This window comes from Oncorhynchus masou, chromosome 18 (assembly GCF_036934945.1).
Source record: "Oncorhynchus masou masou isolate Uvic2021 chromosome 18, UVic_Omas_1.1, whole genome shotgun sequence".
In the NCBI taxonomy this organism is placed as follows: Eukaryota; Metazoa; Chordata; class Actinopteri; order Salmoniformes; family Salmonidae; genus Oncorhynchus; species Oncorhynchus masou.
In genome coordinates, this window is record NC_088229.1 from 38,604,132 (window position 1) to 38,747,336 (window position 143,205).

General features: G+C 42.8%; 9 protein-coding genes across 18 annotated transcripts in view; 3 read left to right on the forward strand and 6 right to left on the reverse strand.

The window, feature by feature from the left end:
* Positions 1 to 766: 766 nt before the first annotated feature.
* LOC135504548 (large ribosomal subunit protein eL22-like) lies at positions 767 to 3,392 on the reverse strand. Its single transcript, XM_064923237.1, has 4 exons — positions 3,309 to 3,392; positions 2,643 to 2,756; positions 1,898 to 2,022; positions 767 to 957 (listed from the first exon to the last, which is right to left on the reverse strand). The coding sequence occupies exons 1-4, from the start codon at positions 3,318 to 3,320 to the stop codon at positions 813 to 815; spliced, it is 396 nt and encodes a 131-aa protein (XP_064779309.1). The 5' UTR covers positions 3,321 to 3,392; the 3' UTR covers positions 767 to 812.
* A 4,742-nt stretch (positions 3,393 to 8,134) lies between these two features.
* On the forward strand, positions 8,135 to 25,385 carry LOC135504549 (RING finger protein 207-like). Its single transcript, XM_064923238.1, has 17 exons — positions 8,135 to 8,325; positions 12,557 to 12,689; positions 20,090 to 20,234; positions 20,419 to 20,500; positions 20,592 to 20,667; positions 20,848 to 20,973; positions 21,369 to 21,415; positions 22,311 to 22,383; positions 22,525 to 22,593; positions 22,732 to 22,800; positions 23,148 to 23,272; positions 23,515 to 23,686; positions 23,888 to 24,073; positions 24,326 to 24,377; positions 24,467 to 24,584; positions 24,768 to 24,878; positions 24,991 to 25,385. Exons 1-17 carry the CDS (start codon positions 8,135 to 8,137, stop codon positions 25,133 to 25,135), a joined length of 1,920 nt encoding a protein of 639 aa, XP_064779310.1. The 3' UTR covers positions 25,136 to 25,385.
* Positions 25,374 to 31,091, reverse strand: LOC135504547 (protein-S-isoprenylcysteine O-methyltransferase-like). The gene is made up of 5 exons (XM_064923236.1): positions 30,843 to 31,091; positions 30,342 to 30,430; positions 30,065 to 30,234; positions 28,243 to 28,460; positions 25,374 to 28,154 (listed from the first exon to the last, which is right to left on the reverse strand). Exons 1-5 carry the CDS (start codon positions 31,059 to 31,061, stop codon positions 27,969 to 27,971), a joined length of 882 nt encoding a protein of 293 aa, XP_064779308.1. The 5' UTR covers positions 31,062 to 31,091; the 3' UTR covers positions 25,374 to 27,968.
* Positions 31,092 to 38,038: 6,947 nt separating this feature from the next.
* LOC135503689 (transcription factor HES-5-like) lies at positions 38,039 to 38,716 on the forward strand. The gene is made up of 2 exons (XM_064921838.1): positions 38,039 to 38,231; positions 38,342 to 38,716. Exons 1-2 carry the CDS (start codon positions 38,061 to 38,063, stop codon positions 38,714 to 38,716), a joined length of 546 nt encoding a protein of 181 aa, XP_064777910.1. The 5' UTR covers positions 38,039 to 38,060.
* A 9,484-nt stretch (positions 38,717 to 48,200) lies between these two features.
* Positions 48,201 to 49,475, forward strand: LOC135503690 (transcription factor HES-5-like). The gene is made up of 2 exons (XM_064921839.1): positions 48,201 to 48,301; positions 48,427 to 49,475. The coding sequence occupies exons 1-2, from the start codon at positions 48,239 to 48,241 to the stop codon at positions 48,880 to 48,882; spliced, it is 519 nt and encodes a 172-aa protein (XP_064777911.1). The 5' UTR covers positions 48,201 to 48,238; the 3' UTR covers positions 48,883 to 49,475.
* Positions 49,476 to 51,392: 1,917 nt separating this feature from the next.
* LOC135559358 (taste receptor type 1 member 1-like) lies at positions 51,393 to 55,495 on the reverse strand. The gene is made up of 6 exons (XM_064993525.1): positions 55,326 to 55,495; positions 54,848 to 55,151; positions 53,715 to 54,470; positions 53,314 to 53,535; positions 53,013 to 53,133; positions 51,393 to 52,318 (listed from the first exon to the last, which is right to left on the reverse strand). Exons 1-6 carry the CDS (start codon positions 55,493 to 55,495, stop codon positions 51,393 to 51,395), a joined length of 2,499 nt encoding a protein of 832 aa, XP_064849597.1.
* Positions 55,496 to 64,057: 8,562 nt separating this feature from the next.
* On the reverse strand, positions 64,058 to 99,052 carry LOC135504550 (sorting nexin-19-like). Of its 4 annotated transcripts, XM_064923240.1 has the most exons (17): positions 98,311 to 99,052; positions 93,953 to 93,995; positions 93,746 to 93,855; positions 87,120 to 87,446; positions 84,493 to 84,583; positions 82,941 to 84,350; positions 82,543 to 82,761; positions 78,381 to 78,519; positions 78,059 to 78,159; positions 77,821 to 77,940; positions 77,527 to 77,633; positions 77,185 to 77,281; positions 76,867 to 77,032; positions 76,345 to 76,468; positions 65,389 to 65,573; positions 64,893 to 64,980; positions 64,058 to 64,719 (listed from the first exon to the last, which is right to left on the reverse strand). In XM_064923240.1, the coding sequence occupies exons 5-17, from the start codon at positions 84,514 to 84,516 to the stop codon at positions 64,590 to 64,592; spliced, it is 2,910 nt and encodes a 969-aa protein (XP_064779312.1). In that variant the 5' UTR covers positions 84,517 to 84,583; positions 87,120 to 87,446; positions 93,746 to 93,855; positions 93,953 to 93,995; positions 98,311 to 99,052; the 3' UTR covers positions 64,058 to 64,589. The 4 variants fall into 4 exon arrangements, with proteins under 4 accessions (XP_064779312.1, XP_064779313.1, XP_064779314.1 ...); XM_064923241.1 differs by lacking the exon at positions 87,120 to 87,446 and having other exon boundaries at positions 84,493 to 84,579; XM_064923242.1 differs by lacking the exon at positions 87,120 to 87,446 and having other exon boundaries at positions 84,497 to 84,583.
* Positions 99,053 to 99,181: 129 nt separating this feature from the next.
* On the reverse strand, positions 99,182 to 106,895 carry LOC135504551 (mitochondrial import inner membrane translocase subunit Tim8 B-like). 3 transcript variants are annotated; one of them, XM_064923246.1, is made up of 3 exons: positions 106,693 to 106,895; positions 105,693 to 105,891; positions 99,937 to 100,025 (listed from the first exon to the last, which is right to left on the reverse strand). In XM_064923246.1, the coding sequence occupies exons 1-2, from the start codon at positions 106,795 to 106,797 to the stop codon at positions 105,721 to 105,723; spliced, it is 276 nt and encodes a 91-aa protein (XP_064779318.1). In that variant the 5' UTR covers positions 106,798 to 106,895; the 3' UTR covers positions 99,937 to 100,025; positions 105,693 to 105,720. The 3 variants fall into 3 exon arrangements, with proteins under 3 accessions (XP_064779317.1, XP_064779316.1, XP_064779318.1); XM_064923245.1 differs by lacking the exon at positions 106,693 to 106,895 and having other exon boundaries at positions 99,182 to 100,025; positions 105,693 to 105,783; XM_064923244.1 differs by lacking the exons at positions 105,693 to 105,891; positions 106,693 to 106,895 and adding an exon at positions 100,162 to 100,267 and having other exon boundaries at positions 99,182 to 100,025.
* Positions 106,896 to 132,547: 25,652 nt separating this feature from the next.
* LOC135504552 (intermediate filament family orphan 2-like) overlaps positions 132,548 to 143,205 on the reverse strand; it is a 48,496-nt gene continuing 37,838 nt past the window's right edge. For 2 of the 5 annotated variants that reach the window (XM_064923247.1, XM_064923250.1), the window contains 6 exons: positions 138,549 to 138,734; positions 138,231 to 138,397; positions 137,615 to 137,804; positions 136,619 to 136,717; positions 136,247 to 136,383; positions 132,548 to 136,080 (listed from right to left, as the gene is read on the reverse strand). In XM_064923247.1, coding sequence (XP_064779319.1) covers positions 135,975 to 136,080; positions 136,247 to 136,383; positions 136,619 to 136,717; positions 137,615 to 137,804; positions 138,231 to 138,397; positions 138,549 to 138,734 — 885 coding nt within the window. In that variant the 3' untranslated portion in view covers positions 132,548 to 135,974. The remainder of the gene's footprint in view (positions 136,081 to 136,246; positions 136,384 to 136,618; positions 136,718 to 137,614; positions 137,805 to 138,230; positions 138,398 to 138,548; positions 138,735 to 143,205) is intronic. The other 3 variants (XM_064923248.1, XM_064923252.1, XM_064923251.1) reach the window with 2 other exon arrangements.

A 143,205-nucleotide genomic window follows, 5' to 3' on the forward strand; every position in this document is an offset into this window, starting at 1 on the left:
TGGCTGCATCATGTTATTGGTATGCTTGTAGTCATTAAGCACTGGAGTTTTTCAGGATAAAAAAAATGAAACACACGAGCTAAGCACAAGAAAAATCCTAGAGGAAACCTGGTTGTCTGCTTTCTGGAAGTTGAATTCACCTTTCAGCAGGACAAAAGCCTAAATCTACACTAGTAATTTACCAAGAAAACAGTGATGTTCGAGTGGCCAAGTTATTAAATCTATGGAAAGACCTAAAAATGGTATAGCAATGCTCTGCTAATTTGACAGAGCTGGATGAGTTTAAAGAATAATGGGCAAATGTCACAACCCAGGTGTGGAAAGCTCTTAGCCAGAAAGACTTCTACCAAGTTTTGACTCAGGGGTGTGAATACTTAAGTAAATGAGCTATTTCTGTATTCCTTTTTTAATAAATTTGCAAAAATGTCTAAACATGTTTTCACTTAGTCCTTATGGTGTAATGTGTGTCTATGGGTGAGAGAAAGTATATTTAATCAATTTTGAATTCAGGATGTAACAAAATGTGGAATAAGTCTAGGGGTCTGAATACTTTCTCTAGGCACTGTACTGCATTGTCACAAGAAGGTTGAGTGATCATCACCCACAGTGTGTATTCAGGAGTGCACACCGCAGCAAAACGTTTTGCAATGAAAATGTGTTTCTTGTTGGACAAATTCAGGTAGGTCCCTCCCTGTTTTAGACCTTTTGCGTCCTAGTAAATATACCCGCTCCATGTCTCGTCACGTAGAGAAAAAATAAAAACAGGAGTACTCTAAGAATTTATTGAATGTACAAAATCCAGCAGACAATGTTTAATCCTCATCCTCTTCCTCCTCCTCATCCTGGTTGATCTGGAAGTAGCGTAGCTCGTAGCTCTCCTTTGTGTTGGCCACAACACGCAGCCAGTCGCGAAGGTTGTTCTTCTTCAAGTATTTCTTGGTCAGATATTTCAGATATCTGCAGACAGGAGACAGATGGCATTCAGATGTGAGAGGTTGGGCTTTTTCCACAATGCAATACACATACTAACTTAGTAAAGAAACCAAATATACACACACAGTACCAGACAAAAGTATGGACACCTCATTCCAGGGTTTTATATTTAAATATTTTCTACATTGTAGAATTATAGTGAAGACAAACACATATGGAGTAATGTAGAAACCCCCAAAAAAATGTTAAATGAAGCTAAATATATTTTATATTTGAGATTCCTCAAAGTAGCCACTCTTTGCCTTTGACAGCTTTGCACACTGTTGGCATTCTCTCAACCATCTTCATGAGGTCATGTTAAAAGTTAATTTGTGGAATTTCTTTCCTTCTTAATGCATTTGAGCCAATCAGTTGTGTTGTGACAAGGTAGGGGGTATACAGAAGATAGCCCTATTTGTTAAAAAACCAAGTCCATATTATGGCAAGAACAGCTCAAATAAGCAAAGAGAAATGACAGTCCATTACTTTAAGACATGAAGGTTAGTCAATCTGGAAAATTTCAAGAACTTTAAAAGTATCTTCAAGTGCAGTCGCAAAAACCATCAAGCGCTATGATGAAACTGGCTTTCATGAGGACCGCCACAGGAAAGGAAGACCCAGTTACCTCTGCTGCAGAGGATAAGTTCATTAGAGTTTCTTCTCCAACACTTTGTTTTTGCATTATTTAAACCAGATGGAACATGTTTCATTATTTATTTGAGACTAAATTGATTTTATTTATATTATATTAAGTTAATAAGTGTGCTCATTGTTCATTCAGTATTGTTGTAATTGTCATTATTACAAATATATAAAAATCGGCCGATTAATCGGTATCAGCTTTTTTGGTCCTCCAATAATCGGTATTGGCGTTAAAATCATAATCGGTCAACCTCTAGTTGAGTTGCCAGTGCAGTCACCATACCTTTTGGAGAAGGGGACCTCAGAGGACACAGTGATCTTGCTCTTGCTCCTCTCAATAGACACCACACCACCACCCAGGTTGCCAGCTTTCCCGTTCACCTTGATGCGCTCCTGAAGGAACTGCTCCTATAACCATTAAGACATGCTGTGTAAGCGTATACTTCTAATTTCCCCAAAACCAAAGATTGACAGCTGCCCAACATGACTAGTGAAGTGCAGTGTTTCCCCAAAGTTGGTCCTCCCCCCTCTTTTTTTGTTGCCCTAGCACGACACAGCTTAAGCAACTCATCACCAAGCTTTGATTATTTTAAATCAGCTGTGTAGTGCTCGGGCAAAAAACAAAACGAGTGGGGGGGATCATGGAGTGACCGACTAGTCTATTGCACTGTCAGCAAACAGGGTTGGCTCTGAGTTGTGTAGGTTGCTAGTTAGTTTGAACCCCGCTTGGGATGTAACAGAACGCACATTAGCATAGTAATATTCTGTTCAACATATCTCATGTCGATCCCATGGACTGTAAAATCCTTAGATCTGTATATGAATTTGAGAGTGATTACATTTCGAAACTCCATCTGTCCCTCAGCTTTATACTAAATCAAGTGGTAGGGCTGCCACTGCCTGGGACAGGCTGAAACACAATTCAAGATGGTGGCTAAAGTAAAGGCGATTCAAAGAAGGGTGTTTGTGAAACTTTTTAAAAAGTTGACATTTTCACTGCAACCTGGCACAGGTAAAAATCTACTTACAAAGTTGGCAGCATCCATGATGCCATCTTCAACAGGGTGGGTGCAGTCCAGAGTGAACTTCAGGACCTGCTTCTTCTTCTTGCCACCCTTGGAGCCTTTGTTGCTCTGTTTCTTCTGCAAATCAGATTAACAGACAAATAAAACGAGACCGTCCACCAACGCTTCTCCGATTAGCTACCGGTCTAGGTCATTAGCTAGCTGTCGCTCTAAAAGGCCACCCTGTAGGTTCTAGTAATCAAGTTAGGTAGCTGTCTAGAATCTCACTAGCTAGGCTTCTAGTTCAAACATACGCGCAAAAACCGCTCAGACATCAACTAAATTAGCGATCTGTCTATCGTCAGTTAATGCCCAATTCAGAGAAAGCTTTAGTCAGTTAGCTAACCAGACCTATACTTATCACTTAACTATTAAGTACTGCTGACTATAAAACGAACTTGAAATCGATAAGCTAGTTTTCTGTAGCTAGCTACAACGTGGTGGATCTCTAGGCTAGCTAAATTAGCAGGCCTCGTGAATAACAAAACCCAATGCAGTATTAACCATGACATAAGCCCCCCCCTCCAAATATGTCCCTATTCATACGAATATGACACAAATCAAGTACAGTCGTTTGAAGTGTGCAACATGTATATATTTGGACACTTGTTCACACGCGATTGTACCCACCACAGGAGCCATGGCGAAGAATTTAGCAGAAAGGAAGAACTAGGTTTGCGCGTGCGTTACATTTCGGGCCTGTTAAATCAATCGCTGATTGAGTCGATACAATCACTGAATCAGAGTTTGATTACTATTGTTAACAAACATTTTATTTAAATTCCATACATTTTGAAAGATGAATTAGTACCAGAGAAATGCATAATTCTACAAATTGTAACATAACATACAAACATTGGATACAAGAGCATATTCTAAATGACTAAAACGAACAGCCTTTTACATTCAAAGACTTTTGAAAAGTAGCTATACAATTAGCTACACACTGCGGTGATAGAGTATGTGAATGCCCTCCATACAGCTGTTACATCTTAGCTAACCTTCTCAATTGCAGATGGTACTCCAGAAAACAGAATATTCAGAGACGAGTTCTCGTCATTTTAGTTGCCAGACATATTGCATTTCCCAACGTATTTGATTTGATATTTGCAGGAACTAGTCATTTCTATGCGATGCGGCCAAATTGTAGAAGTCACTGTGCGACCAGAACAAAGATCGACACACGTGCAAGAGGCATTTCTCATTGGAAACAAAAAGTGGATTCAATATTTGTAGAAAAATTCAGGTTTTTTTGAGTTCCACCTGCAACTGGACACATACGTTTATAAGAGACGTGTTTCTTCCGAATTAAGAACAATGAAAGTATTGTCAAGAAAAGGTTAGTTGAAAATTTGCTACAGCGGTTTTCCACTAGCTACGCTAAGGTGTAGGCCTAACGGCTGTATGAAACACCGCGTTGAGGTGCTAGTCGGAACTAGGAATCTCGGACATTTCCAACTTGCTAATTGGTTGTAATTATACACCTGCTGCGTTCAATCAGTTAGCAATTCGGACATTTCCGACTTGCTAATTGGTTGTAGTTATACACCTACTGCGTTCAATCAGTTAGCAATTCGGACATTTCCGAGTTTCTTAGTTCCAACTAGCACGTGAACTTGGCAGAAGCGTTCCCATTATACGGTGACAGTGAGTAGCTACTATCTGGTGACCGAGTGCCAGTCAATGACGTAGCATGCAACCATTGGTTGATTCATTCAACGTCTGAGTAGAGGATTTGACACTCGTCAATGGGCGGGATCGAGTAAACTGACCCGCGGTGCACTGGTCTATGGACCGTGACGGGAACAGACAAAAGTGGTAAGGGAGGAGCACCTTCTCAAATCGAACATTAATTTGCGCCACTCGGTCATGTTATCAACATGGCAGCATGGTACATCGTCCAGCAACATGCATAATCTCTTTTCCATAAAACATATGTTTGAATTGTCAAACTGGTTTTCATTGGGAAGGCAGATAAACCGTTTTTATCAATAGCAATCACTTTTGAAAGTATAAACACATAATCTTACTCATTACTCCTCTTGCTTAATTAAGTCACTTTTGTTTTGGGGGCACCTTGCTCATCAATGCAATCAATTTTCACCAGGTGCAAAATACCTGGGTGCAGGGGCGAATCCCCTCAGTTTAATATGTATCATAATGCAAATTATGATTGGTCCATCATAATGACTGTCAAAACCCAGCCCTCTGATTGGTCCTTCATAACGTTGCTCTCTGATTAGTCCCTTAATTATGATAGCGGCATGTCATAACCCTGCTCTGATTGGTGCTTCATAATGACATTGTAATAACCCTACACTCTGATTGGTTCCGTCATTATGACATCTCATAACCCTGTTCTCTGATTGATCCCTTCATTACGACATCATCATGACCGTGGTCTCTGATTGGTCCCTTCATTACATCATTGTCATAACCCTGCTAACTGATTGGTCCCTTCATAATGACATTGTCGACCCTGCTTTCTGATTCGTGCTTCGTGACATCGTCATAACCCTGGTCACTGATTAGTCCTTCATAACGCTGCTCTCTGATTGGTACTTTCATAATGACATCATCATAACCCAACTCTCTGATTGGTCCCTTCATTACAGCAGTGTCATGACCCTGCTGTCTGATTGGTCCCTTCATAATAATATCTGAAAACCTGCTCTCTGATTGTTCCTTTAATAATGATGTCGTCATAACCCTGCTCTCTGATTGGTCCCTCTATAATTGTCAAAACCTTGCTTTCCCATTGTTCATTACAATCAACCCATACTGGGCTACAGTTCCTTGCCAAAAGTTATGTAATGAACTCTGGTATAGTGAGCAGGGAGGCTGACATCAAGGTGACATAACCTTTGACAAATTAAAAGATACATTAGAAGTCGGAGGTTTACATACACCTTAGCCAAATACATATAAACTCTGTTTTTCACAGTTCCTGACATTTAATCCCAGTAAAAATTCTCTGTTTCAGTTAGGATCACCACTTTATTTCAAGAGTGTGAAATGTCAGAGAGAATGATTTGTTTCAGCTTTTATTTATTTCATCACATTCCCAGTGTGTCATAAGTTTACATACACTTAATTAGTATTTGGTAGCATTGCCTTTACATTGTTTAACTTGTGTCAAATGTTTTGGGTAGCCTTCCACAAGCTTCCCACAATAAGTTGGGTGAATTGTGGACCATTCCTCCTGACAGAGCTGGTGTAACTGTCAGGTTTTTAGGCCTCCTTGCTCGCACATGCTTTTTCAGTTCTGCCCACAAATTTTCTATAGGATTGAGGTCAGGACTTTGTGATGCACATTCCAATACCTTGACTTTGTTGTCCTTAAGCCATTTATCAACAACTTTGGAAGTATGCTTGGGGTCATTGTCTATTTGTTAGACCCATTTGCGACCAAACTTTAACTTCCTGACTGATGTCTTGAGATGTTGTTTCAATATATCCACGTAATTTTCCGTCCTCATGAAGCCATCTATTTTGTGAAGTGCACCAGTCCCTCCTGCAGCAAAGCACACCCACAACATGATGCTGCCACCCCCATGCTTCACGGTTGTGATGGTGTTCTTCAGCTTGCAAGCTTCCCCTTTAACCTCCAAACATAACAATGGTCATTAAGGCCAAACAGTTCTATTTTTGTTTCATCAGACCAGGGGACATTTCTCCAAAAAAATATGATCTTTGTCACCATGTGCAGTTGCAAACCGTAGTCTGGCTTTTTTTATGGCAGTTTTGGAGTAGTGGCTTCTTCCTTGATGAGCGGCCTTTCAGGTTATGTCGATATAGGACTCGTTTTACTGTGGATATAGATACTTTTGTACCAGCATCTTCACAAGGTCCTTTGCTGTTGTTCTGGATTTGATTAGCACTTTTCCCACCAAAGTATGTTAATCTCTAGGAGATCGAGCTCATCTCCTTCCTGAGCGATATGACGGCTGCGTGGTCCCATGTTGTTTATACTTGCGTACTATCGTTTGTACAAATGAACGTGGTACCTTTTGGCGTTTGGAAATTGCTCCCAAGGATGAACCAGACTTGTGGAGTTCTACAAGTTTTCTGAGGTCTTGGCTGATTTCTTTTTCCATGATGTCAAGCAAAGAGGTACTGAGTTAAGGTAGACCTTGAAATCCATCCACAGGTACAGCTCCAATTGACTTAAATTATGTCAATTAGCCTATCAGAAGCTTCTAAAGCCATGCCATCATTTTCTGGAATTTTCCAAGCTGTTTAAAAGGCACAGTCAACTTAGTGTATGTTAACATCTGACCCACTGTAATTGTGAATTATAAGTGAAATAATCTGTATGAAACAATTGTTGGAAAAATTACTAGTGTCATGCACAAGTAGATGTCCTAACCGACTTGCCAAAACTATAGTTTGTTAACAAGAAATGTGTGGAGTGGTTGAAAAACGAGTTAATGACTCCAACCTGTCACGGCTGTTGAAAGATGAGGACCAAGGTGCGCGTACATTTTCTCTTTTATTTGAAATGACGACAACAAAACAAACCGTGACGCTTCAGGCTATGTGCCATCAAAAAAAGTTAACTTCCCACAAACACAGGTACCTAAGTATGGTTCCCAATCAGACAACGAAAGTCAGCTGTCCCTGATTGAGAACCATACCCGGCCAAAACATAGAAATAGAAAATCATAGAAACACAAAACATAGAATGCCCACCCCAACTCACGCCCTGACCAAACCAAAATAGAGACATAAAAAGGATCTCTAAGGTCAGGGCGTGACACAACCTAAGTGTATGTAAACTTCCGACTTCAACTGTATGCTATTTCCAAAACTAATATTCATTGCTCAATTGTCCCCTTTATTGTTCCATTCTGAATTAGCAACCAATGCATGACGTTTGACAGGAGTCATTGGAGGCTGCAGTGGGGGAAATAGAGGGATTCGAGAGAGTAATGTATTTTGGTCACCTGTTGACAGATGAGTGGTGTCTGGTTACTCTGTTGTCATCCAGTACTGCCGTGCTATGATCACACCTCCCCCTATACCCACTGAGTACTCTGACTTGACGTCAGGGCCGGCACTGCATCCCCTCCACGAACACTCAAAGACCCTCCACATATCTGTCATTCCTGCTTGGGACAGCAGCTAAGGCAGCAAGCAATAAGGTAATGGTTCAGCTTTACTTCCATATTCTTATATTATTAAGTATCTGCTGCTTGGCTCATTCATTAAGTATATGCTTAAAAGGAATGTACTTTAATGTACTTCCATGGAGTTGAAGGTTGGGAGTACTGATTGAATATTGACTTCCCTGGAATACTTTCAATAATATGATGTGTTTGTAACAGTATATCACAGTTGATACATCATGGAATGATTAGGGTGTCTGTTGAAACATGCATTTTCACTAATTCGCTCAAATGTCACTAACATAGATCAGCATCACTCTGATGGGCTTTCCTGTGTTGTTTTTACAGATGTCTGGAGGAATCTTCTGCCCTTTGGAGAACCTATATGACCCAGACAGTGCCAACTGCCACCCCTTGGTATGCCACTTGTGCCATGAGCAGTACGAACACCCCTGTCTACTGGATTGTTACCACACATTCTGCGCCAGTTGTCTGCGTGGCAGGGCAGTGGAAGGCAGACTCTCCTGCCCCCTCTGTGGGTAAGTAAGAATGGGCATTCCATTGATTTACTGGATGGCATAAATCATGAAAAACAGTACCAGTCAAAAGTTTGGACAAACCTACTCATTCAAGGGTTTTTCTTTATTTTCAATATTGTAGAATAATAGTGACATCAACACAATGAAATAACACATATGGAATCATGTAGTAACCAAAAAGTGTAGATTTTAGATTCTTCAAAGTAGCCACCCTTTGCCTTGATGACACCCTAGGCATTTTCTCAACCAGCTTCACCTGGAATGCTTTTCCAACAGTATTGAAGGAGTTTCCACAAATGCTGAGCACTTGTTGGCTGCTTTTCCTTCACTCTGCGGTCTAACTCATCCCATCTCAATTGGGTTGAGGTCAGGTGATTGTGGAGGCCAGGTCAACTGATGCAGCACTCCATCACTCTCCTTCTTGGTCAAATAGCCCTTACACAGCCCGGATGTGTGTTGGGTCATTGTCCTGTTGAAAAACAAATGATAGTCCCACTAAGCCAAACCAGGTGTGATGGCGTATCGCTGCAGAGTACTGTGGTAGCCAGGCTGGTTAAGTGTGCCTTGAATACTAAATAAATCACTGACAGTATCACCAGCAAAGCACCCCCACACAATCACACCTCCTCCTCCATGCTTCACGGTGGAAACCACACATGCGGAGATCATCCGTCCACCTACTCTGTGTCTCACAAAGACACGGCGGTATGTGAAAACATTTTGGAACTATAGAACAAATTTGGAACTATAGAAAAAGACAGAAGCAAGGGAGAAAACGCTGGTAGGCTTGATGGACAAAATGAACTGGCAACAGACAGAATACAGGTATAAATCCCCTGGGGATAATGGGGAAGATGGGTGACACCTGGAGCGGGGTGGAGACAAACACAAAGACAGGTGAAACAGATCAGTGTGTGACAGGCGGTTGGAACCAAAATAAAACATTTGGGCTCATCAGACCGAAGGACAGATTTCCACTGGTCTAATGGCCATTGTTTGTGTTTCTTGGCCCAAGCAAGTCTCTTCTTCTTGGTGTCCTTTAGTAGTGGTTTCTTTGCAGCAATTTGACTATGAAGGCCTGATTCACGCAGTCTCAACTGACCAGTTGATGTTGATATGTGTCTGTTACTTGAACTCTGTGAAGCATTTATTTGAGGCTGGTAACTCTCATGAACTTATCCTCTGCAGCAGAGGTAACTCTGGGTCTTCCTTTCCTGTGGCGGTCCTCATGAGAGCCAGTTTCATCATTGTGCTTGATGGTTTTTGCGACTGCACTTGAAGAAACCTGCAAAGTTCTTGACATTTTCTGGATTGACTGACCTTCATGTCTTAAAGTATTGATGGACTGTCGTTTCTCTTTGCTTATTTGAGCTGTTCTTGACATAATATGGACTTGGTATTTTACCAAATAGGGCTATCTTCTATATACCACCCCTACTTTGTCACAACACAACTGATTGGCTCAAACGCATTAAGACGGAATAAAATTCCACAAATTAACTTTTAACAAGGCACACCTGTTAATTGAAACGCATTCCAGGTGACTTCCCCATGAAGCTGGTTGAGCGAATGCCAAGCGTGTGCAAAAGCTGTCATCAAGGTGAAGGGTGGCTACTTTGAAGAATCTCAAATATAAAATATATATTTTTGGTTACTACATTATTCCATGTGTTATTTCATAGTTTTGATGTCTTTACTATTGTTCTACAATGTAGAAAATAGTAAAAATAAAGAAAAACCCTTGAATGTGTCCAGACTAGGTATTTGAAGTTCTTATGGAACAAATTAGCTTTGATTTATCATATCAATGACCAACTCAGTGGCTTTGTGTTTAATGTTTAAGCCCTAAGATTGGAAAGTTGGGGGTTTGTTCCACAGTCAAGTCATACCAAGGACTGTCCCAATGGGACCTGATGCCTCACTGCCTGTCACTCAGCATTAAGGAGATGGATTAGGGGTAATGCCCTGGAACAGACTAGCATCCAGGGCATGTACATGTACAGTGGCTTGCAAAAGTATTCACCCCTTGGCATTTTTCCTATTTTATTGCCTTACAACCTGGAATTAAAATAGATTTTTGGGGGGTTTGTATCATTTGATTTACACAACATGCCTACCACTTTGAAGATGCAAAATATTTCTTCTTGTGAAACAAACCAAAACTAAGACAAAAACACTGGAATGTTTGCCCATTCTTCAAGGCAAAACTTCTCCAGCCCCTTCAGGTTGGATGGGATCCACTGGTGTACAGCAATCTTTAAGTCATACCGCAGATTCTCAGGTCTGGGCTTTGACTAGGTCGTTCCAAGACATTTACATTTTTCCCCTTAAACCACTCAAGTGTTGCTTTAGCAGTATGCTTAGGGTCATTGTCCTGCTGGAAGGTGAACCTCCGTCCAAATCTCAAATCTCTGGAAGACAAACAGGTTTCCCTCAAGAATTTCCCTGTATTTAGCTCCATCCATCATTCCTTCAATTCTGACCAGTTACCCAGTCCCTGCCGATGAAAAACATCCCCACAGCATGATGATGCCACCACCATGCTTCCCTGTGGGGATGGTGTTCTCGGGGCGATGAGAGGTGTTGGGTTTGCACCGTACATAAGCGTTTTCCTTGATGGCTAAAAAGCTCCATTTTAGACTCATCTGACCAGAGTACCTTCTTCCATATGTTTGGGGAGTCTCCCACATGCCTTTTGGCGAGCACCAAATGTGTTTGCTTATTTTTTTCTTTAAGAAATGGCTTTTTTCTGGCCACTCTTCCGTAAAGCCCAGCTCTGTGGAGTGTATGGCTTAAAGTGGTCCTATGGACAGATACTCCAATCTCCACTGTGGAGCTTTGCAGCTCCTTCAAGGTTATCTTTGGTCTCTTTCTTGCCTCTCTGATTAATGCCCTCCCTTTAGTTTTGGTGGGCGGTCCTCTCTTGGCAGGTTTGTTGTGGTGCCATATTCATTCCAGTTTTTAATAATGAATTAATGATGCTCTGTGGGAAGTTCAAAGTTTCTGATATTTTTTATAATCCAACCCTGATCTGTTCTCCTGAATACTCCTGCAAGGCATTGTACGGTAGTTAAAGCTGCCTCATGCTACAGAAACAGGAGGCTCCTTCCCCTATGGGCAGTTCTGGCTCGGACAAGGCAAACTTGTTCTAGGCTTACTTTATCATATCAATAGCTTTTGTAGTGAAATGTCCCATGGACTCTTCAACTCCATTTTCTACATTATGCCTGATGTCATTGGAAGGGCTGAAGTATTTATCATTGATGCGTGTACACTAAAAGATACCTAGAACAACATAGCCTCTCCAGTTAGTAGTGCCAGGATGAAAGTCTTACGGGATTATATGGGGGAAATAGACAGCTGCAGTGTAAATCCTGCCTTTGTTTCATCCTGCCTGGCATTGAGAACAGCTTGGTCCTAGATAGCTGGCAACTCTCAGTAAGAAGATAAAGAGAATTTGGACACCTTGACATTTGAATGATTGATCCCTCTGTGCTCAGATTACGTTAATTGCTGTGCCCTCCAGGACTGGATTATGTAACAGTGTTGTCATTATGCAGTACTGTGGATATGGATATGGTAATGTAAGTACAAACTAGTTTAGATGAGATTGTGGTGGTATTTCCAGGACGCCTATGAGTTTATTTTTGCCTCAGTCACATGAAGCTCAACTAGTACATGCTCTGTAATAAAGGATACATGCTTTGCTTTCTATGACAGCCTGTACATTTGAGATTAAGTATTCATTGGAGGTCTTCTTATGTAAGGGTGACGCCTAGTCACGCCTAGTCAATAATCTAGCCCCCCTTTAAAACAAAGGAAATTTGCTTTATGCAAACTGTTTGTTTGTGACATTCATTAAATTAATGACATGGGAAATCACACTGTTATAAATCAATAGTGTTGTTGTTGCTATTCTTGTCATTGACATTACCTTGTGTAATCAGAATTCAGAGCGATGCTATTTGTGGCTGTGTTGCCGTGAAGACTAGGTGAATACTTGGTAATGGGAGAGGCAATAGCCTAGATGAGGACAATAGTTCAACAGCTGTAGCATAAGATATCCAACCCACACAGAACAAAGGGTAAAACTGCAAACACAATCACTTTGAAATATATTAGTTTGTTTCCATTTACTTTTCAGGGATCTCTTCACTTTAAGATTGGTAGTAGCTAAATGTGTTGGATCCTATTTGTAAGTTTTATGTAACCACTCTTGGTTTTGGTACAGACAACAGTCCATTGTCAAAGGCCTAAGTGCCTTACCCCAGGAGGACCGCCTGCTCAAATTCCTGGTGGATAACTCTACTGACTGTGAGGAGACTGTTCAGTGTTCCAACTGTGATCTGGAGTGCAAGAAGCAGGTATTACGGTTGTATTAACTCTGAATGATTTATTTGAACCCTAGCCATGTATGCAAAAATTCTCCTAACAAACACAGGTTTGGATGATCACATAATTGCCGTGTATATATTACTCTTACAGAATTTCCACGTGGGCGAGGATATTGGAAATGTAATCAAAGCCTACTGGATGATAACTTGTGTTTAACTAGGACAGAAGAATTTATAGCTGACATTTTCCTGACATAACATAGGTACAGCAGATCCCCTTATTGTATGGGACACTTTTAAATGTGCTTTTGGAGACTATGCAATTCAGTACTCATCTATAAAATAAAAGCAATTCAGGTCAAAAGAGACCATATTAATAACAAAGGAAATTGTAAGAGTAAGAGTACAGTTAGATAGCAATAAAAACTGCACCATAGAGGCAGAGAATAAGTTAGAGGAAAAACGAAAAGAAATGGAGGAACTTATTCAAGAAAGATCCAGGGTAATATATTCTAAAAATAAAGCGAACTGGATGGAATATGGGGAAAAATGCACCAAATTCTTTTTCAATCATCAACATGGAAATACTACCCAAAAAAAATGTATTGAAACTTGTTACTAATGATGGAGTCACGCATAATTCACCGAACAATATTTTGAAAGAGGAAGTAAAGTACTTTAAGAATATTCCTCCATCTCCACTAACCGAAGCTAATTGTATGGATTTTTTTCCTATTAATAATGTAGAATTAACATCTGTACAGAAGGACTCATGTGAAGGCCAAATGACAAGAGGAGGAACTTCTTGATGCAATTAAAGCCTTTAAATCCAGGAAACTCTAGGACTGGATGGCATATCAGAGGAAGTTCAACAAACTTTTTAAAATATATTCAGAGGACCATTATTAGCATGTTTTAACCACTCCTATATAAACGGTAGATTAACAGAACAGGGCTCCGGGCAGCCGAGCGGAAATGGAGGAAAACTCGCCTCCCTGCGGACCTGGCATCCTTTCACTCCCTCCTCTCTACATTTTCCTCCTCTGTCTCTGCTGCTAAAGCCACTTTCTACCACTCTAAATTCCAAGCATCTGCCTCTAACCCTAGGAAGCTCTTTGCTACCTTCTCCTCCCTCCTGAATCCTCCTCCCCCTCCCCCCCATCCTCCCTCTCTGCAGATGACTTCGTCAACCATTTTGAAAAGAAGGTCGACGACATCCGATCCTCGTTTGCTAAGTCAAACGACACCACTGGTTCTGCTCACACTGCCCTACCCTGTGCCCTGACCTCTTTCTCCCCTCTCTCTCCAGATGAAATCTCGCTTCTTGTGACGGCCGGCCGCCCAACAACCTGCCCGCTTGACCCTATCCCCTCCTCTCTTCTCCAGACCATTTCCGGAGACCTTTTCCCTTACCTCACCTCGCTCATCAACTCATCCCTGACCGCTGGCTACGTCCCTTCCGTCTTCAAGAGAGCGAGAGTTGCACCCCTTCTGAAAAAACCTACACTCGATCCCTCCGATGTCAACAACTACAGACCAGTATCCCTTCTTTCTTTTCTCTCCAAAACTCTTGAACGTGCCGTCCTTGGCCAGCTCTCCCGCTATCTCTCTCAGAATGACCTTCTTGATCCAAATCAGTCAGGTTTCAAGACTAGTCATTCAACTGAGACTGCTCTTCTCTGTATCACGGAGGCGCTCCGCACTGCTAAAGCTAACTCTCTCTCCTCTGCTCTCATCCTTCTAGACCTATCGGCTGCCTTCGACACTGTGAACCATCAGATCCTCCTCTCCACCCTCTCCGAGTTGGGAATCTCCGGCGCGGCCCACGCTTGGATTGCATCCTACCTGACAGGTCGCTCCTACCAGGTGGCGTGGCGAGAATCTGTCTCCTCGCCACGCGCTCTCACCACTGGTGTCCCCCAGGGCTCTGTTCTAGGCCCTCTCCTATTCTCGCTATACACCAAGTCACTTGGCTCTGTCATAACCTCACATGGTCTCTCCTATCATTGCTATGCAGACGACACACAATTAATCTTCTCCTTTCCCCCTTCTGATGACCAGGTGGCGAATCGCATCTCTGCATGTCTGGCAGACATATCAGTGTGGATGACGGATCACCACCTCAAGCTGAACCTCGGCAAGACGGAACTGCTCTTCCTCCGGGGGAAGGACTGCCCGTTCCATGATCTCGCCATCACGGTTGACAACTCCATTGTGTCCTCCTCCCAGAGCGCTAAGAACCTTGGCGTGATCCTGGACAACACCCTGTCGTTCTCAACTAACATCAAGGCGGTGGCCCGTTCCTGTAGGTTCATGCTCTACAACATCCGCAGAGTACGACCCTGCCTCACACAGGAAGCGGCGCAGGTCCTAATCCAGGCACTTGTCATCTCCCGTCTGGATTACTGCAACTCGCTGTTGGCTGGGCTCCCTGCCTGTGCCATTAAACCCCTACAACTCATCCAGAACGCCGCAGCCCGTCTGGTGTTCAACCTTCCCAAGTTCTCCCACGTTACCCCGCTCCTCCGCTCTCTCCACTGGCTTCCAGTTGAAGCTCGCATCCGCTACAAGACCATGGTGCTTGCCTACGGAGCTGTGAGGGGAACGGCACCGCAGTACCTCCAGGCTCTGATCAGGCCCTACACCCAAACAAGGGCACTGCGTTCATCCACCTCTGGCCTGCTCGCCTCCCTACCACTGAGGAAGTACAGTTCCCGCTCAGCCCAGTCAAAACTGTTCACTGCTCTGGCCCCCCAATGGTGGAACAAACTCCCTCACGACGCCAGGACAGCGGAGTCAATCACCACCTTCCGGAGACACCTGAAACCCCACCTCTTTCAGGAATACCTAGGATAGGATAAAGTGATCCTTCTCACCCCCCCCCCCCTTAAATGATTTAGATGCACTATTGTAAAGTGGCTGTTCCACTAGATGTCATAAGGTGAATTCACCAATTTGTAAGTCGCTCTGGATAAGAGCGTCTGCCAAATGACTTAAATGTAAATGTAATTAACGGACATGCTTGGCGCACAGAGTTAAAAAGGTATTGTCAGATATTATTCATCCTAATCAGACAGTTTTTTTTCATGGATGATACATTGGAGATAATATAAGACAAGTACTTAAAACAATAGAATACTATGAAATATTCGGGAAACCAAGCCTGGTTTTCATAGCTGATTTTGAAAAGTCTTTTGATAAAGTACGACTGGAGTTTATATATAAATGCCTGGAATATTTCAATTTTGGAGAATCTCTTATAAAAAGGGATAAAGTTATGTATAGTAACCCTAGGTGTAAAATAGTAAATAATGGCTACATCTCAGAAAGTTTTAAACTGTCAAGAGAAGTAAAACAAGGTTATCCACTATCGGCATATCTATTTATTATTGACATCGAAATGTTAGCTGTTAAAATTAGATCCAACAATTATATTAAGGGATTAGAAATCCGTGGCTTAAAAACAAAGGTGTCATTGTACGCTGATGATTCATGTTTTCTTTTAAAACCACAATTAGAACCCCTCCATAGCCTCATAGAGGGTCTAGATACTTTTTCTACACTCTCTGGTTTAAAACCAAATGATGATAAGTGTACTATATTATGTATTGGGTCTTTTGCCTTAACGTGTAGTTTAACAATAAAATGGTCTGGCAGGGATGTGGACATACTCAAGATACATATCCCGAAAGAAAGAAATGATCTCTCTCCAATACATTTTAATAGAAAGTTAGCAAAAATAGATAAGATCTTGCTACCATGGTCTATTTGTGCAAAAATCACCCTAATTAACTCTTTAGTCATATCACTGTTTACCTATTTGCTTATGGTTTTTGCCTACACCTAGTGAACTGCTTTTTAAATTATATGAACAAAAAATATTCCATTTTACTTGGAATGGCAAGCCAGACAAAATTAAAAGGGCCTATTTATATAACGAATATGATTTTGGAGGGCAGAAATTATTAAATATTAAAGCGTTAGACCTCTCACTAAAGGCATCAGTCATACAAAAGTTATACTTAAATCTTAAATGGTTCTCTCGTAAATTAGTAAGAATGTCTCACCCCATGTTCAAGAATGGCCTTTTTCCCTTTATTCAGATTACAAATGCTCACTTTTGGTTATTTGAAAACGAAATAATCTCCAAAATATTGTTATTTTTTAAACAAGCCTTAGAAAGTTGGTTGCAATTTCAGTTTAATCCACCTGAAAAGATTGAACAAATAATACAACAAATATTGTGGTTAAACTCAAATACACTAATTGATAATAAAAAAAAACATTTTTCGAGATTCTTTTTTTTTAAAGGTATAATCTTTGTAAATTAGATCATAAATAGGACTGATGGAGTTATGTCACACATGCAGCTAACACATACATATGGAAATGTCTGCTCTACCCAAAATTACAACCAACTAATTGCAGCATTACCACAAAAATGGAAGAGGCAAGTAGAAGGGGGAAAAAGTAAATACATATCAATATCAAAAAAATTGACAACTCTGCCATATAAGTTGCAAAATAGTTGGGAAGACATTTTTGATGTACCGATTCCATGGCACATTGACATGCAAAACATGAATTGACACACAAAACGACGCCAGATTCAAAACTTTGAATTTTTTAATTTAAGTTATTATACAAAATTCTTGCAACCAATTGAATGTTTTATATATATGGGAGATACAATCTTCCCAGCTCTGTAGATTTTGCTGTGACGAGGCAGAGTCATTAGATCATTTATTTTGGTACTGTCCATATGTACCTTGTATTTCGTCACAGGTCCAGGAAGGGCTGAAGAATTGCAACATTTACCCAGAACTAACACTGCAGATAGCAATACTGGGTGATTTGAAAAGTCATAGTCAATCGATCAACAATATAATCATTATTTTTGCAAAAAAATGTTAGCATTATTTTACAAGCTATGAGAATAGAAAGGTTCAGTAGTTTTGTGAAGCATCACAGCACAGTTGAAAATATATGGCAAATAGAAATTCTAAATGGATGGGGTTAAGAGATAGATTGGAGGAGTTGAATGGAGCTAAAGGGTGGGACTAATAACAACAAGATAACCAATTTAAAACATACGGGGTCTGTAAAATGTATATAGGTTCAGAAATTTTGTGAAATACCACAGTTACAAATAGAAATCAAACTGGATCGACATCAGAAATAGAGGAAGGCCAGGACTAAAAACAAACAAAATATAACTATTGTAAAATAGATTGTCTGTAAAATGTGTATAGTAAGTATAAACGGAATGTAGAAGCCTAAGTGTTATTGTTTATTAGTTTACTCCAATTGGGGGGAGGGGTGGTAGGATTTGAAGGAAATAATAAAGATATATTCTAAAAAAAAGTGTGTATATGTAATATACAGTGGGGCAAAAAAGTATTTAGTCAGCCACCAATTGTGCAAGTTCTCCCACTTAAAAAAGATGAGAGAGGCCTGTAATTTTCATCATAGGTACACTTCAACTATGACAGATAAAATGAGAAAAAAAATCCAGAAAATCACATTGTAGGATTTTTAATGAATTTATTTGCAAATTATGGTGGAAAATAAGTATTTGGTCAATAACAAAAGTTTATCTCAATACGTTGTTATATACCATTTGTTGGCAATGACAGAGGTCAAACCTTTTCTGTAAATCTTCACAAGGTTTTCACACACTGTTGCTGGTATTTTGGCCCATTCCTCCATGCAGATCTCCTCTAGAGCAGTGATGTTTTGGGGCTGTTGCTGGGCAACATGGACTTTCAACTCCCTCCAAAGATTTTCTATGGGGTTGAGATCTGGAGACTGGCTAGGCCACTCCAGGACCTTGAAATGCTTCTTACGAAGCCACTCCTTCGTTGCCCGGGCGGTGTGTTTGGGATCATTGTCATGCTGAAAGACCCAGCCACGTTTCATCTTCAATGCCCTTGCTGATGGAAGGAAGTTTTCACTCAAAATCTCACGATACATGGCCTCATACATTCTTTCCTTTACATGGATCAGTCGTCCTGGTCCCTTTGCAGAAAAACACCCCCAAAGCATGATGTTTCCACCCCCATGCTTCACAGTAGATATGGTGTTCTTTGGATGCAACTCAGCATTCTTTGTCCTCCAAACACAACGAGTTGAGTTTTTACCAAAAAGATATATTTTGGTTTCATCTGACCATATGACATTCTCCCAATCTTCTTCTGGATCATCCAAATGCTCTCTAGCAAACTTCAGATGGACCTGGACATGTACTGGAGGTCATTCACTAGCTCCCCCATGTGGTTCTGAGATTTTTGCTCACCGTTCTTGTGATCATTTTGACCCCACGGGGTGAGATCTGTCCTGGAGGTCATTCACTAGCTCCCCCCGTGTGGTTCTGAGATTTTTGCTCACCGTTCTTGTGATCATTTTGACCCCACGGGGTGAGATCTTGCGTGGAGCCCCAGATCGAGAGAGATTATCAGTGGTCTTGTATGTCTTCCATTTCCTAATAATTGCTCCCACAGTTGATTTCTTCAAACCAAGCTGCTTACCTATTGCAGATTCAGTCTTCCCAGCCTGTTGCAGGTCTACAATTTTGTTTCTGGTGTCCTTTGACAGCTCTTTGATCTTGGCCATAGTGGAGCTTGGAGTGTGACTGTTTGAGGTTGTGGACAGGTGTCTTTTATACTGATAACAAGTTACAACAGGTGCCATTAATACAGGTAACGAATGGAGGACGGAGGAGCCTCTTAAAGAAGAAGTTACAGGTCTGTGAGAGCCAGAAATCTTGCTTGTTTGTAGGTGACCAAATACCTATTTTCCACCATAATTTGCAAATAAATTCATTAAAAATCCTACAATGTGATTTTCTGGATTTTCCCCCCTCATTTTGTCTGTCATAGTTGAAGTGTACCTATGATGACAATTACAGGCCTCTCTCATCTTTTTAAGTGTGAGAACTTGCACAATTGGTGGCTGACTAAATACCTTTTTGCCCCACTGTATATATGCACAGTATATGGTTATGTATGTATGTATGTATGTGTATGTATGTATGTATGTATGTATGTATGTATGTATGTATGTATGTATGTATGTATGTATGTATGTATGTATGTATGTATGTGTGTATGTGTGTGTGTGTGTGTGTGTGTGTGTGTGTGTGTGTGTGTGTGTGTGTGTGTGTGTGTGTGTGTGTGTGTGTGTGTGTGTGTGTGTGTGTGTGTGTGTATGTATGTATGTATGTATGTATGTATGTATGCATGTATGCATGTATGTATGTAAAATATGGGGGATTGGAAATGATGCAGACAATTACATTGATGGAAGAAACAATCTCCGCAATATTAAAGCTGATCCACCCCCCGAAGAAAAAAAACAGTTTTGGTTCATACCTGTAGTTGCTGTCTGCAGTACAAGCTTTTGAATATGTTTGTGGTCTTGTGTGTTGACAGGATGTGGAAGCAATGTACTATTGCAACACTTGTAGCCAGCCGTTGTGTGGAGCTTGCAGGGAATCAACCCACAAGGCCAAAATGTTTGCCCGCCATGATATTGTCTCCCTTGCCAAACGCACAAAGGAGGTCCACAAAAAGTGTGGTGTGTTTAAAGTCCAATTTTCTTCAAATACAGCTAGACACATTTTATGAATAAACTAGCAGGTGCACAGAACATTTTGGTTAAGTTAAATCCAAGGCTCTCCAGCTCATATTCTCTCCTCTGAGATGGCATTGTAATGACTGTCTCGCTCTGCCTGTCTGTTTGTCTGTCTGTCTACCCACAGCCCTCCATGACGAGCTATACATTATGTTCTCCACAGAGAAGAAGTCCATGCTGTGTATCAACTGTTTCAGAGACATGCAAGTGTGAGTTACAGTCAGCTCCTATCCCCAATATTGTATCACTTAAATAATTAAATCAACCATTAAGCAATTGCTTTTTGTGTGTGTCCTTCAGGGAGAGCAGAGCACACTGCATTGATATTGAGACAGCATATATGCAAGGCTGTGAAAGGCTGGACCAAGCTGTAATAGTGAGTGCATTCTCTTCATTAACTCTGTATTACCTACTTATTCCATATTGCTGTAGAGTATACCTATAGACAATTCATGTGGGGGAACATGGTGAAGTTTAGTTTAGTTTGTTTGGTTGGGTGTGTGTGTGTATGTGGTGGTGTCCAGTGCCCTCTCATGATGTGACCCCTGACCCCTAGGCGGTAAAAGAGCTCCAGACGTCTGCCAGGGAAGCCATCATCCTGCTGAAGGCGATGATCAGGGAGGTTCGAGAGAACGTGGATGAGGAGGAGAGCGCTATCAGCACACTGTTCAACAACATGCAGGTGAGCTGACACAGGCATCGGCCATTTTGAAAACATTCAACTCAACTCAAAGCTCGAAATTTCCCTCCATTCCAATGACAGTTTTTTTTCAATCAATCAATGTTCTTTAAAAAATTGTTGAATGTTTTTTTTTTTCTGACTGCAGTTTATTCTACCACAAGGTGTCACCCTTTGTGTCTTATCTCCTAAAGTAGCTGAAAGTTCAATACATTGCACATTTACATCAGAGCAAAATTTGATCAAATTGGAATGCTCAAGTAGTGCTTTTCATTTACAAACTTAACACTGAGAGGAAATTAATGTCATTTTTGATTGTAATAGTTTTAATTAGGCAGTCTAAATCATTTCATTTCATCATTTAATCTTGACACAGATAATATTGTCCTCTTTTGAAGGAAAAACTGGCAGAAAGAAAAAAGATTCTCCTGAAAGCAGCTCAAAGGTGAGAATGAATTTGACTTCAGGCTACCGTGCTTGAAAACAAGTAAAGGTGGGCGCCACAGGAGGTTGGTAGCACCTTAATTGGAGAGAACAGGCTCGTGGTAATGACTGGAGCGGAAACAGTGGAATTATATCAAATTGATCAAACACATGGTTTCTATGTGTTTGATGCCATTCCATTTGCGCTGTTCCGACCATTATTTTGAGCTGTCCTCCCTTCAGCAGCCTCCACTGCTGGGCGCAGAGTCAATCATGTTTATAATATAATGTATAGCCTGTGCTCAGAGAAACTGTGAAATATTTGGTACTTACCGGTCATTGTTTGAATGGGCCATCCGAATACAGAACACACAGATTCAGCCTCAATGGTTGTATATAGTCATTAAAAATCACTGTAAACTCAATGAACTCTCAGGGCAGGAAGTCTTTCCACAGACAGACACCACTTGCATCCCAAATGGCACCCTTATCCCTTTATAGTGCACTACTTTTTACCAGGGTCCATAGAGTAGCGCACTCTACAGGATATTTGGGATGCACCCAGAGATATTGAACAGGCTAATGGCTCATCTAATGCCTGCCTATGTATCCTGTTCCACATTTATAGATCCTGCTGGGAGATTAAGGTATCCATGGCAGCAGACCAATCTAGATAAAAGCCTAATTAATGATAATAATGTGTCAAACTAGCTACCTCAGGCTTGCATGGCACCACTTTGAACCCTGTAGCAGAAATGTTTCCCGAAAAGCTTTGCTTATGCTGCACAAGCTAAAGAGTAAGGATGATAATCACATGAGATTCTTGCTATTGACACGTGGGTTAAGATCATGCATGTTGTTCCAGTTAGATACGGTAAGAGATCCATTTTAAATGGATTCTCTCTTGTTTTTAACAGTCAGCATGAGGAGAAAGAGAGAGCCTTCAAAGAGCAGCTGTCTCATCTGGCCGCACTCTTACCCACTCTCCAGGTAATGTCCTGTCTATGGCACGCCTTTCTATCCTGGAGTGGTGATGCATCTGTTGCGTTTGTCATCCAAACGGATGGCCCATCTTGAGAAAGTGTAATATGCTCAACTCAAGCCAATGTTCTCTGCCTTTCCTGTCTCTAGGTTCATCTGGTCACTTGCTCAGCCTTTCTAAGTTCAGCCAACAAGTTTGAGTTTCTTGACATGGGTTATGTATGTACAATACAGTATGATAAATAATGCCCAATCTGGTTCCATGAATCCAGAAGAGCACATACCAAAACATGAAATGTAATACTAGCAATTGTGAATACCTTTTTGAAGCAAATGACTTTAATATATGTTATCCAGCAACTGATGGAGAGACTGAAGAAGATTGTCAAACTTCCACACAGACTGAGACCAGCTCAGAGTAGCAAGGTAAGGTAAATAATTAGATGGATGCTTATATTTGTCCTCTTTCACACATGTATACGTGTGTATTAATTTGCATGTGTGAATTGGAAATATCTCAATTCCACCTGAGACACCCTCGGAGAGTGGGGTCACGGCCAGAGTCGGCCATTATCAACGGTGACTCTGGATAAATTAGGGTAAAGTGCCTCGTTCAAAGGCACGTCGGCAGATTTTTCACCTAGTCAGCTCGGGGATTCGAACTAGTGACCTTTCGGTTAATGAAAAGACCCTCTCTTGTCATATGCCTTTTCAACTGATGTTTTGTCATATCACATCCCAAAAATACACCCCATTCTATGTTTCTGGTTTAGATCAACACCGAGTATCGGTCCGAGTTTGCTCGTTGCCTTGAGTCTCTGTTACTGCTGGGCCAAAGACGCTCTGTGTCCATTGCTGGGAGTGTGACTGGATTGAGTTTGGGCAATGCCAGTGGACTGTGAGTCATATTTCACTCCTACCATATGGAAATAGTGCAGACCTACACGCTCAAAGGGTACATGTCATCAGCATGTTATTGGTGCTCCCAATGAGTGAAACCTCAAATTTCAAGACAGTATGCTTGTACTTCCCAAGTATGCGCTTGTCATCCAGCGGAAATATGAGGACCCCTTGTGCCTGATGCCCAAACTTATGTAAAGATATCGATTTATTCATTGTTTTGTGTAACTGTCCCCTCAGCCTACAATCGTCCCTGTCCTGCCACTCCCCAGCCATCAGTGACATGTCCCTGGGCTCGTCCGTGGTGAGGAAGCCCACCCCCCACCGCTATTTCAGCACCAAGGTCCTCCTGGCTGAGGGGGGAGAGACCCCCTTCACCGAGCACTGTCGCAACTATGAGACCAGCTACAGGGTGTGAGCTTCTACGACTCTTTTCAGTTACTGTACAGCTCTTACGATATTACTGAGGACTTTCACAGCCAAACGCAATGTTGTGGTGTGTGTATTGGAAATACATTAGAGATGCATGGTCTATTGATTTCAATCAAGGCGCTACCCTGATTACTATACCCTGATGTAGCCCATTAAAAACCTTGCCTTCTCCTGACTCCAGACGCTGCAGATGTCCATTCAGCAGCTGAAGGACCAGGTGCAGGAGACCCACAGGGATCTGACCAAGCACCACTCCCTCATCAAGACAGACACCATGGGAGACATCCTGGATACCTCCGTGCAGATGGACAGACAGATCTCCTCTGAGTACTCTGCAGTGGAACTCATGAGGGCCATGTTTGAGGAGGTGGGAATCACTAAAGCGATCGATCAAATGTATTTATAAAGCCCTTTTAACGTCAGCTGATGTCACAAAGTGCTGTACAGAAACCCAGCCCAAAAAAACCCAAACAGCAAGCAATGCAGATGTAGAAGCACGGTGGCTAAGAAAAACTCCCTAGGAATTAGGATTATGAAAAGGTATTCACACAACATTGTTTATTAATGTAACCCGGCTTACCTTTAGAGCTCATTTCCATCTTGTTATCCTTCACCATAGGTCTGGGAGACAACCTTTCAGAGGGTTGCAAATGAACAGGAAATCTATGAAGGTAATGGGGATTTTGTTTTTCTGTTAGCTGTGAGATAGCTATGTTCAAGTTGGTGTTTTATATACTGCATGTGTCCATTCTGGTTTCAGCCCAGCTTCATGATCTGACCCAGCTAAGGCAAGAGAACAGTTATCTGACCACCATTGCCAGGCAAATTGGCCCGTATATCCGATCCATCGCCAAGGTGAAGGAACGCCTTGAACCCAGGTACTGGAGCACAGTCACTGGAACTCAATATCACAAACTACAATGTCTTGACTAACAAGATAATTTGGCAAATGTACAATTTACACCTGAAGAGCGGTCACAGACTGAGACGTTTCTTTCTGTCATGGTGACTGTGCAAGACATGGTTTACCACAAAGTGTTCCCTTTTCAATGTTCCCACAGACTGAAAGAGCCTAAGGAGCTGAAAGACGACCGTACAGAGGCCATGCTGAAGATCTATGAGGACACCACTGCAGTCAAAGATACTAAACAAACCATTTCAACAACACTGACGTAAGCTAGTGAGGAGATTACTGAATAACTTGTTGGGAGAATTGATCTGACTGATTTCAATGAAAACTATACATCTTTGTTAAACCTCTACTTTTATGCTTTACCTCAACAGAAATGACCTGACCTGTCAGCCTACCACAGATGACAACCACACTCTCAGCAACCTCTCTGATGAGGCTGCCCTCAAGAATAATTTCTACTGGCCAGGGAAGCAGAAGACCACAGAGATAACCATTTGGAATGAGTTGTCTCCCTAAACAACTGTATAGGGGCATGGGACTTCACCAACAAAGTGCTCACCCTTGACTTACTGTAAATTATATTGAATATAAAATCCAATATTTTCACATTGTGTGTAACAAGGTGTAATGTATGCTATGGTAACACCGTCACTGTGTTCAGGTTGGCTTCTTGTAGTAATTTAAGCATGCATCCATTATCCATATTAGGACTACATTGGCAACAACATGAAAGACAACCTAATGAGGAAGACAATTTTCTTAGGATAAACTTTTGATTTTATTTGACAGGACAATGGTGTTCATTCAATTCAGAAAATGTCAGTAAAGTGAAAAAAAGTTATCAACCAAGAGTTAGATAAGTACACCCTCTGCATGATACATTTTTTATTTACCTGTAATAAACTGTAGTATTGTTATACTGTAGTGCAACACAACTGGCTTTTTCCACCTTCAGCTCAGCTGTATCATGCTTTGAGCAGCAAACTATCATATGTCTGCAGCCAACTGAATGTGCTCTTATATTTATTCAAACAGAATCTCATCTGTATTCCTTTACAGTGCTCTAGACTGTCCTAATTTCAGAAATTAACTCACACACACTCATCTTGCACAACAGTTAAGTGCTTTTGACTGTTCTAATTTCACAAATTCTCTTTCACTCACAGACATACTCCTCTTGCACTCCATACAGTCTGGGCATACAGAGTGGAGGGCTGAGGCGACCTTTCACCTGAGACAAGCTGCGGTAGTTCAGAAGGAAGCCATATTGGGTGTAGCTCTCTGAACCCCTTAGCCATAGGAATGCATCTTTTGGTTGGTTTTAATATACAGTGAGCATGAGGAGACAAGCACACAGAACAAATAAATAGATGGAGTGATGATCAAGTGGGGGTAGAGAGAGTGAATGCATTTTAAAGATGACTATTAGTGAGTGCCCCTATTACTAAAAACCCTATGGAAGAACACCCCTGATTCGTAGTCTATACCCAGGGGACATTTTAAGACTTACAGCAGACTGGAATAGAACAGTGAACGGATTGTCAGTGTTCCTAATGTTTTAAATGACTTACAAAGTAGATGTTTGACTTATTACGCCGAACCGATTGGAGAAATCCGAGAACCAGGCTGCAACTTGCTCAGGTTGTCAAATTAGCAAAGGATTTCTGATTGTACAGCCTTTTGATCCTGAGTGGACATGGGATATGTGAATTTAAAATCAGGGGTTGGAACCAAAGTTTCTTTCTCAAAAAAAATAATTTCTTCCATTCCATAGTTCCGATCAGCAAAATACATTTCTGAACCTGTTTTAAACCTGTGAAACTTTTTTTTTTTTTTTTTACATTTAGCTCATTGAAATGACTTCAGCAATCAGTGCAGATAAAGCAGGCAAGCTAGTTGTTTACATGCGTGATGGACAGACCAGTGTAGCCTATGGCGCAAGATGCTACTTACATTTTACGGGTGGGAGGGGGGAGCGAGAGGGTTGAGCAGGCTTGAAGCGCTGGCCTGCTCAAGACATGCATTATCTGAATTAGGTTCACAGAATTTTCCCTAGGAGAGGCTTTGAGCTAGCTAGCTCACAAGCTTGTGTGAAGAGCAGCACCAGAATTAAACACACAGTTTACCTTTTTGTAGTTAACAAATCCAATCTAAAACTCAACTAGGCCTATAGTATCCTTAACTAGCATTGAAAAAGTTAATCCACTTCTAATTAAAAAGATCTCTCCCTATCTTCTCATGCTTCTAAGTTCAGTACAGTAGCCTATGCTTCAGATGGGGGAGGGGCGGGTAGCCTAAACATGCACAGGCAAAGATTTTCAGTTTGCAGGCAGACGCTGGAATAAGTTTGAGTGACAGAGGGCTTTGCACATGCCCTTTGTTGCGTTTCTTTTGTGGGACGAGAAAAAAATGGCTAGAACGTTAACCGGTTTGCATGCGTTTAAAATAACGGTTCTGTTCCGGAACAGTATGGATCGCTTTCGTTCCCGATTCAGTTCCTTAATTTTATTTTCCAGTTTTGTTCCCTGAACCGGTTCCAACACATTTAAAATAAATAATTTTGGGTAAGGATGCATCAGTATAGAAATTCTGGGCTGTTATCTATAACCAATATTTTCTCATGGCATATTGACATTTGATTACCATCAAAAGGCATTTTATAATTTATGAAAAGTTCATTAACTTATGGGGCAAAGACCATGTTGCAAGCAACCACTTTGCCGCCATTTTGGGAAATTTTTGTAAATGTACAACAGTCACACATAAATAAATGCTTCTTAGCGCAGATTTACCTACTGGGAAAGAATATGTACGAGGGCAGTTGAAATTGTGCATCCCTAATCTTGTGTAAAACTATTGTTGTAAACGCTGAGACCTAATAATGATGACTTCGTGATAAGCCAGACAAACAAGGAATAGCAGACACTCGACCAGGCTCATTACTGCACTTTGATTCAGTAACAAGCTAAAAATACATTCAGCATCCACTGAAGAAACTCAACTCCTCCCTATGGAAAACACAGAAAAGGGAAACATTGGAGATGGAGGAAAAAAATAAAATAAAAAAAAACTCTTAGTAGTCAAACTAACCAAACCAAAGAGGCGGTTGGATGTGTGCAATAGATATACAACATTGGGGGGTGTCGTTTCTTTTTGAGTGAGTCCGTCTACCCAGGTTTTTGGGGAGCCCTTTACCACGCTCGTAGGTGTCAGTCTCCGTGAGCTCTAGACACCCCCCCCCCAGGGCGGGCGACCACAAGAGCTAATCCACAGTATGCTGACCAGGGCTGCCCCTCACAGTGCCTGTCTGTCTGCCATGTTCATACATCCAGGACCCCATCTCTCACACCTAGGAGCTGTTGATGCGGATGCCTGAAATAAAGGGCAGGCCGGTGCCCACCTTCTTCTTGTATTCCAGGTAGTCCTCTCCAAAGAAATGGAGGAGAGAGAGCTCCTCCTCCTCAATCCGTTCACGGAAGAAGCGCCAACTGGCCATGGTGTAGCCCGCGATGCAGACAGGGTTGCACAGCATCACCTGGAACATTAGACACGGAAAAGTGAAATCAGTGGAGTGGGCTTGATTGTAACATGTTTTAAGAAAAATTGACATTTTAGGCATGTACCTGTGTGCCAATGCTCCAGTAGAACCAGCCCACGTAGGACGGGTGTCTGAAAAAGGCATAGACCCCATCGGTGACCAGCACGTGGCTCTGGGCCTTCTCGTTCTGGACGATGTGGTTAAAGTTAGAGCCAGCCGTCAGCATGGCAGACTTACGCAGGAAGTCCCCACACAGCACCATCACCAGGCCCACCAGGCTGAGCCAGCTCAGCTGCTTCAGCTCTGAGACAAGAGGGAAAACGTTCAGAGCCAATTGAGACATTTTACTCCTCCTGTGACAACATGTCATGCCATTTCAACTGAGACATGAAAAGTCATTGGCTGCGTTCCAGGCAGACTACGGCTCAATCCCAATACCCCCTAGCCCTCCCCTCCATTTTGCACGATCCCGCGAGCCACATTGAGTGGTGTGGTGTTTGTTCCAATTGAGTGGTGTGGTGTTCCAATTAAAATTTGAGCAAGGGGGGGGGAGAGCCTTTTCAGCCCTCCAAATGAAGAAAATCAACATGCAGACTTCCTATTGAGTGGTTATTAAAACGACCATAAAGTCCTGCGACCCAAGGCTCTAAAGGTGGCTGACAAGAATAATAGGATGGAACGAAATGTAATTATTTATAACTTCCCAACAAATCATGCAAAGTATTTACATTTAAGATGAATATGTTAGTTAATGTAGAGAACAATTATAATGCACATTTCTTGGTCATAAAGTTAATTTACAAAAATCACTATTTAACAAGGTAGCAACAACTAGCTAACTAACTATACATTTAGCTTTATATATAGGCATTTGACATTTGTATGAATTGTAATTCATGTTGTAGGGACTCCTGAGCAAACCAGGCTGTCATCTGTGATACCCAATGTATGTAAAGAATCTCGCTAACGAAAGCATCTACTGCAAATTTTATGCACAATTTTGTAAGCTTGCCTCCTGTTCATTAAAAAAATATATATATACTTCAATCACTTGTAATTGTTCTTTATTGTAGTTAGTAACATAAGAGACTGAAGATATTTGCCAATGCAGGTAACGTAGCAGTAGATAACTATTTTCTTCCTTATTGTATAGTGGAGGATAAAAAGGCCGTTATGCTATGGATGTGTCGGTGTATGGACCCTTAGACATTTGGTAAAAAAATTATTTAAAAAATGTTCAGAACAGTGATTTTAATTGTTCTAGCTACAATGCCTCCACTGTTAAGGACTGAGTAAAGGGAATGCAACTGTTACATACCAAACTGCTATGGAATGAAAGTCCTACTTCAGTACTACTCCACATTGAACCACCGCCAGAGGATGGGTACATTACAGGCACGTTGTTTTTCATTTGGTAAGTATGCATTTGCTGCATGAGAAATATAAGAAAAGCTATTACTGCAGCCAGTACTGGCTCATCGTCAGTTAATTGCGTGGTATCCGTTGGCAGTATCTGACAAGTGAAAGGGAAAAGTGGATACCGAGCCAGTTGTACAACTGAAATGTGTCTTCCGCATTTAACCCAACCCCTCTGAATCAGAGAGGTGCAGAGGGCTCCCTTATATTGACATCCATGTCATCGACGCAAGCGATGTAATGATGTCCCATTCCCTAGGCCTAATTTCCCTACCACTAGTTGCTCTGTTTTCGAGTGTCACTCCCCCGCAAACGAGAGACACTCAAACTAAGGGGAGGGCTAACGGGATAATTGGGATTGAGCCTACATTGCAGACGCCTGCCTGCGCAGAATGACGTGGTATGCAACCATTGGTTGATGCAATGCAATACCAGCTATGTAGTCAGGCTGGAACGCAACCATTGAGCACAAGTGTGGTATGAGGAAAGACCTGGGATAGAGAGCTTCTCTATAGTGAACTCCACCCATGAGGAGACGGCAGCCACGGTGTACTCCACACTGTGGTTGAGTAGGAATGAGTCCAGAGACAGGCTGTGGGGGTTAATGATGGCCGTCACCAAGTACTCAGAGTAGTGGAAGAAAGACATGGAACACATGTACCTGCAAATACATTCATTGACTGAGAACTCTGCATAAACAGGTATCAAACTAACATCAATTAGTTGTGTGTGTGAGACAGAGAGTATGTACAGGTGCTGGATGCTTACCAGCCAAAGTGTGTCCATGTAGTTTGTGAAAAGCTTATGATCAAGCCACACCCAAAAGTAAAACCAAGGAAGCAGGCTCGCACAGCAACCTGGGAGAAAAGAGCATGCTCCGATAACCTTTCTAACTTGAACTTGTGAAACTACAAAGCTGGCTCCAAATCAACAGCTAAGACAGTAACATAAGTGGGCCATGCCGAAGGTTGACTTCAATAGTGTTATCTAGCTTACCGTTAAATTAGAGTTCTACTTTAGGCAATCAGGGTGACAGCTGACTCAATCCAATTCAGCTAATAGGATTAGCCAACTAACATTTGCACAATACATTGTCAGAAAGAAGCGCGCCAATTAATAACTGATCATTTAGAATAAGCCTAGCTAGCCGACTGCCGTTTTGAATGGGCAAATACAACATAAATCAAGATGGCTAGCTAAGTAGCTTAGCTAATGTTACTGCTAGCCATCTTGTTTCAGACGTTAGCTAGCTACTACTGTAGCTCTTACCTTATATAGAGGTCCCTTATATATGATTAGCAAGAAGCCATTGAGAACAGCGATGTACACCGCAATAGCTATTTTCCCCCTCACTCCAGTGAGATAGTCGAATACCCAGTCAAGGTGTCCAACGAATGTTCTAATAATGGGAATTATAACAACGCCAAGCCCTAAAAGAAAGCTTATAATACTTATTTTTCCCTCTAATGCCAACTTATTGCCTGCCATGATGAAGTAACGTTACTCCCTATGGGCTCTCGCGAGTTTTCCACAATCACAGAATTTCCTCATTAATCTTGGCTCAGTTCCAGGAGGTGACGCTGCGCAGATGATCAAATCAGATTTTATTTGTCACATGCTCCGAATAAAACATTGAAATGCTTCCTTTACAAGCCCTTAACCAACAATGTAATTTTAGAAAAAAAATACATGTTAAGAAAGTATGTACTAAAATAAACTGAAGTAAAACAATATATATATATATAATAATAAAAAGAAAATAACAGTAATGATGCTCTATGCAGGGTCAATGTGGGCACAGGTTTGTCGAGGTAATTGAGTCACTATGGACAGTACCAGTCAAAAGTTTGGACACACCTACTCATTCTAGGGGTTTTCTTTATGTTTACTATTTTCACATTGTTGAATAATTGTGAAGACATCAACAGTATGAAATAACCCACATGGAATCATGTAGTAGCCAAAAAAGTGTTAAACAAATAAAAATATATTTTAGATTTTTCAAAGTAGCCACCATTTGACAGATTTGCACACTACAATGTAGAAAATAGTAAAAATAAAGAAAAATCCTTGAATAAGTAGGTGTGTCCAAACGTTGTATTAGTACTGTACATGTAGGTAGAGGTAAAGTGACTATGCATAGATAATTAACAGAGAGTAGCAGCAGTGAACATAGTCTGTGTAGCCATTTTATTATCTGTTCAGGAGTCTTATGGCTTGGGGTAGAAGCTGTTAACCTCCACGGGATTGGGTCCCAGGACATAGACATATCTGATATGGGCAGAAAGCTTAAATCTTGTTAATCTAACTGCACTCTCTAATTTACATTAGCTATTACAGTGAAATAATACCATGCTATTGTTTTAGGAGAGTGCGCAATTATGAACTTTAAAATTCATTAATAAACCAATTAGTCACATTTGGGCAGTCTTGATACAACATTTTGAACAGATATGCAATGGTTCATTGGATCAATCTAAAACTTTGCACAAACACTGCTGCCATCTAGTGGCCAAAATCTAAAGTGCGCCTTGGCTGGAATAATTATGGACTTTCTCTTGCATTTCAAAGATGATGGTGCAAAAAAACAAATGCACATGTTTTTTTCTTTGTATTATCTTTTACCAGATCTATTGTGTTATATTCTCCTACATTAATTTCAGATTTCCACAAACTTCAAAGTGTTTATTTTCAAATGGCATCAAGAATATACATATCCTTGCTTCAGATCCTGAGCTACCGGCAGTTAGATTTGGCTATGTCATATCAGGCGAAAATTGAAAAAGGTTTTGATCCTTAAGAGGTTTAAGAAGCCTTTTGGACCTAGACTTGGTGCTCCGGTACCACTTGCCGTGCAGTGAACAGTCTTTGACTAGGGAGGCTGGAGTCTTTGGCAATTTTTAGGGCCTTCCTCTCACACCGCCTTGTATAGAGGTCCTGGGTGGCAGGAAGCTTGGCCCCAGTGATGTACTGGGCCGCTAACACTACCCTCTGTAGTGCCTTGCGGTCGGAGCCCGAGCAGTTGCCATACCAGGCGGTGATGCAAGCAGTCAGGATGCTCTCGATCGTGCCAAATGCCAAATCTTTTCAGTCTCGTGAGGGGGAATAGGCATTGTTGTAACCTCTTCACGGCTGTCTTGGTGTGTTTGGACCATGATAGTTAGTTGGTGATGTGGACACCAAGGAACTTGAAGCTCTCAACCTGCTCAACTACAGCCCTGTTGATGAGAATGGGGTTGTGCTCGGCCCTCCTTTTCCTGTAGTCTATGATCATCTCCTTTGTCTTGATCACGTTGAGGGAGAGTTTGTCATCCTGGCACCACACTGCCAGGTCTCTTGACTGTAGATGGGGCTATAAAGCCATATAATCAAACCTCTCTCTACTTGAGGTCCAGCTAATCTTTTTTGACCAGGCATCACTTTTTTTAGGGGAACTGTTTTTAGTAATGCTTAGACTGTCTAGCAGAGGACATAGCACAGACTGAGATATCTCATCTGTCATGAATTTACCATACTGTTCACAGGAAACAAATTCAATAAATGGTAGTGGTCAGTCCAACAGACAAATTAGACTGCTGCTTAATTTTTGTGAATGGGAACCAGTTTTGATACTCAACAACCTGTTGAAACCAAAATGTATCATTATTCAAAATGTACTGTATGAAGCAAACATTGCATTTATTACCCAGATAAGACGGAGTATCATTCACATAAAATAATAGACAGATAAACATTACATCTCTCATTTGCTTGTTTTGGCTGCTAGCAATATGCAAACAGTGTGTGTTTGTGTATGTGTGTGTGTGTGTTGGGTTGAATTTGTGACTGCTTGGATGAATAGGTTACATGGACATATGCAAAGACTGGTGGGCTGGTAGAGCTGAAAATTGAGAACTATTATTTACTACCGGTTATTAGGGAAACACTTATTGAAGAAATCATGATCCATAGATGTTGAAGTCATTTATGGTGGAATTAAAATATTTTAAGTTGTCAAGTTATTTAGTAAGCAATAGTGCAGAAATTGACAACATCAAAAATAACAAAAAAAAGCAGACATCGTCAGTTTTTTTACAACAAAATGTTTACATTGGATATCAAAAATATAATTTCCCTTGTGATGTAGCCTACTATGAGGCTCTATTATTTAAGCTTCATTTAACTAGGCAAGTCAGTTAAGAACAAAGTCTTATTTACAATGACTGCCTACTGTACCCCAGCCAAACCCTAACAATGCCGGGCCAATTGTGCGACGTCCTATGGGACTCCCAATCACGGCCGATTGTGACACAACCTGGAATCAAACCAGGGTCTGTAGGGACGCCTCTAGCACTAAGATGCAGTGCCCTAGACCGCTGCGCCACTCGGGAGCCCACCATAGCTCTACCATAACCTATACTTATTTCAACATATTGTTCCTTTGTATACATGCAGGAATATGGTTTTCAGTAATAACTCTTTCCTCAGAGAGTAGTCTTCATGTGACCATTCAGCAAAAAATATTAAAACAAAATGGTATACAATGAACGGCATATACATACAGCATAGACTAAAATCTCTGTCTTTACAAAAGACCATTAACTTTGAATCTATTGTTTAAAACTATGTATCTGGAAATATATGCACATATTGTTGAAAAAATATCCCAATCATTTCAATTGAAAAATAGTACATATCAATTGAAATAGTTCAAATAAAGGTTACATTAAAAAAAATATAATAATAATCTTTAGCTCTTCCAGGTGTTTAGAGATGACGACAGATTTGGTGTGAGAGTAACTTTGCATAGGGTACAGAAACTGCTCAGTGTTACCATGCTCAGTCCCACTTCTGGTCTTGGTGTTTCCATGGAGATCCACACTGGATCAACAGTGGGGCAATATCTTCAGCAGGTAATGGAGACAGTCATAGAGTATCTCTGGGGTACTTTGAGTAGTTGTTGTGGAAGAGCAGGGGCCTCCTGACTGAGAAGAAAGAGTCTGTGCTGGAGACCCTGTTGTGGAGTTGGCTCTCGAGTGCCGTGCGAAGCTTCTCCACCCTATCAGTGTATTTCCTCTCAAGGATCATAACTTTACCCCTGTAGGAGCAGAGAAAGGAAACATGAGTTAAACAGCCCTACAATATATAGCTCCCGTAAGCTTCATTGAAAGACATCCTCATCAGTTCAATATGGTCCATTTGATGTGGTCCCTTATGTTGGATGTGCTGTAAGGTCTTTGTATATTAAATGCTTTGAAATGAGGATGACTCAGTGTGCTTTCAGTGTGCAATGTCTCTGATTTTAAACTAATTTTCCTTTACCTTTATATCAGCTCTCACTACGCTTTAATGTGATGTAGCTTCTCATAGTATTTTTGGCAATCACGAGGCCCTCGTGACAATAGAAAGTGCACGAATTGATTGAATTAATTCAATACAATGGCCCTGATCCAAATGAACAGGTGGGAGGTGCCCTTAAAAATGCCCGCTTCCCCCCTCCCACCAATGAGCATTGACTACAACTGATACGTGGTGGGAACGTGGTGAGAACATGGAGTACATCCTCTGTCTGTGGACATTTCACATGTTCATTGGAGATGTTAAGCATGAAGTGTCCATGGCAGAGAAAGCCATTTTCACTCCAAATTCCTTTACTGTGAACATTGCTAGAGTACTCAAGTAAGATCCATTTCATTGCATCATATAAACTATTAAATAAAAATAATTGAATACAAATTGACAATGTAGTGCTATTACAATTGTAATAGGGGTGGTATTGGTATTAGTAATTTGTATTGACTATTTGATTCGGTGGTAATAGTATAATACAACATGCTTTTTTAATCTTGTATTTTCATATATTTAGTCAAAAAGTCATTATAATATCTAAAAGACTTTGAAGTTTGACTTTTTACTTGCCCCTTTCCTACATTCTCACGCTTTCTATTTCATCTCCCTGAGCAGGTCTCACGTGGCCCATTGGGCGATTATAGTGTCCCATCTGTCCAGATGGTGTGCCTGTGAAAGCCTTGTGAGAGCCTGGTTGACTGCACTGTGACTGGGCAGGAGGGAGGAGGGAGTAGAAGGGCCTTGGTCACTTGAGCTTTGTGTGACGGGGCACACTTCCTTTGTGTGTCCGCCCCAGTGTCCTTAACACTGAAGTGTGGGAAACTCAGGACCATGGCAGCTCTCACGTTCCGCTTGGGTAGGAAGGGAGCTTGTGACTGGGACGCAGCCAGCGGCAGGCAGGACGGGCAGCTGTGTGTGTGTGTGTGTGTCTAAAGGTTGTGGGGCCTGCATTTCTATCAGTAGATGTGAAAGTGTGCTAAAAGAGTAACAGTCCATATCTACATGTAGAGCTTTCCTAAACTCAATTCTGGATATATTAATGGGTTGATGTGAAGACTTTTCATGGCAGTAACTGCTACAACTGTGCAATGTTTATAACTCACAGAAATCTACTACCTGACAAATATACAAATCACACCAAAGTCTAATTTTTTTTTTTTTTTTTTTTTATTTCAACTTTATTTAACCAGGTTGGCCAGTTGAGAACAAGTTCTCATTTACAACTGCGACCTGGCCAAGATAAAGCAAAGCAGTGTGACACAGACAACAACACAGAGTTACACATGGAATAAACAAACGTACAGTCAATAACACAATAGGAAAAAAAGTATATATACAGTGTGTGCAAATGGCATGAGGAGGTAAGGCAGTAAATAGGCCATAGTAGCGAAGTAATTACAATTTAGCAAATGAACACTGGAGTGATAGATAAATGTTGTCCTATCATTACATCATTACATCTTTACATGACATTACACCAAAGACCCAAGGATTTTGAATAGCTCATGGATATGAACAATATAGGCCATTGGAAACAACCTGCTCCATGAAGCTAGTGGACAACACAGTAGCTCCATGTGCTGTTAGACTCACAGCCCTGCCCCAGATCTCTCAGTCTCACACCTACTGTATGAGTGCCCTGTGCCGAAACACTTTGTGCTCACTCTTCATTCTGTGATAATGGCAGAAGATGAGCAAACTCCTTCCTCTGGGGTCACCACTTTCCCAGATCCATAACAACACCATGTCAGCCCCCCTCCCTCCCTCCCTCCCCTCCCTTTCCCTCCCAGCCTTCCTATCCCTCCCCATTTATTCGATTCAAGGGGCTTTATTGGCATGGGAAACATATGTTAACATTGCTAAAGCAAGTGAAGTAGATAATATGCAAAAGTTAAATAAACAATAAAAATGAACAGTAAACATTACACTCACAGAAGTTTCAAAATAATAAAGACATTACAATTGTCATACAGTGTTGTAACAATGTGCAAATGGTTAAAGTACAAAAGGGAAATAAATAAACATAAATATGGGTGGTATTTACAATGGTGTTTGTTCTTAACTGGTTGCCCTTTTCCTGTGGCAATAGGTCACATATCTTGCTGCTGTGAATGGCACACTGTGGTATTTCACCCAGTAGATATGGGAGTTTATCAAAATCGAGTTTGTTTTCAAATTCTTTGTGAATCTGTGTAATCTGAGGAAGATATGTGTCTCTAATATGGTTATACATTTGGCAGGAGGTTAGGAAGTGCAGCTCAGTTTCCACCTCATTTTGTAGGCAGTGTGCAAATAGCCTGCCTTCTCTTGAGAGCCAGGTTTGCCTACGGAGGCCTTTCTCAATAGCAAGGCTATGCTCACAGTGGTCAGGTATTCTATTCTCTGTTAATGACCAAACAGCATTATAGTTTGCTCTGTTTTTTTGTTAATTCATTCCAATGTGTCAAGTAATTATATTTTTGTTTTCTCATGTTTTGGTTGGGTCTAATTGTGTTGCTGTTCTGGGCTCTGTGTGATCTGTTTGTGTTTGGGCCTGCTTGCTTAGGGGACTCTTCTCTAGGTTCATCTCTCTGTAGGTGATGGCTTTGTTATAGAAGGTTTGGGAATCCCTTCCTTTTAGGTGGTTGTAGAATTTAACAGATCTTTTCTGGATATTTAGTGGGTATTGGCTTAATTCTGCTCTGCATGGATTAGTTGGTGTTTTACGTTGTAGACTGAGGATATTTTTTTAGAATTCTGCATGCAGAGTCTCAATTTGGTGTTTGTCCCATTTTGTGAATTCTTGGTTGGTGAGCGGACCCCAGACCTCACAACCATAAAGGGCAATGGGTTCTATAACTGATTCAAGCATTTTTAGCCAGATCCTAATTGTCATGTCAAATTTTATGTTCCTTTTGATGGCATTGAATGCCCTTCTTGCCTTGTCTCTCAGATCGTTCACAGCTTTGTGGAAGTTACCTGTGGCGCTGATGTTTAGGCCAAGGTATGTAGTTTTTTGTGTGCTCTATCAACCTGCTCCCGAGAGGCACACTCTTTGTCCTCCCAGCAATAAACACTTCATTGAGCATGTGGCAGCACAGGATCTCGCAATGCCCCTCCCAGCCCTACCATTGGCTCAAGGCTGTGAGAAACTCCAACAAGCCCAAGACCTACACATTCATGTGGAGATTTAGGAGTGTAAATAGGAGGGAGAACCAGAGGGAAGACAGCACATATCCAATTGGCTCTTTACTGAAACCTCCGCTCAACAGAACTACTACTGCCACAGCCATGGCACCAACAATGACTAGACAGATTACCTACTCTGAGCAGAACCTCTCACTTACTAAGGTAAACAAATGCTTTGAATACATTCATACAGTACATTTCAATCTTATTCTATTGCTGTTAATTATACATGGCAAGTTGACTAAACTGGTCCTTGTTTTCTCTTTGTGCAGGTAAAGAAGCCCGCTGTGGAGAAGATGCGCAGAGATCGCATCAACACCAGCATCGAGCAGCTCAAGACCCTCCTGGAACCCGAGTTCCTCCTGCAGCAGCCTGACTCCAAGCAGGAGAAGGCTGACATCTTGGAGATGACCGTCTATTTCCTGAGCCGACAGCAGCAAGCAGGGAGTTCCTCCACCGTGGCAGCCAATGGGGGCTACTCTCACTGTGTGCAGGAGGCTGTCAGCAGGCTGCTGAGCCACTTCCACAGCCTGCAGACATCCAGCCAACACAGCCAGGCTCCAAGGTCCCTCTCCCCACTGGGCTCCCCAATAGACCAGGCCACCACCAAGGGTGTGATCTCCCATCCACTCTGGAGGCCCTGGTAGAGCAACGCTTCAGACCTTTTCATGTCAGACAAGCGGAATTAGACAGGCCAGTGTATGTTTTGACAAGCATGGACAGTGGTGTTCGGAGTGACGGAGGTCTACTTCTTCTGCATTTGGCAAGAGATGCTATGTCATTAGTCTTCATCCAGATGAAGAAAGGGCATGTTTCGCCAGTATTCCTTTGAAAGGAAGGATTCTATGAAATCATTCAGATTGGTCTGGATACATACTATGTATTTGAAAATGTACACTGATTTAATAACAGTGTTTCTCTTATTTTATGTTCTCGTTTGAGAATCTTAACTCCGACAGTACAGAGTTAAATTATTGTAATAACATACTTGCATTGTATTTCTAACCCATATTAAGTTGCTACTGTTTGGGTCTGTGACCACCTGTTTGTTAGAATTTGTCAAACTCTTTACAATGAATTGTCATTGAATGATAAAATGTATCAATTTGATGTAGCTATATTTTCACACAAATGGATCCAATGGATCTACACTGAATGTAAATCATGTTATGATTATGTAAAATCAATGTCATTGATAATACAGTATTCAATGTTCAAAGAATATGTTAAAAAGTTCATTGTAACTTCGAAGATACACCTTTCCTAAAGAGATTTTGTGTATTCCACAAAAGGTTTTGTAAAGAAAAAAGCTTTTCTGTGAAAAGTTTGTTTGCCTTTATTGGTTTAAATGACACGCCATTTGGAGTGACATGCCATCAAGTGTTCGAAAATAAATTAAAAACTTTTACGTTTCTTAAAATTGCATTTATGGTTTTATCTTCTCTGTTGTACGGAGTCATATATCTACACAAAGTTCTCCACCCACATCCATTCTGATTACAACAATAGTATGGCTAACTTTGTCATCCACAAAGTTAAAAAGAAGACCACTCTAGTTAGTATATAAAACATATTGGTTGATTGACTATATTCACAAAACTAAATTTAGATTGTGAGGTGCACCTATCCTAAAGGTATAGAGATGTCAGTTCAATATTGGTTCCTGATTGATAAACCAAAACCTTGAAACCTATTGTTGATTTGTGGTTGGACAAAACCTATGTACAGAACCATTCAAAAGTTTGGACACACCTACTCATTCAAGGGTTTTTCTTTATTGTTACTATTTTCTACATTGTAGAATAATAGTGAAGACATCAAAACTATTAAATAACACATATGGAATCATATAGTAACCAAAAAAGTGTTAAACAACTCAAAATATATTTTATATTTGAGATTCTTCAATGTCGTAGCCACCCTTTGCCTTGATGACAGCTTTGCACACTCTTGGCATTCTCTCAGCCAGCTTGAGGTAGTCAACTGGAATGCATTTCAATTAACAGTTGTGCTTTGTTAAAAGTTAATTTGTGGAATTTCTTTCCTTCTTCATGTGTTTGAGCCAATCAGTTGTGTTGTGTTGTTGGTCAATTTCTTCAACAGATGATCAGGTCTATATAATTATCAAACTTATACATATTGGTAGTAGAAAGGAAACACAGGCTCTTTGTTTAAGTATAAAAATGACCCTTTAGTAATACAATTGCACTGTGGCTAGGAAAAACTACCTAGAAAGGCCAGAACCTAGGAAGAAACATAGAGAGGAACCAGGCTATGAGGGGTGGCCAGTCTGGCTGTGCCGGGTGGACATTATACATTGAACATGGTCAAGATGTTCATAGATGGCCAGCAGGGTCAAATGATAATAATCACAGTGGTTGTAGAGGGTGCAACAGGTCAGCACCTCAGTCGTAAATGTCAGTTGGCTTTTCATAGCTGATCATTCAGAGTATCTCTACCTCTCCTGCTGTCTCTAGAGAGTTGAAAACAGCAGGTCTGGGACAGGTAGCACGTCCGGTGAAAAGGTCAGGGTTCCATAGCCGCAGGCAGAACAGTTGAAACTGGAGCAGCAGCACGACCAGGTGGACTGGGGACAGGAAGGAGTCATCAGGCCAGGTCCTGAAGCATGGTCTTAGGGCGCAGGTCCTCCGAGAGAGACAGAGAAAGAAAGAGAGAAAGAAGGAAAGAAAGAAAGAAAGAAAGAAAGAGAAAAGAGAGAGAGAATTAGAGAGACCATACTTAAAATCACACAGGACACAGGATAAGTCAGGAGAAATACTCCATATATAACAGACTGACCCTAGCCCCCCGACACATAAAATATTGCAGCATAAATACTGGAGGCTGAGACAGGAGGGGTCAGGAGACACCGTGGCCCCGTCCGACGATACCCCTGGACAGGGCCAACAGGCAGGATACCACTAAAGGGATATCTTCAACCACCAACTTACCATCCTGAGACAAGTATAGCCCATGAAGATCTCCCCCACGGTACAAACCCAAGGGGGGGCACCAACCAGGACAGGAAGATCAAGTCAGTGACTCAACCCACTCAAGTGACGCACCCATCCTAGAGACGGCATGGAAGAGCACCAGTAAGCAAGTGACTCAGCCCCTGTAATAGAGTTTGAGGCAGAGAATCCCAGTGGAGAGAGTGGAACCTGCCAGGCAGAGACAGCAAGGGCGGTTCATTTCTCCAGTCCCTTTCCGTTCACCTTCACACTCCTGGGCCAGACTACACTCAATCATAGGACCCCCTGAAGAGATGAGTCTTCAATAAAGACTTAAAGGTCGAGACCGAGTCTGCGTCTCTCACATGGATAGGCAGACCATTCCATAAAAATTGAGCTCTATAGGAGAAAGCCCTGCCGCAAGCTGTTTGCTTAGAAATTCTAGGAACAGTAAGGAGGTCTGCGTCTTGTGACTGTAGCATACATGTAGGTATGTACAGCAGGACCAAATCGGAAAGATAGGTAGGAACAAGCACATGTAATGCTTTGTAGGTTAGCAGTAAAACCTTGAAATCAGCCCTTGCCTTAACAGGAAGCCAGTGTAGAGAGGCTAGCACTGGAGTAATATGATCAAATATCTGGGTTCTAGTCAAGATTCTAGCAGCCGCGTTTAGCACTAACTGAAGTTTATTTAGTGCTTTATCCGGGTAGCCGGAAAGTAGAGCATTGCAGTAGTCTAACCTAGACGTGACAAAAGCATGGATTAATTTTTGGACAAAGTTTCTGATTTTTGCAATGTTGTTTTGAGACAACTGTACAACCATCAAGATTAATTCTCAGATTCAACAGAAGATATCTTTGTTTCTTGGGACCTAGAACTAGCATCTCTATTTTGTCTGAGTGTAAAAGTAGAAAATTTGCCTCCATCTACTTTCTTATGTCTGAAACACAAGCTTCCAGGGCGGGCAATTTTGGGACTTCACCATGTTTCATCGAAATATACAGCTGTGTGTCGTCCACATAGCAGTGAAAGTTAACATTGTGTTTCCGAATGACATCCAAGAGGTAAAATATATAGTGAAAACAATAGTGGTACAAAAACGGAACCTTGAGGAACACAAAAATGTACAGTTGATTTGTCAGAGGACAAACCATCCACAGAGACAAACTGATATCTTTCCAACAGATAAGATCTAAACCAGGCCAGAACTTGTCTGTGTAGACCAATTTGGGTTTCCAATCTCTCCAAAAGAATGTGGTGAATGATGGTATCAAAAGCAGCACTAAGGTCTAGGAGCACGAGGACAGATGCAGAGCCTCGGTCTGAAGCCATTAAAAGGTAATTTACCACCTTCACAAGTGCAGTCTCAGTGCTATGATGGGGTCTAAAACCAGACTGAAGAGTTTCATATACATTGTTTGTCTTCAGGAAGACAGTGAGTTGCTACGCAACAGCTTTTTCAAAAATGTTTGAGATGAACGAGAGATTTGATATAGGCCGATAGTTTTTATATTTTCTGGGTCACGGTTTGGCTTTTTCAAGAGAGGATTTATTACTGCCACTTTTAGTGAGTTTAGTACATATCCAGTGGATAGAGAGCTGTTTATTATGTTCAACATAGGAGAGCCAAGCACAGGAAGCAGCTCTTCCAGTAGTTTAGCAGGAATAGGGTCCATTATGCAGCTTGAAGGTTTAGAGGCAATGATTATTTTCATCAATGTGTCAACAGATAAAGTACTAAAAAACTTGAGTGTCTCCCATGATCCTAGGTCCTGGCAGAGTTGTGCAGATTCGGGACAACTGAGCTTTGGAGGAATACGCAGATTTAAAGAGGAGTCCCTAATTTGCTTTCTAATGATCATGATCTTCTCAGCAAAGAAGTTCATGAATTTAGCACTGCTGAAGTGAAAGCCATCATCTCTTGCGGAATGCTGCTTTTTAGTTAGCTTTGCAACAGTATCAAAAATACATTTTGGATTGTTCTTATTTTCCTCAATTAAGTTGGAAAAATGGGATGATCGAGCAGCAGTGAGGGCTCTTCGATACTGCACAGTACTGTCTTTCCAAGATAGTCGGAAGACTTCCAGTTTGGTGTAGCGCCATTTCCGTTCCAATTTTCTGGAAGCTTGTTTCAGAGCTCGGGTATTTTCTGTATACCAGGGAGCTAGTTTGTTATGACAAATGTTTTTTGTTTTTAGGGGTGCGACTGCATCTAGGGTATTACGCAAAGTTAAATTGAGTTCCTCAGTTAGGTGGTTCACTGATTTTTGTACTCTGTTGTCCTTGGGCAGGTGGAGGGAGTTTGGAAGGGCATCTATAGGAATCTTTGGGTTGCCCGAGAATTTATAGCATGGCTTTTGATGATCCTTGGTTGGGGTCTGAGCAGATCATTTGTTGCGATTGCAAACGTAATAATATGGTGGTCCGATAGTCCAGGATTATGAGGAAAAACATTTAGATCCACAATATTTATTCCACAGGACAAAACTAAGTCCAGAGTATGAATGTGGCAGTGAGTAGGTCCGGAGACTGAGTCGAGGATGGCTCCAAAATACTTTTGGAGTGGGTCTGTGGATATTCCATGTGAATATTAAAGTCACCAAAAACTTATCTGCCATGACTACAAGATCTGATAGGAGTTCAGGGAACTCAGTGAGGAACGCTGAGGCCTGTAAACAGTAGATATAAAAAGTGCTTGAGTAGATTGCATAGATTTCATGACTGGAAGCTCAAAAGACGAAAACGTCTGGGGGTTTTTTGTACATTGAAATTTGCTATCGGAAATGTTAGCAACACCTCTGCCTTTGCGGGATATGGTCACCAGTGTAACCAGGAGGTGAGGCCTCATTTAATACAATAAATTGATCAGGCTTAAGCCATGTTTCAGTCAGTCTAATCACATCAAGATTATGATCAGTGATTAGTTAATTGACTATAACTGCCTTTGATGTGAGGGATCAACATTATGTAGCCCTATTTTGAGATGTGAGATATCACAATCTCTTTCAATAATGACAGGAATGGAGGAGGTCTTCCAGTGAGATTGCTAAAGCGAACACCGCCATGTTAAGATTTGCCCGACCTAGATCGAGGCACAGACACGGTCTCAATAGGGATAGCTGAGCTGACAACACTGACTGTGCTAGTGGCAGACTCCATTAAGCTGGCAGGCTGGCTAACAGCTCTCATTGTGGAGTTAGAGTCCTGTCTATGTTCGTAGATAAGATGAGAGCACCCCTCCAGCTAGAATGGAGTCTGTCACTCCTCAACAGGCCAGGCTTGGTCCTGTTTGTGAGTGAGTCCCAGAAAGAGGGCCAATTATCTACAAAAACCGTTTTCAACCAGCAATTGAGTTGTGGGACTTTGCTGTAGAGCTCATCACTCCCCCTAACTGGGAGGGGGCCAGAGACAATTACTCAATGCAGACACATATTGCTAGCTGATTTACACGCTCTAGCTACGTTGCGCTTGGTGACCTCTGACTGTTTCATCCTAATATCGTTGAAGCCGACTTGGATAACAATATCCCTTTACTCTCTACACTCACCAGTTTTAGCTTAAGCCAGCACCATCTTCAGATTAGCCTTAACGTCGGTAGCCCTGCCCCCTGGTAAACAGTGTATGATCGCCGGATGATTCGTTTTAAGTCTAATACTGCAGGAAATGGAGTCGCCAATGACTAGGGTTTTCCATTTGTCAGAGCTTATGGTGGGAGGCTTCAGCGTACCAGACCCCGTAACGGGAGGAATAGAGACCAGAGAAGGCTCGGCCTCTGACTCCGACTCGTTGCTTAATAGGGAGAACCTGTTGAAAGTTTCCGTTGGCTGAATGAGCGTATTGAGTATTGAGAGCGTGATAGTATTCCTACAGCATTTCCTTCCAGAAGCCATGAGAAAATTGTCAGGCTTCGGGGACTGTGCGAGGGGATTTCTATGGCTATCTGTACTTATTGGTGGCATAGACGCTGTTTCATCCTTTCCTACAAGTAAATTGCCCTTGCCTAACGACTGCGTTTGAAGCTGGGCTTGCAGCACAGGTATCCTCGCCATAAGGCGATCATTCTCCTGTATATTATGAGTACAGCGACTGCAATTAGAAGGCATAATGTTAATGCTACTAATGTTAATGTTATCTCCGGCTGGTGAAGGTCCTGACGAAAACACGTCCAGATAAAGCGTCCGGGGTGAATAAGTTGAGCTCGGGAAAAAATTAACATATAAAACGGTAATTAAAAAGTAAAAAACGTAAAGTTGGCAGGTAGCAAAGTAAGGTTAGCAACAAACCGCACAGCAACATGTAAGCAAGTCTACAAGTTGTGAAAGTAAATTACGTCAAGGAACACAAAGACACACACACACACAAGTATAGGGTCATAACGAAGTGAACAAGTCTAAGTATCTTCTGACAGGTGACTGTTTTCATCAGGCTGCCGGCAGCCTTGTGTTCTCAGAAAACCTGTCGTATTCTCAGAACCTCAGACAGCCATGGTGGGGCCCAGACAGGAGGAGTATGAGCGTAGGCAGTTTCCTGCCTTCTGATAGGGCACAACACTCAAGACAGGTTTTAACACACACACAGAGGTCTCCAGAGGTCTCCTCATTAAACCAAGGTATGAGGTCTTGGTTTAACCCCTTCAGTGACAAGGTAGGGGTGGTATACAGAAGATAGCCCTATTTGGTAAAAGACCAAGTCCATATTATGGCAAGAACAGCTCAAATAAGCAAAGAGAAACGACTGTCCATCATTACTTTAAGACATGAAGGTCAGTCATTCCGGAAAATGTCAAGAACTTTGAAAGTTTCTTCAAGTGCAGTCAGAATAACCATCAAGTGATATGATGAAACTGGTTCTCATGAGAACCGCCACAGGAAAGGAAGACCCAGAGTTACCTCTGCTGCAGAGGATAAGTTCATTAGCCTCAGAAATTGCAGCCCAAATAAATGCTTCGCAGAGTTCAAGTCACAGACACGTCTCAACATCAACTGGTCAGTTGAGACTGCGTGAATCCGGTCTTTATGGTCAAATTGCTACAAAGAAACCACTACTAAAGGACACCAATAAGAAGAAGAGACTTGCTTGGGCCAAGAAATACGTATCCTTTTTATTGTGGCAAAAAGTTTGAAAGAAGTTTCTCAGGGTTAGTCCTGCAGATGGTCTGGCGGTGATTACGGCGCCCTCCCTCCCTCCAACCAGAGATCAAACACCGTGGCTAATGTGATGTGTAACAAGACACACTTCTATTGTCCCCTTATTGAGGCCGGTGAATGGACAGAGAGTGTGGGAAACAGGAGCTAGCACACTCCCAAAGGCACAGGGCTGATGGGAACCTGCCTTACTCCACCACATGCCTGGCAGTCCAGAGTGTATGGCAGGAATTCAGACTGACTGTTGTCTATCTTTTGGTGGGTCACTATTCACACACACTAAAAGACCCCAGACAAAGGCTAGCCAAAACCTTCCCATCCCCACACTGTCAATGTGGTCAATGCACAGCTAGCCAAAACCTTCCCTTCCCCACACTGTCAATGTGATCAATGCACAGCTAGCCAAAAGGGAATTTCTAGCTAACAGTTAAAAAAATATGATTGTATAGATGTAGTTGACAAATTTCCCTTTATGAGTAGTTTTAACACCATTGAAATGTTCAATATTCATCCAGGCCAAAGTGGAAGAAGAAGACAGTGCGCTCTTGTCGCTCTTTGTCGATGTGCAAGGCCCCATTAACTTGATTTTTTCCCAGATGGTCTGTGACATAGGGTTTCTGTTTGTCCTGCAACAAAGGATCAATTAACATTCCCAATGGGGCATTGAGGGAGCGGCCTGGCTTTTGTAGCTCATCTACCCCAGTGCTAGGGACTGGTGGGAAACTAGGGAGAGTAGTGTCCTCACAGCGCCCACAGGCCAGGCCAGACATGTGTGACCTTTGCACTGCCTGAAACACAGCCATTGCACTCTGCCAGTGACTGTGGCATTGTCCCCAGTCTCCCCACTCTGGTCCAGCAGCACATAGTCCGACATTGAACACAGATGAGAGTTCTGGGATTTTTCTTGGGAAAGTAACAATTTATCTTATTAGTTACAATGTTATACTGTAGTTCCTCTTCTTTGTATTTAATGCCACGATATTTACCGTCTACGAGATAAAATACCTCTTCAGTCATACTTTGAATTAGAAAAATACACTAAACACTTGTTGTGGGACAAAGCATTCTAGAATGAATCTTTCCTGGGGGGCAATAAATCCACATGTGGGCATGAGTTGTCATGAGCTTTCCCACACTCGACAGCCAATGAGAACAGAGATACAGACAATAGATAACACAATGGTTATATGTCAACTGTCTGTCAAAGTGGAGGCTACTTGTCTGGACGAAGTGTGTGGTGTGTGTGACAAAAGGTTTGATATATACGTAAGTGTGTGTAACTCCCACATTCCAACACAGCGACAGACATCTGTGTCTATGTGAATGTCTTCTTCATCAGACATGAGCATCCTTTAGCATTAGCATCATTTTTTATAACAATACAAGCCCAATGGTTACGATACCACTAACTTTCAAAAGTGTTGTAACCACACTGTTGCAGTACTGACTGCATATATACAATGAATTGTATCCAAATTGTATATATTTTATTGAAACTCTTGCGACAATTCAACTAATGTTGGGTTAATTACAACAATAAAATTGTCTGGAGAGAAAGATAACTCTCCAGCGTAATTTTATTTTGTAATTATACTGGCGAGATTGTGTTAGAAATGAAAGGGTTCTGAAATGACTCAGATCTTTTCTTTACGGTATAAATGACCCTCTTTTAAGAGGGCTCTTCCCTTCAGAAGTGTGTTGGCTTTTAACTTGTTTTTACGCCATAGTTTTCTAATTTGATAGGTATGAAAACCGAGATGTGATGTTAATTGCATGTATAATGGCTTAACCTATTCATCCATTAATCAGTAGTTAATAGTTTATCTTGGGAAACATCTCTGTGTTGCCTCTACTACCCCATAATCCATCAAGTTATTGATGTTTCTCCTATTGTTGCGATGGGCGGCCCTGTGGTCTCAGTAGTGTGGGAACCCCAGCCTGGTCTGGGCCACATGGCTTTGTCATGGTAATCTCCTGCTATATAAAGGGGGAGAGATCCCTTAGAGGGCCCAGACCACACTGCGGCCCAAGAGAACTAGCATACAGACCTGTCACTCTGTCACACCTACAGTCATGGCTCCCTGTTCAACCAACTTCTCTTTCCAGCACTTGAGGTTCGCAGAAAAAGACATTAAGGTATGCAAATGATGTTCAATCAATGTGTATATTCAATATAAAGTGTGTATGTTTATTGTGCCTTTTTCAGTTTATTGATGTCATATTAGAGCTGTAGACTAATCAAATGTTCTTCTCTGCGACAGATAAGGAAACCCATCGTGGAGAAGATGCGTCGGGATCGCATCAACGGCTGCATCGAGCAGCTCAAGCTCATCCTGGAGAAGGAGTTCCACAAACAGGACCCCAACACCAAGCTGGAGAAAGCCGACATCCTGGAGATGACCGTGAGCTTCCTGAGGCAGCAGCTGCAGCCAGATCCATCTCAGAGGGACTACGGCGAGGGTTATTCACAGTGTTGGAGGGAGTCTCTGCAGTTCCTGTCCGGAAGCCCTAAGAGAGACACCACTTCCATCATCACCTCGGCTGGACCTCTTCAGGGGCTCCAGCAGCAGCTCTCCAACCAGGTCCAGAGATCCATCCAGCAGCACCCAGTGGTCCATTCCACCTCCCCAGTCTCCTCCACCCTCCGACCCACCACTAACACCAACACCACGCTCCAGGACACAGGAGCTAAAGGCCCAGTCTGGAGGCCCTGGTAGAGAAAGACGGTGGACTGAAGTCATTCGAAAACCTGAGGGAAACAATGGACTGTATGTCCCTCACTGTGTAGGAAATATGCATTTCCAACCTGCTCAAACGTTGTGTGTTTCCTGAGCTCTTATTTTCTCATCACATTGATGGACAGATGTGTGTGGCACATTCGTGGCATATTTGATGTGAGGGTAGTCACTTTTTTGTGAAGGATGTTTTTTTCTCTTACTTGTTTTATCAAATTAGATTTTCATTTGCAGTGAAGAATGTTACTGACGATTGAGTTATGATCTATTATTGTGAAATGTGCATTTTGTTTCTTACTCCAATGGAGTCTAAGTGTTATATAACAGATGCAACAGCATCTACAATAGGCTACTGTATTTTTTACAGCAATTCTTTGAGGATATTTCTCTATTGTTATTCATTGTTTTGTTACCTTACGGATGTATCTTTTATAAAAGGCAATAGTATGTTGGTATGCTTTGTAATAGTACCGTTATTGTTTTATATTGCATTTAAAGAAGCTCTTAAAACTATGTATGACATTTGTATGACAATAAAACTACAATCAATTTTAAATAAATAATAACCTTTTGTCCGGGATTGTGATTTTTGACCAAATTGTAGTGGATCTTGCATAACATACATTTTGTTCTAACTAGTTCATTTGACCCTCCTCCATGAAATGTCTTGTCAAATTTGACTAACAAATTTAAGAAAATTCACATTTAACTTTTGCAATTGTTACCCCCTAAGAATCTTGGTTTAAGTATGAACATTTTGCATGATCAAATGAGACAGTTTTACACATTAAAGTGCAATACTTCCACTTTTAAAACCTAATTTATTATCTCCATCACCATATCAGTGTCTGGATATGGTAACAGTGTCTATCGTGTCTACATATATTTACATGTTTTGTAAATATGGTGTCCACCTGGCTAGAAAAACTCATTGCATGTATTGAAAATCATTTTTTAAACTTTTAATTCTTTTTGATGTCATCGAATAAGACATTTTTTAGGACCTTTCTTCTTATCTTCAAATCAAATCAAATTGTATTTGTCACATACACATGGTTAGCAGATGTTAATGCGAGTGTAGCGAAGTGCTTGTGCTTCTAGTTCTGACCATGCAGTAATATCTAACAAGTAATCTAACAATTTCACAAGAACTACCTTATACACACACAAGTGTAAAGGAATGAATAAGAATATGTACATAAAAATATATGGATGAGCGATGGACGAATGGCATAGGCAAGGGGCAGTAGATGGTATAGAGTACAGTATATACATATGAGTAATGTAGGGTATGTAAACATGATATAAAGTGGCATTGTTTAAAGTGGCTAGTGACACATTTGTTACATCCCATTTTTAATTATTAAAGCGGCTAGAGATGAGTCAGTATGTTGGCAGCAGCCACTCAATGTTAGTGATGGCTGTTTAACAGTCTGATGGCCTTGAGATAGAAGCTGTTTTTCAGTCTCTCAGTCAAATAAAGCATGGTTCTACTGGGGCTTGAACTCCAGGACTTTCTGCGTGGAAAGCAGATGTGATAACCACTACACTATGGAACCACATAGTGGTTTCTATTTAAGCACAGAATGTAGAAATGTGCAGTTTTTATGTAGACCGTAGACACTGGTATGGTGATGGAGATAATTTTAATTTAATTTGACCTTTATTTAACTACGCAAGTCAGTTAAATAATTCATAATGACTATGAAGTTGAAAAATGGTGGAATTTCCCTTTAATGAAATACAAAGAAGGAAAACTAGGTCATTTTATTAGTTGGTTTATTTATTTCAAATAGCGCTATACAAAGAAAAGGTTATTCATTGATTTAAGCATAAATAATCATATGCAGATTCTTCAAATAGACTACTGAGTCACACACTTAGATTGAAAACCGAGAACTATGGGACATGTGTATGGGTCTTTGGGATAGCTGGGTTTAAATCAGAGGCTTACAGGCTATCCCATTAAGCTCCTGAAACCTGCCACCACAGATGCCCAGTGAGAGGGCACACATACAGGCAGGCACTCACACCAACAGAAGGCAAGGCACCTCTCTATGGCCTGCCCACGCTACCACTTTCTATTCTTGTAAAGAGAGGCCAAACATATGCCACACAGACACTGAAAAAAGAGCACAACACCAGATGCTGCCAAAGAGGTTGAGCTTTGGTTTTCTGAATTCTCCCCAGTAAAAACATTTACATTTACATTTAAGTCATTTAGCAGACGCTCTTATCCAGAGCGACTTACAAATTGGAACACACACTTAGCTAAGTCGAAAAGGAGTACATTCGATAGCTATAACTACATTACAACCATGTTAGAGAACATTATACATACATTTAAATGTGCAAGGTCAACATTTACTTTCTCCTTAGCTAAGAGCAGAGCAACATGTACTATGGCATTTTTGAAAGCCATCTACCTATGCAATGGATTGGGAATAAGTATCCGGAAATACAAAAGGCAATCTATGATAAACACATATCTCTCACTGTTTGTTCATGGTATACATCTGAATACAGTTTTGGAAATGGGCCGTTGTGTTCATTTGGGGCCTCAGCACCATGATGTAGACCTTGGGCATGAAATAACCACCAAGAATACCGAGCACACTGGACACTATGGCCAGCACATGCATGGCCATGGCAAACTCCGCTCTTGTGACAAAATAGATGGTGAAGAAGCTGATCCAGGAGATCATGTAGACCATGAGACTAAAGGTGATACATTTGGCCTCATTATAGTTGGCTGGCAGGTCTTTGCCCATGTAACTGAAGGAGAAACAGAGCATGCTGAGCACAGAGACGTAGGTTAGTTCTATCATGGCACCGAAAGAGAGGGTGTTACTACACTCTGTGACAATGCAGTTGGAGTAGAAGTCCACGTCCTGGGAGGGGTACGGGGGGTTTAGAGCTACCCGGAGCGCAGAGATCGACAACACTGTCATGGACACGACAAGGACGGTGACTTCAGGCCCGTGGTTCTTAGCCCAGGTATCATAGGCACGGGGCAGCTTGGAAGACAGCTTAAAGATGCAGACCACTTGGAAGGAGCGCACGGTGACGCACGCCAGACACACGGTGAAGCTGAAGACGAAGAGGGGCTGCTTGAGGAGGCAAGCGGGCCGAGACGGGAGGCCAAAGTGGCACAGGGCGCTGGCTGCTGCCGCGGTTAGGGCCAGAAGCATCACCAGGCAGGTGCGCCCGCCAGCCGACTTGGCCACAGGGGTGCCCAGGTTGAGGACGAATACGACCCCTGACCCAAGAGTCATGAACAGGGTCAGGGCCAGGAGGACCAGCAGGGCAAGAGACAGGGGGGCGTCCCAAGCCAGCAGCAGGACTGTCCGATCCAGACACACCTTGCTCGCCTCTGTGGACCACTGGTGGAGCTCACATGCCTGACACCAGGTAGATCCTAAAGAGTGACATTTATATCATAACATCAAGGCTGGGGTCAGTTCAAAATGTACAGGATTTATTTTAGTTCAACCAGTTCAGAAGATGAAGGTGTTTACATTCATGAATTGAGTTAATTAACCTATATCCTCAGTATTGATTTAAAAACAGATATCACTGATCACCATCAGAGACAATTGCACTATCACTGTTGTTCTAGTTGTGCTACTGCCAGCTGCTTGCTATAGATCATGGGTGTCGAACTATCATTGCCCCCCGGGGGGCCGCATTCAGTCTTCAACGAGGTCGGGAGTTTGTTATATTTCCATGCCGTCAAAATTAGCTATAAATAGTCCTCTATCCATCGTTTTGGGGAATTATTAGTGAGCTGGACAGTGAAAAAAACTGTTAATATAGATCCATTATCATTTCTACACATATTAGATTTGGTTTTTAGTCATTTTAAAGTATATTGATTTTGTTGCCCCCCCTCCTATTTTTTTTACCTCCCCAATTTTTTTGCAATTACATTTAAAAAAAAAAATCCTCACACTCACCCATTGGCCAGACTGGACCCCAGGCAGTGTGTTTGACACCCCTGCTATAGCGACAGTTTATGAGAGGGTCAACATCCGCCACCCGCTGGACACTTTTAAACAGCACAATTCAAATCACTATGGATGTGCCCAGTGGGTGTGTGACAGTAATCTCACCAGTACTGTTGAGGAAGGTGTGAGCAGGACAGGCCAGGCAGTCGAAGCAGCACTTGTGTTGTCCTGTCTGCAGCTTCCTGTGACCTGTAGGGCATTCTGGAGAGCATATTGACGGAGGCACCTCCTGGACACAACCACAATAAAAACAACACACACACAGGTTTTCCAAGTCCACATGCAACTATGGTTTACACTCTCTATGACTAGTTTCTACAATTCTAGTACCCAAAATAATTCTGCAATTGCATCTGACAATGGATTGTAATACTACTGTGTAAATACTGTAAAATTGTGGCTATACTTTTCCCAGGTTGTCAATGTCACTAGCCCATTCAATTTGGGCAGGGTCCACTGTGAGGTCAGTGGGGTCTGGAGTGTAAGAGCCCACCACTCGGAGAGACCACTCTGTTCCCCTCCAAACCCAGGTCACGATGTCATATCCTGTGGGCGGGTCTCCGTTCTCATCAAAGTACACAGAGGAGTTCCCAACAGAGAATCTCACCTGCTTTAATAGTGGCAGAAGCTGAGGGAGAGAGAGGAAGAAAATGCACCAATGTAAACATGACTGTAACAGGCCTGGGATAGTGAACATTGTTCACTGTAGATTTCCAATAGCACATCGATATCAAGTGTGTTGTGAACGTGTGCTCACTTTCAGAGTGGGCTTTTTGACTTCAGTACCATCATTTTGAAAACACTCACCTGCCAAGGTTGTACTTCAATCTTTTGGCATTCACCTGAGTCACAACCAAGTGCTTGGTGCAGGGCATGGGCCACAGCATATACAGCCTTGTAAACATTATAAGAGGATGTCATGTCATAGCCATCCAAAGAGAAGTTTTTTACTGCCATGCTATAGAGATCCGTATTTTGCAAACAGTCAACCCTCAGGTCCATCATGCCATTGGAGGTGTCCCTGAGTAACTTTGAAACAACATGGCTTTCGAACGTCTCAAACCCAGCTATGGCTGCGTATTTGATGGAGATGCCTAGAACAGTTCCGATGGTGTGAATCCCTGGTATCCCCGACACTAGAGTGGCCACTGACCAGTCCTCTGTCCCTATCCACACCTTGCCAGTTACACCCTGCTCTATGACAAATGGGAAGAACCCACTAACTTTGCTTTTGCTGGAGAAGACAACAATAGTGTTGACCTTGGTCTTCAAGATGCCCTTGACAATGCGCCTCATGGTCTGGTTGGTGGCCGAGGTGAGGTCGGGGATAACTCCTTGGTAGGCGATGCAGATGTCGTAGTAGGCCGCCTGTTGGGAGAGCCTCTGCATGCCCTGGAGGCCGTAGGAGTTATCACTGCCCAGTAGCACGATCCAGGTCCAGTTAAAACGGACCAGCAGCTGGATCATGGCGTCCACCTGGTTCCTGTCACTGGGGATGGTGCGGAAGAAGGATGGGTAGAGGTGCTTGTTGCTCAGCAATTCGTTTGTGGCTTCATAGGATATCTAGAAGAAAAAAATCACAAATAGGAGGACCAGGAGAGGGGACCAGAAGGAGGAGGACCAGAAGGGGGACCAGGAGGAGGAGGACCAGAAGGGGGACCAGGAGGAGGAGGACCAGAAGGGGGACCAGGAGAGGGGACCAGAAGGAGGAGGACCAGAAGGGGGACCAGGAGGAAGAGGAAGAAGAAAAAATAAAGGGCACATAAATGGAAAAAAATGTGAAATCATAGGAGGCAAGACATTTAAAACTATAAATAGAAGAGCAATAAAAGACAAAAACAAATGGTCACAAATGTGTTCCATTCTCAGTTTAGAGGGCAAACAGATTAGCGTTAGTTTCACCAGTTACCAATAACGTGACCTTGGGAAATACAATGTACCTGTGGCACCAGATAGGAGCCCAGCATTGCAGCCGGAGGAAAGGTATAACTGCTACTATCAGGCCCAATCACTGCCACTGCTCTCTGGTCACCACCCGTCTTGTTCCCTGAAGTTCTCTGTAACTGTTGGGCCAGGAGGTCCAGAGTGGCCAGGACACTGGCTGGTGTATTGCAGATGTCATACGCCTGGTAACCCAGCGTCACCCCTGGAAGAAGATGTTGGTTTTTGGTGCCGTTGTTGATCTCCTCCACAGCGAATCTCATGGCTTGTATCAAATGATAGCCATGTTTATTAGATTTGCCTCTGAATAGGTGTGAATTGATTGCAAGCAGAATAAAAAGACATTACAACATAAATCCATTATCGAAAGAAAGTGATTGAGTCAAACAACAATAATTCACTGATGGTCTAAAATGAACTAAAATGCCAGGGAAATAGATAAACAACGTCCTCTTGTGAGATCTTTATTGGACTTACTTTTTGCAGGCTTTCATGTCTGGTATGTTGGAACCGGAGGTGGCTAAATTGTGGAGCGGAAAGAGACACGAGATGGAGTAGTCCCCTGAAAGCTGCAGACTGGTTCCCTCAGTCTGCTGGTGGCCAGTCAGGACCAGTACCAACCAGCCCAGGACGACAAACACACCCATTCCGCAACCTCAACAACCCTCAGCTCTGAACTGGAACTACGGGCAATCTACCTCTTCTTATGTTAGGGTGGATGGGTGGAGTGGAAAGAAGGTGGAATGGAGGGAGAGAAGGAGGGAGGGGGATCTGGATGTGGAGGGTTTTTGCATCTTTCCCGGTGATGGTGATGGAGTGAGGGTGTGCACATTTGCATTTTAAGATTTGTTTTTCATACAGTAGAGTTAGCTTTCCATTGAAATGAACTGAATAATTGTAATAGCCCATGAAAGAGGAGACCGGTGTGTCAATATCAATCACAGTCAAGTGACAGTGCAATTAAATGGTGTTCGCCTGTAGTTACATTGCAGTATCGGTGGTATGTTGGACTCAAGGTGCAGACTGGGCCACTAAGGTGCAGGAGAGAAGACAGCCACTGCACACTTAGAAGCAATGCAAATGTCATATTGTAGCTAACCTTTCAGTCAAAGCAATGTAAATCCGAGCTGGTTTAGTGTTTCTGTCTGTTTTGTTATGAGGGACCATGTCTATGTTCCCTCTGCCTTATGTTCTATCAAATAAAATAAAATACATTTATGAAGCTCTTTTTACATCAGCAGACGTCACATAGTGCTATACAGAAACCCTTCCTAAAACCCCATACAGCAAGCAATGCAGATGTAGAAGCACGGTGGCTAGGATAAACTCCCCAGAAAGGCAGGAACATAGGAAGAAACCTGGAGAGGAACCAGGCTCTGGGTGGTGGCCAGTCCTCTCCTGGTTGTGACGGGTGGAGATAGCACATGGCCATTAAGGCCAGATTCTTCTTCAAGATGTTCAAATGTTCATAGATGACCAGCAGGGTCATTCAGAGGTCGAGACGGTACACCCCCCCCCCTTGCCCTCAGAACAGCCTCAATTCATCTGTGCATGGACTCTACACGGTGTCGAAAGCATTCCACAAGGATGCTTGCCCATGTTGACTCCAATGCTTCCCACAGTTGTGGAGAGGTGGAAAAAGTTCCCAATTGTCATACTTCAGTTAAAGTAAAGATACCTTCATAGAAAATGACTCAAGTAAAAGGGAAAGTCTTCCAGTAAAATACTACTTGAGTAAAAGTATTTGGTTTTAAATATACTTAAGTATCAAAAGTAAATGTAATTGCAAAAATATACTTAAGTATCAAAAGTAAGAGTATGAATAATTTCAAATTGCTTATATTAAGCAAAGTAGATGGCACAATTGTCTTGCTTTTTAAATTTACGAAAAGCCAGGGGCACACTACAACAACCAAACGTTATTTACAAACAAAGCATATGTGTTTAGTGAGTCCGCCAAATCAGAGGCAGTAGGGATGACCATGGATGTTCTCTCGATAATCGTGAGAATTGGACCATTTTACCTGTCCTGCTAAGCATTTGAATGTAATGAGTACTTTTGGGTTTCAGGGAAAATGTATGGAGTAAAAAGTATATTATTTCCTTTAGGAATATAGTAGAGTAAAAGTAAAAGTTGTCAAAAATACAAATAGTGAAATACAGATACCCTACAAAACTACTTAAGTAGTTAGGTAGTATTTTTACTAAAGTTGGCTGGATGTCATTTGGGTGGTGGACCATTTTCTTGAATGTTCTGTATACTCAATGTATAAAAATAAACATTTGTGCTAATTGTGCTAAAAAGAGCTACGCACATTGCTCTTTGCACGATGTTCGCTCTCTGCCATGGACTGACTCCCACATACAATATATACAGTGCATTCGGAAAAAAATAACTTTTTATACATTTTACATTACATTTACAAGTTACAGCCTTATCTTAAAATGGATAAAATATTTTTTTATCCATCATCAATATACACACAATACCCCATAATGACAAAGCAAATACAGGCTTTTAGAAATGTATTAAATACAAAAAAATGGAAATATCACATTTACATAAGTATTCAGACCCTTTACTCTGTATTTTGTTGAAGCGACTTTGGCAGCGATTACAGCATCAAGTCTTCTTGGGTATAACGCTACAAGCTATTTTCAGGTCTCTCAGAGATGTTCGAATGGGTTCAAGTCCAGGCTCTGGCTGGGCCACTCAAGGACATTGAGACTTGTCCTGAAGCCACTCCTGCATTGTCTTGGCTGAGCGCCTAGGGTAGTTGTCCTGTTGGAAGGTCAACCTTCGCCCTCAGTCTGAGGTCCTGAGCGCTCTGGAGCAGGTTTTCATCAAGGATCTCGCTGTACTTTGCTCCGTTCATCATTCCCTCGATCCTGACAAGTCTCTCAGTCCCTGCCACTGAAAAACATACCCACAGCATGATAATGCCTCCACCATGCTTCACCGATGGGATGGTGCCACGTGACACTTGGCATTCAGGCCAAAAAGTTCAATCTTGGTTTCATCCAAACAGAGAATCTTGTTTCTCATGGTCTGAGAGCGGGCTGTCATGAGCCTTTAACTGAGGAGTGGCTTCCGTCTGGGAATCCCTAAATATGTTGGGGGGAAAGTACCTCTTCGGGGTACTCAAATCTTTTTAACATACCATCTGCTCCATTTTTCATGAGTGGTGGGCAAGATACAGCCAATTTAGAGACCTACCTCAAGTTGTTATTGCTCCTGGTCGGGTTGAATTTCCATTCTCTGTCCATCAGCAAAACCACGGTGACATTTGAGGCCAAGATTGTGCCATGTGTAAACACACCTTTAACCACCAATAGCCTATTTGCCTCATAATCACACACTGCAGGATCTGCAAACTCAACAGGAGACCACAGTTTCCCTTTGTTTCGACAGCAATATTTGACATTTTGTCAACGTCATTATTACAGACGCAAATACCATGTAAAGTAAGAGCACTGTACAAGCTTGGCAAAATAAGATTTCCATGTGTGTCATGTTACTTTCACTGAGAACATTTATGGCCATGGAAGAGGGGAAAAACAATGTGCTTTTTCTTTTTAAATGTTATGCTGTGTCATGAACACAAGTTCACACACATTTGAAAAATCATACAATATATAATTGTATGAAGCTATGGCATAATAATACTAATAATAGCATATTGTTCTTCTTTTATTTATTTTTTAGCTTATTGTCATTAATAATAGGCATAGACCTACTCTGGTTGCTTGTAAGACCAGGTGCAGGGGTCCTATTCATTATGACATCATCTTTTTGACACCTCCAGGATCTGCATTTATGGTATGTATTTCTGTCATGTCTTTGTAGTCTACTGTGGTCAGAAGTGATTTAGCAAAATAAAGGAAATTACATACTTCCTAGCTACAGATTGTACACCAGATAATGTGATATCCATTACTGGGCGTTACAGGTTTGCATATACAAAACACAGCTGTAGATTTTCCAACTAACCTGGACTTTGTGATACGGTCTTCGTTCTCAATTCGGCATAACACGTATCTTCTAAAATGTCCGTGTCCAGTTGCAGGTGGTTAGCTTGAATTTAGAAAATGCTCTGTCTCGTCTAACTCTCTCATCTAACTCTCTCATTGATCGAGACAGGTGATTGTCACCATGACGTGTGGCACTTCGGGGTGGACCCTCCTGTCTAAATGAAAGAGAGAAGATTTGAAACAGACAAGATGGCAGCGTACACGTTGCAGGAATGCTTCATGGAGTAATTCATTTTATAAGGGAGCATTTCTTTGTTATTCAAACACACCACCTGCAAGTGGACACATAAGATGCATGTTTGGCCGAATCGAGAACGAAGAAAGGCAACGGTTGCATCTAGGGTTATTCTTTGTCAATTTAGATCTGTGTCATGGAGGCTAGTTCCCAATTCATTTGAAAAACGTCTTTAAAAAATGACATCTTATTAAACACAATAGTATAAGGCCCTATAATACGGTAGCGGATTCAGGGATAGCATAATGTTAATGGGACAATCAGGAATTCAAACAACAACAAAAGGTTTCCCCGCCATTGTTTTTGGTAAAAAGTTTAGGGATATGGGTCTGGAAAAATGTAACTGCTCTCAAATTCATAGACGCCCTTATGTGTGCAAGCACCATCCATGTGATCACAATCATAGTTTTAACCATGTTTACAATCACATTGTTTACAAACCTGATGTATCAATCCCATATTGCCCCTTTATTCGTGACTATAGCCAGTGCCACTAAAGCAGATAAATGTAGATAATCGGACATGTAAGCTATATAGAGTAGGCTATATAGAGTAGGCTATATAGAGAAGGCTGTATAGAGTAGGCTATATAGAGAAGGCTATATTACATGCTTTTTTATGAAGTAATTTTCAAACAAATTGTACAGGTTACAAAATACTATTTTTCATGCGTACTCTGATTGCTTGCACAGTAGCATATACAGTGGGGCAAAAAAGTATTTAGTCATCCACCAATTGTGCAAGTTCTCCCACTCCCAGCAAAAATCCCAGAACCACACGGGGGGACCTAGTGAATGACCTGCAGAGAGCTGGGACCAAAGTGACAAAGCCTACCATCAGTAACTCACTACGCCACAAGGGACTCAAATCCTGCAGTGCCAGACATGTCCCCCTGCTTAAGCCAGTACATGTACAGGCCTGTCTGAAGTTTGCTAGAGAGCATTTGGATGATCCAGAAGAAGATTGGGAGAAAGTCATATGGTCAGATGAAACCAAAATATAACGTTTTGGTAAAAACTCAACTCGTCGTGTTTGGAGGACAAAGAATGCTGAGTTGCATCCAAAGAACACCATACCCACTGTGAAGCATGGGGGTGGAAACATCATGCTTTGGGGCTGTTTTTCTGCAAAGGGACCAGGACGACTGATCCATGTAAAGGAAAGAATGAATGGGGCCATGTATCGTGAGATTTTGAGTGAAAACCTCCTTCCATCAGCAAGGGCATTAAAGATGAAACGTTCAGCATGACAATGATCCCAAACACACCGCCCGGGCAACGAAGGAGTGGCTTCATAAGAAGCATTTCAAGGTCCTGGAATGGCCTAGCCAGTCTCCAGATCTCAACCCCATAGAAAATCTTTGGAGGGAGTTGAAAGTCTGTGTTGCCCAGCAACAGCCCCAAAACATCACTGCTCTAGAGGAGATCTGCATGGAGGAATGGGCCAAAATACCAGCAACAGTGTGTGAAAACCTTGTGAAGACTTACAGAAAACGTTTGACGTCTGTCATTGCCAACAAAGGGTATATAACAAAGTATTGAATACTTATTTTCACCATAATTTGCAAATAAATTCATTAAAAATCCTACAATGTGATTTTCTGGATTTCTTTTCTCATTTTATCTGTCATAGTTGAAATGTACCTATGATGAAAATTACAGGCCTCTCTCATCTTTTTAAGTGGGAGAACTTGCACAATTGGTGGCTGACTAAATACCTTTTTGCCCCACTGTAAGATGCAAATGGCCTATCAATTGTGACATCTTTATGACACCCCTCGATTTCAACATCAGCACTTGTCCATAGTTGCACAACTCAAGCACTTTGAAGCCTCGTGTAGTTAAGTGTGTTTAGCAAGCAAATTTTGCCAAGTAGCTAGATCAAGAACAATTTTCGCAAATACCTAGACATTAGGCCCTAAATCCTTTCGAGGTTCAGGCCTATTTCTAGTAGTTTTCTGTCAAATGTAATGTTTTAAAAAGTTTTTACAAACCAAAGCCAATAGGCTCAGAGCCAATAGGCTCAGATGTTTACTTTTATTTCTCTGTTATTTGGGATTTTAAAGAAAGAAAAGGATTGAGGTAAAGGAGGAGAAAGGGATGGAAGAGCCAGCTGCTCAACCAAGGAGATTTTTGAACTGGCCCATATAAAATCTAAAATGTTCAATTTCATGAATTAATGGTGGACAGTAATTATCCCCCTATTTCTAAACTAAATATAAGGATATCAACCCTCCACTTAATGGTGCACACATTTCAGAAGGGCTTATTTATTAAATTATTTCGATTTGACTTGAGACGCTTTTAAAGGCATGTTTCATGGTCTGTATGAACCTCTCCACCAGCCAATAGGTAGATGGGTGATATGGTGAGGACCTGAGCTACTGTACGCCATTCACCTGTAGGAACGTGACCATTTCTTGGGACACTAGCTGCCGCTGTTGTCACTAACAAGTTGGAGTTGCGATCCGAACCGACTCAAACACTTCTCCAAGTTTCCCGATGGTCTTCTCTGCAGTAGTACACCTCATGATGGCAACCTCTGGCCACTTGCTATGAGCATCCACAACCACGAGAAACAGTCTGTCTTTGAATGGACCTGCGATGTCGACGTGAATGCGTGCTGTCCATCACTTCAGATAATACCGGGTCGTTTCTGGTGTTTCTCTGCACTTGTGTTGAAGTGACTGGTGCGTTTTACACTTGTCTGACGTAGAAGATGTCCACTTGGCCTGACTCTGGTTCTGATAGGTAGTGTTTACCTGGAAAGTCCATCTGCGTTGCAATGCAGCTCTGACTTGAAGTACTTGATGTCGTAGGTGTGTGCTGACAACAACAAAGCCCACCTAAGCATTCTGCTACAAATCATTCCCTAAGTTCTAGACCTCAGCTGAATCTGGTAATGAATGGTGTGGCTGTTGAATAAGTCGAGGAGACTAAATTGCTTGGGGTTACCTTCAATTGTAAACTGTCATGGTCAAAACATATAGATTCCATGGTTGTAAAAATGGGGAGAAGACTGTCCATAATAAAATAGAAGTCCTGCAGGCTCTAGTTATTTATCTTATCTTGATTATTGTCCAGTCATATATTCAAGTGCTGCAAAGAAAGACCTAGTTAAGCTGCAGCTGGCCCAGAACAGAGCGGCACGTCTTGCTCTTCACTGTAATCAGAGGGCTGATGTAAATTCTATGCCAGTCTCTCTTGGCTAAGAGTCGAGGAAAGACGGACTGCGTCACTTCTTGTTTTTATAAGAAACATGGTGTTGGAAATTCCAAATAGTTTGCATAGTCAATTTACACAGCACCGACACACACACTTACCCCACCAGACATGCCACCAGGGGTCTTTTCACAGTCAGTCCCCAGGTCCAGAACAAATCCAAGGAAACGTACAGTATTATACAGAGCCACGAGAGCATGGAACTCCCTTACATCTAATATAGCGCAAGTGAACAACAAACCTTTTTTTTTATCAATAAAGCAACACCTCAAGCCACAACGCCTCTCCCCCATGTGACCTACTTCTTGTGTGTGTACTGACATGTATGTGTAACTGAGAGAAGCAAACACAGTACATGTTAATGTGTTTAAATGTAGGTAAAACTATGTTGTCTGTAATGTCTTTTTCGTTGTGTTGGTCCCCAGTAAGAATAGCTGTCTTCGGCTAACGAGGATCTTAAGAAATCCAATAAAAAAAAACTTGCATCCAAAGATGCTCCTCCGCATACAATGATCTTTGATTTCAGATTTGTACAGATGCCGGAGAAACTTACGCACTCCAAAAAACATTACTTAGGGCTTCACATTCTATCTGTGCATAGTGTACTTTCTGCTTTGTTCGTAAGCGATCGGCTTCTCTTCACTGGAAGGCATGATATGGGACACGACTGCTTCCACACCATAGAGACTAGCATCACGAGCTAGTTGGATGGGTCGAAAGTGTGTCAGGAGTGTTTCCTTGGTTTTCTTGAATGCTTCCTCGCATTGTTCTGTCCATTTCAGTGTTTTGTCCTGACAAAGCAACTGATGCAGCAGCTTCAGCTTCGTTGCTAAGCGATAAAGCGTCCGTAGTCATTCAGTAACCCCAGGAACGAACGCAGTTGACTCACGTTTCTAGGAGCTGGGGCATCTAAGATCGCGTTGACCTTGGACGGAACCTTGTGAAATGAGAATGCAAAAAGCAGAAAATAACCTCATACCTACTGTCAAATATGGTGGTGGATCTTTGGTGTTATGGGGCTATTTGACTTCCATTGGTCCTGCCAACGACATCATGAACTTTACCCAGTCCTAGGATATTTTTGCCAAAAAACCTGGTTGCCTCTGCCAGGAGGCTGAAACTTGGCCGTAAGTGGATCTTCCCGCAAGACAATAACCCCAAGCACATATCAAAATACACAAAGAAACGTTTAATTGGCTAGAAAGATCAACATTGTGCAATGGCCATATCAGTCTCCAGACTTGAAGCCCAGTGTAGGGGCGGCAGTGTAGCCTAGTGGTTAGAGCGTTGGACTAGTAACCGGAAGGTTGCGAGTTCAAACTCCTGAGCTGACAAGGTACAAATCTGTCGTTCTGCCCCTGAACAGGCAGTTGACCCACTGTTCCCAGGCCGTCACTGAAAATAAGAATTTGTTCTTAACTGACTTGCCTAGTTAAATAAAATTAAAAATTGAAAACCTGTGGTTTGAATTGAAGAGGGCTGTCCATAAGTGCAGACAAAAGATATCAGGGATCTTGAAGGATCCTTTTAAAAGGTTCTGTGCTGTAAATCCTCGCAAGGTGAGGTATTGAATGGTATTGAAAACAGGGGTGTCAATGATTTGGACCCCTACCTTAAAATGTATGTATAACTTATGAAACAAAATCTCTTTCTTTGAGCAATTGTATTAGTATAAAATAATAGCATTTCCCAATGATTTATTTGCATAAAATATACAGTAGCTCAGTATTTGATTTATTTTATATAGTCATATTTGCTCATCATTATCAAGGGGGTCAAATAATTTCAGATCCCACTGTATATCTATTGATATCACACATACTGCATTTTACATATAAATACATAAAATAATTACTGCATATACTGTACATACATATCTACATAAATGTGTTTCTCTACACAAGCATCTAATTAAAACACAATATTAGCACAATCACCAACACATTGCCTTGAGAATACATTCAATAAAGTGTCATCAGTCATTTTAGAGCTTTGCCTATAAAGTGTAGGGAGTTCAAGAGCCCATTTCCCAGCCCCCCCCCTCCTATCTCCCCAGTCTTTTTCCTCCTCCCCCTCCTCTGTGCTCCTCACCTCTCTTCTCTGACCTCATGAGAAGCTCTGGTCCCATTCTGATTAACCCAGCAGGACCACGGTTACCATACTGATGAGCCAGCCAGGATGGGAGGGGGTAGAGGGTAATAGATAGGGATAGTGACAGGGGAGCCGAGAGAGGGGTGGTGTGTTGGTGTGTCGTCAAGCTGAAGCAGAAAGCCTCTCTTCGTCCCCAAAGAGACTGTGTAGTAGAGATCTCTGAAAGCCCTCCTCTGAAGACTCTGGTATCAGGAACTCCAACAGCAGGTCACAGATACAGTAGATCAGGTGCCTGTAGAGTCACCCAGACACAGAGAGAGGGGAGAGGTTACCACAGGTCAGACTGAATTGACATAGATCAAACGCTCAATGTTTGGTCTGTATGTGACATTGACATTTTAGGTTTAACAAACGTACTGTACATGCACACCAACATGCTAAAGCCAGTGATGATAGAGGGCTCACCGGTTGATGTTAGGGTCCTGCAGAGATGCCAGTGCCATATCCCAGCTCACTCTGTACTTCTCAGAACCCAGCATGTCAGCAATCAGGTCTACACACACACACACACACACACACACACACACACACACACACACACGCACGCACGCACGCACGCACGCACGCACACACACACACACACAAAAATGGAAATAATGACAGTACAATGACCTAACACATCTGTGATTCCCATATGGTTCCCATACAGGTAGCCTAGCGGGGCGGCAGGTAGCCTAGTGCGGTGGCTGGTAGTAGTTGTGTAGGCAGTGCAGACACTGACCTGGTAGTGCCTGTGTGAGGCAGTGCAGACACTGACCTGGTAGTGCCTGTGTGAGGCAGTGCAGACACTGACCTGGTAGTAGTTGTGTGAGGCAGTGCAGACACTAACCTGGTAGTAGTTGTGTGAGGCAGTGCAGACACTGACCTGGTAGTAGCTGTGTGAGGCAGTGCAAACACTGACCTGGTAGTAGTTGTGTGAGGCAGTGCAAACACTGCTGCCTGGTCTCTTCTCTCTGGATGAGGCTGCGGTCAGGACGGGGCCCATCAGGGAGGACACCCCCGGGCCACACTGCCTCCTGCATCACCTGGAGGTAGATCACCCAGCAGGGAGCACTGGTCAGGTGGGCCATGCCCACATCCAGCCACCTGGAGTGCAGGGATTGTGGGTGAGGATAGACATATGTATACATGAGCGTACATACGCAATAGAGTCAAAAAGAAAATAGACGTGACACACTGAGACACACGCATTTGCGCAGACATATAAGAAAAAGGCACAAAACAAGTGAGGACACAAAGAATATGCAGAAGTGCATGCATACGAACACACAGTGAGCGGATTGTACAATACATTCTCAGGTTAGCGGTTTTCATGATCAATCTCCTGGAGGCAGCTGGTCTGGCAAAGTCATAATGTCCTCAAATGTGATGTTATACCTAACCTCAACACACTGCTAACCTGAATTCCTAATAGCTGATTCATGCTTTATCCGGCGCAGCTCTCTGGAGGCTCCGTATGGAGGGTGTGGCACAATCGCAGAGCCTTGGGAAGCTTGCAGAAGCCAAATCATGTTTCACACCACATCGCCGTGCTCTCCCAAATTTTGTAACAATGCAGAGGGCTCTGTATTGCTCCGTATTGACATTATTGGTTGATGGTAAGTGGGGGCGGGAGGTCCTCTATAAACACAAACTCACTTCCTTGACAACAAGCTCTGTGCTGCTCCGCGAAGCGCAAGAAGTATGAAGGCCTTGACTCCTGCAGAGGCCGTATCACGTATCGGATTGACCATGCAGCGCCTTTCATCCTCACCTTCAATTAAGACCAAATGAATTTCATGAATTTACAATATAGACAATTTTGACTTTGCAGCTGGCCTATCTTAAGGGGAAATTGCTCAGTTCTGCTTCCAGGACAAGACTCATAACAATAAAGGTAAACCTGTGTACATTCACTCTGGGTGAGTGTGAAGATAACATTACTTAACACGCCACCAGCAAGGTGACCTAAACCCACACAAACATACTTTACGCAGCTTTAACCCTCATAAATCTACACGCATGCGCACACACATACACACACACACACACACACACACACACACACACACACACACACACACACACACACACACACACACACACACACACACACACACACACACACACACACAAACGAAGCAAGAGTCCCTCCTAGGCACGCCCCCTCTCTCTCTCAGCTCACTCCTCAACATGTCCACTAACAATAGCAATCTGTGCTCTGGTACACATCTCTTCACATGTACATTTGAGTCATTTAGCGGATGCTCTTATCCAGACCCACATACAGTTAGTGCATTCATCTTCAGATCGCTAGGTGAGACAACCACATATCAGTCACGGAAGTACATTTTTCCTCAATAAAGAAGTTCTCAGCAAAGTCAATAAGACCAAGATGTCACAGTGGAAACTGGCCCGCACGTCCAATAGCCATCATTCAATCCAGTTTTCTGCCGCGAACGAGCTGAAATAAACTGCAAAAAAATGCAAAAAAATGCTCAAACTTGACATTTATTCCACCACTCCCCTTTCTGATCATTAAGTCGGCTGTGTTGCAATTTTTGCTGCCAGTTATCTTGTTTTTTCCCCTGCTCTAACCCACTGTGAATGTCTCATTGCTGTACAGCTGATGAATTTGTACCTTTCCTCCATACATGTATATAGAGTGTTGAATTGTTTGGCGGTACTGTGTGTTGTGCTGTTTGTTCACTCCTCTAATGTTACGCCTCTTGGCCAGGTCATCATTGTAAATGAGAAAGGGTTCTCAGTTTAGACGTACACACACATCCATTAACCACGGCGGCAGTGTGATTTATACTTTTATGAACACATTAAGTGTACCTCAGAAGGTCCCTGAACAATGTATGTGTGTAACAGGCACCCATCCAGACTTCCTGCTCTTCGGGCTGTAAAACAAGCCTCTTATCCACAGTACTACAGCCTCCTGCTGCTCTTTGAGCCCTACTGGAAGAGGATGACGACAACTCTCCCTCCCTGTTTAGGGCCAAATAGCATTCTAGTTTGCTCTGTTTTTTTTTGTTAATTCATTCCAATGTGTCAAGTAATTCTCTTTTTGTTTTCTCATGATTTGGTTGGGTCCTGGGGCTCTGTGGGGTGTGTTTGTGTTTGTGAACAGAGCCCCAGGACCAGCTTGCTTAGGGGACTCTTCTCCGGGTTCATCTCTCTGTAGGTGATGGCTTTGTTATGGAAGCTTTGGGAATTGCTTCCTTTTAGGTGGTTGTAGAATTTAACGGATCTTTTCTGGATTTTCATATTTAGCGAGTATCGGCCTAATTCTGCTCTGCCTGCATTATTTGGTGTTTTTGAGGATATTTTTGCAGAATTCTGCATGCAGAGTCTCAATTTGGTGTTTGTCCCATTTTGTGAATTCTTGGTTGGTGAGCGGACCCCAGACCTCACAATCATAAAGGGTAATGGGTTCTATAACTGATTGAAGTATTTTCAGACAGATCCGAATCGGTATGTCAAATTTTATGTTCCTTTTGATGGCATTGAATGCCCTTCTTGCCTTGTCTCTCAGATTGTTTACAGCTTTGTGGAAGTTACCTGTGGCGCTGATGTTTAGGCCACACATATAGATTTTTGTATTTGTGGTCCTGGCAACTGGCACTTTTTTGGAACACCATTATTTTGTTCTTACTGAGATTTACTGTCAGGGCCCAGGTCTGGCAGAATCTTTGCAGAATATCTAGGTGCTGCTGTAGGCCCTCCTTTGTTGGTGACAGAAGCACCAGATCATCAGCAAACAGTAGACATTTGACTTCAGATTCTAGTTGGGTGAGGCCGGGTGCTGCAGACTTTTCTAGTGCCCTTGCCAATTCGTTGATATATATGTTGAAGAGGGTGGGGCTTAAGTTGCATCCCTGTCTCACCCCATGGCCCTGTGGGGTTTTTTTGTGGGTTTTTTTAACCTATTTTAACCACACACACTTGTTGATTATGTACATGGATTTTATAATGTTGTATGCTTTCCCCCAACACAACTTTCCATCAATTTGTATAGCAGACCCTCATGCCAAATTGAGTGGAAGGCTTTTTTTAAATCAGTTTGGTTTGTTTGTCAATTAGGGTGTGCAGGGTGAATGCGTGGTCTGTCGTACGATAATTTGGTAAAAAGCCAATTTGACATTTGCTCAGTACATTGTTTTCACTGAGGAAATGTACGAGTCTGCTGTTAATGATAATGCAGAGGATTTTCCCAAGGTTGCTTTTGACGCAGATATGAGGGTCAAATTTGTCTCTCTCTCCGCTCACTCTCTCCGCTCACTCTCTCTCTCCGCTCACTCTCTCTCTCTCCGCTCACTCTCACTCTCCGCTCACTCTCTCTCGCTCTCTCCGCTCTCACTGAACGGGGAAGGGGACATTAATAAAAGCTAGCAGGCTCAGTGACATAATGCCCATGGCATTCTAATATGGTCCATCGAACGTACACTATGTAATGTTGTGTGTTTGAATGACTGTGTATCTCTACGGCAGGTGGCCTGTGTAGTATGGAAGGATTGTCTATAGGCACATGGCTTGCAATGGGGCATAATGACAGACTCAATACGGCCTGCTGGTCCATGGCTGTATAAACCTTTGTAAATCTGTGATGCTAAATGGTAAAAGGCACACTTTGGGTTTTCTTAATTCTGGCATACTTTAGGAGAATGTTCTGAGCACAGGGGGCTATACCATCCATACTAAATTTATGAAGGAATATTTATACAGTTTCTGAATCTTTTTAATACAGTTTATGGATGAATAGGAATTTTTCCTGTCCTGATTGATAACGTGTCAGTGACCCTTTGCCCTCAAGTCTGCAGTATTGATCTGATGGCTGGGCTGAATCATGAGTGCTGCTCTTGTCATCTGTCTGAGGATGCACGCTTTCTGCCCAGAATCAGATGAGATTGCTAGGAGTGCTTTGCATGACTGTTCTCTACAGTATGTCCATGCAAACAACACAGGACTACAAAACTGGAGGCCCCAAGTTTTGAAGCGTTTTGACCCATCATAAGTCACTTGTTGCCAATCATATTGAAAAAAAAAAAAAAAATCTGTCTGGTATTCAGACACATAAAACCTCAATTATCTTTAAGAAAATGCAGTCATGTAAGCATGTTTTTAGATGTCTTTCTTTACAAATAGCGGTCTGAGAATAAATATCCCCATAACGCATTTTACAAGAAATCTGCCAATATATTGTATATCAGCCAACTGAATACAAGATAAGAACCCCCAAGAATGCCTTGTGTTGTAGTCTATTCATGTCAACAGCATAATTCAGATAAGAAAAGATTCCTTAAAATGTTCAGATGATGGTAAAATGCTTCATAATGTTAGGATATGCTGCCTCGCAACAAATACCATTATCTTTAACATGCAGTCTTTATACCACAATTGCACAATTTGTACACGGAAATACTTTTCATGACAACATAGTGTTTCCACACACTGTTAAAATGAAGTGAGCAACATTCAAACTAGTGGCAACTGAGCTGCCACCAACTTTTAACAGGGCACATTCATTTGGCCATACAGGTGAAGGTGTTCACATTACAGTCCGTTTGTATCTCTCTGATAATACGGCTATGTGGTTCAAATTGCTGTGGTTCTAATCTCTCATGGAAAAATTCTGCATGTAAAACGAAAGAATCTGTCGGGATTGTATTGCATGCGTAGAAAAAGAGCAGCTGTAGTTCCGATTTTGGGGTTTTTCATCTCTGGTTATTTGAACAAATCATTTTGCAGGTGTTAGCATCTTTCGAATTTTGGAAGGGAACATCTTCGAATAGAGCTCCTCATTCCGGTTCCACTCTTTGTTCTAGCATTTCTTGATATCTTCTCTTAACATGTATTGGACACAGAACTTAATCGAGCAGCTGACCAATTACATGTGACTTTAGTGCTGGGTTAACCAAGATTACTTTGGTTGGAAGGCTGTCTACAGCCAGGATGACTAGACGTTAATGTCTCGGTGATGTCTTCATAATTACACAATTTGTAAACAAAAAAGGTACTTTTCACGATAAATGTCCTTCAGCGCATCTATTTGCACAGATAAAGGTGTTTACGGTCATTGCATCTGTCTGATAATACTATACAGACTCTGTGGCCGAGACAGTCTGCAGGATGACTGCTACTAGGAAATGTCTCTGTGCCATCTCATCTCTCCCCTGCCTCTCTCCCCCACTGGTTGTGTTAAAAGACACCTCAGCAGCTCATCATCCTCAGGACAGTCAGGACTTTCCCAGCAGCACTGTGTCTGGTCTGGCCTGGAGGTGAAATCTAGCCCCATTGTCGGGCTTCTCGCTTGTATGAACTGGACGGACTCCTCTCACTCGAGAATGGGTTGGGCAAATAGAGAGACACAGCCCAGGCAGCGCGTCTGTTGGAAGTACCTTGAAAAGTCCAAGCCACCTGTGGGCCTGCCCATTGTGTGCAGTGTCCTTTGACACCTAAAGGGTTGCACCAGTGATAACGCAGGGGCCTGATGTAAAAGAGTGAATTGAAAGGAGCCCTGTCCTGCTCTGTGTTTAGCATTATGAACCCAACCCAATCCCATGGCTGACCTAAACCACCTGCTCATCTCACACCCAAATGCAATGGCCTGGTCTCTGATGTCATATCCTGTCACAGAACCCAGAATGCTTCAGGGTTATCACAACAAATATATTTATATTTTGTCATATTTTAGTCATTTAGCAGACACTCTTTCCCAGAGCAACTAGGGTTTGGAGACTTGCTCAAGGGCGCTGACAGATTTTTCACCTAGTCAGCTCTGGGATTCGAACCAACACCTTTTGGTTACTGGCCCAACACACTTAACAGCTAGGGCCAGCATATGGATAGGACTAGGTCTAAGGCATGGAATATAAGATTCTGACATAAAAGCGATGGAAATTGCAAGGTTAATGCCTTTATATGTCATTCAATATTAAATATCAAGTCATTTCATTCTGAAACTCCAAACCTTCCTCAACGTTCTGTGGCCATACTTCTACAAATGTGTGCTGCCTCCTAGCGGTAGAAAGGGACATTGCGACAGGAACATTACAGAACGTTATTATTATTTTTTTAACTTTATTTAACTAGGCAAGTCAGTTAAGAACAAATTCTTATTTTCAATGACAGCCTAGGAACAGAGGGTTAACTGCCTGTTCAGGGGCTGAACAACAGATTTGTACCTTGTCAGCTCAGGGATTAGAACTTGCAACCTTCCAGTTACTAGTTCAATGCTCTAACCACTAGGCTACCTTGCCTCCCTAAAAGATTGGTATCATTTATTTAAGTGTCATACACCTTCTGGTGCAAGGCCCACATGGGCCTAGCGGACACCGCAGAACGAAATATCATTTTACAAATGAAATGCATACAATAATCAATGCCAGTACCGCGACCATCGATCCACACTACACAAACAGTACATTTATCCTTCTCCTCCAGGCATTACGAACAAACTCAGCCATCTCAAACACGCCCCATCTGAAAAAGAATTCAAGCCTCTGCTCATCCTGTAACCAGAATGCTTCAGGGTTATCACAAATAGTTTTTTTCTTCGGAGAGTCATACAGAGGGCAATGAAAACACTAAATGGATTTTGTTTTCGATTTCCCCGAGATCACATGGTAAGCAAATTCTCTCCTCTTCAGACGCTCTGTTAAATCCACCCATATTTTATAGCCAGAGGGAGGGTGCTGGATCAGAGTTGTGCACAAACTGGGTTTTTGTTAGAATCAGGTAATTATATGCTTCAAGGCTGTAGTTATTTTTGACAAGTGTGTACATTCTAAGTTTAGGTTTAAACCAAACATCAACTGCCCATTTTTCCTTGTGGATCTGAAAAGGCTTGTCCTTGATTTGGTTAACACCACATGGCCATTTGTTCGTGAATATATATATACTGCAAATCACTTTCGCAAATAAATAGGTAACAATTATCTAGCCCACAGATAGTTATGAGTACGGTCCCACCTTTTTGTTTGATTATGTGTCTGTTTCATAGACGTAACATGTCACCCTTTTGCCTAACCACACATGGTTCCCAACCCATATCTTCACAGATGGCCAGGTTTGGAATCAGTTTGTGCGCACCAAGAAAGCAGCGGATTGTCTGTTTTGAACATGGCTACAATTAGTACCCACTTTGGAACCCCACACCCCAGCAGCATAGTCCATCACTGTACACACACACACAATGTATATGGCTGGGAATAAGCCCGGACCCTAAGGCTCTGCCTGCAGAATCTGCCTGTGATCTGATGCCATCGTCAAAGGTCATGTGTTCATTCAGACTGAAACCAATGTATTTGTAGAGCCCAGTGTAGAATAACGTGGTTGTACCAAAACAAATGTTGTGTGCACTTCTCTGCACGCCCTTCTTTCTGGAATTAACAATCTGGGCCCTCTCTTGATTTATCGCTAGTCTCCCGTTAGCACACCGTAAACTAACAATATTCAACATATTCTGGGGGGGTCATCTTCGGTCCCGGGAAGGAGAACTACTTCGTCAGCATATACAACAAGATCCCAGGAATATATCAGCAACTTTAAACACCAAGTTTAGCATGTTTGATTTGTAGGACTAAATCATTAACATGTAGTGGGAAATAAATGGGCGTCTCCCTGTTTTACACCATAAGGGTTTGGAGACCCGCCTGTCCTGAGGTCATTGACCTGAACACAGGCAACTGGAGGCCGATAAAGAGCTTTGATAGTATCATAGAATCTTCCATCAATTCCCATTTTAATTAGTCTAAAAGCAAGAAGGTCTCTATTCACCCAATTATTCGCCTTCTGAAAATCAACAAAACAGGCAAAAGTTGTCTCTCTCTTAAATTCAAGCCAGGACCACGGTGGAGACAGTATTGATGTGGTCAATACACGCTCTGGCTTTCCAAAAAACATTTTGTTCATCAGCAAGCTGACCAGACAGTTTTAGGTGCAGCTGCTATGAACAAACACTGGCTTCCTGCTTCCAGCCAAGGTAGAAATAGGCTATATCCGAAATGGCACCCTATTCACTACGACCTACATAGTTCACTACTTTTGACAATGGCCCTATGGGGAACAGGGTGCAATTTCAGTCACAGCCGTAGTACAGCTTCTGGCCGAGCTACCAGGCCTCAGCTCTTCCGTCAGCATACTGATTCTACAAGCCTGGGCTGCCTGGGTCACAGGAACCTTCCACGAGCTGATTCAAATATGGACGATGCGTTGGGCTGACTGCACCGCCCACAACCGCATGGCTCTCCAGAGGGAGGTGCAGTCAGCCCAACGCATCACTGAGTTACCATACCAGGCGGTGATGCAGCCGAACAGAATGCTCCCGATGGTGCATCTGTAGAAGTTTGTGAGGGTCGTAAGGGCTATGCCGAATTTCTTCTGCCTCCTGAGGTTGAAGAGGTGCTGTTGTGCCACATTCAAATGGTGGGACCATTTCACGTCCTTGGTGATGTGCACATGAAGGAACCTGAAGCTTTTGACCCTCTCCGATGTGGATGGGGTCATGCTCCCTCTGCTGTCTCCTGTCGTTCACGGTCAGCTCCTTCATTTCTTTTAAGTTGAGGGAAGAGGTTATTTTCCCGTCACCACTCCTCCAGAGCAATTTTTTGTTGTTGCAGTCCGATACATTTAGCCGTTTCTAATGTCAATTCACGTGATAATTGAGTGACTCAAACACTACACGAAAATCTATAAGCTAACAAACCGCGCCCCTCCCCCTGCCGACTGCAGTTTGGGAACCACTCCTCCCAGGTATGCAATGACTGACATGACAAGAGGAAAACTGACGATACACTACCCAATTTACATTTCTACTATTTCTACTATTCATACTTTCAAGAGTAAGTTGAAAACCACTGTCCTAGCTAACCTAAATGACTGAATGGATCAAATAGTGTTCTTGCCATAATCTAACCAAAATGTGTACTTATTCCAGGGGTCATATGAAGTATGTGGTACCACATCTGACTAGGGAAGTCCTGTTCCTGACAGTGTAAAGTTGATTCTGTGACAGAAGATGCAATGGGTTAAAGTGCCCTGAATTACTAACCAAACTGGCTGACAACCCCATATGTACAAGATGAGTGGTTCGTTTCTTCTAGCTGCTAGTGGAGCAAAGGGCCACGCGCAATATAAAAGATGAGTACGAAGGACCAACTGTTCTTTACTGTTGAAGTCTATGATGAGGGAGTGGTATGGTCTGCTTCCCTGTTCTAATCTATGATGAGGGAGTGGTATGGTCTGCTTCCCTGTTCTAATCTATGATGAGGGAGTGGTATGGTCTGCTTCCCTGTTCTAATCTATGATGAGGGAGTGGTATGGTCTGCTTCCCTGTTCTAATCTATGATGAGGGAGTGGTATGGTCTGCTTCCCTGTTCTAATCTATGATGAGGGAGTGGTATGGTCTGCTTCCCTGTTCTAATCTATGATGAGGGAGTGGTATGGTCTGCTTCCCTGTTTTAATCTATGATGAGGGAGTGGTATGGTCTGCTTCCCTGTTCTAATCTATGATGAGGGAGTGGTACGGTCTGCTTCCCTGTTCTAATCTATGATGAGGGAGTGGTATGATCTGCTTCCCTGTTCTAATCTATGATGAGGGAGTGGTATAGTCTGCTTCCCTGTTCTAATCTATGATGAGGGAGTGGTATGGTCTGCTTCCCTGTTCTAATCGATGATGAGGGAGTGGTATGATCTGCTTCCCTGTTCTAATCTATGATGAGGGAGTGGTATAGTCTGCTTCCCTGTTCTAATCTATGATGAGGGAGTGGTATGATCTGCTTCCCTGTTCTAATCTATGATGAGGGAGTGGTACGGTCTGCTTCCCTGTTCTAATCTATGATGAGGGAGTGGTATGATCTGCTTCCCTGTTCTAATCTATGATGAGGGAGTGGTATAGTCTGCTTCCCTGTTCTAATCTATGATGAGGGAGTGGTATGGTCTGCTTCCCTGTTCTAATCTATGATGAGGGAGTGGTATGATCTGCTTCCCTGTTCTAATCTATGATGAAGGAGTGGTATGATCTGCTTCCCTGTTCTAATCTATGATGAGGGAGTGGTATGGTCTGCTTCCCTGTTCTAATCTATGATGAGGGAGTGGTATGGTCTGCTTCCCTGTTCTAATCTATGATGAGGGAGTGGTATGGTCTGCTTCCCTGTTCTAATTTATGATGAGGGAGTGGTATGGTCTGCTTCCCTGTTCTAATCTATGATGAGGGAATGGTATGATCTGCTTCCCTGTTCTAATCTATGATGAGGGAGTGGTATGGTCTGCTTCCCTGTTCTAATCTATGATGAGGGAATGGTATGATCTGCTTCCCTGTTCTAATCTATGATGAGGGAATGGTATGATCTGCTTCCCTGTTCTAATCTATGGTGAGGGAGTGGTATGGTCTGCTTCCCTGTTCTAATCTATGGTGAGGGAGGGGGATGGCCTGCTTCCCTGTTCTAATCTATGGTGAGGGAGTGGTATGGTCTGCTTCCCTGTTATAATCTATGATGAGGGAGGGGTATGGTCTGCTTCCCTGTTCTAGTCTATGATGGGGTGGCAGGGTACCCTAGTGGTTAGAGCGTTGGACTAGTAACCGGAAGGTTGCAAGTTCAAACCCCCGAGCTGACAAGGTACAAATCTGTCGTTCTGCCCCTGAACAGGCAGTTAACCCACTGTTCCTAGGCCGTCATTGTAAATAAGAATTTGTTCTTAACTGACTTGCCTGGTAAAATAAAATCAAAAAATGAGGGAGGGGTATGGTCTGCTTTCTTGTTCTAGTCTATGGTGAGGGAGTGGTATGGTCTGCTTCCCTGTTCTAATCTATGATGAGGGAGGAGTATGGTCTGCTTTCTTGTTCTAGTCTATGAAGATGACGGTGTGATACCTCTCAATGAAGGTGCCAAACAGCAGTCTGATGGTCTTCTGTATGTTCTCAGTGCAGAGCCAGCTCCACTGGTCCTTCATCAGCAGACACAGGATGTTCAGAGCTACGTCTGCCACGGCCGTGTCTGCACGAACACACATCACAGTCAAGATTCACACATATCAGCGCGCACGCAACAGAATACACAACCTGAACTTGACGAAGATACAAATACTGGGACATGATTCTGGAACACGAATAACAGAAAGGCAAACAGAGCCAGATAGTCAACACCGTTTCCTCAAACCAGTGGTGTGGTACTGGCCTACAGAGGCTGTGCAAGGTCACTACCACCTGCTGGCCATTACTGAGTGGAGCATGGTCATAGATGATCTCATTTGGAAAGTTTATAATTATGATAATAATGTCTGGTTTTTGCACTGAGACGGTCCTTAGATATTCAGTCAACTGCATGAAGGTCCTTCATGTAAGATAGTAAGAGGTTGATAATGCAGGCCCGTGTAGACGTTAGAAAAACTGTACCTGTCCCCCGTAGTTTCCTCTCCCGACCCCCACCTCCCTTCCTGTCTTTGCCAGGTAGCACGCTGAACCTCCTCCCGTCAGCCTCCTTCTCCTGGGGAGCATAGAGCAGAGCCTCCTGGTCCTTTATGAAGCCCTCCAGACCAGACAGGGACAGGCCATGGAACACCTGCAGAACCAGACCAGGGCACAGGAATGAATGAGTGTATTAATGGATGGATGGATGGGCGGGTTGAGTGAGTGAGTACAATCAAACAGACAGTTTGATGACATTAATATTAAATGATTATTCATATTGATACTCATTGATATAAAACTTACAGTGCTCCCTTCATTGAAGCAGTATATGACTTTGGGCTGGATTTCAGGTATATTGAGAGTAGGGGCGACTTTGCTGGAGAACCTCAGCCGGACAGACCTGACACAACAAGCAACAATTAACAAAAACATTACACAAAACTAGATAGTTTGACTTTAATGTCATAAAAGCAGTTAGCAGATAGTGGAAAAGCTTTGGCCAGGCCGTACATATTTGTGACATTTAGAGAAAGAGAAGACACAGAGAGAGAGAGAGAGAGAGAGAGAGAGAGAGTGAGAACAGAGTGAGTGAGTGAGTGAGTGAGTGAGTGAGTGAGTGAGTAAAGAAAAAAAAAACACTCCCACCTCTTCCTTCCTTCTGGGGCATTCCTCGCATCGGCAGGCTCTCCATCCAGGTCGTCCTCAGCACGAGGGAATGCTGTCTTCAGAGTGTCTACAGCATTCGCCATCATCTACAGTAGACGCCAATAACCAGGCCCAGGGGATCACAGCACACAAACAGCACCAAGGTTAGCTTCCCGAAAAAACCTGTCACCAGAAACCACACCTTCTATCATTTCTCATTATCTCTCCCTTTTCATGTTTTTAGGTCCCGTTATCATGCACTGTTTTTATTTCATAGCCCGAGACAGTTGTCACCTTATCAATCCGGGACATAACAAATGGTTTCTTCTCGAAGGCTGTGCTGGCGTCTGTGTGAAGGGCCAGGAACTCCTGCATCTCGTCGCTGTTGGCCGTCTCAGGGATGGTACACAGTTGCTGGAGGAAAACAAAGCGATCAGATAGTGAGTGATCAGATACGATGCAACAGTCACATTTCAAAAACATACAAATCAGGAAATGATTCACCTTGTTAGATAAACAATTCAATTCCTACTTTAAGAAAGGTATCCAGCTGTCCTTTTCGAACTTCCACCTTGTCAATATCTGGGTTTCCAAACGGAAGATCAGGGAAAATCTTCTTGGGTCCCTTGACATCTGAAATGGAAAAGATACAAACACCCTTTGGTGAGAATAAAATATCCATATAGCACGTGTAAGACTTCATCTACGCTATAAATGATTTGTTTTGACTGAATATAATGTACAGTTGCCAGCTTGGGTTGGAATCTGGCCTACCGCTCTTTCAGCACGCTCTCCTACCGTTCATCGCAATCTCTCTCTAGCCACAAAACATACAAAAGACTTGGACTTCTTACTCTTAATCATCTTCCTGAGGTCAGGCTTCTCCTCCAGGCGCGTCTGCAGGTGGAGGAACTCGCTGTAGCGCCGGTTCACAGTGTGATAGGCTACAGGTTGTAGAGTACCTAGGCTCTCCGAGTCAACCACTGTCTCATACTTGGGGAACAACAACGGTTACAGATTGACTGGGAAGGTTTAATAAGACTAGTCCAATGGTCACATTTCAATAAGACTAGTCCAATGTTTACATTTCAATAAGACTAGTCCAATGTTTACATTTCAATAAGACTAGTCCAATGTTTACATTTCAATAAGACTAGTCCAATGTTTACATTTCAATAAGACTAGTCCAATGTTTACATTTCAATAAGACTAGTCCAATGGTCACATTTCAATAAGACTAGTCCAATGTTTACATTTCAATAAGACTAGTCCAATGTTTACATTTCAATAAGACTAGTCCAATGTTTACATTTCAATAAGACTAGTCCAATGTTTACATTTCAATAAGACTAGTCCAATGTTTACATTTCAATAAGACTAGTCCAATGGTCACATTTCAATAAGACTAGTCCAATGTTTACATTTCAATAAGACTAGTCCAATGTTTACATTTCAATAAGACTAGTCCAATGTTTACATTTCAATAAGACTAGTCCAATGTTTACATTTCAATAAGACTAGTCCAATGGTCACATTTCAATAAGACTAGTCCAATGGTCACATTTCAATAAGACTAGTCCAATGGTCACATTTCAATAAGACTAGTCCAATGGTCACATTTCAATAAGACTAGTCCAATTAAATATATAGTCCTCTTTAAAAGAACCAATCTCTGACCTCTTTAAAGTGAACTATGGGGTAGGGAAAAAGAAGTTAAATACATCAGGGTAGTATTAACACTTTCCTTGACTTTGAACTCTTTTGCCAGTTCATGTCACCTATTTCGTGTTGTGAGTCCTCTTTGCATTCACATTGATATGTCCAGAAAGGAACCAAGATCTTTTTCCAGCATTCACTCAAATGTACTCTGGATTTTTACAAAGTGCAGGACTAGCCATTCCATTAGATCGTGTTATCAGACAGCTAGATAATTACATTTTGGAAGCTAATAGACTAATATAATTTAGTTAAAAGATGAGACATAATAATTATAATCATAAGATAATATTACCATGTAAATATGACTGGTAACATAATACATTGCAGAAGAATACTGCAGATTAAATAATGCTGTGATGGCAAAGGTGCATAAAAATGGAGGAATTCAGATACAATGCATTTGGAAACTGACTTTTTCGTCATTTTGTTACACTACAACCTTATTCTAAAATGTTTATTTTTTATTTTTATTATTCATCAATCTACACACAATAACCCATAATGACAAAAGCGCAAACTTTTTTGTGAACAGAAATACCTTACATAAGTATTCAAACCCTTTGCTTTGTGACTCATAACTGAGCTCTTGTGCATCCTGTTTCCATTGATCATCTTTGAGATGTTTCTACAACTTGGAGTCCACCTGTGGTAAATTCAATTGACATGCTTTGAAAAACCTGTCTATATAAGGTCCCACAGTTGACAGTGCATGTCATAGCAAAAACCAAGCCACGAGATCAAAGGAATTGTTCGTAGAGCTCCGAGACAGGATTGCACAGATCTTGGGAAGGATACCAAAACATTTCTGCAGCATTGAAGTTCCCCAGGAACACAGTGGCCTCCATTATTCTTAAATGGAAGACGTTTGGAACCACCAAGACTCTTCCTAGAGCAGGCCACCCGGCCAAACTGAACAATCAGAGGAGAGGGGCCTTGGTCAGGGAGGTGACAAAGAAACCCAATGGTCACTCTGACAGAGCTCCAAGGTTCCTCTGATGAGATGGAAGAACCTTCCAGAAGGACAACCATCTCTGCAGCACTCCACCAATCAGGCCTTTATGGTAGTGACCAGATGGAAGTCACTCCTCAGTAAAAGGCACATGACAGCCCGCTTGGAGTTTGCCAAAAAGGCACCTAAAGTACTAAAGGACACCTAAAGAAACAAGATTCTCTGGTCTGATGAAACCAAGATTGAACTCTATGGCCTGAATTCCGAGCGTCACGTCTGGAGGAAACCTGGCACCATTCCTACGGTGAAGATTGGTGGTGGCAGCATCATGTTGTGAGGATTTCTTTTCAGAGGAAGGGACTGGGAGACTAGTCAGGATCAAAGGAAAGAAGAACGGAGCAAAGTACAGAGAGATCCTTAATGAAGTCCTGAGCGCTCTGGAGCAGGATCTCAACAGGACAACAACCCTAAGCACACAGCCAAGACACTGCAGGAGTGGGTTCGGGACAGGTCTCTGAATGTCCTTGTGTGGCATTTTAGAATAAGGCTGTAACGTAACAAAATGTGGTAAAAGTCAAGGGGTCTGAAAACTTTCCAAAGGCACTGTATGAAGTATTCGTTTCAGCACTATCCACACGCAACATAATTCAATGTGACTATATATCAGCACAATCTACCTTTTCATTTTTTCAAATTGCCGCCATCTTGGAGCTAGAATTGGGATAATGTATACTGTGCTAATGCCAATACAAAAAAGAGAGCACTACGGTGAACTTAGCAAATCAGGTGTTTCTGGTAAGCACATGGGGGCCATCCTCCATTTTTATGCACCTTTTCCATTGAAACTTTAACATCCAATGTAGGCTACTGCCCCTTTAAGAGGCTAGCATTGATTTTGTGGTCAATGCTATCCGGAATCCTTGGGACGTTCCTACCATAAATCCGAACCCTAACCTTAACCATGACCTAACCCCAACCCTAACCATAGTAAATTCCAACTTCATATGGGGTAGCGTAACTACATAGGGCCGTAACTACATATGAGGACACCGAGGTCCGAAACACTAATTACTCAGAATAAAAATAAATAAATTATTATTTTTATTCAGAAACTTAGGAACTCAGTTAGGGCCTCAATTTACTGTTGAGCGTTATAAAAAAATAAAATACACCAGGTGCAATATGTCATCCACTGACAGTCACTCAATTAGCCCATGTCAGTCAAAACATTTCAGATTAATTTAGCAAACTAGCCACCTATCTAAACTTGTAGCAATGATGGTGATTTACTGACTGGGCACACAGGGCACGTGCCCAGGGGCCCTGAACTCCGGGGGGCCCCCATTGATTTTGTTAGTCACTCTCATTCCGATATCATATTAACATGGCATAAGTCATGGCAAAAGGTGAAGCATTGCAGGAAATCAGCTTTAAAACTGCAACAATGTCTCCCCACCCCATGGTAAAATGTGTAGAATTGCAAGAAATGTTCTGTAAAGCAAACTCATTTGTTTTCTTTGGTTAAAGATCCTACGCAGTCAAAAACGTGATTTTTCTGAGTTTTCTATGTATACAGTACCAGTCAAAAGTTTGGACACACCTACTCATTCAAACCCTCAAGTACTCAGAATATGTGGGAACTCCTTCAAGACTATTGGAAAAGTTGGTGACACTGTCAGTGATTTATTTAGAATTCAAGGCACCCCTAACCAGCATGGCTACCGCAGCATTCTGCAGCAATACGCCATCCCATCTGGTTTGCGCTTTAGTGGGACTATCATTTATTTTCAACAGGACGATGACCCAACACGCCTCCAGGCCGTTTAAGGCTATTTGACTAAGAAGGAGAGTGATGGAGTGCTGCATCAGAAGACCTGGTCTTCACTAGTCTGCACTACAACTAACTTGTAATATTGGTAGTAAGTAAACGTCTGAATGTCATCGTGATACAGCTCAACGGGGAAAGTTAGTGCTGCGAGCCGGAAACACAACACAGGGCACAGTATGAGAGGGAAGTTAGATAGTGTAAGCCAGGGCGACAGCTAAAGCACATGTATTATAGTACAACTACAGTATTAATGTCTACATTTTCTTTTTTTTACTCCGCTAAAAAAAAAACGAATGATTCTAAAATCCCAATTTAGACAGGAAATGTTCAAATTCTCACTGAAGAAGTTTCTAGCCACAATAATTAACTAGCTACCTCTGAATGCAAGCCATTTCGATTTACTGTGTCCAAAGATCGATTTATATGCAGAAATGTCGGTCAGAGCCGGTACCAGAACCACGCTAGAATTTATATCTAACCTGGTTTTACACTGTCTTAAAGACATAATGTTAAGTCTTACCTTTACGGTGTATAGAGTATAGGGGTGTGAGCCGGTGCTGCGGTGCTCCTTGGCTGTCACAGCACCAGTGATTCTCAGGTTCTGGATAAGGACGGGTCCATCTGGGCTGCTGAGGGGTTCGAAGCTGAAGGGGGTCAGACACAGCCTCCCCGGAGGGACAGGGCAGCCTGGGGGCAGCTCCTCCGCCATGCCCGCTGGCCAGTGGGGCTGCTCGGACACCTGCATCTCAAGATTTTAGCAAAGCCATTCATAGCAATTTGTAACCTTATTTATTCTACATCATTATTTTGTATTGTTTTATATTTATATACCATTTAAATAACTGTTTAAGAAAATGTAGGAGTGCCGAAAGACCAATAAATAAAGTAACAAGCAAACAAATAAACAAACAAACAAACCTTGGGGCCCAGGACCTTCAAGTTGCCGAAGCATCCAGGCGGCTCGTCTTCAAACACACTGCAGAAGTTGGTAGGAGAGGTACAGTCACAGAAGCTGTCTGTCTGGTCCTCCTCGGAGTCCATCTGGTCCAGGGACTCCACAGAGAGCTGATTGGATTCTGTCGATGGGGACTCCAGGTCCGAGTCCACAACCTGATACAGGCGGCTGCCACCGCTGCAGGACCTCAGCAGATCCATAGACACATGACAACTGTTTATTTTGATCGATGAACCAATGCATGGCATTGGTAGGATCGCCCCGCAGTACTGCCGTGCTTCCTCCTTCAGATCTGGCACTGCCGTATGGTAGGACTCCATGGATTCCAGGGAGTCTGGAGTGGCTGGCTTGGGAGGAGTGGGGCTGTTGCTGGACTCGTTCTGGTCTCTCGGAGTCTGGAGCCAGGAGGTAGAACGGGTCTGGGTCCAGAGCTCCTGCTGGGTCTGACTCCTGTGCAGCTGGACTGGAGTATCAGGGAGCTCATCGAGGGACTCATCCGGTGATTCTTTGGCTTTGGTGAACAAGTCCACAATGGTAAGGTTGAGCCAGTCAGGATCGGACACCCTACTGACCAGTGGGAGGAGGACATTACAGGTGATCAACTCCCCCACCATGTATCTCCCTGTCCTGGTCTCCAGGTGAGGGAACGGGACCAGAACTTGCATTAGGAGGTCCACTACGGCCCGGGAATAGCTGAGCTCCGTGGCTGGACTAGCCAGGGCTGGGTGGGGGGCATCTGCCTGGCTATAGAGCTCCCACAGGCTGGGGGTGCTGGAGCTGTCTCTGTCCTGCATCCCCAGCCGTGCCTCTGCCTGCTTCATCATCTCCCTGGCTGTCATGTAACTCTGCAGGTGGCAGCCACACAGCTCCAAGGTCCTCTGGACCAGCGCTCTCCTGTCCACGCACCGAGCCCTCTCCTTCAGCTCCATCACTGAATCCAACATGGCGTCCCGCATAATGTGCTCAAACTCCCCCAGCCCCTCCTCCTCGGTCAGCATGGTGTGGTACCAGGACGACACAAAGTCTCGGATGGCTTTATGCACAGCGCTTTGGATCTCGTGGTCCAGCCTCCATTCGCTCTCAGGCGAGTGGAGGGCCGGCTGTGATCTACCCAGGGGGACAAAGTGCTCCAGGTGTAGCAGGCTGTTGGCATCCAGGGCAGCACGGGACCCCAGCCAGCCACCCAGGACCACCAGCAGGCTGGTGAAGAGACAGAGGAGCCACACGTTCACCAGAAGGTGGAAGAGGACCATCCATGCTAGTAGCACCCCCAACACCACAAGCCTCCTCTGGCCCAGTAACTCTGAGAGGGCCCAGTGGTTAGGGTTAGGACCAGAACCCTCTGGTGGAGGCATTCCCCTCAGTGCTGAGACCTGTGTAAAAGCAAGTAATAGAAAATCAATACACACCTCAATCAAATATCCGTATACCTTAGAGGACATTGGGGATTTCTTTCAGATGATATCATTTTAAAATTCATAGACTTGATTTTCAGGGAGAGAAACTGATACTCACAGACCTGGGTGGAAAACAAATCATTCAAAATGCACACTTCAAGCAATAGGTGGTGGCAAGGCTCCAGTTGTTTTTAGATACCTCTCTCTACCTGAGATATAACAAAACACAACAATGTTTTTTCAAATCTATAATGTCTCATCTATTAAAATGGATGGTTGTGTAAATATATTTTACTGCAAAGGTGGTTAAATTGATAGATATTGTGTGACACCCCCTAAACTCAAAAGTGCAGAATAATGCCTGGCTAGAAGGAGGATGATAAGCTTACACATAAGCTTACAGTATGTAATACACTGCTCAAAAAAATAAAGGGAACACTAAAATAACACATCCTAGATCTGAATGAATGAAATATTCTGCTTAAATACTTTTTTCTTTACATAGTTGAATGTGCTGACAACAAAATCACACAAAAATGATCAATGGAAATCAAATTTATCAACCCATGGAGGTCTGGATTTGGAGTCACACTCAAAATTAAAGTGGAAAACCACGCTACAGGCTGATCCAACTTTGATGTAATGTCCTTAAAACAAGTCAAAATTAGGCTCAGTAGTGTGTGTGGCCTCCACGTGCCTGTATGACCTCCCTACAACGCCTGGGCATGCTCCTGATGAGGTGGCGGATGGTCCCCTGAGGGATCTCCTCCCAGACCTGGACTAAAGCATCTGCCAACTCCTGGACAGTCTGTGGTGCAATGTGGCGTTGGTGGATGGAGCGAGACATGATGTCCCAAATTGGATTCAGGTCTGAGGAACGGGCGGGCCAGTCCATAGCATCAACGCCTTCCTCTTGCAGGAACTGCTGACACACTCCAGCCACATGATGTTTAGCATTGTCTTGTATTAGGAGGAACCCAGGGCCAAACGCACCAGCATATGGTCTCACAAGGGGTCTGAGGATCTCATCTCGGTACCTAATGGCAGTCAGGCTACCTCTGGTGAGCACATGGAGGGCTGTGCTGCCGCCCCAAAGAAATGCCACCCCACACCATGACTGACCCACCGCCAAACCGGTCATGCTGGAGGATGTTGCAGGCAGCAGAACGTTCTCCACGGCGTCTTCAGACTCTGTCACGTCTGTCATGTGCTCAGTGTGAACCTGCTTTCATCTGTGAAGAGCACAGGGCGCCAGTGGCGAATTTTCCAATCTTGGTGTTCTCTGGCAAATGCCAAACGTCCTGCACGGTGTTGGGCTGTAAGCACAACCCCCACCTGTGGACGTCGGGCCCTCATACCACCCTCATGGAGTCTGTTTCTGACCGTTTGAGCAGACACATGCAGATTTGTGGCCTGCTGGAGGTCATTTTGCAGGGCTCTGGCAGTGCTCCTCCTGCTCCTCCTTGCACAAAGGCGGAGTTAGCGGTCCTGCTGTTGGGTTGTTGCCCTCCTACGGCCTCCTCCACATCTCCTGATGTACTGGCCTGTCTCCTGGTAGCGCCTCCATGCTCTGGACACTACCCTGACAGACACAGCATTGATGTGCCATCCTGGATGAGCTGCACTACCTGAGCCACTTGTGTTGGTTGTAGATGCCGTCTCATGCTACCACTAGAGTGAAAGCATCGCCAGCATTCAAAAGTGACCAAAACATCAGCCAGGATGCATAGGAACTGAGAAGTGGTCTGTGGTCACCCCCTATAGAACCACTAATTTATTGGGGGTGTCTTGCTAATTGCCTATAATTTCCACCTGTTGTCTATTCCATTTGCACAACAGCATGTGAAATTTATTGTCAATCAGTGTTGCTTCCTAAGTGGACAGTTTGATTTCACAGAATTGTGATTGACTTGGAGTTACATTGTGTTGTTTAAGTGTTCCCTTTATTTTGAGCAGTGTACAATATTGCAAGCTCTGATATTGCTCAAATTTGGAATACAAGGGTTGTCTGCAGCATGCTTCTTTGGAAATATAGACCTGTAGACACAGAGATACAATAGGCGGAAATATAATGGATATTTATGATGAATGTAAGCTTTACTTTTTGGTAGCTGAGTAACGGAACTTTCTAAATCAAATTCGCTCTCATTCTGTGCTGCGTGGCCCTGCCTGACAAAAATTACATAATTACACGTTTTTTTAATGTTGTGGCTACAGTAAATCGTCTCTAAAGAAAACAATTAGGCTCAGACATCGAAATTAAATGTTTTTGGCTCCAAAGCCCCTATTCTTGCAATTAAGTGATGAGAACACAATAGATTATTGTTGGGGTCACCCTGGAATTTTGCCTCAAATCCAATATGGCATCCAAAATCCCAAACGACTGCCATAATACCATATGATGGAGGTTAAATTATCTGGAAATATGATTTTTGTAAATTATATACATTTTCTCAGATTTATATACAACACTCATGCCCATAGAGTGTTTTGGTGTAAATACATTTTTATTATGAATCCAATACGGCCAACATGACTAAACGCAACTTGTGACAATTTCTGAGCTTGTTCTGACTTAAAGTTCATATAAGGAAATCAGTCAATTGAAACAAAATCATTAGGCCCTAATCTATTGGATTTCACGACTGGGAATACAGATAGGGTATGCATCTCTTGGTTGCAGATACCTTTAAAAAAAAGGAAAACCAGTCAGTATCTGGAATGACCACCATTTGCCTCATGTACCTCGACACATCTCCTTCGCATTGAGTTGATCAGGCTGTTGATTGTGGCCTGTTGTCCCACTCCTCTTCAATGGATGCGCGAAGTTGCTGGATATTGGCGGGAACTGGAACACGCTGTCGTACATGTCAATCCAGAGCATGCTCAATGGATGACATGTCTGGTGAGTATGCAGGCCAGGGAAGAACTGTGCCATTTTCAGCCTCCAAGAATTGTGTACAGATCCTTGCGGCAAAGTTGGTCAGACAATCCCAGTTGTGGAGGTCCTGGGCTGGCATGGTTACACATGGTCTGCAGTTGTGAGGCCGGTTGGACGTACTGCCAAATTCTCTAAAATGACATTGGAGACGGCTTATAGTAAGAAAAATTAACACGCAAATCTTTGGCAACAGCTGTGGTGGGCATTCCTGAATTCAGCATGGCAATTGCACACTACCTCCAAACTTGAGACATCTGTGGATGTTTTGTGTGACAAAACTTCACATTTTAGAGTGGCCTTTTATTTTTATATTTTTTCATTTTATTTTGAATTTGAATTTTTTTACCCCTTTTTCTCCCCAATTTCGTGGTGTCCAGTTCAGTAGCTACTATCTTGTCTCATCACTACAACTCCTGTATGGGCTCGGGAGAGACGAAGGTTGAAAGTCATGCGTCCTCCGATACACAACCCAACCAAGCCGCACTGCTTCTTAATAACACAGCGCGCATCCAACCCGGAAGCCAGCCGCACCAATGTGCCGGAGGAAACACCGTGCACCTGGCAACCTTGGTTAGCGTGCACTGCGCCCGGCCTGCCACAGGAGTCGCTGGTGCGCGATGAGACAAGGATATCCCTACCGGCCAAACCCTCCCTAACCCGGACAACGCTAGGCCAATTGTGTGTCACCCCACTGACCTCCTGGTCGCGGCCGGTTACGACAGAGCCTGGGCGCGAACCCAGAGTCTCTGGTGGCACAGCTGACGCTGCAGTACAGCGCCACCCGGGAGGCCGATGAGTGGCCTTTTATTGTCCCCAGCACAAGATGGACATGTGTAATGAGCATGTTGTTTTATCAGCTTCTTGATATGCCACACCTGTCAGGTGGATGGATTATCATGGCAAAGTATAAATGCTCACTCACAGGAATGTAAACAAATTTGTGCACAACATTTTTGAGAAATAAGCTATTTGTGCATGTGGAATATTTCTGGGAACTTTTATTTCAGCTCACCAACACTTTACATGTTGCATTTATTTTTAGTTTAGTATATATTTTCAATCTGTGTTCATGCTTTAGTCTTATTCACACACACTTACAGCATATTAACAATGGGCACTGCCTTTAATGACACAAGCACACAAGTTAACCAAGTTACATGAAAGCAACCTGCAATACAACAGTCAGGTACTCTCGTAGCGTACATGTAAAGCTCTAACATTTCCCCTATTTTCCCCACTGAAACGAAGTGTACAAGGTTGATACAAAGTCTTTGAAGTGACCAAGACATGAGCGTGCCCTAACAGGGTGAGGATTTAAAGTAATGGTTGTAGTTCCCTGCTGAAAAAAATAGTACAGATCAGCCTAAATTGCATGCTGGTCTATGCTGGTCAAAGTTGGTCAGACCAACATGGACTAGCTGGTTAGGAAGGCTGACGATCTGGTCAAGCTAGTGATGCTGGTGATCAAGCTGTTCCATGCTGGTCTGCAAAACTATGCCCATTATTATCATATTTCCCAACATGCTCTATTGTAGTTTTTTAAATGTTTGCTTCAATATCTGGGCTTTTGTATGTACATGAATGTATCTTATGCTACACAAAGAGAAATAAGATACATTTTTCTAAACTAATCCAATCAGTTAACTTACCGCACCCGTTGCTGAAATGGTTGTTCCAGTTAAGATGATTTAGCTAGTCTAATTCATTAACCATTCTAACCCTGGCAGTCATTCTGAATATAGCTTGTTGGATCTCCCCACTCTGCCTGGATTCCATTTCTTAAGGCTGGTTGCCATCAAAAACACAGCAACGGTGAGGGTATGTTTTTTTGAATGTTAAATGTGGAAAAAAGTCCTGCAGGTCAAATCGGGTAGGATGATCATTTGGCAAATAGCAATATGGGTGGTAGGCTGTGATTAATCTGGGGCAGACCCAGCAGGAGATGAGCAGAGTTAGAAAACCTGTGAGGACAACCTTAGTTTAATTAGTAGTCTATGTCCTACACTCTAAGAAGCGTTGGTTCTGAGGGAAGCTGCACAGATCCACTCACACACACACACACACACACACACACACACACACACACACACACACACACACACACACACACACACACACTCGGAAAGTATTCAGACCCCTTCACTTTTCCCATATTTTGTTACAGCCTTATTCTAAAATGGATGAAATTGTTTTTCCCTCATCATTCTACTACACATAATAATCCATAATGTTAAAGCAAAAACAGAAGACATTTTTCCTAAATAAATAAAAAAAATACTGAAATATTCAAACCCTTTACTCAGTACATTGTTGAAGAACCTTTGGCAGAGATTAAAGCCTCGAGTCTTCTTGGGTATGATTCTACAAGCTTGGCACACCGGTCTTTGGAGAGTTTCTACCATTCTTCTCGGTTGATCCTCAAGCTCTGTCAGGTTGGATGGGGAGCGTCGCTGCAAAGATATTATCAGGTCTCTCCAAAGAAATTCGATCGGGTTCAAGTCCGGGCTTTGGTTAGGCCACTCAAGGACATTCAGAGACTTGTCCTGAAGCCACTCCTGCATTATCTTGGCTGTGTGCTTAGGGTCGTTGTCCTGTTGGAAGGTTCACCTTCGCTCCAGTGAGGTCCTGAGCGATCTAGAGCAGGTTTTCATCAAGGATCTCTCTGTACTTTGCTCCATTCATCTTTCCATCGATTCTGACTGGTCTCCCAGTCCCTGCCGCTGATGCTGCCACCACCATGCTTCACTGTAGGGATGGTATTGGCCAGGTGACGAGAGTTGCCTGGTTTCCTCCAGACCTGATGCTTGGCATTCAGGACAAAGTGTTCAATCTTGGTTTCATCAGACCAGAGAATCTTGTTTCTCATGGTCTGAGTCCATTAGGTGCCTTTTGGCAAACTCCAAGCGGGCTGCTGTCATGTGCCTTTTACTGAGGACTGGCTTCCGTCTGGCCACTCTACCATACAGGTCTGATTAGTGGAGTGATGCAAAGATGGTTGTCCTTATGTAAGGTTCTGCCATCTCCACAGAGGAACTCTGGAGCTCTGAGAAGGGCCTCGAGTTGATCCGAGGCCCTTCTCCCCCGATTGCTCAGTTTGGCCAGGTGGCCAGCTCTCAGAAGAGTCTTGGTGGTTCCAAACTTCTTCCATTTAAGAATGATAGAAGACACTGTGTTCTTGGGGACCTTCAATGCTGCAGAAATGTGTTGGTACCCTTCCCAAGATCTGTGCCTTGATAAAATCGTGTCTCAGAGCTCTATGGACAATTCCTTCGACCTGTCTTGGTTTTTGTTCTGACATGCACTGTTAACTGTGGGACCTTATATAGACAGTTGTGTGCCTTTACAAATCATGTCCAATCAATTTAATTTACTACAGGTGGGCTCCAATCAAGTTGTAGAAACATCAAGGATGATCAATGGAAAAAGGATGCACCGGAGGTAAATTGAGTCTTAAGCAAAGGGTCTGAATCCTTATGTAGATAAGGTATCTGTTTTTTTAAACCTTTAATACATTTGCAAAAATTTCTAAAAAACCTGTTTTCGCTTTGTCATTATGGGCTACTGTGTGTAGATTGATGAGGGAAAAAATGTACTTAATTAATTTTAGAATAAGGCTGTAATGTAACAAAATGTGGAAAAAGTGAAAGGGTCTGAATACTTCCTGAATGCAGTCAGTTACGAAAATTGACACCCTTGATAACGATGAGCAAAAATGTATGCTAAAAAGTGGGAAATTATCCTTTTACACTAATACAGTTGCTCACAGAAAGAGATTATTTAACACGTAATAGTTTTTTTCTGTAAAAGGCACGGTCAAAATTGACACCCCTGTTTTTGATAGCTTTTAATACTTCACCTTGCAAGGATAACAGCACTGAGCCCTTTGTTCAAATGAGAACACATTGGGAGGGATCTTAGGCCAATTTTGCCATACAGAATCCTTCCACATGCTTGATATCCTTCATCTGCGATTATGGGCTGCCCTCTCAGATTCAAACCATGTATTTTAATTGATTTCAAGTCCAGAGCCTGAGATGGCTATTGCAAAAAGTTGATTTTGTGGCCAATTAAGTATTTATTTGTGGATTTTGATGTGTGCTTGGGGTTATTGTCTTGCTGGAGGATCCACTTGTGGCTAAGTTTAGGCTGCTGGCAGAGGAAACCAGGTTTTTAGCTAAAATGTCCTACTTGGTATGATGCCGTTGACCTTAAAAGGGGCCCATGGATCAGAGGAAGCAAAAAAAGCACCATAACATCAAAGATGCACCACCATATTTTACCGTAGGTACTTTTCTGCATATGCTTCTGTTTGTAGACGTCAAACCCACCACTTGTGTGCATGGTCAAAGAGCTCTTTTTTCATGTCATCTGACCATAACACAGCCTGGAGTTTGATAAACGGCATTGACACTTGGATTTGAACCGGTGCTATGGTCAGATGACATGAAAATAAATCTCTTTAGCCACACACACCAGTGGTGGGTTTGGCATTGAAAAACAGAAGCATACTAAAGAAAAGTACCTCATACCTACTGTAAAATATGATGGTGTATTTTTTATGTTATGGGGCTGTTTTGCTTCCACTGATCCAGTGGCCCTTGTTAAGGTCAACGGCATGATGAACTTTACCAAAAATTTGATTTTCCTGTGTTCTAAATATATTTCCACTATGAGGTTGGAATAATACTGTGAAATTGTGAAAATTATGATAATGGCCTTTTAGTGTAAAAGCTGTTTGAAAAGACTGCCTGACATTTATGCCTGTTTTAGTGGGATGGAGTTTTGGCCTGCCAGGTGATATCACCAGGCGGAAAATTAGTTAATAGACCAATAAGAAAGAGTTCCAAACTGCTCTGCCAATAACAGCTAGTTTTCCCCTCCCCACTCATACCACCCCCAGACAGCCCTCGCAAAATTCAGCTTGAGAAATTGCTCTTTGCGATTTTATTTAATTACTATTTTTATGGAAAATAATCACAGTAAGGTACTTAATTGTTACACAGAAATGGTTTGATATTGAGATTAAATGACTGCATTGGACCTTTAATAATATTGTGGCAGCCATATTGCATTTGGACGTCTTATTTGATTTTGGTTTTGTATCGGCTCTAATGAAAACAAGTAGGCTCATGAACTAAAAACTGTCATTTTTCCCAGTCAAATGTTCCTCTGTGGATATTATATATTCAGCTACCACTCTTGCAAAGTAACAAACAAAATGCTGGGTCAATAATTACCCATTTGGGTCATTTCTGTAAACCAGCGCTGGGTCACTATAGTACATACCCAAAACTGTGTTATTTTGACTCAGCATTGATGGGTTCCGTGAATGATTTACCCATAATTGTGGTTATTTTGACCCAGCAGTGTGTTGGTTTTTGCTATTTTGCTGGGTTATAGTTATTCATGCATTTTTGACCCAGCCGTGGTTATATCTTACTTTCTTGCTGGGTCAATTTTTCTACCTTTTCTCTATTACGTAATCTGTGAATTTCTAAAGGTACAAATAATTCTAACAACAACAACAATCAATGTTACAACGCTACTACACAGTCTAAGAAATTCTTAAAATTGCATATGGCCAATCATGACCGATTGTAGGTCAAATACAAAATGTTTATTTTCAGATATTAATTTCAGCTACAAAATGAAGTCATGCAACAGACAAACAAATAAGGAATACACAAAAAAACTTTAGAAGCACAATCCATATTTTTTTCAAATCACAGCAGCCCTACCAATTAAAGCTGAGGAAAGGGGCCTGAAGAAAAGTAAACACTTTACCCTCTCTACTCCCCCCAACCCCTACCAGGTATCAATTTCCAATAGGAATTTATGTAAAAACCAAAAAGAAACATGTCTTCTGCTCCAGAGCCTGTCCATTAATTATGGTGAATACCAGGGAGTAGAGATGATTGTCCCGAGAGTCAGAACGAAGGTTACGGGTCTCTTGTTTTTTTCACCTGGCGGAGGTATTTAGCCATATTGGTTCAGGCCAGGGGATTAAAGAATATGACTAGAAGATGTTGAACAGTAAGGAAGACACTCACTCTTGCACAAGCCCGCCACGCACGCACACATACACACGCACAAATTGTGGTCTTTCCTTTTGCTCAGAACATGCTATACTCCTATACAGTCTATTGCTGTGTGCAGGACATTCATCTGTATTGAGTCCAGACATTTTGTGCATGGTTTACAGCAGGAGTAGGAAGAGTACTAAAATAGCCTACTCAAGTAGAAGTATTATTACTTCGATGACATTTGAATCAAGTAGAAGTAAAATGACTTGACTTTGAACATTTTTATAAAAGTACTTTGAAAAGCTACTCAATTACAGTAATGTGAGTATTTGTAATGAGTTACTCCCCACATCTGGTTTACAGTATTCCATATGAAATAGTATTCCATATTCTACATGTATACTTACGCTTCATTATGACTTTCAGGCCTCATCAATGCTTGGGCGGGCAGTCTTCTTTCCAACTCATTACACTGGGGTTGGGAAAAACACTCTCAGGATCATGTTGTCTTTAATATCTGGGAGACAAAGACGTAAGGTTTTAGGGGACAGCCAAAAGGGATAAACGTGAATCAACATGAGACACTACTTTCATTTCAATATGTAGCTACTTGCATTCAGTACACTGGTGGTGGGAGGGCCATGCAGACTCTAATATCTGGGCAGTGGGAGACAAAGAAATAACATTAACACAGTTTATGTGGAGTCAAAATGGATAGCCTAAACTTGGAGGAACAATTGAGACAACCCTTTCATTTCAATATAACTGTCTGCATCCAGACTGAGCTAGCTAGCTATCTAACTCAGTAATAATTAGGCTATAAAAACATACCGTAACTGAAACACCACAAAAGCACGAGTTACTGTATGAGCTTGTAGTTCAATGTATTTCCGCCAGTGTATGACTTGTCTTTTTGTTGTCAATGCCTTATAGTATATCATGGTGGCATATGAACGATCGGGTTATAGAGCAAACAATGCAATTATCACAACATAGGTTGTAATTTGGTTTGGCTTCCTCAGTGGTTTTATCCACGCACTGCTATGGTCTATTTAAGCAATAAGGCCCGTGGTGGTGTGGTATATGGCCAATATACTATGGCTAAGAGCTGTTCTTGAGTACGACGCAACACGGAGTGCCTGGACACAACCCTTAGCCATGGTATATTGGCCATATATCACAAACCCCCTTATTGCTATTTTAAACTGTTTACCAAAGTAATTAGAGCAGTAAAAATAAATGTTTTTACTGATATACCACGGCTGTCAGCCAATCAGCATTCAGGGCTCTATCCACCCAGTTTAAAAAACCCATTCGTTCATATGCCACGGTGATATACAATAAAGCCTTGTCAACAAAAAGACAGTCACAGTGGCGGAATAAATTCAACTACACATACGTTTGTTTCATCACAAAATCGGAGAGCAACATCTATCCGGTGAAGTCCGGATAGATGTTGCGGCATGGTCGAGCAAGTTTGTGTTTTGGACAGTTTACCAAACTACTGCTTTAGAACCACGTAGTTACCGCAAGTCCGCACAAAGACAACAGGAGCACTGCCTCCGCTATTCCAGCACCATTTCAACGTAAATATTTAATCATAATCAACAAGGCTATATGTGCTTAGTTAAATATACTGACAACAAACGTAAAGATAACAAAAACGATTTAGTCCAATCAATGTTGGTAAATATCCTGTGGCTGTCCATGGTACTGATTTCTGTGTGCGCGCACGCAAGTAAAACAAAAAATGATGACTCACCCCATTTGTAGACGAGTTGAACGCCAATGCCATTCTTTCATTTTGGCAAAATGTTCTATGACTGTCATGCAGTACACTTTCAGTTTTTGTTGTAATAGGCACCGAGGTAAAGTTGGTTTTATATTCACATATTCGGACATTCAACAGACATTCGCCAAAAGCCAATACAAATGGTCAAAATCAATAACTAATTCATTCTCACAGAAACATAAAACTAGATATGGTTTATTCTATAAATGTCTAGCATACTTTTACAACCTTTGTTTAGAGGGGAAATTCCAGTTTTGATTTGATAGAGGGCACGTAGTCCGTCTAGAGGGCGTGTGGTCAAAGTTCTAACCGAGTCTGTTAGAACTATGGGTTGCAGTCTTTAATGCGAAGCAAGACTGCTCAATGTGTGCTTTGCATCATCCAGAGAAACATGATGATCATCTGACCAACTGGGTTTGTCTTTGTGTAATATAACAGTAGGCTATGAACACTACGTGAGTTTCATCCTTCAATACATTTAGAAGTATGAAACTTTGTCTTGAAACTTAAAAAAAAAATCAGGGTTATCCTTGTATTATTGCGCTAATGTTATATTATCATGACCTATGTTATTATTCTACTATGAGAGATACTAGATACATACTATGACAGCAATTCACTGTAATAGGTACACATGTATCTGGCACAAGTGACGATTAAACTGATTTGGATTTCAAAGACTGCTATTATTAATGTAATGTTTGACATTACAACATTGATGTGTGGAACCTTTTTTATCAACACATACGTTTTTTTGCAAATGTTTTCCTTTATTACTACATGATTTATATTGCCTGAAAACTCAACGATGATTAACACCACAGTTATGTGTGCTTTTGTCAGGGTTGTGGTCGAATGCACGTCATTTAAAGTCAATTCACCAATTGAACAAAAATCCAATTTAATTTGAACATTTTCCTAATTGCACAAGCATGTAACATAATTTGGGTATTCCAGAACTGTAATTTACATGTAAATAAACATAATCCTGTTTTATGTTTTTAATATTGCAGATAGAATGCTGTGTGCCAGAGATGGTACCATTCAGCTTGTCTGGGGACGACAAAGAAAATAGAAAATGATTGGAAGAGGCCTCTTTGCTGTTAAATTAGAGACGTATAAATACATGACTGTTGTGCCTTGTAACTACTTTAAGATGTGGAACTGTTGCACTAAAAATGCAAACATTGATTTGGCATACAATTTAAGATTGTAAACATTGTCTAACTTCATAAAGAACATATAACACTTGAAATTAACATTTCTTTAAAGCTATTGTAAATAAATGCATATTTTTAAATTTGAGCCAATTACATAATTAGTTATTGATGTCTTCATCTTTAAATGCAATGTTTGAGATGTTATGCATTTCTATCAAGTCAAAACTGGAATTTTTATTCAAAAAAGGTTGTAAAAGTATGCTAGACATTTATATGATTTATTCTATCTAGTTTGATGATTCTGTGACAGTGAATTTGTTATTGATTTATACCACTTTAAATGACATCTTATAGATTTTATGTATTTATATCAAGTCAAAACTGGAGAAAAAAAATGCTACTAAAAACAAAGGTTGTAAAAGTATGCTAGACATTGATAGAATAAACCATAACTATTTTTATATTTCTGTGACAATTCATTAGTTGTGGATTTTTACAATTTTAAATGGCGTTTGGCGAATGTCTGTTGAATGTCTGTTGCACGTCCTAATGTGTGAATATAAAATCAATTTTTACCTTGGTGTAATAGGCTACCTCGCTAAAATGCTTGCTAGCCTGACTCCCTAGCCAAATTAGCTAGTTAATGTGAGCCTACATCTAGGCCAAAGAGTTCTGTGTCTTGAACTTCAATTGTCGCAGGCCAGTGGCACAACATATCAATTCATGGTTAGATCAGAATCGAAGTCAATCATTGGCATGTACAGATAATTAAGTCAAAATCCCCATCTCCACCCATGGCTTAAGAAAGGGCCGATTTAGCAAACTAGCTACTGTAGGACACCGACACAAGCAGACCAGAAACAGACACGTTTTTCTAAAAAACATTACGTTTTGCAAAAGTCTGAAGCCAAATCCAAACTTCCCTTGTGGGGTGTTTTGCTGCGCCTAGGTATCCCACAGTTGAGCTCAGCTCAACGCTGAGGCCATAAGCTTGCCGGCATCCATCAATCAAATGCTATGGCGGCAACATGTTATACTCTTTCGGTCCAGACAGCCTCAGAAACATGGGTCACACATACTGAGACATAGGGGCGCTATTTACCTCGGTCGGATGATTTCTCCGGTGAGATTCAGCCACTTGCGAATTGACGGATAATTATTCAAACACAGAGAGACATGAAAAAGAAATTGTATAATTTTTATTGGTCAAATATTTGGGGAAGCCTGGCTTCCATGTGTGACTATGTAACTACCGGGGCGGAAGGTAGCATAGTGGTTAGAGCGCTGGGCCAGTAACAGAAAGGTTGATGGCTCGAATCCCTGAGCTGACAAGATAAAAATCTGTCGTTCTGCCCCTGAACAAGGCAGTTAACCCACTGTTCCCCGGTAGGACGTCATTGAAAATAAGAATTTGTTAACTGACTTGCCTCGTTAAATAAAAATATGTCAGGCAGGACAGCACTGAATGAGAACCATTGACTTGGAGAGTGATCAATTAATCAGCTACCAAAAAGTAAAGCTCATGTTCAAATATATTCGAAGTTGATATTTCGCCTATTTACAATTTTTTGCAGTAAACAACCATCCATTTCATAAAATGGGAGACATTCGATAAGGAAAAACATGATTTTGCTCTGTTATTCCCCATTTACAGGTATCTCACAAACGAAATCCCATTCATCCCCCCAGTCATGCAAACTGGCCCCGATAGTGTGGGTTGTGCTGAAAGGACAGCTCCGCTGATCGGCAAGGGATTACCCTCGTCTATGGTGGTCAGGGCAAATTTCGTGTTGCTGAAGGACAGATCTACCAAGGGCAAACTTGGTTTATATCACAGCTGCAGTGCTAACCTCAAGCAAATATCATATTTTAAAATCAAACAAACACAAATTAAGCTAATCAACAGTATTTGGGTTGTTTATAGTTTATATCAGAGACAAACTATAGCGTTTTTGTTTATGACGCTCAGCATTTTTACATATAGTTCCACTGTAAAACAAATTGGGACATATAAACTTACCGCAAACGATTTGAAATTGTCATAATTGATCTTCTCGAGGCTCTATTGAGTCTCTTTGCTTCAATCTCTTCAATGACATGTATTTACTTCCTGGTTCCCATGGAGCCATCTTGCTCTATTCTCTGAAACAGGTGTCCATGACGTTTACAGTAAGTACCGCCACCTACTGAGGTGAAGGTGCACCTAAACAGATTTATACACACACTGTATGACTCTGCGCCTGGCTAATGCCGCGTTCACGTGCCAGTCATAACTAGGAAACTTTGAAATGTCCAATTTACTAACCGGTTGTAGTCATAAACGATTAGCTAACTAATCGGACATTTCCGAGTTTCCTAGTTCCGACTAGCAGGCTAACGCGCATATCTCCCGGCACTTCGTCATGATGACCCATGAAGTAGATGTCCTGTCCATTGGTCATCAGGCGGAGAAGCTTGACAAGACTGTCTGAACACACGCTTGTTCATTGACTGATACCGCGTTCACGTGCTTATCGGAACTAGGAAACGCTGAAATGTCCGACTCGCTAACTGATTAGTTTTGCCCAGTTCAACGAGTCGGAAATAAGTTTCCTAGTTCTGACTAGCACATGAACGCGGCACGAGAAACAGCTGTATCCGTCAAATATTACACATTTTCCTCGTTTGATATTAGTGCAGCCTATTAGGAAACTAAGTAGCCGAGGCTGGCTTCTGTATGGTCCATTTATTTATTAATTTTTAAAAGCATCGCCTTTACCGTATATCATATGCAAAAGAATAGGCTACAACAAAAACGTCCAATGTAAATTCTTAATTTGACATAATGTCAAGTTGTTTTCCCATGTCGGCCCTATATATTGCTTAATTTGTCTAATCAATGGATTCTCAGATACAATTAAACCTTTATTTAACCAGGCAAGTCCGTTAACAAATTCGATCCCAATACAATTAGGTTGCAATGATTACACAAAATACATTAAAACATGACATCGACAACAAGCTTAATTTGAAATGGTATGCAAGGTCACATTGGGTGATGGGTCAAAAGCGAGACAGTAGGACTAGTTGTTTGTGCAAGTAGCCTTGTTACTTGTTGCACATATGCTTCTTCTGAAAGGGGCAAATCTGTTTGGTGCATGTCCAACAGCTTTGGATAGGGTGAGACCCAGTGTTTGAGGTATTCTGGTGGCACTGGCTGCACCCGTCTTTTGCGCCATGGTTATTCATGCCGCGTATTTGCTTTCGGAGGTCCCAGCGCGTTTTATCGTCCAGACAGCAGGCCACATCCACCACCACAATCCGGGCGGGATCCCAGACGCAATCCTCTTCTCGGCCAGATTTAATAGCGGTAACGCCACAGTTTGGTGGCACCCAGCAACTGTCGTAACCCTTCTGGTGCCATGACTTCTGAAGCGGATGGTTATCACTGTCGATCTTCTTCACCTTGCCAACCCGCACCTTTAACTTCAACACTACCGCTTCCTTCTTGTCAGCATTCAGCGGGTAACACTTTGCTTTTTCGATATTACGGCTCACGTAGACCCCCGATCCCAACATTCCGTCGCTGGAGCGTTGGAACCCACTGGTGATAATACGCTGGACATACTTGAGAAACGTGCCATGGTACATGGTGTAAACTTTCCCGTCTTTGGGGTTCTCGCCTGCATGGAGCTTCTTCTCCTCAATTGCAGTCCAGCCAGAAAAAGTGATCTCTTCTAGGTCCATAGTCGGTATCTGTGGAATTTATATTTATTTAGTCCAAGACAAAGGGTAGCCTTATGGAGGGCCAAATATATCACGTAATCATAATAAAATACCCAATTGACAATGCCAAATACACAGTCAAATACATTCTAAACGCTATACGAACCTGTTGAAAGTACAGTCAAATATAAAGTCGAGGCTATTGCAACGCATAGGATCACTTTACTTTCACTTTTGATTCTCTAGTATGTCCTGTCATACAAACCCTTCTTTTATTTTCCATTCAAGTTCTTAAAGTGACACACACCCCTCGGCATGTCATGCACATAGCCAGCCAATAAAGCCTATTTATTCTTCAATACACTATGTAATCGTTCCAACAAAAACTTAAAATGATCATAAGCTAGTCAAATGTATTCCACAATACATGCACAACTGCCGCCTTCTGCCTTTATAAATTCCCACAAATAAAGGGCCTACTCAATCATGTTCTTACTCAGTTTTAATTTCATTCAAACCTGTCATCACCCTTTAGATTGTAGGGTGAAGAAGTACATGTTGACCATTCCCTAGTTTTTTCTTATCTCATGGGTGCACTCATTTTGCACCCCCGTGGACTCCAAACTGCGTAAGCGCTACATGACCTACAGCATGGTCAAGCAAGTTAATGTTTGCGACATTTTAGGACAACAAAACAACTATTGATTTAGAACCACGGAGAGATACTGCAAGTAGCAAAGAAAACAGAAGCTGCCTCCACTATTCCAGCACCATTTCAACATCATCAAATCACCTATACTTAGTCTAATACAGTGACAACTAAAAGATAACAAAAACAATTTAGGCCAACCAACTTAAGCTAAATATGTGGCTTTCCATGGTTCTGATGTGTGTATGTGTGTGTGCATTAATGCAAGTAGAAAAAAAACATGTTGACTCACCCTACTTGTAGAGAAACGTCAATACCACTATCCTTTCGTTCATGCTGACAAAACAGTCTGATTGTCACACAGTACACAATGTTTTTTGTCCTATGCTACCTGGCTAAAATTCTTTCATGGGCAACGTTAGCTAGTTAGTTCTACATTCGGCTAAATATTGAACTTCCATCCACTCAGGCCGGGGGTACAATGTATGAATTGCCGTTATAGTCACTGGCCAGTATGGAGAATTAAGTAAAACCACTAATGCCTATCGCCAATCATGGCTAATTTAGGAAAGGGCTAATTTTAGCTAGCGAGCCACCAGAAGACAACACAACGAGATGCAACAATTCAAGTTGTTTTAGTCAATGACATATTTGATGTCGATGTGTTTGGAGTGAAGCCAAATCCAATCTGGCTTCCCTTTACATTTTTCTTTTTGGTGCACCAGGACCATTCACAGTTGAGTTCATTCAGTTGGAGGCTAAACGCTCGCTGGCTTTTCTTGTATTCAATGCTACGGGTGGCCACAATGTCATACTATTTTTGAACAGACAGCATCAGATAGATGGCCTACACATACAGAGAGAGACAGAAGGGCTCTGCTTCGGACATCAAGTGCTTACTCCACTCACCCAGGCAACAGCCAGGGGACTGGGCAATGCAAAATGAGCTCACCCTATAAATTCACAGAGATGCTGCCTTAAAATAAAGAATTTCCCATCTGGCTCATTGCTCTTCAGGCTACTCCTTTTATTGACATGTTCAAAGCACAGCAATGAATACCATTAAAGATCCAACATTAGAAATCCGTAACATGATGCACAGTCAAAAGGCCTGCATCATTACAGATAACAATTTTTATTCAACAGCAACATGTTTATAGCAGCACTGTAGAAACTATTACAGTACAACGGTTTGATTTGTTTGATCGTAGCTAGCTAGCTACATAGCCGTCTTTGTATCTAAGACAATTGTGTAGCCTAGAGCGATTTTCTAGGTTAGCTAGCCAGCTATTGTCGTTCTTTTAAGGTAACGTAACGCAATCAACCTGCTAGCTAGCCAGCTAGCTCCCGAATAGCAGCACTGTAGAAACTATTACACTCGACGGAACGACTTGATTAGTGTAGTGTCAACATCGCAGCCACTACCAGCTAGCCTACAAAGTCAACAACGCAGCCACTGCCTGCTAGCCTACTCCAGCAGTACTGTAGCATTTCAATCATTTTAGTCAATAAGATTCTTGCTACGTAAGCTTAACTTTCTGAACATTCGAGACGTGTAGTCCACTTGTCATTCCAATCTCCTTTGCATTAGCGTAGCCTCTTCTGTAGCCTGTCAACTATGTGTCTATCTATCCCTGTTCTCTCCTCTCTGCACAGACCATACAAACGCTCCACACCGCGTGGCCGCGGCCACCCTAATCTGGTGGTCCCAGCGCGCACGACCCACGTGGAGTTCCAGGTCTCCGGTAGCCTCTGGAACTGCCGATCTGCGGCCAACAAGGCAGAGTTCATCTCAGCCTATGCCTCCCTCCAGTCCCTCGACTTCTTGGCACTGACGGAAACATGGATCACCACAGATAACACTGCTACTCCTACTGCTCTCTCTTCGTCCGCCCACGTGTTCTCGCACACCCCGAGAGCTTCTGGTCAGCGGGGTGGTGGCACCGGGATCCTCATCTCTCCCAAGTGGTCATTCTCTCTCTCCCCTTACCCATCTGTCTATCGCCTCCTTTGAATTCCATGCTGTCACAGTTACCAGCCCTTTCAAGCTTAACATCCTTATCATTTATCGCCCTCCAGGTTCCCTCGGAGAGTTCATCAATGAGCTTGATGCCTTGATAAGCTCCTTTCCTGAGGACGGCTCACCTCTCACAGTCCTGGGCGACTTTAACCTCCCCACGTCTACCTTTGACTCATTCCTCTCTGCCTCCTTCTTTCCACTCCTCTCCTCTTTTGACCTCACCCTCTCACCTTCCCCCCTTACTCACAAGGCAGGCAATACGCTCGACCTCATCTTTACTAGATGCTGTTCTTCCACTAACCTCATTGCAACTCCCCTCCAAGTCTCCGACCACTACCTTGTATCCTTTTCCCTCTCGCTCTCATCCAACACTTCCCACACTGCCCCTACTCGGATGGTATCGCGCCGTCCCAACCTTCGCTCTCTCTCCCCCGCTACTCTCTCCTCTTCCATCCTATCATCTCTTCCCTCTGCTCATACCTTCTCCAACCTATCTCCTGATTCTGCCTCCTCAACCCTCCTCTCTTCCCTTTCTGCATCCTTTGACTCTCTATGTCCCCTATCCTCCAGGCCGGCTCGGTCCTCCCCTCCCGCTCCGTGGCTCGATGAGTCATTGCGAGCTCACAGAACAGAGCTCCGGGCAGCCGAGCGGAAATGGAGGAAAACTCGCCTCCCTGCGGACCTGGCATCCTTTCACTCCCTCCTCTCTACATTTTCCTCCTCTGTCTCTGCTGCTAAAGCCACTTTCTACCACTCTAAATTCCAAGCATCTGCCTCTAACCCTAGGAAGCTCTTTGCCACCTTCTCCTCCCTCCTGAATCCTCCTCCCCCTCCCCCTCCTCCCTCTCTGCAGATGACTTCGTCAACCATTTTGAAAAGAAGGTCGACGACATCCGATCCTCGTTTGCTAAGTCAAACGACACCGCTGGTTCTGCTCACACTGCCTTACCCTGTGCTCTGACCTCTTTCTCCCTCTCTCTCCAGATGAAATCTCGCTTCTTGTGACGGCCGGCCGCCCAACAACCTGCCCGCTTGACCCTATCCCCTCCTCTCTTCTCCAGACCATTTCCGGAGACCTTCTCCCTTACCTCACCTCGCTCATCAACTCATCCCTGACCGCTGGCTACGTCCCTTCCGTCTTCAAGAGAGCGAGAGTTGCACCCCTTCTGAAAAAACCTACACTCGATCCCTCCGATGTCAACAACTACAGACCAGTATCCCTTCTTTCTTTTCTCTCCAAAACTCTTGAACGTGCCGTCCTTGGCCAGCTCTCCCGCTATCTCTCTCAGAATGACCTTCTTGATCCAAATCAGTCAGGTTTCAAGACTAGTCATTCAACTGAGACTGCTCTTCTCTGTATCACGGAGGCGCTCCGCACTGCTAAAGCTAACTCTCTCTCCTCTGCTCTCATCCTACTAGACCTATCGGCTGCCTTCGATACTGTGAACCATCAGATCCTCCTCTCCACCCTCTTCGAGTTGGGCATCTCCGGCGCGGCCCACGCTTGGATTGCGTCCTACCTGACAGGTCGCTCCTACCAGGTGGCGTGGCGAGAATCTGTCTCCTCGCCACGCGCTCTCACCACTGGTGTCCTCCAGGGCTCTGTTCTAGGCCCTCTCCTATTCTCGCTATACACCAAGTCACTTGGCTCTGTCATAACCTCACATGGTCTCTCCTATCATTGCTATGCAGACGACACACAATTAATCTTCTCCTTTCCCCCTTCTGATGACCAGGTGGCGAATCGCATCTCTGCATGTCTGGCAGACATATCAGTGTGGATGACGGATCACCACCTCAAGCTGAACCTCGGCAAGACGGAGCTGCTCTTCCTCCCGGGGAAGGACTGCCCGTTCCATGATCTCGCCATCACGGTTGACAACTCCATTGTGTCCTCCTCCCAGAGCGCTAAGAACCTTGGCGTGATCCTGGACAACACCCTGTCGTTCTCAACCAACATCATGGCGGTGGCCCGTTCCTGTAGGTTCATGCTCTACAACATCCGCAGAGTACGACCCTGCCTCACACAGGAAGCGGCGCAGGTCCTAATCCAGGCACTTGTCATCTCCCGTCTGGATTACTGCAACTCGCTGTTGGCTGGGCTCCCTGCCTGTGCCATTAAACCCCTACAACTCATCCAGAACGCCGCAGCCCGTCTGGTGTTCAACCTTCCCAAGTTCTCTCACGTCACCCCGCTCCTCCGCTCTCTCCACTGGCTTCCAGTTGAAGCTCGCATCCGCTACAAGACCATGGTGCTTGCCTACGGAGCTGTGAGGGGAACGGCACCGCAGTACCTCCAGGCTCTGATCAGGCCCTACACCCAAGCAAGGGCACTGCGTTCATCCACCTCTGGCCTGCTCGCCTCCCTACCACTGAGGAAGTACAGTTCCCGCTCAGCCCAGTCAAAACTGTTCGCTGCTCTGGCCCCCCAATGGTGGAACAAACTCCCTCACGACGCCAGGACAGCGGAGTCAATCACCACCTTCCGGAGACACCTGAAACCCCACCTCTTCAAGGAATACCTAGGATAGGATAAGTAATCCTTCTCACCCCCCCCCCTTAATGATTTAGATGCACTATTGTAAAGTGGCTGTTCCACTGGATGTCAGAAGGTGAATTCACCAATTTGTAAGTCGCTCTGGATAAGAGCGTCTGCTAAATGACTTAAATGTAAATGTTTATGTGCAATGTGTTGACCTACGTGTTAAAAAGGTATCTATGTCCTCATCTGTTTGTTTTTTACATGTCTGATGTATTTATGTTGCCTGTTTTGTGTATAATGTGTCCATGTTCACCTGCCCAGGGACTACAGCTGGAAAGTAGCTATTAGCTAAATCTGATGCGACATCATTTCTCAGTGCTATGAGACTTATGTTTTTGTTGTGCATTGTCCCTGCCAAATAAATGTAATAAAAATACAAATGGATCAGCATAGTCATTGAACAAGATGCTAATCATTGCACAGGTCCTTTGATCTTGTCCCTGAAGTGTTGAGTCTGGCTCAGTGACTGAATGAATCAATGCATACCCCTTCTCTTCATCTTCTCCCTGCTGAGTCAATGCATGCCCCCTTTCTGCGCCATATGAGTAAAGCGGTTTGTGATGGTGAGGGTGGTGTCAATGAAGCGCTCCACACAGCTAGCCAGGCACGTGTCGGTCCGGGAGTCCAGCTTGCTGCTCGGCTTATCCATGCATTTGTCCCAGCACACGTCGGTGAAGGTGTGCACCTACAAGAAAGAAGAAACCGCCATAAACACAACACAAGATAAGTCTAATGTATTTAAAAGGATTACGCAATAGCTCACCTGCAAATAGTTATCTTTGATTATACTGTCTAATAGTAAAGGAAAACCATATAACCTTGAGAAAATAACTACATTTAAACATTCCAGTTTCACAAATGGGAATAGACAGGATAGAGGAATACTGAATGATCTGACTTTCAACCACTTTTAAGTCCAGAAAATAATAGGGAAATGTATTTGGGAGTGAACTAGCTAACTATCTCCAGTTTTCAAACCCAGAGGCGCAACATCGCGAGACTTCCGGGAACTCTTGCGAAACAGACAAAACTGACCAGACCAGGGTTTGAGAAGTAAATGACAATTTTTTTTATTTTTAATCTTCCTTAGTTTTTAATTCTCTCGAAATCTAAGACACAACCTAGAATCTAGCCAATGTCTTAAGTAGTTGAACATGGATGGTATTACTCCAAACTGACATGTTTTCATTTTCGTATAAAACAACTTTATATCGAAGGAGTGTCTTTGATTTGACGGCCTGCACATGCGCAGTGTGGCGCGAGACGACCGTTACACCCAATTACGTACCTATTAGTATTATTTATATATATTTTACCCATTTTTTCTGCACAACTTCGTATTCCTACGCATCAGTTTAGCTAGCCAACGTCACCTAACAACTGATCGGGGATTTATTGGAAAAGCAGTTTTAGCCTATCTTCATACTGTAGTGTCTTTGCTATCACTTTAAGACAGCTAGCTAGCTTAGTAGTTACATTTAGCTACCTGTGCTTCAAACTGAGCTTTCTGTTGCTCGACTGCTATCATCATCTGAAGTTCCAAGGCCTCAGCATTTTCAGACGCACTGGCAGAGGACTGGTCAAAAGCCATATTATCGATCAAGATATTATGAAAAAATGTAACGTGCAAGAGTCCGACAGAAAGCACTACTCTGCTACAACGGCATATGTTCAATCAATACCGGAAGTATACCGGAAAAGTCGATCTGACATCACCTTCTTGTTCTTCTTCTTGTGCTGCTTGTTCTTCTTCTATGAGGTTTAACGGCGGTTGGCATCCAATTTGTTGCATTTACCGCCGCCTACTAGACTGGAGTACAACTCCCTTATACTTTACTTGAAATAGAAAAATGTACTAAATAAATACCCTACCATCTAACACTATACTCACTCATTTCAAAATTATATAAAATAAAATGAACACCCCCCTACTCCACTAATTAAATGTATGTATTCCTGCGTCATGCCATAACTCTTAGACTGTTTCTTCCTTTATGCCACCCAACTTCCTCAACAGTAAAATTGTTTTAAGTTGCATGGTTTAAAAAAACAGATTCACCACTTAACACATCCTGTAACTCTTTTGCTGTTCACCCAAATAGCTCTCTGCAGATGCCACCACAACCTCCATTTTCTGAGACTTCCGATCCATCCCTGCAGTACAATTGATAACCATTGCTATAAATGCTAAAAATCCAATCTTACTGAAACTTATTTCACTTTTTGTCCTATCCCTCTGTACTGGTATATCTCTACTACTCTCCGCACTCCTCCATCTGTACTGGTATATCTCTACTACTCTCACCACTCCTCCCCCTTAACCCATCTTCCTCTACTTTCTTCACCGCCTCAGTATATGACAACTTCTGCTCTACTCTAACCCTGGAAACCTCAACCTGCCTCTCTCACACAGGACATTTCTGAACCCCAGCCCCATGGGCACCCCTACAATTAACACAGTCCACTACTTTCCCCAATACAACACATTCCTTTGTCTAATGCCCTTCTGCACATTTCTCACACCTTGGACCCTCCCTCCTACACACTGCTGCCACATGCTTCATAAGCTTGAAACCTGTAAGATCTTAACTTATTTGGCACATATACTCGTACAGGATAACGTATATATCCTAACTTCACTTTGTCAGGCAAAGACTCAACTTCAAAAGTCAAAAGAACAGAAAATGACTCTTCTGTTTCTCCACTCTCACCACCCTGTCTGCGTCGCATCAAACGACAAGCATCACATACACCGGTAATCTTTGACCTCAACTGGTCAACGTTTATATCTACTGCTACCCCAGTTATCACTCCTTTCATTGGTGCCTATTTCTTGAAAACAAAACACTTTACTTACCCTCATTTGTTTTACTTCAAGTGCATTCTTCCTCTGCCCAACTGAAACACAAACAATTATCACTAGACCATTTCTAGTTACCCTCACCGATTCCACATGACACCAACTCTTTTTTCACCCACCGTGAAACCACAAATGGATCAGCCAAAAGGCAAGAGTCCACTTTTTCCATGAACTTCACTCCTACTGTCAGACTCTTCATCCTGATCCTCACTGCATACACCGGTCTCTGATTACTTTACCGCAACTACCACCTCCGATACTTCACCCTCATTCACTTCAATTTCTCCTCCTGTCTTCTCCCTCTGCTTACACCTTCTACCATTCTTCTTTAACAAACCCTCTCCCTTTTTCCCACCATTTTTATCTGACTCAAGCTCATCCTCTTCATCCCTCACTCACTTAGACCTCTTCTCCCTCTCTTTTTCCCTCCATTCCTCCTCCATTTGTCTCGGCATTGCTTTCCACATGCAAATAATTAACACAAAGCATTTTTTATTTATTGATTTTTATTTCACCTTTATTTCACCTTTATTTAACCAAGTAGGCCAGTTGAGAACAAGTTCTCATTTACAGCTGCGACCTGACCAAGCGACAAAGAAAGTTACACATGGGAAAAACAAAGTACAGTCAATAACACAATATAAAATGTGTATACAGTGTGAAGTAAGGAGGTAAGACAATAAATAGGCCATAGTGGCGAAGTAATTACAATTTAGCAATTCACACTGGAGTGATAGATGTGCAGATGAGGATGTGCAAGTATAAATACTAGTATAAATACTGGTGTGCAAAAGAGCAGAAAAAACAAAAAACAAATATGGGGTGAGGTAGGTAGCTATTTACAGATGGGGCCTGTACAGCTGCAGCGATCTAAGCTGCTCTGACTTATAGATGACCTGGAGCCAGTGGGTTTGATGACGAATATGTAGCGAGGACCAGCCAACGAAAGCATACAGGTCTCAGTTGTCGGTAGTATATAGGGCTTTGGTGACAAAACGGATGGCACTGTGATAGACTGCATCCAATTTTCTGAGTAGAGTGTTGGAGGCTATTTTGTAAATGACATCGCCGGATCGGCAGGATAGTCAGTTTTACGAGGGTATGTTTGGCAGCATGAGTGAAGGAGGCTTTGTTGCGAAATAGGAAGCTGATTCTAGATTTAACTTTGGAGTGGAGATGCTTAATGTGAGTCTGAAAGGAGAGTTTATAGTGTAACCAGACACCTAGGTATTTATAGTTGTCCACATATTCTAGGTCAGAACCTTCTGGAGTAGTGATGCCAGGCAGGCGGGCAGACAGGCGGGTGCGGGCAGCGATCAGTTGAAGAGCATGCATTTTGTTTTACTAGCGTTTAAGAGCAGTTGTAGGCCACGGAAGGAGTGTTGTATGGCATTGAAGCTGGTTTGGTGGTTTGTTAACACAGTGTTCAACGAAGGGCCAGATGTATACAGAATGGTGTCGTCTGCATAGAGGTGGATCAGAGAATCACCAGCAGCAAGAGCGACATCATTAATATACAGTGCCTTGCGAAAGTATTCGGCCCCCTTGAACTTTGCGACCTTTTGCCACATTTCAGGCTTCAAACATAAAGATATAAAACTGTATTTTTTTGTGAAGAATCAACAACAAGTGGGACACAATCATGAAGTAGAACGACATTTATTGGATATTTCAACCTTTTTTTAACAAATCAAAAACTGAAAAATTGGGCGTGCAAAATTATTCAGCGCCTTTACTTTCAGTGCAGCAAACTCTCTCCAGAAGTTCAGTGAGGATCTCTGAATGATCCAATGTTGACCTAAATTACTAATGATGATAAATACAATCCACCTGTGTGTAATCAAGTCTCCGTATAAATGCACCTGCACTGTGAAAGTCTCAGAGGTCCGTTAAAGGCGCAGAGAGCATCATGAAGAACAAGGAACACACCAGGCAGGTCCGAGATACTGTTGTGAAGAAGTTTAAAGCCGGATTTGGATACAAAAAGATTTCCCAAGATTTAAACATCCCAAGGAGCACTGTGCAAGCGATAATATTGAAATGGAAGGAGTATCAGACCACTGCAAATCTACCAAGACCTGGCCGTCCCTCTAAACTTTCAGCTCATACAAGGAGAAGACTGATCAGAGATGCAGCCAAGAGGCCCATGATCACTCTGGATGAACTGCAGAGATCTACAGCTGAGGTGGGAGACTCTGTCCATAGGACAACAATCAGTCGTATATTGCACAAATCTGGCCTTTATGGAAGAGTGGCAAGAAGAAAGCCATTTCTTAAAGATATCCATAAAAGGTGTTGTTTAAAGTTTGCCACAAGCCACCTGGGAGACACACCAAACATGTGGAAGAAGTTGCTCTGGTCAGATGAAACCAAAATTGAACTTTTTGGCAACAATGCAAAACGTTATGTTTGGCGTAAAAGCAACACAGCTCATCACCCTGACCACACCATCCCCACTGTCAAACATGGTGGTGGCAGCATCATGGTTTGGGCCTGCATTTCTTCAGCAGGGACAGGGAAGATGGTTGAAATTGATGGGAAGATGGATGGAGCCAAATACAGGACCATTCTGGAAGAAAACCTGATGGAGTCTGCAAAAGACCTGAGACTGGGACGGAGATTTGTCTTCCAACAAGACAATGATCCAAAACATAAAGCAAAATCTACAATGGAATGGTTAAAAAATAAACATATCCAGGTATTAGAATGGCCAAGTCAAAGTCCAGACCTGAATCCAATCGAGAATCTGTGGAAAGAACTGAAAACTGCTGTTCACAAATGCTCTCCATCCAACCTCACTGAGCTCGAGTTGTTTTGCAAGGAGGAATGGGAAAAAATGTCAGTCTCTCGATGTGCAAAACTGATAGAGACATACCCCAAGCGACTTACAGCTGTAATCGCAGCAAAAGGTGGCGCTACAAAGTATTAACTTAAGGGGGCTGAATAATTTTGCACGCCCAATTTTTCAGTTTTTGATTTGTTACAAAAGTTTGAAATATCCAATAAATGTCGTTCCACTTCATGCTTGTGTCCCACTCGTTGTTGATTCTTCACAAAAAAAATACAGTTTTATATCTTTATGTTTGAAGCCTGAAATGTGGCAAAAGGTCGCAAAGTTCAAGGGGGCCGAATACTTTCACAAGGCACTGTATATAGACTGGCTTCCAGTTGAAGCTCGCATCCGCTACAAGACCATGGTGCTTGCCTACGGAGCTGTGAGGGGAACGGCACCGCAGTACCTCCAGGCTCTGATCAGGCCCTACACCCAAGCAAGGGCACTGCGTTCATCCACCTCTGGCCTGCTCGCCTCCCTACCATTGAGGAAGTACAGTTCCCGCTCAGCCCAGTCAAAACTGTTCGCTGCTCTGGCCCCCCAATGGTGGAACAAACTCCCATTTCTCACGACGCCAGGACAGCGGAGTCAATCACCACCTTCCGGAGACACCTGAAACCCCACCTCTTCAAGGAATACCTAGGATAGGATAAGTAATCCTTCTCACCACCCCCCCTTAATGATTTAGATGCACTATTGTAAAGTGGCTGTCCCACTGGATGTCAGAAGGTGAATTCACCAATTTGTAAGTCGCTCTGGATAAGAGCGTCTGCTAAATGACTTAAATGTAAAAGAGTACCCCATACAGGCGCCAGCTTCCCGTCGTCCCAAGACTCTCCTCAGCCGCACCTCTGACATCACTTGTAACTTTGCTTCCATTTGATTTATTTACAAATTTTTACCATGATGTATTCAATACATATTAGATTTTATAATATCATAATGTGCCTTTCATAGTCTTAGTTTCTCAAATGTTGAAAAAAAAAGTTTACAGCACAGTAGATGGCAGCAGAGATCTTCATAAAGAAGACACGAGCTGATGAGTGCATTCCAGACCAAATGCACAAAAAAGTATACAAAGTCTACAACTGCGCAGGCCTGCGAACCTCCACCAACTGTAAAGGCCAGTTTATACTTTGTCTAACGACATGTCTGTAGACCATTAGAATGTGACAAGTATCGCTGGTCAAAACAACATGTAATTTATACTCCGGTGGAATGTCTGTGGACCGTGACTCAACTGTCAGACATGAAAAAAGTTTGAGACTAAGTCTCTGGGACTGTCACGACCTCCGCAGAAGTCGGCTCCTCTCCTTGTTCCGGCGGCGTTCGGCGATCGACGTCACCAGCTTTCTAGCCATCGCCGCTCCATTTCTCATATGTCCATTTGTTTTGCCTTGTTCCATACACACCTGGTTTTCATTCCATAATCACACTGCATGTATTTTGTCCTCTTTTCCCCTCTATGTCTTTGTGTGTAATTGTTTCGTGTTAAGTGGTTGTCGTTAGGCGCCAGTCTGGGTTTTCATGTTTCCGTGTTTTTTTTTTGCACACGGTTTGTTTATTTTGTATTACAGTGTCTTGAATATTGAATATTTATCGTGCCTTACACTTTTTGCCCTGTGGGCTGGAGGTTTCAAGAAGCTGTGTTTTCTACTGCCATAATAGTGTGCGCTTGTTCAATACTCCCTGCTCTCCTGCACCTGACTTCTCCACCAGCGGCGCACAGCCCTGACACTGGGACTGTCCATTGTAGTGGTTACCAGACTTCCACAGCAGCCGACCAAATCCTCCAGTTACATGCAGGAGTTATACAATTCTTGTATATAATGAATTACTTTGGCAGTAAGCTATTTTATGTAAGCTCTCCATGTAAATTATGTTGTTGTGGGTTTATTTTCCTTTAATAATGAATAAAAAGTAGCTGAAGTTAAGATGTTGTCAGCTATACTCTGGTGGTTATTTGAACTGGCTAGCCAGCTAGTAGCAACGGCTTGCTAGGTTGAAATTTACTGAATTCATTTTTAAATGGATGGGTTGGTTTATTGGTGTTAAAATAGAGAAGGTATGCTCTTTGTAGCACCGGGCTGCTGATGTAATGCAGAGGCTGTCCTTTTGTGTTTATACTTTTTTTAAACGACAATACAATGTTTAGGATGTCACAACAACAATTGTTTACAGACATGTTGATAGATGGACTGTAAACCAGCCTTTAAGCACGCGTAAATTGGAAAGTTATTCCTCTTTATGCATTTTTCTCTCTTTGCGTATTCTGGCCTTGAATTTAAGCATGCAAATAGCATGCTATTCACACGCTATTCGTTCGGGGTGAAAATCTAAGAAATAAATGAAGGTGTGGCAGAGGTGTCAACAGATAAAGCCCTATTTCTTACCTTGACTTAATGTGGTAAAGCATTTACTTTCTTTTTCCGGATAAAAATAACAGCATTTTCCATGCTGCACTGTAATTTATAAATGGATACAAGCTATTGATAAGAGCTAGGTAAATGAGAAATCCGTTAGGAGAAAGGTATTGTAAATACACAATTGTTTTAGATTATTTTTCCTTATAATCTCTGGAAACGAATGTGAAACCAGCCACATGGAAGCATACTGAAAATCATAGCAACATGACATCTATTGCAGCCCCCTTTCCGCTGTGAAATAGGGCCTATAAATAGCTGTGCCGTTATTCAGAATTTTAATTGTGTGCCCTCATAAGGAGAAATTTGGACGCCCAAGTTATAGGCTTCAGTACCTTCCGAGTTGATGTATGCGCTTTATTTTTATTTTACAAATATCATGTTAAATATTAGCCGCTCTCGGGAGCCACAGTCAGTAATACCCACATACATTTATAACTGTCACTTTAGTGTTAGTCTTCTTGAATTTTTTGCTAACATTTAGCATTATTCCATTCTGTTTACCTTTCTTTCCTCTGTCACGTCCGTGTACGTTGTTCCTGAGGGTCACGAGCATTAGTTGATCATATTTGGCTAACGTTATGCAATCATTTCTGACATCTAGCCTATTTGAATCATTATGGAACTCAGACAACACATAGCAGGTTAAACCTGGAGCCCGGCACATGGTTCAGGACAACTGGACCGTTGTCATACAGTTGAGAATTGGGGTAGATTTATAGGACTATTGTTTAACCCCTATCAGTAGCGTGCCGTGGTTCTGGGGCCTGGGCCTTCAGTGAAGTCCTACACAGTCCCACCTGAATTAATCCACCTCATATTACCATCATTATGATGCCATGGCTCTAGACACTATACATTTAGACAGAAATGCAGTATAACCAGGCGTTGCGTCACCTTGAAATTGACATTTTTATTCAGAGAATTGCAGGGGAAGAGTACAATACCTTTTCATTGTGCAGCTTCGTTGCCCTGCGCGCTTGTTCGTTGAGCTGTAGATCCACTCGGGTGTCCCCAAAAGTTTTCAAAAGCACCATTGCTTGTAAGTGCCCAGCCGTACTTTGGTGTCTCGTTGCTGCCTTGGTTAGACAACTCAGGTTTGCAAAGCCAGTGTGGCTCCAAACACCAAATCAATCACTTGCAAATAATAGGCATTCCCAGCAGTACAGTTTGCAGTGCTTCTCAGAGCCTGTGAGTCATTGATAGCGCCCATAATTGAAAGTGGCGAACAAACCCCTTTCCCGCCTGTGACAGGCTTTGTAGCGTCGGCGTCTACCTCTCCTGACAATGTCTAACTTTTCTTGAAAAGTTTGTCTTGAGAATGGCGTTGTAATTATATCCTCGACCAAATCGATATCTTCTCCTTCCGCCATTGTGGGTTGAAAAAACAGCTTAGTAGTACGCAAATTAATTTGTTGATCAATTTCAGTTTCCTAGTTCTGAGACCTGCCCATATAGGACCTGCCTCTCAATATTGGTAATCCAATCAAAAGACGTGCACGCACTACGCCTGCTAGCTGGCTCCTGTGTAACACTGGAGCCCGCCAGCAGGCGTACAATAGCCAACTCTAAAGCTGATTGGTGGACACTAAATTTTAATTTCCATTCACTTTAAGCTACAAGTGCCCGCACTGTTGATTCTGAAGGCCTGAGGGCAGATTTTAGACCCCTGGCAACACATGATGGCTGAATATGACTGGATAAAATATCTAACATAAAGACCAGCTCTCCAAATCTCAACCTGGGGCTGGAAGCAGTGCAACCAAGAGGAACGCTATGAAATGAAGAGTGTAACTCTTACTCTGGGGAATAATTTAATACATATTTGTGAGAAAATATATTTAAAAAAAAATTATATTCTGATGATGTTTAGGCCAGCAGAGAAGGCCTTGCTGGCCCTGACGGCCCACCACTGACCCCTATTATACATTATTTTCCCCCTAACAAAATATTTCATGTATTGAACATGAATAGGATGAACCAACAACTGTATTTCAGGATGAACCAACCACTGTATTTTTTGTTCATCCATTAATTTAAAAAAACACACAAAATGTGCTTAAAGACTCTCCAAACATGTTTTTATTATTCATACAACATACTTTACCAACCTTAAAATGTGCCTAAATAATCTACAAGATCAGAGATCATTTTTTTATCCAGTTGGTGCTGAAACAGAGACAGAGATGCATCAATGGCATTCTTTCATTGATTCCTATTTTTTGAACCCTTTCACCATGTATTCTCGTCTGTTGCCAAAATTCTAATTAAAGGTACTCTGTATTTAAAGGGATGGCTTAAGATATATGTACTGAAAACCAGTGGGGGCTGGTGGGAAGAGCTATAGGAGGATGGACTCATTTGGAATGGAATGGAATACATTGAAAGGAGTCAAACGTGGTTTCCATATGTTTGATGTGTTTAATTCCATTCCATTCCAGCCATTACAAATAAAATGTTATTTGTCACATTTACATGCTCAGCAATGTTAATGCGAGTGTAGCGAAATGTTTGTGCTTCTAGTTCCGACAATGCAGTAATAACCAACGAGTAATCTAACCTAACAATTTCACAACAACTCCCTTATACACACAAGTGTAAAGGGATGAAGAATATGTACATAAAATATACGAATGAGTGATGGTAGAGAACGGCATAGGCAAGATGCAGTAGATGTTATCGAGTACAGTATATACATATGAGATGAGTAATGTAGGGTATGTAAACATTATATTAAGTGGCATTGTTTAAAGTGGCTTGTGATATATTTTTTACATCAATTTGTCCATTATTAAAGTGGCTAGAGTTGAGTCAGTATGTTGGCAGCAGCCACTCAATGTTAGTGGTGGCTGTTTAACAGTCTGATGGCCTTGAGATAGAAGCTGTTTTTCAGTCTCTCGGTCCCTGCTTTGATGCACCTGTACTGACTTCTGGATGATAGCGGGGTGAACAGGCAGTGTCTCGGGTGGTTGTTGTCCTTGATGATCTTTATGGCCTTCTTGTGACATCGGGTGGTGTAGGTGTCCTGGAGGGCAGGTAGTTTGCCCCTGGTGATGCGTTGTGCAGACCTCACTACTAGAGGTCGACCGATTATGATTTTTCAACGCCGATACCGATACTGATTATTGGAGGACCAAAAAAGCCGTTACCGATTAAATCGGCCGATTTTTTAAAAGATGTATTTGTAATAATGACAATGAAAACTTATTTTAACTTAATATAATACATCAATAAAAATCAATTTAGCCTCAAATAAATAATGAAATATATTCAATTTGGCTTAAATAATGCAAAAACAAAGTGTTGGAGAAGTAAAAGTGCAATATGTGCCATGTAAAAAAGCTAACGTTTAAGTTCCTTGCTCAGAACATGAGAACATATGAAAGCTGGTGGTTCCTTTTAACATGAGACGTCAATATTCCAAGGTAAGAGGTATTAGGTTGTAGTTAATATAGTATTTATAGGACTATTTCTCTCTATACCATTTGCATTTCATATACGTTTGACTATTGGATGTTCTTATAGGCACTATAGTATTGCCAGTGTAACAGTATAGCTTCTGTCCCTCTCCTCGCCCCTACCTGGGCTCGAACCAGGATCACATCGACAACAACCATACTCGAAGCAGCGTTACCCATCGCTCTACAAAAGCTGCGGCCCTTTCAGAGCAAGGGGAATAACTTCTCCAAGTATCAGAGCGAGTGACGTTTGAAACGCTATTAGCGCACACCCAGCTAACTAGCTAGCCATTTGACATCGGTTACACCAGCCATTAGGCTGATAGGCTTGAAGTCATAAACAGCGCTGTGCTGGCGAAGAGCTGCTGGCAAAACGCACAAAAGTGCTGTTTGAATGAATGCTTACGAGCCTGCTTCTGCCTACCATCGCTCAGTCAGACTGCTCTATCAAATCATAGACTTAATTATAACATAATAACACAAGGAAATACGAGAAATAAGAATGTGTTCTTAACTGACTTGCCTAGTTAAATAAAAGGTATAATTTTTATTTTTATAAAAATAAAAAAATAAAAAAATATATATCGGCAAAATCGGCGCTCAAAAATACCGATTTCCGATTGTTATGAAAACTTGAAATCGGCCCTACTTAAATCGGCCATTCCGATTAATCGGTCGACCTCTACTCACTACCCTCTGGAGAGCGTTACGGTTGTGGGCGGAGCAGTTGCCGTATCAGGCGGTGATAGAGCCCGACAGGATGCTCTCAATTGTGTATCTGTAAAAATTTGTGAGTTTTTTTTTGGTGACAAGCCAAATTTCTTCAGCCTCCTGAGGTTGAAGAGGCGCTGCTGCACCTTCTTTACCACGCTGTCTGTGTGGGTGGACCAATTCAGTTTGTCGGTGATGTGTACGCCGAGGAACTTAAAACTTACTAGCCTCTCCACTACTGTCCTGTCGATGTGGATAGGGGGGATAAGTAGAATCTCAATTCAACGGCTCAGACACAAGAGGTATGTGGCAGGGTCTACAGTCAATCACGGATTACAAAAAGAAAACCAGCCCCGTTGTAGACCAGGATGTCTTGCTCCCAGACAGACTTCAAACAACTTCTTTGCTCGCTTTGAGGACAATACAGTGCCACTGACACGGCCCGCTACCAAAACCTGCGGACTCTCCTTCACTGCAGCCGACGTGCGTAAAACATTTAAACGTATTAACCCTCGCAAGGCTGCAGGCCCAGACGGCATCCCCAGTCGCGTCCTCAGAGCATGCGTAGACCAGCTGACTGGTGTGTTTACGGACATATTCAATCAATCCTTATCCCAGTCTGCTGTTCCCACATGCTTCAAGAGGGCCACCATTGTTCCTGTTCCCAAGAAAGCTAATGTAACTGAGCTAAATGACTACCGCCCCGTAGCACTCACTTCCGTCATCATGAAGTACTTTGAAATCAAATCAAATTTTATTTGTTATTTTATTTCTTACATTGGTACCCCAGGTAATCTTAGGTTTTATTACATACAGTCGGGAGCAACGTCAACTCGCCATCATTACGACCAGGAATACGACTTTCCCAAAGCGGATCCTTTGTATTGCCCACCACCCAGGACAATGGATCGGATCCCAGCCGGCGAACCAAAACAACGATGTCGTAAAAGGGACAGACGAAGCGGCCTTCTGGTCAGGCTCTGGAGATGGGCACATCGCGCACCGCTCCTGAGCATACTACTCACCAATGTCCAGTCTCTTGACAACAATGTAGATGAAATCTGAGCACGGGTAGCATTCCAGAGAGACATAAGAGACTAACGTTCTTTGCTTCACGGAAACATGGCTCACTCGAGACACGCTATCGGAGTCGGTACAGCCAGCTGGTTTCTTCACGCATCGCCCCGACAGAAACAAGCATAAAAAAAAAAAAACACAGAAAAAAAAAATATACTGCGTATCTTCCTAGGAGCGCGAAGCGAGGCGGCCATCTCTGTTGGCGTCGGAAGTACACAATGAGATTCAATGAGCCTGTTGTCTTTTAGCTCCTCCCACCAGCCTCGTCGGCTGGAAACACTATTGAATGAAAACTCCAAGAGAAAATCCGATGGCCAGCAATTGGGAGTGTTTTCTCAGGTTAAGTTACATTTATTCAGCATTCGCAAGAGAACCATGCCTGCAAAGTCTGTTATGCACCTTCCTTCATAAGGTAAGTGAATACCAACTACTGAGAAGTGCTGTAGGAAAGGCGTGCATAAGAAAGGCATAATTTCCTAAATCGTAATCGCCCTCCGACTGATTAATACTAGGCGATTAAAATAAAACCATACAGGTTGATTCAAATCAAATCAAATTCTATTAGTCACATGCGCTGAATACAACAGTTGCAGACCTTTACAGTGAAATGCTTACTTTCAAGCCCCTAACCAACAATTCAGTTTCATAAAAATTAAGAATAAGAAATAAAAGGAAGTAATTGAAGAGCATCAGGAAAATAACAATAGCGAGACTATATACACGGGGTACCGGTACAGTCAATGTGCGGGGGCACCGTTTAGTTGAGGTAATTGAGGTAATAAAAGAGGGGGTGTGGGGGTGGGGGAATGCAAATAGTCTGGTTAGCCATTTGATAAAATGTTCAGGAATCTTATGACTTAGGGGTAGAAGATGTTTTGAAGCCTCTTGGACCTAGACTTGGTGCTCCTGTACCGCTTACCATGTGATAGCAGTGAGAACAGTCTATGACTTGGGTGGCTGGAGTCTTTGACAATTTTTAGGGCCTTTTCCCTCTGACACCACCTGGTATATAGTTCCTTGATGGCAGGAAGCTTGGCCCCAGTGATGTACTGGGCCTTACGCACTACCCTTTGTAGTGCCTTGCAGTTGGAGGCTAAGCAGTTGCCATACCAGGCAGTGATGCAACCCATCAGGATGCTCTCGATGGTACAACTGTAGAACCTTTTGAGGATCTGAGGACCCGTGCCAAATCTTTTCAGTCTTTCCACAACTGTCTTGGTGTGCTTGGACAATGTTTGTTTGTTGGTGAGGTGGACACCAAGAAACTTGAAGCTCTCAACCTGCTCCACTACAGCCCCGTCGATGAGAATGGGGGCGTGCTCGGTCCTTCTTTTCCTGTAGCCCACAATCATCTCCTTTGTCTTGATCACGTTGAGGGAGAGTTTGTTGTCCTTGCACCACACAGCCAGGTCTCTGACCTCCTCCCTATAGGCTGTCTTGTTGTTGTCAGTGATCAGGACTACCACTTTTTTGTTGTCAGCAAAATAAATGATGGTGTTGAAATCGTGCTTGTCCGTGCAGTCATGAGTGAACAGGGAGCACAGGAGGGGACTGAGCACGCACCCTCTAAAGTAAACCCTGTGTTGAGGATCAGCGTGGCAAATGTGTTGTTATCTACCCTTAATACCTGGTGGCAGCAAATCAGGAAGTCTAGGATCCAGTTGCAGAGAGAGGTGTTTAGTCCCAGGGGCCTTAGCTTGGTGATGAGCTTTGAGGGCACTATGATGTTGAACGCTGAGCTGTAGTCAATGAAGAGCATTCTCACATAGGTGTTCCTTTTGTCCAGGTGGGAAAGGGCAGTGTGGAGTGCGATTGAGATTGCGTCATCTGGGGATCTGTTGGGGCAGAACAGGCTTTTCACATCATCCACTATTCCACTATTCCAACAAAACCTTTTACTGCAACGCCTAAATCAGGGTCCCACACAGTGTTTCTTGGTAGTCTATAAAAAATATACTTTGAAACAAAAGTATACACCTCACACACATGGTTTTGGGCTTTAAAAAAAGAATACACCTGTAACATGTCTGATATAGAGTTTAAATGTATTACACTTTAAATACATAACAGAAGACTAAAATATAACAAAAATGTTTGACATTCAACCCATGAGGCCACTAGGCCATTAGACTATGAGGAAGATTATTTTCATTTCAACTTTATTTAACCAGGTAGGCTAGTTGAGAACAAGTTCTCATTTAGAACTGCGACCTGGCCAAGATAAAGCATAGCAGTGTGAACAGACAACACAGAGTTACATATATAGTAAACAATAAACAAGTCAATAACACAGTAGAAAAAAAAGAGTCTATATACATTGTGTGCAAAAGGCATGAGGAGGTAGGCGAATAATTACAATTTTGCAGATTAACACTGGAGTGATAAATGATCAGATGGTCATGTGCAGGTAGAGATACTGGTGTGCAAAAGAGCAGAAAAGTAAATAAATAAAAACAGTATGGGGATGAGGTAGGTAAATTGGGTGGGCTATTTACCGATGGACTATGTACAGCTGATTGGTTAGCTGCTCAGATAGCAGATGTTTGAAGTTGGTGAGGGAGATAAAAGTCTCCAACTTAAGCGATTTTTGCAATTTGTTCCAGTCACAGGCAGCAGAGAACTGGAAGGAAAGGCGGCCAAATGAGGTGTTGGCTTTAGGGATGATCTGTTATGTACTTGAGTGAAGACCCAAAAGCGGTTTTAACAGAAACAGAGTTCTTTTAATGAAAAACAGGAATGGCATAGATCCTCTTCCGACGTTGTCAATGGAACAAAAGATAGTTAGTTGAGTGCTGGATGCACCTGCCAGGCAGACTCCGACAGGATAGGACAAGGTGGAAGCAAACGAGACGATAGCTTGCTTCTGGCATGAAAAACACAAACAAGAATCTGACACCGAAAGTAGCAGGAACAGAGAGAGAAATAGAGACCTAATCAGAGGGAAAAAAGGGAGCAGGTGGGGAAAGGGTGAATGAGCTAGTTAGGGAAGATGTGGAACAGCTGGAGAAAGAGAGACAGAGAAGGTAACCTAATAAGACCAGCAGAGAGAGACAGTGTGAAGAGAAAGGACAGGAACAGACATAATAAGACATGACAGTACCCCCCCCCCCACTCACCGAGCGCCTCCTGGCGCACTCGAGGAGGAAACCTGGCGGCAACGGAGGAAATCATCGATCAGCGAACGGTCCAGCACGTCCCGAGAGGGAACCCAACTCCTCTCCTCAGGACCGTACCCCTCCCAATCCACTAGGTACTGATGACCACGGCCCCGAGGACGCATGTCCAAAATCTTACGAACCCTGAAGATAGGTGCGCCTCGACAAGGATGGGGGACGGACGAGCGGGGGCGCGAAGAACGGGCTTAACACAGGAGACATGGAAGACCGGGTGAACGCGACGAAGATAGCTGGAGAGAAGAAGTCGCACTGCGACAGGATTAATGACTTGAGAAATACGGAACGGACCAATGAACCGCGGGGTCAACTTGCGAGAAGCTGTCTTAAGGGGAAGGTTCTGAGTGGAGAGCCATACTCTCTGACCGCAACAATATCTAGGACTCTTGGTCCTACGCTTATTAGCGGCCCTCACAGTCTGCGCCCTATTACGGCAAAGTGCCAACCTGATCCCCTTCCAGGTGCGCTCGCAACGCTGGACAAAAGCCTGAGCGGAGGGGACGCAGGACTCGGCGAGCTGAGATGAGAACAGCGGAGGCTGGTACCCAAGGCTACTCTGAAAAGGAGATAGACCGGTAGCAGACGAAGGAAGCGAGTTGTGGGCGTACTCTGCCCAGGGGAGCTGTTCTGACCAAGACGCAGGGTTACGAAAAGAAAGACTGCGTAAGATGCGACCAACAGTCTGATTGGCCCGTTCGGCTTGACCGTTAGACTGGGGATGAAAGCCGGACGAGAGACTGACGGAAGCCCCAATCAAACGGCAAAACTCCCTCCAAAATTGAGACGTGAACTGCGGGCCTCTGTCTGAAACGACGTCTGACGGAAGGCCATGAATTCGGAAAACATTCTCGATAATGATCTGAGCCGTCTCCTTAGCAGAAGGGAGCTTAGCGAGAGGAATGAAATGAGCCGCCTTAGAGAATCTATCGACAACCATAAGAATAACTGTCTTCCCCGCTGATGAAGGCAGTCCGGTGATAAAATCTAAAGCGATGTGAGACCACGGTCGAGAGGGAATGGGAAGCGGTCTGAGACGGCCGGCAGGAGGAGAGTTCCCAGATTTAGTCTGCGCGCAGACCGAACAAGCAGCGACAAATCGACGCGCGTCACGTTCCCGAGTGGGCCACCAGAAACGCTGGCGAATGGAAGCGAGCGTACCCCGAACGCCGGGGTGGCCGGCTAACTTGGCAGAGTGGGCCCACTGAAGAACGGCCGGACGAGTAGGAACGGGAACGAACAGAAGGTTCCTAGGACAAGCTCGCGGCGACGGAGTGTGAGCGAGTGCTTGCTTTACCTGCCTCTCAATTCCCCAGACAGTCAACCCGACAACACGCCCCTCAGGGAGAATCCCTCGGGGTCGGTGGAGACCTCAGAAGAACTGAAGAGACGAGATGAAGCATCAGGCTTGGTGTTTTTTGAGCCCGGACGATAAGAAATAACAAACTCGAAACGAGCGAAAAACAGAGCCCAACGAGCCTGACGCGCATTAAGTCGTTTGGCTGAACGGATGTACTCAAGGTTCCTATGGTCAGTCCAAACGACAAAAGGAACGGTCGCCCCCTCCAACCACTGTCGCCATTCGCCTAGGGCTAAGCGGATGGCGAGCAGTTCGCGATTACCAACATCATAATTACATTCTGACGGCGATAAGCGATGAGAGAAAAACGCGCAAGGATGGACCTTGACGTCAGAGAGGGAGCGCTGAGAAAGAATGGCTCCCACGCCCACCTCTGACGCGTCAACCTCAACAACAAACTGTCTAGAGATGTCAGGTGTAACAAGAATAGGTGCGGATGTAAAACGATTCTTGAGAAGATCAAAAGCTCCCTGGGCGGAAACGGACCACCTAAAGCACGTCTTAACAGAAGTAAGGGAATTCACCCCCGTAGTGGACAAAAATGAATGGCAAATTATTGGCATAGGACAAACCATGTACTAAAATTTGTTTATTTTATTAAACGAAAACCGAATGTCCGACAAAGTTCATTTGATGACTTCCCGGTAGGTCTGGCCCTACCGCTCGGCCCGACGCCGTCCCCGAATTTCTAAAATGTTTTCGGACGTCTAGTAAGGGACCGTACAGTTCCAATAGGGACTTTCTCACTAACCATACGGTGATTGTCGAAATGTTCCCTTAAGGTATGTAAGGGCTGTGAGGGGGGCTGCCACCTGACCGAAATTACGGATGAAACGACGATAGAAATTCGCGAAGCCAAGAAAGCGCTGCAGCTCGACGCGTGACTTAGGAACGGGCCAATCAATGACAGCCTGGACCTTAGCGGGATCCATCTTAATGCCCTCAGCGGAAATAACGGAACCGAGAAAAGGGACAGAGGAGGCATGAAAAGTGCACTTCTCAGCCTTCACATAAAGACAGTTCTCCAAAAGGCGCTGGAGGACGCGTCGCACGTGCTGAACATGAATCGGGAGAGACGGTGAAAAAATCAGTATATCGTCCATGTAAACGAAAACAAAAATGTTCAGCATGTCTCTCAGGAGGTCGTTAACTAGTGCCTGAAAGACAGCTGGAGCGTTAACGAGGCCGAAAGGAAGAACCCGGTATTCAAAGTGCCCTAACGGAGTGTTAAACGCCGTCTTCCACTCGTCCCCCTCCCTGATGCGCACGAGATGGTAGGCGTTACGAAGGTCCAATTTGGTGAAAAACCTGGCTCCCTGCAGGATCTCGAAGGCTGAAGACATAAGAGGAAGCGGATAACGATTCTTAACTGTTATGTCATTCAGCCCTCGATAATCCACGCATGGGCGCAGGGACCCGTCCTTCTTCTGAACAAAAAAAACCCCCGCTCCGGCGGGAGAGGAGGAGGAGACTATGGTACCGGCGTCGAGCGATACAGACAAATAATCCTCGAGAGCCTTACGTTCGGGAGCCGACAGAGAGTATAATCTACCCCGGGGGGGAGTAGTTCCCGGAAGGAGATCAATACTACAGTCATACGATCAATACTACAGTCATACGACCGGTGTGGAGGGAGAGAAGTGGCCTTGGAACGACTGAACACCGTGCGCAGATCGTGATACTCCTCCGGCACCCCTGTCAAATCACCAGGCTCCTCCTGTGAAGAAGAAACAGAGGAAACAGGAGGGATAGCAGACATTAAACAGGTCACATGACAAGAAACATTCCAGGATAGGATAGTATTACTAGACCAATTAATAGAAGGGTTATGGCGCACTAGCCAGGGATGACCCAAAACAACAGGTGTAAAAGGTGAACGAAAAATTAAAAAGAAATGGTTTCGCTATGATTACCAGAGACAGTGAGGGTTAAAGGCAGCGTCTCACGCTGAATCTTGGGGAGAGAACTACCATCTAAAGCGAACAAGGCCGTGGGATCCCTTAACTGTCTGAGAGGAATGTCATGTTCCCGAGCCCAGGTCTCGTCCATAAAACAGCCCTCCGCCCCAGAGTCTATCAAGGCACTGCAGGAAGCAGATGAACCGGGCCAGCGGAGATGGACCGGAAAGGTAGTGCAGGATCTTGAAGGAGAGACCTGAGTAGTTGCGCTCACCAGTAGCCCTCCTCTTACTGATGAGCTCTGGCTTTTACTGGGCATGAGGTGACAAAATGACCAGCGGAGCCGCAGTAGAGACAGAGGCGGTTGGTGATTCTCCGTTCCTCTCCTTGGCCGAGATGCGGATACCCCCAGCTGCATAGGCTCAGCATCCGAGCCGGCGGAGGAGGGTGGCAGTGATGCGGCAGGTGGCAGTGATGTGGAGAGGGGGGCAACGGAGAACGCGAACTCCTTTCCACGAGCTCGGCGACGAAGATCAAACCGTCGCTCTATGCGAATAGCGAGAGCTATTAAGGAGTCCAGACTGGAAGGAACCTCCCGGGAGAGAATCTCATCCTTAACCTCGGCGAGGAGACCCTCCAGAAAACGAGCGAGCAAAGCCGGCTCGTTCCAGTCGCTAGAGGCAGCGAGAGTGCGAAACTCTATAGAATAATCCGTTATGGATCGATTCCCCTGACATAGGGAAGACAGGGCCCTGGAAGCCTCCTCCCCAAAAACAGAACGGTCAAAAACCCGTATCATCTCCTCCTTAAAGTCCTGATACTGGTTAATACACTCAGCCCTCGCCTCCCAGATTGCCGTGCCCCACTCACGCGCCCGTCCGGTAAGGAGAGAAATGACGTAGGCGATGCGGGCTGTGCTCCTGGAGTAAGTGTTGGGCTGGAGAGAGAACACCACATCACACTGAGTGAGGAATGAGCGGCACTCAGTGGGCTCCCCAGAGTAACACGGCGGGTTATTGATCCTGGGCTCCGGAGACTCGGAAACCCTGGAAGTGGGCGGTGGATCGAGGTGGAGTTGGTGAACCTGTCTTGTGAGGTCGGAGACTTGGACGGCCAGGGTCTCAACGGCATGTCAAGCAGCAGACAATTCCTCCTCGTGTCTGCCTAGCATCGCTCCCTGGATCTCGACGGCGGAGTGAAAAGGGTCCGGAGCCGCTGGGTCCATTCTTGGTCAGATTCTTCTGTTATGTACTTGAGTGAAGACCCAAAAGCGGTTTTAACAGAAACAGAGTTCTTTTAATGAAAAACAGGAATGGCATAGATCCTCTTCCGACGTTGTCAATGGAACAAAAGATAGTTAGTTGAGTGCTGGATGCACCTGCCAGGCAGACTCCGACAGGATAGGACAAGGTGGAAGCAAACGAGACGATAGCTTGCTTCTGGCATGAAAAACACAAACAAGAATCTGACACCGAAAGTAGCAGGAACAGAGAGAGAAATAGAGACCTAATCAGAGGGAAAAAAGGGAGCAGGTGGGGAAAGGGTGAATGAGCTAGTTAGGGGAGATGTGGAACAGCTGGAGAAAGAGAGACAGAGAAGGTAACCTAATAAGACCAGCAGAGAGAGACAGAGTGAAGAGAAAGGACAGGAACAGACATAATAAGACATGACATGATCAGTGAGATACACCTGCTGGAGAGCGTGCTACGAGTGAGTGTTGCCATCGTGACCAGTGAACTGAGATAAGGCGGAGCTTTACCTAGCATGGACTTCTAGATGACTTGGAGCCAGTGGGTCTGGCGACGAATATGTAGCGAGGGCCAGCCGACTAGAGCATACAGGTCGCAGTGGTGGATGGTATAAGGTGCTTTAGTAACAAAACGGATGGCACTGTGATAAACTGCATCCAGTTTGCTGAGTAGAGTATTGGAAGCTATTTTGTAGATGACATCGCCGAAGTCGAGGATCGGTAGGATAGTCAGTTTTAATATGGTAAGTTTGGCGGCGTGAGTGAAGGAGGCTTTGTTGCGGAATAGAAAGCAGACTCTAGATTTGATTTTCGATTGGAGATGTTTGATATGAGTCTGGAAGGAGAGTTTACAGTCTAGCCAGACACCTAGGTACTTATAGATGTCCACATATTCTAGGTCGGTACCATCCAGGGTGGTGATGCTAGTCGGGCGTGCGGGTGCAGGCAGCGAACGGTTGAAAATGTAGTGGGGGTACCCTGTAAAAACTGTTTGCCGCTGACCCTACTGGTGAGGACTCTACTCACTCGCTGAGTGGCCTGCCTGTGAAACTCATCATTCAAAAGCTCACCAATAACTCCATGTGAGGAAACACATAGACTCTGTAAAGATGTGGACATAGAAACAGACAAATTATGTTGCTTCTAGTGACTCCTCTTCCCCCAGAGGATGACCACTCTTCCTTTCATACCTCTGACTTCAGATGTAAGAGCAGAATCTGGCTGATGACTTCGGTGTTTTTCTTATTGAACTGATTCCTCACATAACTCTTGCTTTGCCCTCTGTGAATACACTAAATGAGCTGGCTAGGGGCTCACTCTCACTGGGGCCAAGCTTCCTGACATCCAGGACCTAAATACTAGGACCTAAATACTAAATTGTCAAATACTCTAGTCACCCAAGTCTGTCACGCCTGCTCCCGTGCGCCAGGCTCCCCAGCATTACGCACTCCTGCCACCATCATTATGCACACCCGCCTTCCCCCGTCACGCGCATCATCGATTATTGGACTCACCTGGACTCAATCACCTCTGTCAGTACCTTCTCTCTGCTACCGCACGGTAAGCGGTACCGGAGCGCCAAGTCTAGGACAAAAAGGCTCCTTAACAGCTTCTACCACCAAGCCATAAGACTGCTGAACAACTAATCAAATGGCCACCCGGACTGTTTACTTTGACCCCCTCCCCCTCCTTTGTTTTTACACTGCTGCTACTCGCTGTTTATTATCTATGCATAGTCACTTAATACATTTACCTCGACTAACCTGTACCCCCGCACACTGACTCGGTACTGGTACCACCTGTATATAGCCTCTTTATTGTAATGTACATTACCTGTGTTACTTTTTGACCGATTCATTTTTTAAGATCTTTTGTTTATTTAGTAAATATTGTATTAACTCTATTTCCTGAACTGCATTGTTGAATAAGGGCTTGTAAGTAAGCATTTCACGGTAAGGTCTACACCTTTTGTATTCGGGGCATGTGACAAATAAAACCTGTCCTCTAAGGCCTACAACTATGTGCTTCTCCAGGGTTGAAAAGACTCTGTGTAGTGTTGGACAAACTTACAAACTAGTGTTGTTGTGTCTGAGATTAAGATTTGGTCTGTAACGCAGACTGTTTACAAGAGTACAGATAATGCTGAGGGGGGGTTGTCTCTAAGCTTAAGAAGCCAGCTGAGTAAGCACAATATTTATTATTGCTCCCATCTGCCACATGCCCTTAAGTTGGCTTTTAAACTGGCAGCAATGATGTTCAAAGTAGTCCAACCTACAGAATAAACCAACAGACAGACCACTTCAAACTACAATAACATTCTCAGTAACAGTTACAAGTTCTGTTTTCTTGCTATGACTGTGATATGTTGTTGTTTATCTACCTTAGTTGAATGCACTGACTAAGTCGCTATGAATAAGAGTTGTTGCCATCGTGACCAGTGAACTGAGATAAGGCGGAGCTTTACCTAGCATGGACTTGTAGATGACCTGGAGCCAGTGGGTCTGGCGACGAATATGTAGCGAGGGCCAGCCGACTAGAGCATACAGGTCGCAGTGGTGGATGGTATAAGGTGCTTTAGTAACAAAACGGATGGCACTGTGATAAACATTTCAAACTACAATAACATTCTCAGTAACAGTTACAGGTTCTGTTTTCTTGCTATGACTGTGATATGTTGTTGTTTATCTACCTTAGTTGAATGCACTGACTAAGTCGCTCTGAATAAGAGCGTCTGCTGAATGACCAAAATGTAAACGTGAAAACAAACACTTGTGCAAATGAGCTCCATCGCAGTACACTATATTGCAGTACACTATACTTTGCTTTTATTTACTGTACTCTTCTGTACTATACGCTACTTTTCTGTACTGTACCGTAATGTACTGTACTGTGCTCTACTCTATTGTACTGTGCTTTCCTGTCCAAACTTGTGAAACAGATAACTATGATTGGTTCAGATTTGGTCTTTTGAATGTCTTTTTTTGGTCATGTCGGGACAGGCCGTCTGATTTTTTTATGGTGCTGTCTGGACCGGCCATGATTTCAACGATGTTGATTTTTGGTCTGGATCGGACCAAATCTGAACCAAATATAGAGACCTATGTTTGGGCCAAATATGGTTTGGTCCGGACCGGATGTCTGTGGACGTTGAAATCAAGGCTGGTCCAGACCGGACCAAATCTGAACCTGTCTATGGCTGCATTTACACAGGCTGCCCAATTCAGATCCTTTTTTTCATTCATTTGTCTTTTGACCAATCAGATACCCTCTGAAACATATCTGATGTGAAAACATCTGATGCGATTGGTCAAAAGACCAATTAGTGAAAAGAATATCAGAATTGGGCTGCCTGTGTAAGTGAAGCCATAGACATCTATGTTTTGGCCAAATAAAGGCCCAGGGGTAGGGCCTTTATATAAATAATTGCCCAGGGGTAGGTTCTTTATATAAATAATTGCCCAGGGGTAGGTTTGCTCTGTGTCTTATGATCAACGAACTTAAGAACCTAATTATGGTGCACTAACAGCTATTTATTTTGGTATCGTTGGCAACTGGGAAAAGGTTTTCAGACACTGTCCTATCGACATTTGTAATGAGGCTAAAACAATGAGGGAAGCTTTTCTCCTCTGAACCTATTTATAATTTTACTGAGGAGGTAGTGAAGAGGTTACCTACTGCGTCCTCATACCTACTGCGTCCTGGGGGGGGGTAGATCAGGAAGCCTCACAGGCTCCAACTGGTGTCTCTGGCCAGAAAAGCTCAAGCAGCACTTCTTGTGGAGGATCTTTTGGTCTCGATCTTTTGGTCTTTCCTCATAGCACTACGCCAATGCTGTGAATCTGTTCACAAAGGCTACTTTATGGACAACTTCTCCCAGTTCTTATCCCTCAATGGAGATAGAGCCCATTAAGAAAGCAAGGAACCTCTCAAGATGGAGGCAACATCAATGACATAGGTAACGTCTGTCCTCCCCACTGAGTCTGCTGTTGAGAAACGGAGAGATGCCAGTCTTCCTCAGGCTGAGGCTGTCCAGAAAGGCAAAGGTAAGTTCAGCTTCCTGACAAAAATGTTCAAGATCAACTCTAAGGTAGACAAGAGATATACAGATGTGCAGGTTAAAGTGTTATTATTATATATATTTTTTGTAACAATAACAATATTTTATCTAAGTTGTCATTGAGCAAAAAAGGAGCCAAAACCCAGACACTCGGCTGTCCGTGGAATTAGTGTCAATGGGTATATTGGAGGCGAAGTCAGGTGCAGGAGAGCAGAGTATAATGAACTGGCGCACGGTCCTGTGTGGCTCAGTCGGTAGAGCATGGCGCTTGCAACGCCAAGCGTCGTGGGTTCGATTCCCGCTGGGGCCACCCATATGCAAAAGTAGTGGCCCCAGCCGACTTGTAAGTCGCTTTGGACAAAAGCGTCTGCTAAATGGGATATATTATATATTATTATTATAGTTTCAAAAAAACGAGAGCACTACATAAATCAAACGCGCTCAAAAACCAGAACATAACAGTAAAGCGTGTAAACTAACACGACTGGAAACAGAGGGTTAAATATAAGTAGCTTAATTGGGGAAATGAAAACCAGGTGTGTATGGGAACAAGACAAGACAAATGGATATATGAAAAATGGAGTAGCGATGACTAGAAAGCTGGTGACGCCGCCCGAACAAGGAGAGGAGCCGACTTCGGCGGAAGTCGTGACAATGAGTTTGACACGTTGTGGAGGAAGTCTAATTATGAACTCGTTAAATATAATTTATCTAATTGTAGCTTTGGTATTTTCTCTCTATACTGAACAAAAATATAAAACGCAACATGGAAAGTGTTGGTTACATGTTTCAGGAGCTGAAATAAAAAATCCCAGAAAGGTTCTATATATGCACAAAAAGCTTATTTCTGTCAAATTTTGTACACAAATTTGTTTACATCCCTGTTAGTGAGCATTTCTCCTTTGCCAAGATAATCCATCTATCTGACAGCAGTGGCATATCAAAAAGTTGATTAAACAGCATGATCGTTAAACAGGTGCAAATTGTGCTGGGGACAATAAAAGGCCACTCTAAAATGTGCAGTTTTGTCACACAACACAATGTAATTTTAGAGAATTTGGCAGTATGTCCAACCGGCCTCACAATTGCAATCCACATCTAACTACGCCAGTCCAGGACCTCCACATCTGGCTTTTTCACCTGCAGGATCGTCTGAGACCAGCCACCCGGATAGCTGATGAAACTCTGGGTTTTCACAACTGTCAGAAACAGTCTCAGGGAAGCTCGTCTTGCGTGCTTGTTGTCCTCTCCAGGGTCTTTACCTGACTGCATTTCGGCGTCATAACCGATTTCAGTGGGCAAATGCTCACCTTCGATTACCACTGGCAATCTGGAGAAGTGTGCTATTCACAGATTAATCCCGTTTTCGACTGTACCGGGCAGATGGCGTCGTGGGGGAGAGCGGTTTGCTGATGTCAGCGTTGTGAACGAGTGCCCCATGGTGGCGGTGGGGTTATGTTATTAGCAGGCATAGGCTACGGACAACGAACAATTTTATCAATGTCAATTTGAATGCACAGAGATAACGTGACAAGATCCTGAGGCCCATTGTCGTGTCATTCATCTGCCGCCATCTCATGTTTCAGCATGATAATGCACAGCCCCATGTTGCAAGGATCTGTACACAATTCCTGGAAGTTGAAAATGTCCCAGTTCTTTCATGGCCAGCACTCACCAGACATGTCACCCATTGAGCTTGTTTGGGATAATCTGGATCGACGTGTACAACAGCGTGTTCCAGTTCCCGCCAATATACAGCAATTCACACAGCCATTGAGGAGTGGGTTCAACATTCCACAGGCAACAATCAAAAGCCTATGCGAAGAAGATGTCACGCTGCATGAGGCAAATGGTCACACCAGATACTGACTGGTTTTCTGATCCACGCCCCTACCTTTTAAGGTATCTGTGACCAACAGATGCATATCTCTTTCCCCAGTCATGTGAGAATACTTTTTTTAGAATTGATTGATTTCCTTATATGAACTGTAACTCAGTAAAATATTTGAAATTGTCGCATGCTGTATTTATATATTTGTTACAGTATCTTTTCTATCTAATATTTCACACAGTGGTGAATGTAACTGTCTGAAATGTGTAGCAACATTCTAGTAATTCAGATTCATTATATTCGTCATCAAGCCAAGATAAGCACAAATTGAATTCTTACACAGTAGGCTGTCAATTTGCTATTTGTGTAACAACTCTCGTTGGTGGTAGGAAGAGTGAACCAAAGCGCAGCGTGGACCGTGTTCATGATTCTTTTATTTCAAAAACACTCAAACAAAATAACAAACAAGAACAGTTCTGTCAGGCAAAAAAAGAAAAGAAAACAAGAGCCCACAAAAATGACAACTTATATATGATCCCCAATCAGAGACAACGATAGACAGCTGCCTCTGATTGGGAACCACCCTTGGCCAAAATAAAAGAAATAAGAAACATAGACTTTCCCACCTGAGTCATACCCTTGACCTAACCAAACATAGAGAATAATAGGGACCTCTTAAGGTCAGTGCGTGACAATCTGCCCCAAGAGATAACGTTAAAATAAAGAGCAGTCTTTTTTATTAAAACAATGTTTATTAAATATATGGTTCAGTCACACAGTAGATTTGCAAGCATCTGCATTTAGCAACATTCTGCACATAAAATACAAATATGAATCTTGCAGCTAGCAAATCCCTGGCACCCATGACTGTTCCCAAAGAAACTAACAGATATATTCAAATACGAATGTCAAAAATCAATTTACACATGATTATCCCTTTATATGATTCAAAATTGCTCTTCCATTTTTGGAGAGCATACAAACTATAATGAAATCTAGACATACAGTACATCAATAACAGGCTGTGTGTATCATGATTCATAAATGTTAGTGCTAAAGTAGCATTTTAACAAAAATAAAACAATGTAATAAGGCAATTCATATTGATTCTGAGTCCAGCATATGAGTAGCCTGGTCCCAGATCTGTTTGCTCTGTCTTGCCATCTCCTATGGTTGTTTGAATGCCAAATCGACCATAGGAGTTGGCTTTACAGCACAAACAGATCTGAGACCAGGCTAGTGTATCAGTAGGCACACGGGTATTATTTAGATGACCATATTTGGTCATATTTACCCTCTGAAAATACTGAGTGACACCATTCCTCAGAGAGAGTGGAGTCATCTGACACACCACGTTGAGGCCAGATGTGCTGAGCGTTGGCACTGGTGCAATGTTTGAAACCGGTTCATTTTCTAACATATTTTCGAACATAACAAGTTAGGAAAAAGATAAAGAGCTTTTAGCTTTGTATTTTTGGTCTCTTTGATTCCCTTCTGAAAATGATAGGTGCAAATTTGCACTGGCGCAAATGATAAGTATATCTGGCCCCAAGTCTTCTAGGCTGTCAGATTAACAGATGGATCATAATTTCCCAGCAAAAAACCTAAGACAAAGTAACGGAGGTTAGTCCAGAAAAATAAGGCTTGCTTATTGCATAGTACAGTACTTCAACTCAGTTTTACCCCCCTGTGATGGCTGTGTCCAGATATGGGGGAACTTCAATTCTACCAATTCATACAGTACCTGCAAAGAAGGCACTCTGGGCCTTCTTTGTATGCGCATAAGCAATGGCATCTACATTAAGGCAATCTCAGAACGAAGCTAAATCTGACTTCAGTGAGTGAAGATTGACCTCGTGTCCAGTACGTGAAATGCATTTTCCCTGTCAACGCGTAGGCCTAGATTCAATCAGATCAAGCTTTAAACGGCGATAGCCAACACCCACATAGCTGATATTTTGCTGGTGTCGGAGGTGTAACTGCATTGACGTTGTCAAATAGGGGAGCAGCTGCTCTTGTGATCATTGCAACTAAGCCAGAGTTCTGAATGAAAAAATGTAGGCTACAGTTGAAGTCGGAAGTTTACATACACCTTAGCCTTATACATTTAAACTCAGTTTTTCACAATTCCTGACATTTAATCCTAGTATTTGGTAGCATTGCATTTAAATTGTTTAACTTGGGTCAAACGTTTCGGGTAGCCTTTCACAAGTTTCCCACAATAAGTTGGGTGAATTTTGGCCCATTCCTCCTGACAGAGCTGGTGTAACTGACAGTCAGGTTTGTAGGCCTCCTTGCTTGCACACGCTTATTCAGTTCTGCCCACAAATTTTCTATGGGATTGAGGTCAGGGCTTTGTGATGGCCACTCCAATACCTTGACTTTGTTGTCCTTAAGCCATTTTGCCACAACTTTGGAAGTATGCTTGGGGTCATTGTCCATTTGGAAGACCCATTTGCAACCAAGCTTTAACTTCCTGACTGATGTCTTGAGATGTTGCTTCAATATATCCACATAATTTTCCTTCCTCATGTCAATTAGCCATCAGAAGCTTCTAAAGCCATGATATCATTTTCTGGAATTTTCCAAGCTTTTAAAGGCACAGTCAACTTAGTGTATGTAAACTTCTGACCCACTGGAATTGTGATATTACAAGTGATTTATAAGTGAAATAATCTGTCTGTAAACAATTGTTGGGAAAATTACTTGTGTCATGCACAAAGTAGATGTACTGACCGACTTGCCAAAACGATAGTTTGTTAACAAGAAATTTGTGGAGTGGTTGAAAAACAAGTTTTAATGACTCCAACCTAAGTGTATGTAAACTTCTGACTTCAACTGGATGTAGAAATAATGATGCTCAAATTGAAAATCATTAAACTGAACAATGAGGATTTCTATCAGCCTAATCCAGGTGTAGATTACATCTCACGGTTCAGTGTTCCAATTTGTAAACAACGCTGCATGGGATTTCTGTCCATGCGACTCTCTGCAGCTAATGGCGATGTCTGCTTTAGGTATAATGCTCGGAGCCGCTTGTGGATTTGACAGTTCTAATGCAGTGCCACCTCAGGCACCGCCAAAACAACTGCTATGCAGATGTCGGCTTGCGTGGATCTGATAGAACCTAGCCCTTATTTTGAATTATAAACTGGGTGGTTCGAGCCCTGAATGCTGATTGTCTGAAAGTCGTGGTATATCAGCCCGTATACCACGGGTATGACAAAACATTTATTTTTACTCTTCTAATTACGTTGGTCACCAGTTTATAATAGCAATAAGGCACCTCGGGGGTTTGTGGTATATGGCCAATATACCACGGCTAAGGGCTGTATCCAGGAACTCCACGTTGTGTCGTGCATAAGAACAGCCCTTAACTGTAATAAATTGGCCATACACCACATCCCCTCGGGCCTTACTGCTTAAATATATCATATGGACCACTGAATGCTTTGCTAGATCACGAATGGCTGAATATGTCCGGTTTCCTTGATCTTAACATGGTTAGGATGAATACTGGGGTGAATACACAGTAAAATGACCATAGGCGTACAGTAAGTTGAGTGTGTGTGGAGATACTTGTGTTTAGTAGGAGTGAGTGCTCTGATCAGTGGTAGGCCAATGAGGATCAGTGAGGAGGAACCAACACTGCTCCTTATTGTGGAATACAAGTTCATCACTAAATGGGTAAACCCGTGAAGCACCAATAGTTTCCACAAGGCTCCTCTTAGATCAACTGGAAACCTGCTGGAGAAAAGGGGGACCACAGCATTGAGGAACAAAGGCATTTCCTCCATCATCTTCCCCGGGTCAGGTGGTGGGGTAGCCAGGGGCCGGAGGGTCAAGGGTCAGCTCCTACTGCCTCTCCGTCCTTCTCCAGCTCCTCCTGGATCTCATCACTGTTCCCTGAGTCGCTGCTCGCTACCGAGCTGAACGATGGAGAGTTCCTGCACCAGAGAGAGGGGAAACAAGGACAGATGCCAGTCATTAATATCTGTGTGATTATGCCTACTGTGTAGCAAGGCCTTTCTCAAGACACGTCTCAGTGGAACAATGCACTATTGCATTGAAATGCCATTGTTTGCCATGAGTGGAGAAAGAGGTGTTTCTGACCTGCCGGTGCCCCCTGAGCCCTTGATGAGTCTCCTGCAGGTCTCCATCTGCACATCCAGGCCTCTCTTCATAGAACACATCTCCATGTACTCCTGTAGGTGACGGTTCATATCACTCTTAGCTGTAGCCAACTCATACTGAGGAGAGAGCGAGAATCCAAGATGTGGGAGAGAGGAGTCAAAAGGAGAGTAAGAGAGTAAGAGCAAAAGAGTGGGAGGAGATGTGAGAGGGTGGGTCAGAGAGGGAGATTGAAAAGAGAAAGTGGCGCAGAGATTGAGGGGCAAAGACCCTCTGCAGTAATAATTGATGACTAACACACAGGAGAGTGAGTTGCACACATGAACCTTGACCTCTCTTCTCTTGGTTTCTTACCTCTATTTGACCCATGGTCTCCTGGTACTCCTTCTCTCGGTTCTGGAAAAGCATCTCGGTCTCGTCGATCAGGCTGCCCAAACTGCCATCCTGGGAAGCCTAACAATCCCCAACAGACCCATGTAAACTATGTGTATTGTAGCAACGTTCAAAGTGCAGTGGGAGACTTTACTTTGCAGCTTAGAGACACCGTTATCGACAATAAACAATTTCATAAAGTTTACATTCGTACAGTCGTAAAATGGATAGATAAGGTAGATAAACATCCCACTGGGCACAGACGTCAGTTCAATGTCTAGTTTTGATTTACATTCGGTTGAGTTGTCATTAATTCAACGTGAAATGAGCAAAACATTTCACCATCTCATTGGATTTAGGTTGAAGTTGGGTTAAATTCAACACCATCGCATTGAGTTTTTTGTTTGAAATGACGTGGAAACAATGTTGACTCAATCAGTTTTTGCCCAGTGGGATCGGTCAAACACACAATTTAGCAATACACACACAATTAGACAAACAATCAATTCAAATAAATAACGACACAATTGTATTTTTTACATATATTCCTTAACAGTTTCTGAGGCCACTCAGATGAAATGTCTTACAGTACAAGGGCATGAGGCAGGTAGCCTAGTGGTTAGAGCATTGTGCTAGTAACCAAAAGGTTGCTAGATCGAAAACAAGGTAAATCGAAAACCCGAGCTGACAAGGTAAAAATCTGTCATTTTGCTCCTGAACATGGCAGTTAACCCACTGTTCCTAGGTCATCATTATAAATAAGAATTTGTTCTTAACTGACTTGCCTAGTTAAATAAAGTTATTTTAAAAATGAGGAAATACAGAGAGAAGGCCTAAAAGAAATCCTCGACAGAGACATACAGGTAACTGACAAAATAAAGCAAACACTTGAGTCATTTGGGGCAGTTACCTGTATCTGACATATTTGAAAAGTTCCCAGACACTGCTTTTGGATGAGCAGTAGGGGGCAGCACTAACCTGCCCAGGGCCCTCCCCCTGTCCTTCTGCTGCAGCAGCACTGGCTGCAGCACAGGGGGTGTTGTAGTTGGCAAAGTCCTCCCAGAGGAGCAGTGTCTCCTCATTCTCCTCCCAAGTTAGGCTGTCACAGTCGTCATCAAAGTCAAACGTCTCTCTCCTGGTGACAAAGGAATTATCATCTGAGCAAGTTCTGCAAACAAGAAAGGGAGGGAGAAGAGGGAGGGACAGAGAGAAAGAGTGGCGACACGGAGGTGGAAAGGGAGGGGAGGAAAGAAAGAAGACAAAAAAGAAAGGAGGAAAACCAAAACCAAAAGGAAAGGCGTGCACATTTTAAAAGGGTTCGCAAATGAAGAGGACAGGGAAGAGAGAAAACAACAGAGACAGTGACTGACAGAGATGAAAACATCACAAAGTAATAAAGCACACATGAAACTGACTATGAAACGCTATTTAACGCTACAGACGACAGTGGGGATTTAATTCACAGATTGATATCATATGACTCAAACAACACAGTTAGTTGGATAACATATCGACTCTAGTCGTTCAGTTGGCACTCAGTAGCAATTGAGGCTAAACAAGTTACATAACACAGGTCAAAGGTTCGGCCACTCACAACTGATTGAGCATGCGTTTCATCTCGTCTGTGATGTTGAGTGACTCTACGACCTGCTCCTTCTCCTCCTCTTCATCCTCCTCTCCACCACCAGACTCAGTTTCAATCTCAGGACTCCTCTCCTCGTAGACAGCCTTACGCTCTTTCCTCCTGCAAGATGCAGCCCCCTGTGAAACCACACACCACACACTAGTCAGCTGTGTGTGAACGAGAGTGAAAATGTGTGTGGAAAAAACATTTAATGGACATTTGTGTCCCATTTTCCACATGGAATGAGCCCTTTACACAAGGGGTACATATGAAAAGCTATCCAGTTACTTTGCTCTCTGGGGGTGCTCTGGAGGGACTCAAGTGTGGGCTCATGTTGAACATCTTGCTCATGTCTTCTGAGTTGCGTTGCTGAGCCACGTCACAAAGCTTGGCCGTGATGTCAATGCGTCTGCAGATGTCCATGTCCACCTTCATGGCCTTCTTCTGGATCGCAGTGTCCAAGTCCGACATTTCCTACAATAAATATTACATTGGTTATGATGATCAGAGAATATTATACCCATGAGCTGTGTCACCGTCTACTATTTGCCCAATACTGCAAGTAAGAGTGTACAGTTTTCGGAGGCAGGACCTCAACATCATCATCCCATTTTTTAGTTAATCTCATAGTATCTCGAGGCAGCGACTTGCAGTTTAAAAGTAATAAACTCACTTAAAGGGGAAGTTTAAGAATATTTTTTTTGAGTGATTCCATACATTGAAACTAGTTAGGCAGACTTTGCTTCCTCCCTCTCTCTCCCTGCATTCTACTACTGGAAAGCGGCAAAAACGGGTCACATGACGTGTTTTTGTGCACTTCTTGCTCTGCTCTGTTGTCAGTCAATGAATGATTAATTGTGGAATTTTTTTTTGTTTTACTGAAAGCCTACGGCCGAATGAGACATACATTAAAACATTTTTTTTTTTAAAGTACTATCAATTTTGAGTCAGGTAATTTATACTTTTCCACATAAAACTATTGGGATCATTTTATGTGAAGACTGCAAAAACAGCAGATATGGGTAACTCTCTTGTGCTTAAAAACTGAATCTACCGCCCTTATTCACAATCACAGATGCAAGAGATAAGTACGAAGTAAACAACCTGACCGACTGCAACAACAGTGAAGATGGGTGAGATCTGCACGTGCGCTATTGTGGCGCAAACTCGGTGCCCTTATTTGGAGCAAATGGGGGAGAAGGAACTGGCGAAAAAGTTGAACAACTTATCAACGATAGCCTAAAGTTAGTTCTGAAAAGTGAAAATCCGAAGAGATGGCAGCAAGAGCAAACTGGTGTTCGGTCCCTGGCTGCACTTTATATAATAACTATAATAAATATCACTGTTTTCCGTTGACAGATGCAGAAGTAGAGATAAAATCAAGTAAATAGGATGTAAACACTCCTACAGCCGATCTTGCTAATTTACGTGTCTGTAGTAAGCATTTAATCGACAATGACTGCAAAAGAGATATACAATCGGAACAAAACACCAAAGAAAACTCAAAGACACAGCTGTTCATTCTGTATACCCATGGAATGGATCTCGTGTTATGCCAAAAAAAAACAGAAGAGCGTTTGAGAAGGGAAAGCATCAAAGCGAGTGTGCAGAGCAGACTGGTCTCATAAACTAGACAGTAACAGTAAACGTAAATCAGGGACACTCAAATTAGTATGATATACTGTAGTTATGTTTGATATGGTTATATAAATTAGAGGGGTTAATTAAGGCAAAAATAAAAGGAGGGTGGTTGGTCGGGGTGGATGTGTTGGTGTATGATGCGAACGTCTAGCAACCTAAAGGTTATGTGTTTTAATCTCATCACGGACAACTTTAGCATTTTAGCTCATTAGCAACTTTTCAGCTACTTACTACTTTTTAGCTACTTTGCAACTGCTTAGCATGTTAGCTAACCCTTCCCCAAACGCCTTTAGCTAACCCTAACTCTAACCATAACCCTTTAACCTAACTCCTAACCTTAACCCGAACGTTAGTCACCTAGCTAGCAAATTGGAATTCGTAACATATAAGTTTAGCAAATTCGTAACATACAGTACTTTTTTGCAAATTCGTAAAATATTGTACAATGCAATATCAATGCAGTTCGAGTTTATCTTATTGTGTTGTAACCATTGCACCATATCATGTAGACATTTAATTTCATTTAAATTGAACCTTTATTTAACCACAGCCTAGGCGCTCTACCGGTTAGCATATGTGCCTTGTCTTTATGACAATGGGGTTGAGGAGATTATAGACAGTAATTGTGTCATTTTACATTGCAGAATAAAAATGAAAGGTGTTGTTGCATTTTAATGACTTATGATCAGGTCTCGTCACTTTTATTCATAATCATAATCTCCAGTGTCTGATGTGTTGGTTAGCCATGGTTTATTTGCATGAGAACATTTCATGCTTTAACAACTGTATAGCCTTGCAAGAAATACATGGCCCCGGGAACCACCTGGGGTAGGCCTATGTGGCCGCATTTAGTCTGGTCTATTGTGTATTTGTAACCCCCACCTCTACTGTCGATAGTGGTCATGAGTATCATAACAATTTAATTACTTTTAGCCCCATGGACACAAAACATTTTTATTACAGATTATAAACGTGGTATCACATTATACTTGTGTCTTACTGTTAGAGACTATCTGACTTGATCCCGTGTTAATCTATTTATAATTCTATAATTAGCCTAGCAGTAGTAATTATCATGTTATGGTTGAGATGGAATGATCTATGTGCATTATATTTGTAGCGGTAGTAATTATTGTGTTATGGGTTAGATGGAATGATCTATGTGCATTAAATTTGTAGCGGTAGTAATTATTGTGTTATGGGTTAGATGGAATGATCTATGTGCATTGTATTTGGGCAGAGGGAAAGGGGGCCTGTCTCTTGAGGCCAAGAATGATTCCACGTGGGTTGAATAGTAGTCATGTGTCTGGAGTTAGTGCTGAAAGATCATAATTACTAATCTATAACACTTTCTTATATCTTTACTGTTTTATATCATTATATACTCTTGGTGTGAATGTACCCTTTTTATATATTCTTAGAGATTGAAATTAGTGCTAGGTTTAAGCTCTTTGTGTATGAGAAGTGTAATTATCGAGTGGTCTGCAGTGGACTGTAGGAATGTGTACTTCCAATAACTCAAGGCCTCTCCTGACTGACAAGAAGACCCGTGAAAGGCACGGAGGAATACGAAAGCTCTGGATTTAGGCTGGGACACGATAACACCAACAGGAGGAACAGACTCAGTTCTTGCCCAGCAACAGAGATTGATTGTTTAACACAGAAATACAACAAGGTCACTCCGCCGAATCGGAAGGTATAAATATATGTGCTTGTGTGACCTGTAGGGGTGGTTTTGCAGCTGTAACACCCAGTGTTGTGAATAAATCAAGCTTGAGTTTTTCTTGGGGGTCCGTCGGGATTATTGTACCAGAAATTAGAATCCAACCATTAGGATGGAAGTTTTTCTTTGTCAATACATATAACAATAGTAATTTAGCATATAACCCATACGATATCAACTGTCAATAGCTTTCACATTTAGAATTGTATGTATCAGGAACTCTCATTGTGTCACAAATAACATTGAGGTCAATTTCCCCAACTCACTCGCAGGTTCTGGGCTCAATGGATTGGTCTTCAAAAGGACCCCAAAGAACTGCAAGCTCCTCTGGCACCCATGTGAGTTGATGTTGTCGACTGGAAATGTTCACACATTTTCCCCATGTCTGATGTGTTGGCTAGCTATGGCTTATTTGCGTGACAAACTTTCAGGCAACTGTATAGCCTTACCTGGGATACCTGGCCCGAGAAACCACCTGTGGGATATGATTGTCCATAGTCTGTCTATTGTGTATTTGTAAGCCCCACCTCACATCGTCAATATGGGCTACGGGTATAATTACTTTTTAGCAGTATGTTTTACGGGTTAGTAAACATGCTATCACTTGTGTGTTAGGGTGGACATTTTTCTTTGTCAATACACATAACAATAATAATTTGGCATATAACCCATACTATATCAACTATTAATCCCTGTCACATTTCCTTTTGTATATAAATACTGTATGAACTGACAGAATGCTAATCTTGCATTACATTTGTTTTATGAAAGACTGCATCAACAAGTCAAAGCTCCGGGCCTCCCACCCAGCCGGGGCCTGATGTCTTTCAGGCATCCTGGTCCCCTACCCGTCTCTTAAAGCTCTGGACCTTCTACCCATGTGTCCCTTACCACTAAGAAGACCAGGCAGGAGGTAACCAGCTCTGTATTTGGCACTTGTTCATTGCATTATGAAAACATGCATTTCACATTTGATTCAAATGGGGGACAGTAAAGCTGCTTTAAATGTGTCATAATGCGGTCAATCTTCTCTCGCCATCTTGAGTCCATGGGCTTTGCAACTGTGTCCAGAGCTTCAGATTCACCAGAAAAAGATCCAAGAGTCTTCGGTAAGTATCCTAGGACAATTGACATATTTTCTATGATTCCATATAGCAAGGTCTTATTCAGTATGTGCTGTTATAATTTCTGAACTCTTTAAGGCCATATTGGAGTATTGTCTTTCTAAGGAGGATCAGGGAAATGCATCCAGCTACAGCAGCCTCCTTCACCTCGTCCTGCGCAACATCCACGATCTCCACCTTCCCAGCTGGACACAAGCTTTAGCTCCCCTGATTACAAGGACCAGGGCTCTGACGACATACTGTACCGCCAACATCCACCGAATCAAGTCTGGAGTCTTGAGTTCGACTCAACCACATCTTCAACAAACCGTGATCAGTGGACCCAACGGAAGTATACTGTGCATGGAGTCCAAGATCATGGATCTCATTAAGCTAATCCAAAAGTGTTGGTCTGCCATGATCAACACTAGCAAAATATTAAAAGGAAAACAAATCGAGATCAACTGGCAGAGCGCAT

Excerpts from the sequence above, each read along its gene's own strand:
- LOC135504548 (XM_064923237.1), bottom strand. Across the intron at positions 2,023-2,642 it reads TCATGGATGCTGCCAACTTT|GAGCAGTTCCTTCAGGAGCG; the intron begins GTAAGTAGATTT and ends TAATGGTTATAG. Across the intron at positions 958-1,897 it reads GAGGTCCCCTTCTCCAAAAG|ATATCTGAAATATCTGACCA; the intron begins GTATGGTGACTG and ends TCCTGTCTGCAG.
- LOC135504549 (XM_064923238.1), top strand. The coding sequence starts at position 8,135 with ATGTCTGGAGGAATCTTCTGCCCTTTGGAGAACCTATATGACCCAGAC. Across the intron at positions 22,801-23,147 it reads GACCAGCTCAGAGTAGCAAG|ATCAACACCGAGTATCGGTC; the intron begins GTAAGGTAAATA and ends TTTCTGGTTTAG. Across the intron at positions 24,378-24,466 it reads TGAACAGGAAATCTATGAAG|CCCAGCTTCATGATCTGACC; the intron begins GTAATGGGGATT and ends TTCTGGTTTCAG.
- LOC135504547 (XM_064923236.1), bottom strand. The coding sequence starts at position 31,061 with ATGGCAGGCAATAAGTTGGCATTAGAGGGAAAAATAAGTATTATAAGC. Across the intron at positions 30,235-30,341 it reads ACATGGACACACTTTGGCTG|GTACATGTGTTCCATGTCTT; the intron begins GTAAGCATCCAG and ends ATGTATTTGCAG. Across the intron at positions 28,461-30,064 it reads AGAGAAGCTCTCTATCCCAG|AGCTGAAGCAGCTGAGCTGG; the intron begins GTCTTTCCTCAT and ends CTCTTGTCTCAG.
- LOC135503689 (XM_064921838.1), top strand. The coding sequence starts at position 38,061 with ATGTGGAGATTTAGGAGTGTAAATAGGAGGGAGAACCAGAGGGAAGAC. Across the intron at positions 38,232-38,341 it reads AGAACCTCTCACTTACTAAG|GTAAAGAAGCCCGCTGTGGA; the intron begins GTAAACAAATGC and ends CTCTTTGTGCAG.
- LOC135503690 (XM_064921839.1), top strand. The coding sequence starts at position 48,239 with ATGGCTCCCTGTTCAACCAACTTCTCTTTCCAGCACTTGAGGTTCGCA. Across the intron at positions 48,302-48,426 it reads TCGCAGAAAAAGACATTAAG|ATAAGGAAACCCATCGTGGA; the intron begins GTATGCAAATGA and ends TCTCTGCGACAG.
- LOC135559358 (XM_064993525.1), bottom strand. The coding sequence starts at position 55,495 with ATGGGTGTGTTTGTCGTCCTGGGCTGGTTGGTACTGGTCCTGACTGGC. Across the intron at positions 54,471-54,847 it reads GCTCCTATCTGGTGCCACAG|ATATCCTATGAAGCCACAAA; the intron begins GTACATTGTATT and ends TTTTTCTTCTAG. Across the intron at positions 53,536-53,714 it reads TTGAAGTACAACCTTGGCAG|CTTCTGCCACTATTAAAGCA; the intron begins GTGAGTGTTTTC and ends TCTCTCCCTCAG.
- LOC135504550 (XM_064923241.1), bottom strand. The coding sequence starts at position 84,516 with ATGATTTGTTTTCCACCCAGGTCT. Across the intron at positions 78,160-78,380 it reads CCTCAGGAAGATGATTAAGA|ATGTCAAGGGACCCAAGAAG; the intron begins GTAAGAAGTCCA and ends TTTCCATTTCAG. Across the intron at positions 77,282-77,526 it reads GCCCCAGAAGGAAGGAAGAG|GTCTGTCCGGCTGAGGTTCT; the intron begins GTGGGAGTGTTT and ends TTGTTGTGTCAG.
- LOC135504551 (XM_064923245.1), bottom strand. The coding sequence starts at position 100,016 with ATGGACCTAGAAGAGATCACTTTTTCTGGCTGGACTGCAATTGAGGAG.